Source organism: Eriocheir sinensis, unplaced genomic scaffold, assembly GCF_024679095.1.
Source record: "Eriocheir sinensis breed Jianghai 21 unplaced genomic scaffold, ASM2467909v1 Scaffold379, whole genome shotgun sequence".
Lineage (NCBI taxonomy): Eukaryota > Metazoa > Arthropoda > Malacostraca > Decapoda > Varunidae > Eriocheir > Eriocheir sinensis.
Genome location: NW_026111697.1, coordinates 142,342 through 286,520, shown reverse-complemented (window position 1 = coordinate 286,520; position 144,179 = coordinate 142,342). Strand labels below are relative to the sequence as shown.

The 144,179-nt window shown below is 44.0% G+C and overlaps 3 protein-coding genes, 1 long non-coding RNA gene and 1 pseudogene across 28 annotated transcripts; 1 reads left to right on the top strand and 4 right to left on the bottom strand.

Moving 5' to 3' along the window:
- Nucleotides 1-10,561: 10,561 nt before the first annotated feature.
- On the bottom strand, nt 10,562-22,619 carry LOC126991985 (uncharacterized). The gene is made up of 3 exons (XR_007746015.1): nt 22,523-22,619; nt 15,237-15,391; nt 10,562-11,625 (listed from the first exon to the last, which is right to left on the bottom strand). It is a non-coding gene; the product is annotated as an uncharacterized LOC126991985 (long non-coding RNA).
- Nucleotides 22,620-23,562: 943 nt separating this feature from the next.
- Nucleotides 23,563-90,914, top strand: LOC126991994 (zinc finger protein 98-like). 22 transcript variants are annotated; one of them, XM_050850658.1, is made up of 6 exons: nt 23,563-24,196; nt 31,788-31,878; nt 37,774-37,971; nt 82,570-82,917; nt 83,005-83,097; nt 83,286-90,914. In XM_050850658.1, exon 6 carries the CDS (start codon nt 83,618-83,620, stop codon nt 84,713-84,715), a length of 1,098 nt encoding a protein of 365 aa, XP_050706615.1. In that variant the 5' UTR covers nt 23,563-24,196; nt 31,788-31,878; nt 37,774-37,971; nt 82,570-82,917; nt 83,005-83,097; nt 83,286-83,617; the 3' UTR covers nt 84,716-90,914. The 22 variants fall into 22 exon arrangements, 21 of the variants coding, with proteins under 21 accessions (XP_050706615.1, XP_050706612.1, XP_050706613.1 ...); XM_050850655.1 differs by having other exon boundaries at nt 82,570-82,743; nt 82,918-90,914; XM_050850656.1 differs by having other exon boundaries at nt 82,570-82,830; nt 83,005-90,914.
- On the bottom strand, nt 64,209-66,370 carry LOC126991996 (uncharacterized). The gene has a single exon (XM_050850662.1). It carries the CDS (start codon nt 66,256-66,258, stop codon nt 65,284-65,286), a length of 975 nt encoding a protein of 324 aa, XP_050706619.1. The 5' UTR covers nt 66,259-66,370; the 3' UTR covers nt 64,209-65,283.
- Nucleotides 90,915-95,021: 4,107 nt separating the features above from the next.
- Nucleotides 95,022-123,348, bottom strand: LOC126991993 (putative protein TPRXL). Of its 4 annotated transcripts, XR_007746020.1 has the most exons (8): nt 123,196-123,345; nt 121,084-121,163; nt 119,565-119,745; nt 116,880-117,151; nt 116,155-116,266; nt 103,309-103,503; nt 101,474-102,895; nt 100,950-101,398 (listed from the first exon to the last, which is right to left on the bottom strand). XR_007746020.1 is itself a non-coding variant. In XM_050850640.1 (6 exons), the coding sequence occupies exons 1-6, from the start codon at nt 123,328-123,330 to the stop codon at nt 103,375-103,377; spliced, it is 909 nt and encodes a 302-aa protein (XP_050706597.1). In that variant the 5' UTR covers nt 123,331-123,345; the 3' UTR covers nt 103,115-103,374. The 4 variants fall into 4 exon arrangements, 1 of the variants encoding a protein (XP_050706597.1); XR_007746021.1 differs by lacking the exons at nt 100,950-101,398; nt 101,474-102,895 and adding an exon at nt 95,022-100,678 and having other exon boundaries at nt 116,179-116,266; nt 123,196-123,348; XR_007746019.1 differs by lacking the exons at nt 100,950-101,398; nt 101,474-102,895 and adding an exon at nt 95,022-100,678.
- An 8,248-nt stretch (nt 123,349-131,596) lies between these two features.
- On the bottom strand, nt 131,597-132,890 carry LOC126991991 (dimethyladenosine transferase 1, mitochondrial-like; annotated as a pseudogene).
- Between the last annotated feature and the right edge of the window lie 11,289 nt (nt 132,891-144,179).

Here is a 144,179-nt window from a genome sequence, read left to right as displayed (position 1 = left end):
AAACTACATCATGGAGTAAAGAAGATTATGAAAACATGACTGATGACACCATACAGAGTTTGAGGAGATTACTTAAGGCAAACAAAGGAGTAATACTAGTTGGCGATTTCAATTGCAAAGAGGTTGACTGGGAGAGGTTTGAGAGCAATGGTAGTGATGTGGCATGGGGGAATAGATTCTTGAATTTAATGATGGAAAATTTGATGATACAAAGGAAAGCACTAGATATAGAAGAGATGATGAACCGGCAAGACTGGATTTGGTGTTGACAAGAGAAATTCACGTGAAGGATGAACTGAGGTATGATTGCCCCCTGGGAAAAAGTGATCACGTGCTCATAGAGATGGAAATGGAGGAGGGAGGAAGGGAACAAGATGAGACTTATAGAAGCGATAGATTAAACTATAGGAAAGCAGGGGTGGAAAACCTCGAGAAGTTTTTTGGTGAAATGGATTGGAAAGAGTTAATGAGTACAAGCGAAGTTCAAGAAAAATATGATATTTTCATGAGGGCGTACAACACAGGTGTTATGAAGTTCCTACCAAAATACAGACCGAGGGAGAGGGCTAAAAAGGACTGGTTTATTGCAAGATGTGCAAAGGCAAAAGAAAAGAGAGACAAAGTGTGGTCAAGATTAAAAAGAAACAAAAATCAAAGAAACAGAGAAGACTTTAAGGCAACGAGAAATGAGTACGTGAAAGTGAGAAAGGAAGAAGAGAAACGATACGAAAAGGATATTGTGGAAAAGTGTAAAGAACAACCTAAACTATTTTATAGATTTATAAATGGAAAAATTAAATCAAGAGAAACAATTGAAAGACTGACGGAAGAGAATGTAGAGATCGAAGATCCCAAAGGCAAGGCGGAATTATTTTACAAAAAATTACAGCAAGTGTTTACCAAAGAATTATTATTTAATGAACCACAAGAAAACAACTTAGATGTATATATGGAAGAGGTCAAAATAGATAAAAAGGAGATAAAAAATCTATTGGGGGAATTGGAAGAAGGGAAGGCCGTGGGACCGGATGGAGTTTCAGGTTTTATACTTAAAGAGTGCAGAAATGAGCTAGTTGGCCCGATATATGACATCAATAGGTGCTCAATTAAAACGGGCACAGTGCCTAGGGAGTGGAAGAGGGCAGAAGTGGTACCTACAGTATATACAAAAGTGGAGAAAAGGAAGAACCCCTAAATTACAGACCGGTGTCTCTGACCAGTGTAGTATGCAAAATATGTGAGAAATTAATAAAAGAACAATGGATGAGATTTCAAGAACATAATCTAATCACAAACAATCAATATGGGTTTAGGAAAGGTCGCTCATGTGTGACAAACTTGCTGAGCTTTTACTCAAGAGTGACGGACAAATTACAGGAAAGACGGATGGGTGGATTGCACTTACCTAGACTTAATGAAGGCATTTGACAAAGTTCCACATTCAAGACTGCTGTGGAAACTAGAAAATAAAGGAGGATTGAGAGGGAAAATGGAGTGCTGGATGGAAAGCTACTTAAGAGGAAGAGAGATGAGAACCGTGGTTAAGGACACTAGATCGGAATGGAGAACAGTGGAAAGTGGAGTGCCCCAGGGGTCGGTTTTAGCACCAGTACTCTTCCTAGTCTATATTAATGATATGCCAGAGGGAATAAACAGCTACATGAGCCTGTTTGCGGATGATGCTAACTGCAAAGACATATAAGAAACAGTGAAGACTGCAAGGAGCTGCAAGAAGACCTAAACAAGATTTGGAAATGGAGTCAGAAATGGGAGATGAAAGTCAACGTGAAGAAATGTCATGTTATGGAAATGGGAAAAAGTGTAGAAAGACCAAAATGGACATATAAAATGGGAGATCGTGAAATATTAAAGAAAGTAAATGAAGAGAGAGACCTGGGAGTAATAATGCAAGATTATATGCAACCAGGAAGTCATATAAATCAGATCTTTGGTGATACATATAACATGGTGAGAAATATAGGTATAGCATTCCACTACATGGACAAAGAAATGATGAAAAATTAATAACTACTATGATCAGACCTAGACTAGAATACGCGGAAACAGTGTGGTCTCCATATATGAAGAAGCACATAGTAAAACTAGAAAGAATACAGAGGATGGCAACAAAAATGGTTCCAGAACTGGAGGGACTGACATATGAAGAGAGACTAAAGGAAATGGACTTGCCAACACTAGAACAAAGAAGAGAAAAAGGAGACCTAATACAAATATATAGGCTATTGAGTAACATGGAAGAAGTAGATAACGAGAAATTGCTAAGAGAAGAACCTTCCAGCAGGAATACTAGAGGACATAGTAAAAAGTTGAGGAAGGGAAGATGCTCTAGAGACATAAAGAAATATACTAGCTTCCCACAATGAAATATGGAGGTTTGGAACAGATTAAGTGAAGAAATAGTATCGGCGAAGAGTGTGCAAAGTTTCAAGGAAAAGTTGGATAATTATAGATACGGAGACGGGACCACACGAGCGTAAGCCCAGGCCCTGTAAAATTACAACTAGGTAAATACAACTAGGTAAATACACTGGTAACATTTCTGTGGCTTATGATTCACACAAAGGAGGGAGTTTCCAGCCTAACAGACACTCACAACAGCTCTGGACCCAGTCAAAGTGAACGTAATAATGCAAGTTATGCCTCCATGAAACATAGGGAAATGGATAAACATGAGAGCTCACAAAGTCAGAAGTGACATCACCTGTTTTTTGTAATAAAAATATACATATATAATGAGTCTGATACCCGCTAAATGGCCGGGTTGCTGCCAGACCAAGGAGGCTATATTAGAGTCTCCTTGTGCCAGATGCACGAACACACCACGTGACTCAGCGCGGGGACTTGGAATGTGAATGCTGATGTGACGAACATGCCGGCACACACATGTGCTCCTGCCGACTTTGTCTTATTCATGGAAGAAACTATAGACAGACAGCCAGGTATGAACAGGCTGAAGGGCAGGGCAACACTTCCACCCCAGAAGACACAACCAAGGAGACAACAATCATGGGAAACAAATGTAAAAAGAAGTGTGGGATGGAGAGGAACAAAACCTTCCCGTGTGTGCCCCAAACATTTCAAGTAATGGCCCTTGCCAGGCACACCCAGACCCAGAACACTTTGCCAACAGTTCCTGGGGAAGAGCTCCACACCCAGCATGAAGGGTGTCAGGCAAACCAGGCCACCAACCCCTGGTGTGGGTACAAGTAACACACACACACACACACACACACACACACACACACACACACACACACACACACACACACACACACACACACACACACACACAAAAAAAAAAAAAAAAAAAAAAAAAATTTAAAACACAATATAATTACAGAAAAAAATAGTATGGCTTTAGACAAGGGCGTTCATGTGTAACAAACTTATTGAGCTTTTACTCGAGTGACGGACATAACACAGGAGAGGGACGGGTGGGTAGGTTGCATGTATTTGGACTTGAAGAAGGTTTTTGACAAAAATCCACATGCAAGACTATTATGGAAGCTGGAAAATAGAGGAGGATTGAAAGGGATAAAAAACTGGATGTAAAGTTACTTAAAGGGAAGAGAAATGAGAACAGTGGTAAAGGACATGAAATCGGAATGGAGAAATGTAGATAGTGGGGTGCCTCAAGGATCAGTACTGGCACCAATACTTTTCCTCATATATATAAATGACATGCCGAAGAAAGTAAAGAGTTACATGAGCTTGTTTGCAGACGATGCAAAACTGCTGAGACACATAAGAAATAGTAAAGACTGAAATTCTGCAAGAGGACCTGAATAAGATTTGGGACTGGAGTAAGAAATGGGAGACGAAGTTCAATATGAAGAAATGTCATGTAATAGAAATGGGAAAGAGTGAAGGGAGACCAAAATGGACATGTAGAATGGGAGATGGAGAAATATTAAAAGTTCAAGAAGAGAGATCTGGGAGTGATAATACAAAATAATCAAGTCAGAGAGTCATGTAAATAGGATATTCTGAGATATGTATAGAATGGTGAGATATATAGGAATAGCATTCCACTACATGGATAAAGATATGATGAAAAAGATGATTACCACTATGATTAGACCAAAGCTGGAATATGCAGAAACTGTGTGGTCTCCGCATGAGAAGAAACACGAGAAAAAACTAGAAAGAATACAAAGGATGGCAACAAAGATGGTTCCAGAACTGGAGGGATTGTCATATGAAGAAAGGTTAAAGGAAATGGACCTGCCAACACTGGAACAAAGAAGAGAAAGGGGAGACCTAATACTAATTTACAAATTGTGGAATAAAATGGAAGAAGCAGATAATGTGGAGTTGCTACGAAGAGAAGGAAGAAACACCAGCAACACACGAGGACACAGTAATAAATTGAGAAAAGGAAGATGCTTGAGACGTAAAAAAATATAGCTTCCTGCAAAGAAACATACAGGTTTGGAACAGACTAAGTGAGGATGTAGTATCAGCAAAGAGTGTGCACAACTTTAAGGAAAAGCTGGACAAATACAGATATGAAGACAGGACCACACGAGCATAAGCCCAGGCCTTGTAAAATTACAACTAGGTACACACACACACACACACACACACACACACACACACACACACACACTTCTTAAATTTTCAAAATTGCACACTCTGCAACCTGCCTTTGATTCCCTATCTGGGCCATGTGTTCTGTTCTCCATGCAAGACAACGCCCCATCCAGCACCTGCTCTCTCCCACACACAGCAGCACAACACAACACCTCAGAGGTGAATCTTCACGTGTCTCGCAATCTCACCTCTTGTCATAAATCGCTTGCCACAAGCATCACACTGGAACCCTTTGTGGCCACAGTGTCTTATGCCATGTCTCTTCAGCCATGACTTCACAAGGAATCTTTTCCCACAAACTTCACACTCATGGTTTTTTTCACCAGTGTGTGTAAGGGTGTGTGTCTGGAGGTGACCCTTCTGAGTGAATCTTTTCCCACAAACTTCACATTTATGGTTTCTTTCACCAGTGTGTGTAAGGGTGTGTGTCTGGAGGTGACCCTTCAGAGTGAATCTTTTCCCACAAACTTCACACTCATGGTTTTTTTCACCAGTGTGTGTAAGGGTGTGTTTCTTGAGGTCACCCTTCTGAGTGAAGCTTTTCCCACAAACTTCACATTTATGGTTTCTTTCACCAGTGTGTGTAAGGGTGTGTGTCTGGAGGTGATCCTTCCGATTAAATCTTTTCCCACAAACTTCACATTTATGGTTCCTTTCACCAGTGTGTGTAAGGGTGTGTGTCTGGAGGCTATCCTTCCGATTAAATCTTTTCCCACAAACTTCACATTTATGGTTTCTTTCACCAGTGTGTGTAAGGGTGTGTTTCTTGAGGTCACCCTTCTGAGTGAAGCTTTTCCCACAAACTTCACATTTATGGTTCCTTTCACCAGTGTGTGTAAGGATGTGTTTCTTGAGGTCACCCTTCTGAGTGAAGCTTTTCCCACAAACTTCACATTTATGTTTTCTTTCACCAGTGTGCGTAAGGGTGTGTGTCTGGAGGTTACCCTTCTGAGTGAAGCTTTTCCCACAAACTTCACATTTATGTTTTCTTTCACCAGTGTGTGTAAGGATGTGTCTCTTGAGGTTACCCTTCAGATGGAAACTTTTCCCACAAACTTCACATCCATGTTTTTTTCCTCCAGTGTGTGTAAGGGTGTGTGTGTTGAGGTGATCCTTCCCACCCAATCTTTTCCTACAACCTTGAGATTCATGATTTCTTTCACCCGAGTGCGTGGGTGCTTTTGTTGAGGTCACCCTTCCCCGGGCGTCTTTCCTCACACTCCTGGCACTCATGCTTTCCCTCAGCAGTGTGTGCAAGGCTATGTCTGATGAACTTGCTCTCAGTCCCAAACTGCCTCACAGTCCTTCCACTCAAACTTTCCCTTTCCTTATGGCTGGAGAAGGCAGCAGCAGCAGGGTGGTGGTGGTGGTGGTGGTTCTTCTGATCGCCCCTGATCCTCACACCAGTGGCAGTCTTCTCTGCTGCTCCTGGCCACTCAGGCTGCTGCCCGGCCTTGCAGCCGAGGGGGCAGCAAGTCTTCCTAACCACTACTCAGAGACCAAGCAAGCAGGTGAAGGGAAGGATGCACCAAGGAGCAAGGACAGTGAGTGCTGAGCACAGCAAGTGTCTCAGACCCTCACTTCAGCACCAGCACCAGCGGTGGACGTCGGGACACACACACACAGTCAGGTGCTGTCTTCTGGCCCTGTGCTGCCCACCTCAGACCCTCACTTCAGCACCAGCGGTGGACGTCAGGACACACACACACACACAGAGTCGGGTGCCGTCACTTAGCGCTGTCCTCCTCTCAGCATGGTGGACACCACTACCTGGTTTGTAAGAGATGTGTTAATGCAATGACTTGTTCTGTCAAGGTACCGGCACACCACCGTAACAAACAGTTTATATCACTGAAAGCTGCTCATCAACCCCTTCGCTACGGCCGGGCAGAGAGCGTGGCTCACGGCATATCCGGGCACAGCCGCGGGCAACAATTTTGAAACGCCACCACTGAATACACCCAGATTTAAGCCAAAAACAAACATAGCCATGCATGCACTTGAGCAGCAATAGTAATAATAATATAACAATAATAGCAATGTCCCCCCCCTTTTTTTCCCACCCTCCCGCTCCCTGTACCCCAACCCATCCCTCGCTGAATGACTGTGATAAGAAATTGGTTGATGTAGAAATAAATGTATGGAAGAAAGGAAAATGAAAAGGAGAGGAAGTTTCCAAGAAATCCTGAAACAACAAGAAAGGGCAAGAAAAGTGGAGATGGAGCGTGAGGTTGTCCAGGTAATTAGAAATAAGGAAGACGTGGTTCGACTTGGCAGAAGAAGAAGAGTGTGATAATCGTGGGTGTTAAGGAGGAGAAAATCCCAATGAAGGCAGAGAGATATGAAATCCCTGAAGTGAAAGAAACACTGACAAGCTTAGATAAAAGGGCCGGAAGGCTGACAGACGAGGTGGACGAGGTGACATGACTAGGAAAATATGAGGAAGGGAAAAACAGACCTATCAAGCTGAAGTTAAGGTCACAAATGGCAGCCAAGATCATCTCAAGTCGGAGTGGAATACTAAAAGGGACAGAACATTATAAAGAAACATATATAAGAAAAATATGAGCATGGAGGAAAGAGTTAAGATGAGGGAAACTGTGAACAAAGCAAAGCACAGGAATTAAGAAAGAACAGAGTCAGAAAAATAAAGAGTTTTTGGAGAGTGTAAAACGACAGAGTGATGAAGTGGTGGATCAGGAAGAGGGAGGAGGAGGCCAAGTAAACACCAACACCACCAACAACTACAAGGAAGAGAAGGGAGCGAAAAAGCTTAGGTCAACATTCACTAATGTCGACGGACTTATATAAGAAAAGCTAGAATTAAAAGACTACCTGAACAGAGCTGCACCAGATGTAATGTGCACCACTGAAACAAAAGTAGCACAAGGCCCAGAAGTGGCGGGAACAGAGGAGTGCAATTACAATATATACATGGGTAGGCGGTGGCCGAACGGATAGCAAGACGGCCCCACGTTCAGGAGGACGCAAGTTCAATCCCCGACTGGTGCCACCAAGCTGGGATTTTTCAGCTGCCGCCGAGTGGCTTAAAACTACCCACATGCTGTCTAGAAGACCACCTATCAACCCGGACTCTAGATTCTAGGATTAAAGATGAGCTCCGGGAGGGCAGCATAAGCCAATGCAAGATGGCGCCACTATAAACACACCTGCACCAGAACGGGCTGGGCCGACCATCAGGACCCACCGGGAAGAAGCCTTGGAGCGACCATCAGGATCCATTGGGAAGAAGTCTACCGGCACAATAAGCCAAGACGTAAAAAAAATAAATAAATAAATAAAAAAAATACAGGAAAGCCACAAAAGGGAGGAGTGGGGGAGGGGTGATGCTGCTGCTCAAAACAGACTTAAAAGTGATCAAAGTGAGAACAGGACCAGAAAATACAGGAAATCTGAAGTGTTTTATTACAGCTGAAAAACTGTCAGTAATGGTGACATGTGTGCCCCCACACGGACGAGGGAAATGTATAACAACCTGTCAGAAGGTACAAGTAAAGCATTAGAGGATACTATTAGAAATGGCAAGAATGTACATAATTCTAACAGGGGGCTTCAGCTGTAAAAATGTCAACTGGGAAAAGTTGGATGTTAGTCAGGTCTGTTGCGTAATGTTGTCGGCATTTTGGGGGATTTTCTAAAATCTACATTTTTGGAGCTTATGACACGAGGATTCCTAAAAGCAATGTTGCCAAAGTTTCCTAGGTCATCTTGGTGGCCATCTTGTATTTTGAAAAATGGCAGCTTTACAAAACTAAACTTTCAGCTGTGAGGATTTCTTTTTAGTCTGTAAATACAAATTCATTTACAGAATCATTATTTTTAATCTTAACTAACACTATTTCGATTATTGTACAAGTATTGAAATATTTGATAACAAAAGATGCTAATTTAAAGCTTTTAATATCAAATATTATAACAATATCAATTGTTGTGAAAGGTTATAGCCATAGCGTATATATATACACCACAATACTAGATTATTACTATCTCTGTGAAGTCAACAGGAGTACATTACGCCTTCAAACATAACAGGTGTGTAAGTGTATCAGACAGGTTTACATAAATGCAAAAACGTCACTCTACCTGAACAGTTAACTATTGTTCCTACACTCTCATGTTTATAATGAAATATTTACTAACATCACTTTTAACTTTGAAGATACAGATCAGATGAAGATATAACAACCAATCTATTCAAAATGCAGACATGCAAGGATTGTTAACTTTTTGTGACTGGCTATCAGTTATCATGCTTAGACATCTGCATCACTCAGACCATTATCACTCCCAGAGTCACTGACAATGGATGAAACATCTCTAGTCCTGGTCATTTTCACAGTCACTTGAACACTAACACATTTCAGTACAAGGCAGGTTCACAGCAGCACATGAACATCTTTTGGCTACACAGTTTGTCTTGCAAAGGCACCACGCCATCTCCAGAATGGCTTCTGGTGCAGGCATTCATTCTGTGGTGATCGGTCACAACTGGCCATCCTGGCTTGTAATTCATCTGTCTGTCCGACTTGAAACCATACATGATGCTTTGGCTCATGGTCAGGGCAATTCTGTCGTTAATACGAGCTCTAGCTTCCGTGGCCAGGTCCTCAACAGGTCCGGTGAGAATCCCTCTCATGAGGCTAAGCAATTGTCCTGGAACATCTGTAACATCACCGCATATACTGGGATGTCATCATCAGCAGCAGGTTTTCCGTTGTTGTTAAAGTTGGCAATGCTATTGTGTATTATCTGAGCAGTCTTGAATATAATTTTCATGCTGTCCATGTCACCATCTGAGATTAAAGAATGTACCATCTCCTCCTCACAGGCGGTTGAGTTGTACAATACTGCAGATTTTCTGCGGTCTTTTTGTAGCAGAGATTTTACAGCTGGCAGTTCATCAAGGATCCTTTCTTTCAACCATTTTCTGCTGACGACAGGGAAATGGTGTGCTATAACATCCACAAGCATGTTTCTGTATACTCTTTCAACATCATCCATGGAGATGTAGGCCTTTTGTCTTGTTTTCACATCAACTAAATTTATTATTTGAACCAGACTTGCTGCTTGAAGTGGATGTACTTGTGATGAACTTGTGTTACTAGGCATTTGTCTTGTCACATGCAATACATTACTTCTCCAGCATGCCTTGTCATAGTGAACATCAATTGCATGTGCATCAGTTGGGGAGATACAAGTATTCAATCTTGTTCTTACTGCAGGGTTCTTGGATTTTTCCACAGCTGATCTAAGATAATTTCCTGCATTTTGTGTACAAACTTTATACAATTTCTCTTTGGTGTCTTCTTGACAAAAGAAACACAAATTCTTCTCCAGCGGAGTGGTGTTTGATCTCGTAAACTGTACAGACTGGTCAGATGGGCCTGAATCATCCATCTCTGTACTTTTCCTCTTTCTTCCACGTCGTCTATTGGCTAAAGCTGAAGACTGCTTGCATATGTCGATCCCTAGCCCTCTCGATCCGACTTCTGTTAGTGGCTTCCTGATAGCACTTTCGATGCCAAAATGCATGGTGTTCACACAATGTATCTCTTGTGACATGTCCAAGTCTTTCTTGTTTCTCAACATACTCTCCATCATTAAGGGGTGTGCCTATGGGTCTCCTCCTGCGCATATGGTACTTCCAATAGCTTTGAAATTGTAGTATGTTGTTTGTTGATGTAAAGAAATGATATTCTGCAAATTTCATCAAAATCAGGTGAAGTTTAGGAGAGACTCAAACAAAGCGTGTTTTTCATTTTTTTGTTTCACAGGCTTTATTTTTCAGTTAATCGCTTTGAAAAAATACCATAGAAACTTTGTTTACCTATCTACATTTTGTTGGAAGTGAATTTTTGATTTTTTGTTTTGTCATCGAAGAAAAAAAATTACAATTTTTTGTCACTTTTTATTTTTTCCACTCTGTGTCCCGTTTTCTTTTGACATTTTTGAAAATCCATTTCCAACAAAAAATCGCCCTTTAGTTGTAGTTTAAAATGATACCTAACAAAAGTCATTTAGATGTTTTACCGGTTTTGTGAAATTATTTGAAGGTTAAAAAGATACTTTTCGAGATATCGGCTCCTAAAGATTTTTTTTACATTTCTCCCTGTCTTGCCATTTGTATTTATCTGATTAATATGAAATTCTCACATATGACTGTATATACCTTGTTGACTTACCTCAGAATCATAAGGCATCTGGTCCCCCTTTCTAAGAAAGTATTACTCACTCGCAGGTGAGGGTGTCAGAAGGCGCCACCTTCCTCATTGTGGCCAGGTAGCGCGAGTGCCGCGGGAGTGCCTTGCTTCTACGCTACGCTCTTGCTTGTTTTCTGAGGTTTGGCCGCTCCATAAGCCCTCTTGATGTTGGTGACTTTTTCTGGTTGCCTTGCGCTTGTACATCATTTGTCAGGACGTTTTTTTTGGCTGGAGAGGAAAGTACGACATACTTTTCCCGTCTGTCTCTCGCTTGGCACTGGCGGGGTGGCACCTCTCTGCCTCCCCTGCCTCTCCACGTGAAGAAGAGAGGATGACATGACAAAATTTACGAAGAAATAAAATATTCTAATGCAATTTTTACGTATATACGAATGATACCGCATATGTTGACAAGAGCGTCTTATGACGCGCATGTCCGACTGTTACTCTAAAGCCCCCCCTGGGGGGAGGGGTTTTAATTTTATGAAAACAAACCTCACCACATGGTAATTTAGGGTTTCCCGGCCACGCTGAGCGAAAAACATGTACTCGTCCGATTTCAAATATATTCGTCAAAAAATAGGCACGCCCCTTAAAACCGACTCTCTCTTTGACTGCGTCTAGGACTGTCTGACAGGAATCTATTCTTGGATGTAATACCTTAAGGCCTCCACTTTGGTCATGGCTCTGACACAGTATGCAGAGATTCCAGTTGAGTGTATCTTCATCTTTTGGTGCTGCACCAAGCTTGCCTAGGTGAGGTATTTTACTCATGATTATTCATTCATACCTGAAGAAATAAAAAGGACTTGCATTAAGTTACTGCCGCCTTGAAAGTATATATCAACATACATTTGTTGCACCTGCGATAATTACATATTTACTACACAAATTATTCAAAACATTCAAGGTTAGTCCATCATATGTAAGTTTAGTCACTTCAATCGTGATTCCAAGTGAAATAAAAGTCAAGAAAGTGAAAATTCAGATTTTTGAAAGTTGCCATATTTGGAAACCAAAATGGGTGCCAAGATGACCTAGAAAACTTTGGCCACATTGTTTTTTTGAATCATCATGTCATAAGCTTTCAAAAAATGTAGTTATAAAATCCCCCAAAATGCCAACGAATCTGTATTTCAGAACATAGTAGACCTGACTAAGTGGAAGGTGAAGCAAATACATGGGGAGCTAAAGTTTTAAAATTGTCCACAGAAAACCTCATGACACAGTGGGTGAAGGAAGAGACGAGATTTAGAGAGGATGAACCAGCAAGACTGGACTTAATTTTCACTAAAGGAACAGACCTGTTAAGTGAAGTGCAACATGAGTGCCCGCTGGGAAAAAGTGACCATGAAGTATTACAAACAGAAAATGATGAAGAATGTGAAGAGATTGGGTCAGAAAACCATAAGGAGAAAAGAAGGAATTATAGCAAAGCTAAGTACAGTGATTTGGGAGGTTTTTGGAAGTTTGAATTGCCCAGAAATGAAAAAGCTGAGAAAAGTAAAAAAAAAAAAAAAAAAAATATGACCACTTCCTTAACACTTACAATGAAGGTGTGGCAAAGTGGGTGCCCTACTGTGTGATAAAGAAAAGAGGGAAGAAAGAGTGGTTTAGCACAAGATGTCTGGCAGCAGAGAAGGGGAAAGATAAAGCACGGACAAACTTAAGTGTATAAAGTGTGTACAGAAGAGATACTGGGGCTACTGAAATCACTAGATGGCAAGAAGGCAACGGCTCCAGATGCATTATCAGGCCAAGCACTGAAAGAGTGCAGTGAACAGCTAACAGAACCCGTTCAGGACATTGTAAGTTGTTCAGTCAAGACCGGGGAAGTCCCAGTGCAATGGAAGAGGGCACATGTGGTCCTGTTATATAAGAGCGGAAATAAACAAGAGCTTCTGAACTATAGACCGGTTTCCCTGATAAGTGACACGTGCAAGTTGTGTGAGAAGGTAATTAAAAGACACTGGGTGAATAGTTACTAGAAAGAGAGAAGATAATAAATGAAAGTCAATTTGGATTCAGACAAGGTAAATCTTGTGTCACAAATCTTATGTCTTTACTCAAGAGTAACAGATATAGTGCAGGACAGAGATGGATGGGCAGACTGCATATTTTTGGACCTAAAAAGGCATTTGATAAAGTTTCACATACGAGACTGCTGTGGAAATCAGAAAGTAGAGGAGGATTGAGGAGAAAAATGACAATGGATGAAAAATTACCCAGCAAACAGAGAAATGAGAACTGTGTTTAAAGATGGGAAATCAGACTGGAGAAATGTCACAAGTGGAGTTCCTCAGGGATCAGTGTTAGCACCTATAATGTTTTTAATATATATAAATGATGTGCCAGAAGAAGTAAAGAGTTACATGAGTTTGTTTGAAGACGACGCCAAACTGCTTAGAAAAATGAGACGAGGATGATTGTAATAAACTGCAGGAAGACTTAAATGAGATACATGAATGGTGTAAAGAATGGGAAATGGAGTTCAATGGAAAGAAATGTCACACAATGAAAATGGGAGGGAGTAAAAACAGACCAAGTTGAGTGTATAGGATGGGAGACAATCATCCACACAGTGAAGGAAGAAAAAGACTTATAGAAATTATTATGCAAGATACACGACACCTGAGAAGCACATAAACAAGACATTCGGAGAAACATAGTCTGCTGCAAAACATCAGTGGCATTTCACTACTTGGATGGGGACATGGTGAAGAAAATAATAACATTGATTAGACCAAGGTTACAGTATGGAGCAGTTGTTTGGGCACCACACAGGAAAAAGGGCGTAAGGAAACCTGAGAGGATACAAAGGATTGCAACTAAGGCCGCGGTTACACTAGTCACTGCTACCCCTGGGCTGGCCGATTTTGGCTGGGCTGGGCACCCAGCCCAGGGTAAATTTGCGTGGACGTGCTGGATTGTTGTTCTCCCAGTGGTATGGTTGGCGCACCGTGCAAAGTTGCCAGACTGTCTTGCTCAGCCTCTTATATTTACCGACTTCAGACCCAAAAACTGACTCGTGGACCCCAATAAGGAGATTCACTTATAATTATTGTTAAAATAGTTAATTCCTGATGTTTCTTGGCAATAGATAGGCGTCAGAAGCCGGTAAATACTATGCTCTGAGTACGACAATCTGGCAACAGTGGGGTGCAGCAGAGATATTGAAATACTGTAGTATTCAAGCATACTACTAAAACCAAATTATCCTATATAACAAAATATATAAATATTGTATTATTATATAATGAAATTATTAGTTTTCCTGTATAATTAATGATAACTAACGGCACACAAATTAATAAAACACAGCACCTTCACACTCGCTTGACTTGGAAACCAGAAGTAAACAAACACAGGCCCTCGTCAAGCCAACGCCAACGAAGTCACCATGGCATCCCTAGAAAAACCAATTTCATGGACACAAGAGGCAATATATAGCCTCTTGGAGAGCCTCAATAATATCGGCACAGTCCTCCTCGCTTCCCATATCCATGGTTGTCGTGCTTTGTTTACATCTGGGCTTGGCGGAAGAGCGCAGGCGGCCGGACTGGGCAGGCTTCTGTGTGACCACTTTCGTTGTAAACCAGGCCTACGGCTGGCTTCCAGACCAGGGGTAACAGTGACTAGTGTAACCGTAGCTTAAGATGGTACCAGAACTATCAAGCCTGCCATACAAGACTAGATTGGAGGAACTGGGCCTGCCAACACTGGGAGAAAGAAGAGAAAGAGGAGACCTGATAGTGCTGTACAGGAACACAAGTGGAATGGACGTGTTGGACAGAAATTACTTAATCAGACGGAAGGGAGGAGGCAACTAAGAGGACACAGCAAGGAGTTGAGGAAGGGGACTTGTTTGAAAGACTTAAAGAAGTACAGTTTTCCACACAGGAGTGTGGATACATGGAGTGGACTTAGCAAAGACATTGTTGAAGCGTGTGGCAGTGTCCATATAATGAAGGAAAAGTTGGAGAAGCATAGAATGGAAAAAAGGACTGTCCCAGCTTAAGGTCAGACCCTGTATACTACAAATAGGTAAATACACACACACACACACACACACACACACACACACACACACACACACATATGCATACCTTCATACAAATACACTCCCTCTCCACAGTTTATAGAAAACAAAACATAATCAGGTTAAGGTTTACTTCATGCACCTTTCCATGTCTTGTCTCCTACTTAACAGCTGCTCTTTGGTTGCCACACGTGTGCTCTGCTAACCTTCCAATAGTAATAGTAGCAGTAATAGTTAAGGTTTACTTCATGCACCTTTCTATGTCTCGTCTGCTACTTAACAGCTGCTCTTTGGTTGCCACACGTGTGCTCTGCTAACCTTCCAATAGTAATAGTATAGTAATTAAAGGTTTTTACTTGCACCTTTCTATGTCTCGTCTGCTACTTAACAGCTGCTCTTTGGTTGCCACACGTGTGCTCTGCTAACCTTCCAGTCTCCCGGAAGTCTGTCATTGGGGGTCAGCGGCTGAATGGTGAGTTGACGCTGCCAAGTGAAAGGGCCAGTCATTTGGTGATTTCTGGAAGGTAAAACAATCTCATAACAAAAGTGTCATATTTTGCCAAAAAATAAACAGTTTCAAAATTATTGGCTACCCTTTCCACCACAGTCCCCCAAGCCAGCCACCGTCTTGACTCGGGTGTAATTCTAGAGGTTTGACCCCAGGCAAGCTTCTAAGGCCTCGGATCATTCACTGGGTAGGCGGTGGCTGAGTGGTCAGCGTGCTAGCCCCGCGCTCACCGCGTTCTGGACGACACGGGCTTGAATCCGCCGATACCACCGGGGATTTTTCAGTCACTGCGAGTGGCCTAAGACTACCCACATGGTGCCCTGAAGACCACCTATCTACCCGGACTCTTGAAAAACCGCCCAAGTCATTCAAGAATGAGCTCCGGGGGACAGCATGAGCCAAGAAAAGGTGGTGCCACTATAAACACTTGCCTGCACCAAGACAGGCTCCGGCCGACCACCAGGCCCCTCAAGAAAGCCAACTGGTGCTACAGGCTTTGAAACAAAAACAAAATAAAGAAAAAAATAAAGAAAGAAAGAAAGATATATTTCTGTTTACAAGTTTACTTCGTTCCGGAATTTTGCTCACAAACCAAAAAACTCATAAACCAAAATGAATTTCTTCATTTAAGTTAATGCGGATCCCATTAATGAATCACATACGTATCCCATAAAATATTAACATAAAAATCATTTACATATTTTATACAAAATAAGGGTAATTTTACTTACAAACAGCAATAATAAATAATATAAATAGGATGTGAAAAAAATATACACAAATAAAATAGTGCTGAAAACACAAAGACCGCACACTAGAACACAAAGGTAAGCGTACACGAGCGCGGGTGCTGCCTCTGCCAGTGTGCAATGTGGACTGAAGGCGCCGGCACACTGGGCGCTTTCCTCCAACCGTTGGGGCTAAGAGCAACCGCAGTTGCCCGTACACCTAAATGGGAGCAAGTTGTTGGTGTGGGTACACTCCTGTCCTCCCGTCTTTGAAGCCATGATGGTGCCCACAACGGCTTCTTCCTTCCATGTAACTGTAGCAACAAGTCCATAATTTGAGTACCAGCAGCACAAGCCACAGCAGCCCTTACTTTGGCAAGCGGCGCCATGTTGGAGGAAAAAGGCCCAGTGCAACACCAGTTTGAGATCCCAGTCCCAGTGTTTTCCGCTGAGCGCTCTCATCTTGCAGCGAACAAAGGGAACCCACGTTCGCGTCTTCGACTTGTACAAACAGGATGCTCGTACACCAAGTCACCACTTGTAAAACAAAGCATTTTTAGTGACTTTTTTTCCTCATAATCAAAACGCTCGTAAACTAAGGCACTCGCAAGCCGACGCATCACTGTAAAAAACAGGCCAGTTCACCATAAAACACTTAGAGGTGTTTTCTGTGGTTTGTCATCTTCAGAAAATTGAGAGCAACTAAAGAATAATTAGTTCTTTGTGCTGTCATTACTATTATGTTATTTATAAATAATGAACACACTTCCTCTCCACTGAGCCACAAGGGCATTCAACACACAAGTTATCTTGCAGCTGTGCTGTGTGTTGTTGATGGAAGCCTTGTCCCCCCCTCCCCCTCTCTCTCTCTCTCTCTCTCTCTCAACAAGCACGCAGCATTGATGAACAAACAGCGACAGCGCCATGAGTCGAGGGATGATTATAATGCCATAGACATTACTGCTGCACCTTGATGACACTCATTATTGTCCAGGGCTTGTAGTGTTATTTTGCAGCGGCGGCGGCGGTGACGGGTGCACGACAGGCAGTGAAAAGTCTCGTTTTATTCAATGATTAGCCGAACAGACAGGTGGTGGTGCTCGGCCCTCCATACGTCCCCTTCACCGCCTCCTGCAGGACTCCACCAGGACCTCCTACACTGGTTCCTGAGGACACATAAGGATAGGAATGGAGGCTGAGTAGAGTATTGCATCGCTTTATGAACGTGAAGAAGACAGAGTGGCAACACTGGTGTTTGGAAGCAGAGAATGAGCTCTCCAAGATTCAAGCCTTTTCTGTAATAATTAGGACACCAGCATACAGCAGTCAATCACCAGGTCATCTGTGAATACTGTCAGTAATGAATTTGCACAACAACATCTGCTAGGATCACAGCAGAAGGAAGATATACACCATTTCCAGGAAGACAGTCCCAGCAGAGCCAAGATGTCTGCCTCTACCCAGAAGGCCCCTACCCAGAATGAAAACAATGAAGATGCCTCAGGTAGGAAAAATATTTTCCCATGTATAATATGTCAGCTCCATTGTGACAGTGGTATAAAGTGTAACACCTGCAACATGTGGAGTCACCATGTATGCTCAGGAGTGCCTACACATTTAGGAATCATGCTGGTGAATACTAACAGAAAGTACACATGTCAGCCATGTGCTAGGCAAAGTTTCTCTGACTATGCAACTCAAGCAAATGAAATGGAGGAGTGTAAAAGGAAGGATCTGGCTATGATCTCAAGAAACAGGCCTCTGGCTTCAAAACTCGTGGGTACAAATACTAACCCTGAAGATACTACCCATAACAGCCAAGAGTCACAGGGCAGTAATGACACCCAAACTGTAAATGGAGACACTGCAGAGGATGCCACGGGCAATGATCCACTCAGTTCATGGAGCTCCCCGGAGGATATGCGGCTGAGCCTGAGCCAAGAGGTCACACCTACCATAGCACCAGACCAGGCAGAGCAGCGGCAGCAGCAGCAACAAGAAGACACCAGTACCCCAGCATTAGTGAGTAACAGGCAAAAGGAAATGCTGATATGCCGTTTCTACAGAAGGGGTGTGTGCAAGCATGGAGTGCCTGGTAAGGACTAAATTTAGACACCCAAAACAATGTCCAAAGTTGCTGGCACATGGTGTTAAAGGAGAACACGGGTGCAATCAAGGGTGGAAGCGCTCCATGTTCCACCCCATGATGTGCTGGGATTCTGTAAGGAAATAAGTGCCAAAAGGAGTCCTGCAAATACCAGCACATTAAAGGCACTAGGAAGAGAAGGGAAGTAGCACCACCACCACCACAGCCCACACCATCCAATGCTGCAGTAGCCCAGGCTATGACCCTTACCCCTGGAACACCTGCCCCCACTACCACTACGGTTGCCACCGAAGGCAGAGGTTTTTTAGAACTGGCAACAGGGTTGAGGATGGACATGGCAGCCCTAGTCAAAGCCATGGAGACTCAGGAGATGCTACTGAACAACCTCATGAAGGAGAACAGAGCGAGCTGGGTACCACCAGGCCAGCCCACCATCGGCGCCCCATGGATCAGTGCTATAACCTCTCGCTAGAGAACATCATAATGGGCAACATCCAAGGACTGTACCCGAAAACAAATCAAGCCAAAGTCCCCTTCTTGAGGGAGCTTTTGGCAGAAGTGGAACCCTTGGTTATAGCCCTAACTGAAACACACTTGAGCAGTAGTGTGAAAGATGAGGAGATACAAATCAAAAACTACACACCATTTAGAACAGACAGAGAAATTAGGTGTCACGGAGGAGCAATAATATATGTAAGAAATGAAATATCTGTTGACACAAAATCCTTACTCTCTTACTCTAATGGACAAGTGGAACTAATCATCATCCACCTAAGAAAGATGAATCTAATAATAATAAATTGCTACCGCCCACCCCAGTGTACATTGCACAACTTTACAGCGGCAATGGAAAAGGTCGCAAAAATACTGGAAGACCAACCAGCACCTTTGCCTGAACTTATCTTGTGTGGGGACTTTAACTTCCCCTCCATCCACTGGCCGGAAGGTACTGTTGCAGGCGGCACCCTGGACGACCAAGCCCAAGCTAAACTGCTCCTTGATTTCACCGACAAAATCTTCCTCACCCAACAAATAACCAAGCCTACCAGAGCACACAACATTTTAGACCTTGTCTTCACTAATAACCAGGATGCAATAGAAACATACAAAGTGGAGAAAACAATATTCTCGGATCACAGCTTAATACAATAAATACGACGTACAGGAAGACAAGGTTAAAAAATTGGGAATCTAACAAAACGGAGTCCTCTCCCTTTGCAAAATTTAATTTTTAAAGTGAAACAATAAATTGGGAGCTTGTGCAGTGTGAGTTTGGTCAAGTCGATTGGGGTAATATCATGGGAGGAAATAACCCAAACACTATGCTCCAGGCCTTCATTAACACAGTGCTGGAGATATGTGAGGGCCACATCCCAATAAAGAGGAAGAGTGCCTCTGCTCAGCGCCACAACATCCCAAGGGACCGACGAATTCTGATGAGGAAGAGCATCCCTCCACAAGCAACTGACTGAGTCCCAGCATGAGGAACAGAGGCACTCAATAAGCAGGAAAATTGAAGAAATAGAACAAAAACTTAAAGAATCGCACAAAGATCAAAGGACCAAGGAGGAAACGTGTGCAGTGAATAACATTCAGAAGAACCCAAAATACTTCTATAGTTACTGCAAAAAATTCTCAAGAACCAAAACACAGATTGGGCCACTGCAAACAGAAGAGGGGAAAACAACACAGAGCCCCAAACAAGCATGCCAAGTACTGATGCAGCAATACAGTAGTACCTTCAGCACCCCTCAGACCCGATCAGTAATCCACGACCCAGTAGCATTCTTCACAGAGGACGCAGGCCACCAAGACCACTTAACTAACATGGAGATCACAGTTAACAACATCAAGGGAGCCATAAAGGAGCTCAGATCAAATTCTGCAGCCGGGCCTGATGGAGTGCCGGCCATACTGCTCCTGAAATGTAGTGAAGTCCTGGCTCACCCCATCCAAAAGTTATGAGGTGCTCACTGGACACGGGAATAGTGCCAACCCTAATGAAGAGAGCCACGGTGTGTCCATTCTACAAAGGAGGGGAAAAGTCAGGCCAAAAACTACAGACCAGTTGCCCTAACGTCACATCTTATAAAAAAATTTGAGAAATGTGTCAGACAAAATTATAGCCTACATGGAAAAGAACAGCCTCCATAGTAACAATCGACATGGCCTTAGAAAAGGGCGGTTCTGTCTCTCCAAACTCCTGGAACACTATGGCTGGCTCCTGGAGAACCTGGCTGCGGCAAGAACATAGATGTCGTGTTCCTTGACTTCTCTAAAGCCTTCAACAAGGTTGACCACGGCATTCTACTCCATAAGCTCAAGACTCTGGGGATTAAAGGGAAGCTAGGTATTTGGCTCTACCACTTCCTTACAGAAAGAGTCCAAGTTGTCACAGTGGATGGCCACCAGTCCAGTGAGGCCAGCGTCATCAGTGGTGTGCCACAGGGATCAGTGCTGGGCCCTCCTCTTCCTTATACACATGGGAGACATCGATGAGGGATCAGGAGCTCGGTTATCTCCTCTTTCATCGATGATACCACTGTGAGTCACGCTACCACCACCATGCAGGGAGTCGCCCACCTACAAGAGGACCTCAACAAAGTGCATGCCTGGGCCGCAACCAACAACATGGCATTCAACGAGGCCAAGTTTGAAATGCTGAGATGTGGCCCTGACCACACCATCAAGATGTCTACTTTGCTACTGACAGAAGGAGGGCAACAAATATCTGGACAACCTCATGTAAAGTGCCTTGGGGTTCACCTCAGCGACAACGGTTCCTTCTCACCACATCACAGAAACAGTGAAGAAGGCAAAGGCAATGGAAGGCTGGGTCCTTAGAACATTTGCTTCCAGAGAACCCAAGGTAATGTTAACCCTCTGGAAGGCCCTGGTGCAGCCTACGCTGGACTATTAGCAAGCTGTGGTCACCACACAAGAAGGGCGATGTGCAGAGGCTTGAAACTGTGCAGAGAGCCTTCACAAGACAAATCAGAGGGGTACGTCACCTAAATTACTGGGAACGTCTACAGAAACTGGGGCTCTATTCACAACAAAGAAGAAGGGACAGGTATCGGGCCATATACTTATGGAAAATTTTAGAAGGTCTGGTGCTGGACACCACACACAATGCACTGCAAGAGCACGTCAATCAGCGGACTGGACGAAAGTGCAGCAGAAGATCCCTCCCCACAAGAGCCCCAGGTGGAGGCAGGACCCTGCTGGCCTCGAGTCTGTCCCATGAAGGGCCACGAATCTTCAACAGTCTGCCTAAGGAAGTCTGAAACCTAACAGGTTGCCCGGTAAACAGGTTTAAGAATGGGTTGGACAAGCTGCAACAAACAGTCCCAGACGAACCTCCAGTGCCGGGCTACACCTCAAGATGTAGGACTTCCAACACGATACCGGACCAAATCGGCCAGTTGAGCAGGGATGGCAGGACCGGGTGCAGCAGTGGACCGCCACGACTGTGAGGCGGGGCCTCTAAACACCAAGTAAACCAAGTAAGTAAACAGAAACAGTCAGCAGATTACTTCACAGCACAACGAAAATTACATGAATAAATAGGGTTAAGATTCGTTTTAGGTCCATGCCAGTATCTCATTACCTACCTTATGAAACATCAGTATCTCATCATATATCTTTTCTACAAACCTTCAACAGTCATGGAAACGCTTTGAAAATCCAATTCATGGACTTTTTTTTTACTCTTGAAAATAGGGGATAATGTTTACGAAAGCGCGTCGCCTCCTCTGGCGACGCTGCAGCCGGTGTTGCGAGAAATAACTCCTTGCTGAAATAAATCACATATACATGTGGGGGGTCCAGGGGGGATGGCTAGAAGGGGTCGAGGGGCGCAGCCCCCGTGAGTAGGTCGTAAAGTTCGGTTGGAGTAGTTTAAATATGCTCCCCGACCCTAAACCCTCTGCGAGCTATTTTACGGCTGCGGCGGCTGCAGCGTCGTCGCGGCCGCCGCCAGAGGAGGCGACGCGCTTCCGTAAACATTATCCCCTATTTTCAAGAGTAAAAAAAAAGTCCTTGAATTGGATTTTCAAAGCGTTTCCATGACTGTTGAAGGTTTGTAGAAAAGATATATGAAGAGATACTGATGTTTCATAAAGTAGATTATGAGATACTGGCACGGACCTAATGCGTATCTTTACCAAAAATAGTTTTGGCGCAGAGTCCCGCAGGTGACAGTCTGGAAATTACCACCTCCTTCCTTCCTTCCCCTTCCTTCCCTTCCCTTCCTTCCTTCCTTCATTTCCTCCCTTCCTCCCTCCGTGTATCTCCCTTCCCTACCTTCTCCTTCTCCTTGGTCTTCTCCTGAAGGTCGGGGAGACAGACAGACTTTGCCTCGTGTCTGTGTTTACACTCTCCCGCTCCTGCTCTTGATCTTCTTCTTCTTCTTCTTTTGACCTGTGCCGCTTTGTATCGCTTCTTAGGTTTTATGACAACAAGCCATCATCAGAAATATTATATAAGGCAAGGACTAACAACCTAAAATTGAGTGACAGGAATAGGCACACGAATGGTGACACAAAATGCATCATGTGCAATAGTGAACTAGAAAATTTAACCCATTTTTTAATCCAGTGCCCAGCTTATGCAAATGAAAGAAAGAAGATATTGCAAATAGCAAGACTCACTACAGAGGAAGAAGAAGACTAAATTGGAGAACTATTATTTAAAGAAGAGCTGATCGAAGAAACCAAGCCAGTGATATATGAAATGTGGAGAAAGAGAGAACAACAAAGAAAAAGCCTAGACACGAACAACCTGAAAACTGACCAGTGAAGATCATCAGGGAAGCGCCGATACAATTAAAGGCCAAGCTTCCCGAACGACACCTGACCTGACCTAGGTCCTCCTTCTTTCGTTCCTCTTTTCTTCTTTTTCACTTCTACACACTTTTCTTTTCAGTATACATCACTTTCTTAAGCACTTCATCCTGAAACTTAGGTTTTCTGTCCCAGGCAGGTGTAAATTAAGCCGCCTTAAGCTCCCTTAACCGTAACAGTAACCGTTACTCAGCACGCTCACATGAATCTAAATATGCCGCGTACGATATATTTCCAATTGTTTAAATCAAACATATATTGAAAAAAAAAAAAAACGTCGCAAGCGGAGAAAAAACGTAAGATTTTGAACTTACGCCGTAAGACTTGAAAATCACCGAAATTTTGTAAGACGCGCAAAAAACGTAAGACTTGACAGTATGTGACAGTGGTATGAGAGTCAGGTGGGTACGTGAGCAGAGAGGGAGGGAGGCGCTTCTTTGAGTGGAAGGTGACTGACAGGAACAGTACGTGGTCGAGGGTCTAGAATGGGGTGTGAGAAAGTGGAAGAGAGGTCTGAGACGGTCTGGAAACATGCGATGGAGCGATAGATCACTTTGGAGTGGTACAGGGAAAAGGAAGCCCCGCAGTGTGTCAGCTGGTATGATGGAAGCCTGGGTGGTGATCTTCTCTTCCAAGCTCGGGCGCAGTGTATGAATGTGAATGCAAGAAATTACAGGTGGCCTGAGTCCCGCAGCAAAGTGTGTCAGATGTGTGACAGGGGTGTGGATGAAACTGTCGTGCATGTGATACTGGTGTGTGGGAGGTACCAGAGAGAAAGGACGGAGATGATGAGGGTGGCACTGAGTGAGGTGGGCTGGGATGTGAATGGGAGGATTGCAAGGACAGAGAGGGAATGGATGCTGCTGCTGCTGGGACTGAGTGATGAAGCAAATGAGAGAATTATAGAAGCCATGAGGAGTTTTCTGGAAAAGATGTGGTGTGCAAGAAATAGGGAATTGAAAGATTTGTAATGGATATATACTGCTTGTGTTGTTTTATTTTTACAGGTTGTGCCGATACGAAGGCCTGACTCTCCAACGGGTCACCTGTACAGCAAGAGCAAGAGCAAGGAGAGAGTAAACACAGTCTCGTGTGTATCCCCGACCTTCAGGAGAAGACCAAGAAGAAGGAGAAGGTAGGGAAGGGAAGGGACAGACACGGAGGGACGAAAGGAAAGGGAGAGACACGGAGGGACGAAAGGAAAGGGAGAGACACGGAGGGACGAAAGGAAAGGGAGAGACACGGAGGGACGAAAGGAAAGGGAGAGACACGGAGGGACGAAAGGAAAGGGAGAGACACGGAGGGACGAAAGGAAAGGGAGAGACACGGAGGGACGAAAGGAAAGGGGAGAGACACGGAGGGACGAAAGGGAAGGGAGAGACACGGAGGGACGAAAGGAAAGGGAGACACGGAGGGACGAAAGGAAGGGAGACACGGAGGGACGAAAGGAAGGAGAGACACGGAGGGACGAAAGGAAGGGAGAGACACGGAGGAGGAAAGGCAAGGGCGAGACACGGAGGGAGGAAAGGAAAGGGAAGGGAGAGACACGGAGGGACGAAAGGAAAGGGAGAGACACGGAGGGAGGAAAGGGAAGGGAAGGGAGAGACACGGAGGGAGGAAAGGGAAGGGAAGGGAGAGACACGGAGGGACGAAAGGAAAGGGAGGAGGAAGGGAAGGGAAGGGAAGGAAGGGGGAGGAAGGGAGGAGGAAGGGAAGGGAAAGGAGGAGGAAGGTACAGGAGGAAGGGAAGGGAAGGGAAGGAGGATAAAAAAGAATCACTCCACCCTCCACCACCCCACCCTCAATCCCCAAGACAAGCCTGGGGAACTGTGGGAATATTGAAGAGAACACCATGTACCTTAAGAAAATGGACATGGAAAATTTCCTAGAAAAAGAAATAAGGAAAATTACTACCCTAGTCTCGAAAGTAACCTGCTGTGGGGAAAACTTCATTACAAGAAAATATAGAACAGAAACACAGGGGAGACTGGAAGGGCAGGTGCTTGGCAGCAGGGCAGCCCAGGATCCCCGTATACTCACGATGGGTGAGGCTAATTCTCGCTAACCAAGCATACCATCGCTAACTGCACCAGTAAACAGCCCTGAGCCATGACTCAAGCTGTCATGCGGACATTAACTGTTGCTTTACTCTATTGTTAACTTACGCTACTTGCAATCTAGGTTGTGGGGGAGAATAATATGGATTTAAGTTGAGGTCTTGCTGCAATCTGTCTGAAAACATGCGAAGAAGGGTCAGTAGGTATAGTCTTATATCTCTGAAGTACTTATCCAATGAAGACTTGAAGCTATTGATACTCTGTGCGCTAACTACTGACAGTGGGAGTCTATTCCAGTGATCGACGACTCTATTATTGAAAAAACTTCAGCGCACCAATGTGTTACATTGGTTTCCCTTTAACTTCATACCGTTGCTGCGTGTTATTGTGTTGGTGTCTGTCTGAAATAGACTATCTGGGTTAATATTGTTGAATCCATTAAGGATTTTGAACACTTCAATTAAGTCCCCTCTTATCCTTCGCTTTTTTAGGGAAAAACGCTCGTCATATGGCAAGTTTCGGAGCGCTGGAATTTGTTTCGTTGCTCGTCGCTGTATCTTTTCTAGCAAAACTTAATCTTTGATATAGTTCGGTGACCAGAACTGAATGGCGTATTCTAGGTGTGGTCTTACAAATGCTAACTATTATCTCTTCATAAGTTCGGGTGATTTATAATCAAAGTTTCTTGAGATTAATCCTAACATCATATTGGCTTTTTTACTCGCTGCAGAACATTGATCACTCATTTTAACCCGAGAACGTCGGCAGACCCTTTTCTGGGCTTTCACGAGTCGTGGCTGTGGTACGGTGGACCCTAAAATGGGCTCACCATAAAACCCATAATTCGAGCTAGTTGTAGGCAGTGGTGGCATAGAGCAACTCACCATACATGTCCTGGGTCACAGCGGTGGGTGAGTGATCTTGAGACAGGCTTTTTTGTCATAGGTGGTGCTGTAAGGTTATGGCAGACTGAATTAGCTATCCACACAGTAATCACTTGTCAAATTCTTTAAAGTAGACAACAAGCGACTCTCGGCTAGATGCCACGCGTCACAAGACTGTTTATTTTGTAACAAACACCACCCAAAAAATATGAAGTTTGAGTAAAAGTAAATATTTTTAACAGCTTTATGGTTATGAGAGGCGTACTCTGATGTACGTTCCATGCTCTTTTCTTAGTCTCAAAATGCAGTGTAATTTTGCCGTTTCTCGGCCACTTCTCAGCTTTCCTATAGCCGAAGCCCACGGGTTAAGAGTGTTACTGATAATGACACAAAGATCTTTTTCTTGTTTTACTTCGCTGAGCTCATGTCCTTGAATCTGATATTTAAAGTTAGGATTTTTTTCACCTATGTGCATTACTTTACATTTATCTACGTTAAAACTCATTTGCCATTTTTCGCTCCAGTCAGCAAGTCTTAGTAAGTCTGATTGAATATTCGCAAACTTTGACTGTTCATTACCGTACCTCCTAATTTGGTGTCGTCAGCGAATTTGGCTACTTTTGATAGGATATCAGTTTCTAAGTCGTTCACGTAAATTATGAATAGTGTTGGCCCCAGGACCGAACCTTGGGGCACGCCACTGGTGACGGGTTGCCAATCCGATGCTTCACCATTAAGAACTACACGTTGTTCTCTGTTGGTGAGCCAGTCATGAATCCACGCACATAGATGGTCGTTAATACCGTGGGAACTCAGTTTAGAAATAAGCCTAACGTGAGGAACTTTATCAAACGCTTTCTGAAAATCTAGGTAAATTACGTCATATGGGCTTCGGGCGTCCCAATAAAGGGAAGGGAAGGGAGGAGGTACAGGGAGGAAGGGAAGGGAAGGGAGGAGGTACAGGGAAGAAGGGAAGGGAAGGGAGGAGCCACAGGGTGGAAGGGAAGGGAAGGGAGGAGGTACAGGGAGGAAGGGAAGGAAAAGGAGGAGGTACAGGGAGGAAGGGGAGGGAAGGGAGGAGGTACAGGGAGGAAGGGAAGGGAAGGGAGGAGGTACAGGGAGGAAGGGAAGGGAGGAGGTACAGGGAGGAAAAGAAGGGGAGGGAGCATAGCTGGGCATTATCGTGATAAGTTATCGAGATACTTTATTGCTGATAACAAAATCGGGTTATCGGCCATCCGCTACTTATTTAAATATGCATCGGTATCTTCGTTACTTTTGTAACCAAACTAGCGATAATCGCTACTTTTTTCCGCCTCTCAGAAAAAAAAGTTCTCCCTACTGCGCATGCGTGGTCCGGTGTTGTATGAATAAACTTCGGGGTATGAAATATCTTTGGTGAAGAGATGTCATACTTAGATCATCAACATTAAAATACTAGGTTATTTTTTTATGTTAAACTAAAAAATCACTATATCAAAGAGAAAAATCATTTAACTTAGCCCCCAAAATGATTATTCACTGCCTCAAATTTAATATTCCATATTCGTTTGTGAGCATGACATGATATTGAAGCACCCGGTGTTGTGTTATTTGGTGTCCCATCGTCAAAAGCTGGCGCTTTTGTTTACAAACACTGGTCTCTCGTGAACTGCGCATGTTCAGACCAGTAAGCATAGCCCTGTACAGTCTCGCAAAGCTTTTTAACACATTAAGAGTTGCTCGAAGGCTGAATCAGACATACAGTACCACCATCCTTGCTGTTTCTAGAACGACACTCTGTACATATAAATACAACTTGTACAGAGTTTCGTTCTAGAAACAGCGAGGATGGCGGTAGCGGTACTGTATGTCTGATTCAGCCTTCCACCAACTCTTAATTACGTTTAAAAAGCTTTGCGAGACTGTACAGGTCTACGCTTCTGGTCTGAGCATGCGCAGTTCACGACAGACCAGCGTTTGTAAACAAAAGCGCCAGCTTTTGACGGTGGAGTCGCCAAATAACACAACACCAGCTCAGACGTTTCTCATATTACCGTCCATATGTAGGCTACGTGTCAACGTGTGGTTTTCAGGTTTTGTAAGTCTTCTAAAATACAGATAATGAAAATTTGAATACATCTATGTTTTTCTATTTGAAATATCAATATAGTATCGTTTTAGCCTATCAGACTTATCGCTAGCTAGTATCGGAATTGTGGATTTATATCGGGCATTGGTTATCGGTTATCGCCTATATTTGTGTCTCCAGTTAACGAATATCGGTTATCACTGATAAGGTTTTTCATTATCAGTTATCGGTTATCGGGAATAGGGTTTTCCGTTATCATGCCCAGCTATGGGAGGGAGGAGGTACAGGGTGGAAGGGAAGGGAAGGAAGGAGGTACAGGGAGGAAGGGAAGGGAAGGAAAGGGAGGAGGTACAGGGAGGAAGGGAAGGGAAGGGAGGAGGTACAGGGAGGAAGGGAAGGGAAGAGAGGAGGTACAGGGAGGAAGGGAAGGGAGGAGGTACAGGCTGGAAGGGAAGGGAGGAGGGACAGTGAGGAAGAGAAGGGAAGGGAGGAAGGGAAGGGAGGAGGTACAGGCTGGAAGGGAAGGGAAGGGAGGAGGGACAGTGAGGAAGAGAAGGGAAGGGAGGAGGTACAGGGAGGAAGGGAAGGGAGGAAGGGAAGGGAAGGGAGGAGCTACAAGGGATAATATTGTTACGCCAGGGGGTATATTTTTGGGGGTATTTGTGTTATTTGTGTGTGGGGGTGCTAGTTTGGGGCACGGACTGGTGATGGCCGGCAGCGTGAGGTGCATCGCGGCGGCCGTGCCGCGGGGTAGTAGAGAGAGAGCCCAGCTGCCAGAGACGAGAGACATGCGCGCTGCCCCTGTGTGCCTTGCCCGCTTTTGTGAGCCCTGTGCTGTGTCCGTGCCCCCCTCTGAGTACTTGGAGTTACTGTGCATTGTCAACCAGTGTTCTGTACGTGTTGGAGCTGTTAAGTAAAGTGGAAATCCTGCAGTGAGCCTCTTTGCCCGGCCTTGTCCGCTCGTGGTGTGTTGGCGTGGTATGTCTTGCTGTTCTTGTTCACGGCCAGTTGTGTGGTGGTCTGGGGTTGAGGCACACTGCCTGCCTGTGCTTGGAGTCCGGTGTACGGGCCGGTGGTGTAACAATATTGACAATAGCGTAGCCACATCTGGCAAAGTTAATTCTTACAACATGAATTTCTTTTTTGTCCCTGAAAGCAGTGCAGCAACAAGTTAGTGACTTCCGGAAAAGAGAAAGAAAATTGACACAATGATGTAAAAATGTTAATGGAACTAAAGCACGACGTAGCACACCCATATGCGGCGGCGGTTCAGGTGGTGTTGCGAGAAATACCTCCTCGCAGAAATACCTACCTACCTAGTTGTGAAACACAGGAAAAGAGCCATACTAGGCTTGTGCTGTCCCGCCTCCATAACGCTTATTATCTAGTTTGGCGTTAAATTCATGAATCGTTTTTGCACACACAGGCTCCTCGTCAAGTCCGTTCCATGTTGTTATGCTTCTGTATGGAAAAATGTGTGTGTGTGTGTGTGTAGGGGGGTCGAGGGGGGCGATGCCCCCTCGTTAGAGAATAGGTTATGTAAAATTCGGTTGAAGTAGCTAAAATCTGCACCCCCCCCCCCCCCTCCCCGAAAAAAGAAAAAAAAAAAAAAAGATTTCCCACTCGTCCCCCGAGTTGAACCTCTGCGAGCTATTTTGCGGTGGCGGCGACGGGTGCAAAATGGCATTGAAAAGTCAATTATTTAGTGATTTCCGTAGAAAAATACTATCCATGATAAACAGCAGCATATTTTGTCCAGAAATTAGCAGTCAGCATCTTGAAATTAGTTGGCTACCCTTTGGTCAATATTCCCTGGTACAGAGAGGAAGGGAAGGGAAGGGAAGGGAGGACGTACAGGGAGGAAGGGAAGAGAAGGGAAAGGAAGGGAGGAGGTACAGAGAGGAAGGGAAGGGAAGAGAGAAGGTACAGGTACAGGATAGATCTTCCTATACTCCATGCATTTAGCATCACTCTTATTAGATGTATCGAGGCCATACCTCCCTACTATGTACCATACTGAGAGAGAGAGAGAGGGGGAGGGGGGGGACAAGGCTTCCATCAACAACACAAAGCACAGCTGCAAGATAACTTGTGTGTTGAATGCCCTTGTGGCTCAGTGGAGAGGAAGTGTGTTCATTATTTGTAAATAACATAATAGTAGTGACAATGCAAAGAACTAATTATTCTTTAGTTGCTCTCAATTTTCTGATGATGACAAACCACAGAAAACACCTCTAAGTGTTTTATGGTGAACTGGCCTGTTTTTTACAGTGATACCTTGGCTTGGGAGTGCCTTAGTTTACGAGCGTTTTGATTTATGAGCAAAAAAAATCACAAAAAATGTCTTGGTTTACAAGTGGTGAGTTGGTGTACGAGCATCCTCTTTGTACAAGTCGAAGACGTGAGCGTGGGTCTCCTTTGTTCGCTGCAAGACGAGAGCGCTCAGAGTGGAAAACAATGGGAATGGGATCTCAAACTGGTGTCGCACTGGACCTTTTTCCTCCAACCGCATTGGTGGTAGGCGCAACACGCAATTCCAACTTTTCTGAGTGTGCATCACACGACCAAGGTCGGCTGCCCATATCCACAACGTAAACAAACCAGTCACCCTGTATCCACATGACGTCGCTTTTCAAAGTAAGGGCCGCTGTGGCTTGTGCTGCTGGTACTCAAACTATAGACTTGTTGCTACAGTTACATGGAGGAAGAAGCCGTTGTGGGCACCATCATGGCTTCAAAGACGGGAGGACAGGAGTGTTTACCCACATCAACAATCACTCCCATTTAGGTGTACAGGCAACCACGGTTGCTCCTAGCCCCATCGGGTGGAGGAAAACGCCTAGTGTGCCGGCGCCTTCAGTCCACATTGCACACTGGCAGAGGCAGCACCCGCGCCCGTATTCGCTTACCTTTGTGCTCTAGTGTGCGGTCTTCGTGTTTTCAGCACTATATATGTTACTTATATATATATTTTTATATTATTCTATATTATTTATCATTGCTATTTGTAAGAAAAATTACCCTTATTATGTATAAGATATGTGTAATGATATTTATGTTCATAAATTTGCGATATATGTGATTCATTAATGGGATTCACATTAACTTAAATGGAGAAATTCATTTTGGTTTACGAGTTTTTTGGTTTGTGAGCAAAATTCTGGAACGAATTAAACCTGTAAACAGATTTTTTTTATTTATTTAATTTTTATGTCAAACCCTGTAGCACTGGTAGGCTTTCTTGAGGGGCCTGGTGGTCGGCCCGAGCCCGTCTTGGTGCAGGCATGTGTTTATCGTGGCTCCACCTTTTCTCGCCTCATGCTGCCCCCCGGAGCTCATTCTTGAATGACTTGGACGGTTCTTCTAGAGTCCGGGTTGATGGGTGGTCTTCAGGGCAGCATGTGGGTAGTCTTAGGCCACTCGCAGTGACTGAAAAATTCCAGGTGGTAGCGGCGGATTCAAACCCGTGTTGTCCAGAATGCGGTGAATGCAGGGCCCGCACACTAACCACTCAGCCACCGCCTGCCCAGTGAATGATCCGAGGCCTTAGAAGCTTGCTGGAGAAAAGCCTAGGGCCAAGCCTCTTGAATTACACCCGAGTCAAGATGGTGGCTGGCTTGGGGGACTGTGGTGGAAAGGGTAGCCAATAATTTTGAGACACTTTATTTCAGGGCAAAATATGACACTTTTGTTATGAGATTCTTTACCTTCCAGAAATCACCAAATGACTGGCCCTTTCACTTGGCAGCGTCAACTCACCATTCAGCCGCTGACCCCCAGTGACAGACTTCCGGGAGACTGGAAGGTTAGCAGAGCACACGTGTGGCAACCAAAGAGCAGCTGTTAAGTAGATGAAACATAGAAAGGTGCATGAAGTAAACCTTAACTATTACTGTTACTATTACTATTGGAAGGTTAGCAGAGCACATGTGTGGCAACCAAAGAGCAGCTGTTAAGTAGGAGACAAGACATGGAAAGGTGCATGAAGTAAACCTTAACTATTACTATTACTATTACTATTGGAAGGTTAGCAGAGCACACGTGTGGCAACCAAAGAGCAGCTGTTAAGTAGGAGACAAGACATGGCAGGGTGCATGAAGTAAACCTTAACTATTACTATTACTATTTAGCACGCGTGTAGCAGCAAGAGCAGCTGTTAAGTAGGAGACAAGACATGGAAAGGTGCATGAAGTAAACCTTAACTATTACTATTACTATTGGAAGGTTAGCAGAGCACAAAAGAGCAGCTGTTAAGTAGGAGACAAGACATGGAAAGGTGCATGAAGTAAACCTTAACCTGATTATGTTTTGTTTTCTATAAACTGTGGAGAGGGAGTGTATTTGTATGAAGGTATGCATATGTGTGTGTGTGTGTGTATATATTTACCAAAATGTATTTACCTATTTGTAGTATACAGGGCCTGACCTCAATCTGAGACAATCCTATTTCCCATTCTATGCTTCTCCAACTTTTCCTTCATTATATGGACACTGCCACATGCTTCAACAATGCCTTTGCTAAGTCCACTCCATGTATCCACACTCCTGTGTGGAAAACTGTACTTCTTTAAGTCTTTCAAACAAGTCCCCTTCCTCAACTCCTTGCTGTGTCCTCTTAGTTGCCTCCTCCCTTCCATCTGATTAAATCATTTCTGTCCAACACGTCCATTCCACTTGTGTTCCTGTACAGCGCTATCAGGTCTCCTCTTTCTCTTCTTTCTCCCAGTGTTGGCAGGCCCAGTTCCTCCAATCTAGTCTTGTATGGTCACTTTTTCCCAGCGGGCACTCGTGTTGCTCTTCACTTAACAGGTCTGTTCCGTTAGTGAACATTAAGTCCAGTCTTGCTGGTTCATCCTTTCCTCTAAATCTCGTCTCTTCCTTCACCCACTGTGTCGTGAGGTTTTCTGTGGACAATTTCAAAACTTTAGCTCCCCATGTATTTTCTTCACCTTCCACTTCCAACTTTTCCCAGTTGACATTTTTACAGCTGAAGCCCCCTGTTAGAATTATGTACATTCTTGCTATTTCTAATAGTATCCTCTAATGCTTTACTTGTACCTTCTGACAGGTTGTTATACATTTCCCTCGTCCGTGTGGGGGCACACATGTCACCATTACTGACAGTTTTTCAGCTGTAATAAAACACTTCAGATTTCCTGTATTTTCTGGTCCTGTTCTCACTTTGATCACTTTTAAGTCTGTTTTGAGCAGCAGCATCACCCCTCCCCCACTCCTCCCTATTGTGGCCTTCCTGTATATAGTGTAATTGCACTCCTCTGTTCCCGCCACTTCTGGGCCTTGTGCTAGTTTTGTTTCAGTGGTGCACATTACATCTGGTGCAGCTCTGTTCAGGTAGTCTTTTAATTCTAGCTTTTCTTATATAAGTCCGTCGACATTAGTGAATGTTGACCTAAGCTTTTTCGCTCCCTTCTCTTCCTTGTTGTTGTTGGTGGTGTTGGTGTTTACTTGGCCTCCTCCTCCCTCTTCCTGATCCACCACTTCATCACTCTGTCGTTTTACACTCTCCAAAAACTCTTTATTTTTCTGACTCTGTTCTTTCTTAATTCCTGTGCTTTGCTGTGCTTTGCCAATGATAATAATCATGGAAGTAACAAGAAATGGGTAATGTACATACAGGTTGAGGTAAACAGGGCTAGAGTCGTGGACGTGGAAGTTGAGTACTATTCCGAGAAAACAAAATAATAGCTCGAAAAATTATTTACATGATACATCCTAGTAAAATTAAATTAACTAAACTGTCATTAGGATACATGGTAATGGAGCTATTTGGAATAGTAAAAAGAACAAGGAACAAGCCTTGAAGAAAATCTGCTACACACTGAACCTTCGAGTCACACCTTGACACAAAACTGTCGCAGAGAAACACTCATCCGTTGCGTGACAATTAATTGCCAGTGTCGTTACCCTCGGCACGCCTTTGAGACGGGTGGGGTTTACAACAATAGATAAGGTTGTGTGAAAAGAGGTTATGTTACCCGTAGAGTCTCCTAATAGTTACAATGTGATAACAAGGACAAGTCTGGAGGACCTTAGAAGCATTGGCAGTCAGCACCACTAACTCCTAATACTAAGTTTGTCAGGGCTACAGTACTATAAAAGAAAATCCTGTCACCAAGTTGTGAAATCACTGTTGTAACAAATCTCACTGAAATATATAACTCCAGCATAATTGATTAAAGTAATTCCAGCATTAATAAACATCATATTAAAAAGACAAATTTCCACCTATCCCTCGATCGTAACGAACGTGGATGACTGACATCTGTGACGCCAAAAATAATTCCCGTAACGGGTAACAGTGGCATGTCAAGCAAAGGGTAAGTAAGACTTGTCTGCATACTTCCAAAGCTTACAGATATTCACATGCTGGTTACAATAAAAGTTAGGGACAGCATCTGCTCAAGTTTAGTTAAGTCTGTTTTAAGCAGAAGCACATGAGGTTGAAGGTTAAAAAATACCTATCCCTATGTTAGTCTACACCCTCGGTTATTACGGGTCCAATTAAATGAAGAAGACTGACTGCCTTGCATCAACTCAGCAATAACAGAAAATAGTGGGTTAGAGTGAAAAGTATTACTCAAGCACTCCCCTTCCCGCATGAAAAAAAGATGCAGGCAAAAGCTCAGGAACCAAATATAAATTAGTAAATGCGAGGATGCAGGTTACAGTGGTGTGGTGGAAAGATACACAAAGCAGCGTCAGGCTGAACCTTAAGCCGGCGCTAGTCTTTGGAGACTATCACTATGCACATTCTGTGTATTAAAAAAAATAGATCGTAAAGCTCAAATTTCCATCCACCCATATATCTGACTATTTCTGCCTAAACCACGGGTAAAAGAACACACCAAGGATTTATTTTGATTACCGCTGGTGACACCCAAAAAGGTTTAGGTCAGAGGGTCGCGAAGGCTCCCCTCCGTGACGAACGTGTCGACGGCAAAAGAAGCTTCAAAAAGGACCCATAACTACTTTAAGTGCCATAAAAGTTGGCTGATAAAACCGTGTAAGTTGCACTCCGTCGAAGAGGAACTTTAAGGACAATCATGTACACAAGGAACTCTAGTAATAATCTAGCATTAGCTGCAGAAATGGTTTCTCCATCTGTCCAGTTGCCTTGTTTAAAACACAAGATCAAATCAGTAGATAGCCTATAGGCTTCCACTGGCCCGTTAAAACGGCCACTCATTTGCACAGTGTCCACAGCAAAATTTACATCCTTTTACGAGGCTGTGTTGCCCATCTTCCCCAAATGTGTCAAGAAAAAGTGACCGAAACGCATCATAATCCTTCCGTCCTGTGAACGCGCTCCTGTTTATGAGGGCCGTGCTCCCGTTCCCGGGATTGACCTTCGAGCGGCTGAGAGATATTTAATCTCCCGGATTTGACACTAATGAAATGTCCATGACAATCTCACTTTGAAACGAGAAGTCCCTGGCCGAATAATCTGCCTCCTTTCCTGCCTGCGAAAGGCCTAACTGCTGTTCCTGTTAGCGGGTGATTAGGGGCAGAAGCCATTGTGGGATTAGTAAGGTAAGTAAATACCTCTTGGTTGCTCATGCAGCGTAGAAGGAGGAGCAAGCACCCTTTGAAGACTGCTACACTCCTTACGTGAGAACAGTTCCCGTTATCCGTGACGGTACTTGTCATTTCTCTCTACCCACCCCTCATAGTCCTCAGTGAGAGCTTGTAACTTCGGGTCAGGTTTCTCTGCCATTAAAAAGAGTTACTAGTAAAATGAGGAGTAAAATGGTAAAAGAAAAAAAATATCGCTGCAAAAGTAAGTGAAGTAATAACCCTTCACCACTAAGTATGTGCTCACTCCTCCCCGATGCTTTTGAAATGCATTATAAAAGAGAAAAAAGAATAATGAGTGAGGCTTAGCAAGACAAAACTTCTCCACTGTGCAATAAAACACACAAAAGAAAATGAATGATTATACATAAAATGCATAACAATGTTACTCAAGAAAAATATTAAACAACCACACGCCAGAAAAATCAACAGCTGAAAACTCTAATAGATTAGATACGGCCCCACACGCCTAAACACGTGAACATAACAATAGTAATGCACCTGAAATCATGTTACAAGTGGTTTAATTACGGAAACCGTATCAATGTATAGTGTCAGCTAAAATGTGTTAAAAACCTCGAAGACAGCAACTCATACCCCACTACTCAGCACGCTCGCGTCCTTCGCCTCGCCGGTGGCTGGGCAGGATGCAGGGTGGCAGGGTCTGCCGTCTGTCGGCTAGTAGCTGTGGTGGGAGGGGCGGCAGACAATATCGCCCACCAGTCACCCTCAAAGGTCCGAGTTGCCTGGCGAAGAAAGTGCGCACCACGACTAGTTGTGTCGTAGGAAGAAACAAGTGCCTAGACACCTCCGAAGAAACTTGGTTGTGCGAGGCGCTCAGGTTGTGCGGGTGGGGCGGGCGTTGCGCTCGGGTGTGGCTGGGTGCTGACTTGAAGCTCACAGGAGCAGGAAGATCACGCGCTGCCTCAGCAGAACGCTAGGTACGCTTCACTGTCTCTGCCCTCACACACTGTCACTGAAGTTATGGTTGAGAGAGATATAACAATTGAGTAGTTCAATAACCACGCTGCACACCATTTATGTTAAGATTTTTAGTGTTATTTTAACGTGGTTAATGACGAGGCGGCCACCAGCCACCATTTTATGTTATGTTATATTAGAGAAAGATAACACCTATATAACACTTCGGAGTAGTTCGTAACCACGCTGCACACTATTTACGTTAAGGCTTTTAAGTGTTATTTTTAACGTGGTTTGTGTTAAGTGTTGTGTTTTAATGTTTAAGGCGCGAACTGTTATCTCACGTCAGGTCTGGTGTACCGTTGCCTGCTTTCACAAGTTGATTGTAGTAGGTGAGATAACACAATAGCCTTTTAGTTGGCCGAGCAGTAGCCGTTATAAGTTCACTTTAGTTCACTTTAGTTCTCTCCTCACAGGGCAATGCCAATACAAAATGTAATTTTAACTATATTAACAGTTGTACACAAAGTTTACAGTTTACGTTAGCGAGTCGCACGATTTGAGAGCCAGCCACACCACAGGGCGCGGGGCGGCGGAGCACCGCTCGCCTGCCCGTCACCTGTCTTCTCTTGGCTTCTCCCCCATCTTCGCGTTGCTCGCTCGTTTTATTTGCTTGTTAGATCGTCCGGAAGGGTGTGGGTTCCGGTTGATGACTGTTGATGAAAGTCATCATTTGCTGATTCTTGCGTTAGCTCAGCATGTGTTCCCACGGCCATCAGCTCTGACGTGTTCCATAACATCCTGGCAAAGGCACTGAGCCTGTGCTTAAACACACAGCCACACACTCACATGTACATTATAATATACACATTACACGAGGGAGCGGGAGGGTGGGAAAAAAAGGGGGGGGGACATTGCCATTATTTTTATATTATTATTACTGTTGCTGCTCAAGTGCATGCATGACTATGTTTGTTTTATGGCTTAAATCTAGGTGTATTCAGTGGTGGCGTTTCAAAATTGTTGCCCGCGGCTGTGCCCGGATATGCCGTGAGCCACGCTCTCTGCCCGGCCGTATCGGAGGGGTTGATGAGCAGCTTTTCAGTGATATAAACTGTTTGTTAAGGGGGTGTGCCGGTACCTTGAAAGAACAAGTCATTGCATTAACACATCTCTTACAAACCAGGTAGTGGTGTCCACCATGCTGGGAGGAGGACAGCGCTAAGTGACGGCACCCGCCTCTGTGTGTGTGTGTGTGTCCTGACGTCCACCGCTGGTGCTGAAGTGAGGGTCTGAGGTGGGCAGCACAGGGCCAGAAGACAGCACCCGACTCTGTGCGTGTGTGTCCTGACGTCCACCGCTGGTGCTGAAGTGAGGGTCTGAGGTGGGCAGCACAGGGCCAGAAGACAGCACCCAACTCTGTGTGTGTGTGTCCTGACGTGCACCGCTGGCGTTGGTGCTGAAGTGAGGTTCTGAGGTGGGCAGCACAGGGCCAGGAGACAGCACCCGACTGTGTGTGTGTGTGTCCTGACGTCCACTGCTGGTGCTGGTGCTGAAGTGAGGGTCTGAGACACTTGCTGTGCTCAGCACTCACTGTCCTTGCTCCTTGGTGCATCCTTCCCTTCACCTGCTTGCTTGGTCCCTGAGTAGCGGTGAGGAAGACTTGCTGCCCCCTCGGCTGCAAGGCCGGGCAGCAGCCTGAGTGGCCAGGAGCAGCAGAGCAGACTGCCACTGGTGTGAGGATCAGGGGCGATCAGAAGAACCACCACCACCACCACCCTGCTGCTGCTGCCTTCTCCAGCCATAAGGAAAGGGAAAGTTTGAGTGGAAGGACTGTGAGGCAGTTTGGGACTGAGAGCAAGTTCATCAGACACAGCCTTGCACACACTGCTGAGGGAAAGCATGAGTGCCAGGAGTGTGAGGAAAGACTCCCTGGGAAGGGTGACCTCAACAAAAGCACCCACGCACTCGGGTGAAAGAAATCATGAATCTCAAGGTTGTAGGAAAAGATTGGGTGGGAAGGATCACCTCAACACACACACCCTTACACACTCTGGAGGAAAAAAACATGGATGTGAAGTTTGTGGGAAAAGTTTCCATCTGAAGGGTGACCTCAAGAGACACATCCTTACACACACTGGTGAAAGAAACCATAAATGTGAAGTTTGTGGGAAAAAGTTCAGTTTGAAGTGTAACCTCAAGAAACACACCCTTACACACACTGGTGAAAGAAAACATAAATGTGAAGTTTGTGGGAAAAGCTTCACTCAGAAGGGTAACCTCAAGAAACACACCCTTACACACACTGGTGAAAGGAACCATAAATGTGAAGTTTGTGGGAAAAGATTTAATCGGAATGATAGCCTCCAGACACACATCCTTACACACACTGGTGAAAAAAACCATGAGTGTGAAGTTTGTGGGAAAAGATTCACTCAGAAGGGTGACCTCAAGAAACACACCCTTACACACACTGGTGAAAGAAACCATAAATGTGAAGTTTGTGGGAAAGGATTCACTCAGAAGGGTAGCCTCCAGACACACACCCTTACACACACTGGTGAAAGAAAACATAAATGTGAACTTTGTGGGAAAAGATTCACTCAGAAGGGTGACCTCAAGAAACACACCATTACACACACTGGTGAAAGGAACCATAAATGTGAAGTTTGTGGGAAAAGATTCACTCATAAGGGTAGCCTCCAGAGACACACCCTTACACACACTGGTGAAAGGAACCATAAATGTGAAGTTTGTGGGAAAAGATTCACTCAGAAGGGTAGCCTCCAGACACACACCCTTACACACACTGGTGAAAAAAACCATGAGTGTGAAGTTTGTGGGAAAAGATTCCTTGTGAAGTCATGGCTGAAGAGACATGGCATAAGACACTGTGGCCACAAAGGGTTCCAGTGTGATGCTTGTGGCAAGCGATTTATGACAAGAGGTGAGATTGCGAGACACGTGAAGATTCACCTCTGAGGTGTTGTGTTGTGCTGCTGTGTGTGGGAGAGAGCAGGTGCTGGATGGGGCGTTGTCTTGCATGGAGAACAGAACACATGGCCCAGATAGGGAATCAAAGGCAGGTTGCAGAGTGTCTGCAATTTTGAAAATTCAAGAAGAAAGTGTGTGTGTGTGTGTGTGTGTGTGTGTGTGTGTGTGTGTGTGTGTGTGTGTGTGTGTGTGTGTGTTTACCTAATTGTAATTTTACAAGGCCTGGGCTTACGCTCGTGTGGTCCCGTCTCCATATCTGTATTTGTCCAGCTTTTCCTTAAAGTTGTGCACACTCTTTGCTGATACTACATCCTCACTTAGTCTGTTCCAAACCTCTATGTTTCTTTGCAGGAAGCTATATTTTTTTACGTCTCAAGCATCTTCCTTTTCTCAATTTATTACTGTGTCCTCGTGTGTTGCTGGTGTTTCTTCCTTCTCTTCGTAGCAACTCCACATTATCTGCTTCTTCCATTTTATTCCACAATTTGTAAATTAGTATTAGGTCTCCCTTTCTTCTTTGTTCCAGTGTTGGCAGGTCCATTTCCCTTAACCTTTCTTCATATGACAATCCCTCCAGTTCTGGAACCATCTTTGTTGCCATCCTTTGTATTCTTTCTAGTTTTTTCTCGTGTTTCTTCTCATGCGGAGACCACACAGTTTCTGCATATTCCAGCTTTGGTCTAACCATAGTGGTAATCATCTTTTTCATCATATCTTTATCCATGTAGTGGAATGCTATTCCTATATATCTCACCATTCTATACATATCTCAGAATATCATATTTACATGACTCTCTGACTTGATTATTTTGTATTATCACTCCCAGATCTCTCTTCTTGAACTTTTAATATTTCTCCATCTCCCATTCTACATGTCCATTTTGGTCTCCCTTCACTCTTTCCCATTTCCATTACATGACATTTCTTCACATTGAACTTCGTCTCCCATTTCTTACTCCAGTCCCAAATCTTATTCAGGTCCTCTTGCAGAATTTCAGTCTTTACTATTTCTTATGTGTCTCAGTAGTTTTGCATTGTCTGCAAACAAGCTCATGTAACTCTTTACTTTCTTCGGCATGTCATTTATATATACTAGGAAAAGTATTGGTGACAGTACTGATCCATGGGGCACTTCACTATCTACATTTCTCCATTCCGATTTCATGTCCTTTACCACTGTTCTCATTTCTCTTCCCTTTAAGTAACTTTACAACCAGTTTTTCATCCCTTTCAATCCTCCTCTATTTTCCAGCTTCCATAATAGTCTTGCATGTGGATTTTTGTTGAAAACCTTCTTCAAGTCCAAATACATGCAACCTACCCACCCGTCCCTCTCCTGTGTTATGTCCGTCACTCTCGAGTAAAAGCTCAATAAGTTTGTTACACATGAATGCCCTTGTCTAAAGCCATACTGTTTTTCTGTAATTATATTGTGTTTTACATTTTTTTTTTTTCGTGTGTGTGTGTGTGTGTGCGTGCATGTGTGTGTGTATGTATGTGTGTGTGTGTGTGTGTGTGTGTGTGTGTGTGTGTTACTTGTACCCACACCAGGGGTTGGTGGCCTGGTTTGCCTGACACCCTTCATGCTGGGTGTGGAGCTCTTCCCCAGGCACTGTTGGCAAAGTGTTCTGGGTCTGGGTGTGCCTGGCAAGGGCCATTACTTGAAATGTTTGGGGCAGACACGGGAAGGTTTTGTTCCTCTCCATCCCACACTTCTTTTTACATTTGTTTCCCATGATTGTTGTCTCCTTGGCTGTGTCGTCTGGGGTGGAAGTGTTGCCCTGCCCTTCAGCCTGTTCATACATGGCTGTCTGTCTATAGTTTCTTCCATGAATAAGACAAAGTCGCCAGGAGCACATGTGTGTGCCGGCATGTTCTTCACATCAGCATTTCACATTCCAAGTCCCCGCGCTGAGTCACGTGGTGTGTTCGTGCGTCTGGCACAAGGAGACTCTAATATAGCCTCCTTGGTCTGGCAGCAACCCGGCCATTTAGCGGGTATCAGACTCATTATATATGTATATTTTTATTACAAAAAACAGGTGATGTCACTTCTGACTTTGTGAGCTCTCATGTTTATCCATTTCCCTATGTTTCATGGAGGCATAACTTGCATTATTATGTTCACTTTGACTGGGGCCAGAGCTGTTGTGAGTGTCTGTTAAGCTGGAAACTCCCTCCTTTGTGCGAATCATGAGCCACAGAAATGTTACCAGTGTATTTACCTAGTTGTATTTACCTAGTCGTAATTTTACAGGGCCTGGGCTTACGCTCGTGTGGTCCCGTCTCCGTATCTATAATTATCCAGCTTTTCCTTGAAACTTTGCACACTCTTCGCCGATACTATTTCTTCACTTAATCTGTTCCAAACCTCTATATTTCTTTGTGGGAAGCTATATTTCTTTATGTCTCTTGAGCATCTTCCCTTAATCAACTTTTTACTATGTCCTCTAGTATTCCTGCTGGAAGGTTCTTCTCTTAGTAGCAATTTCTCATTATCTACTTCTTCCATTTTACTCAATACCCTATATATTTGTATTAGGTCTCCTCTTTCTCTTCTTTGTTCTAGTGTTGGCAAGTCCATTTCATATGTCAGTCCCTCCAGTTCTGGAACCATTTTTGTTGCCATCCTCTGTATTCTTTCTAGTTTTTTATGTGTTTCTTCATGTGTGGAGACCACACTGTTTCCGCGTATTCTAGTTTAGGTCTGATCATAGTAGTTATTAATTTTCCATCATTTCTTTGTCCATGTAGTGGAATGCTATGCCTATATTTCTCACCATGTTATATGTATCACCAAAGATCTGATTTATATGACTTCCTGGTTGCATATAATCTTGCATTATTACTCCCAGGTCTCTCTCTTCATTTACTTTCTTTAATATTTCACGATCTCCCATTTTATATGTCCATTTTGGTCTTTCTACACTTTTTCCCAATTCCATAACATGACATGTTTTAAAGATTGATGGTGTGGGAGGAAAACTGCTTAGTGCAATAAAGTCTTTCTATGAAGATGCATCTGCATGTGTCAAAATTACTGGAGAAACAAGTGAACATTTTGAGATAAAAGTAGGCTTAAGACAAGGGTGCGTCATGTCACCATGGTTATTCAATATTTATATGGATGGTGTTATTAGAGAAATTACAGGCAAAGTTGAAGAAGTTGGAGTAAGACTGTTCGATGAGGGAAGGAAGTGGGTAGTGAATTCGATACTGTTTGCTGATGACACGGTGCTCATTGCAGAAAATGAAAATGACCTACAGAATTTGGTCAGTGTTTTTGATAGTGTCTGGAACAGGAGAAAGCTGAAAGTAAATGTCAACAAAAGTAAAGTGATGGTTTGTGAGCGAAGTAGAAGTGAGGGTGTAGATTTTATATGCCCATATAGAGTGGGAATTAGATGTGAAAAAGAATGCAAAATAGTTTTGAATGGTGAAGAAATGGAGGAGGTCAATGATTTTTTTTTTTTTTTTTTTTTTTTTTTTTTTTTTTTTTTTTTACGTCGTTGCCTGTTGCGCCGGTAGGCATCTTCCTGGTGGGGCCTGATGGTCGGCCCAAGGCTTCTTCCAGGTGGGGCCTGATGGTCAGCCCAGCCCGTTCTGGCGCAGGCGAGTGTTTATAGTGGCGCCGTCTTGCATTGGCTCATGCTGCCCCCCGGAGCTCATTCTTGATTCGCTTGGACGGCTTCCTCTAGAGTCCGGGTTGATGGGTGGTCTTCAGGACAGCATGTGGGTAGTTTTAAGCCACTCGGCGGTGACTGAAAAATCCGAGTGGTAGCGTGAGGATTCGAACCCGCGTCGTCCATCATGCGGTGAATGTGGGCCCAGTACGCTACGAGTTCGGCCACCGCCTAGGATCAGTTATGTGTAAGCATGGTGGTATGGAGGGTGAGATAAGAGAAAGGGCATTGCAAGGAAGAAGGGTGGTAGGGTCTTTGGGACGAATCATGAATGGCAGAAGTGTGAGCATGGAGGTAGAGAGGGATTTGAGAAATACAATAATAGTACCAACCCTCACATATGCAAGTGAAATGTGGGCCTGGAATGAAAGTCAGAGGTCTAGAGTGCAGGCAGTGGAAATGAGTTATTTGATGAGTGCTTGTGGTGTGAGTAGAATGGATGGAATGAGTAATGAAAGTGTGTACGAGCATTTTGGAATGTGTCACAGGGGTGAAGGGAAGAAGTGTGGAGTGATGTAAGAAGTGAAGTGACAGACTTTAAAGTGGTCTGGCCACATGGAGCGAATGGAGGAGAGTAAGATGACCAGAAGGGTGTATGTGAGTGAGATAGAGGGAGGGAATGCTAGAGGACGACCTCCAGTGAAATAGAGGGATAGGGTGCAAGAGTACGTTAGGGAGAGGGGGAAAGATCTTTGAGAAACTTTGAGCAGGCAAGGAGGGAGTGTCTGGATAGAGAAAGTTGGAAGCTTTTCTGCCGTGGCCATCCCCTGGTGGGAGCTCCAAGAAGCAGGTGTCGATGAAATGATGATGATGATGGATACTATTGGGATGTAAGCAAGTGTTGTTGTGTCTTGGATGTTGTTGTACTACCTATCTGTCCCTCATGCACCTTATATATGCTGGAAGCTACGTGAGGTGGAGCTGGAGACTGCCGTCAGAGCGTTTCGTAATTGGCGCCTGAACGAGGCACTATGTACTGTACAATGTACAATTACAATGTTTACATGACTCATTTGTTACATTTATAGATTTATAGTTTTAGATGGTGTATGGTGGCTTGAATGGGGGTTACTTTTGTGGTTTTGTGCCATGGTAGGTTTTGTTTGTGTATTTTGTGTGGTGTGATGGCAGCGAAGTGGTGACGTAGGCGGCAGGGATGGCGGTGTTCACTGAGGTCACCCGAGGCTTGTGGTCAGCACGTTTGGCCGCCACGTTCCTGGACGTGACGGTGAGCCTGTACCGTGGTTATACGTGCCTGTTAGTGCGTCTTTGGAAAGGACTGGGAGCCAGCCTTGGCAACCCAGGAGCCTGCTCATTGAGGTCTAGGACAAAAGATAATCTTGGTGAGTAGTCAACCCACGGCCGTCAGCAGTGGTGCTGCTGGTTTTGTATGTTTCCGTTCAAACCAATGCCATTGTGATATATATCGTTGCTGCGTCATTTACGAACTGGCGTTACGTTATATGTCCGCCTACTTGCCAGATTGTTTAGCCAAGAGTGTATAGGAAAATTGTTTGCAGAAACAACTGACTCCTGTCAGCTGATTAAGATGAGGAATAAAGAACATCCGACATGGGGAGTTTCAGTTGATCCAGTAAGAGCAGAGGCTCCTACATATATATTGCCTTCGTACATACCGTACTAGTAAGATTGTACTGTGATTTTGTACCTGATAGCAGAGCACATGGGAGTCCCTAATTGGAAGGGCTGAGGTGGGGCCACGCCTTCCTAACCACACTTACCCAGTGACCAAGCCTCTGAAGTCAGGGCTCAGGTCAAGTCAGGGTTGGAGGGAAACGGCCATTGTGACACCGCCTTTCTAAGGTAGCGCGCGTGATGCCAACGGTAGGTAGGCAGACGGGGCGATAATGCGCGAAAGTTTGGATGGTAAGAATTTAGGACTAAGCACGAAACTCAAGGATCATGAAATTCGGACAGCGCAAAACTCAGGAGCTCGGGGGTACTGTAGCATAAACACAATGTGGAATGCACATGTGAAACGCCAGAATTTACTCCTTACTACACTCCCACTCGACCTCTGCGTGTAACGAAACACACGAGAAATTAATCCAGACAAGGAAAGGTTTTGCCACTCCTTAACCAGTCGGTCAAAGAGGTGCCCCCCTCGCAGAGTGAGTTATGGGAGGCTCGCCCATCAGGCAAGTCGCTGCACTACACTTGCCGCACCTTATATACTTTTGTTTGCTTACAAGCAGCGCCGCCTCACCGCCGCCACACCGACACTCCAGTCATTCAAGACAAAACACAACGGAAAGAAACAGACACAAGCGATGAAAATGTAGAGCAAACACAGTAACGTGTGTAAGGGCACTGCGAAGAGCACACTTCCACTGTTCACCAGCCCTGCCGTCCTCAACAAGGCCTTCTAAAGGGAAGGCCTGTGTATGAAGTCGTGACGTCAGAGAGGCGGGCGGTCCTTCTACGCTCTCCGCCTGCTCCACAAACACACACACACACACACACACACACACACTCTCTCTCTCACACACACACACACACACACACACACACACACACTCTCTCTCTCTCTCTCTCTCTCTCTCTCTCTCTCTCTCTCTCTCTCTCTCTCTCTCTCTCTCTCTCACACACACACACACACACACACACACACACACTCTCTCTCTCTCTCTCTCTCTCTCTCTCTCTCTCTCTCTCTCTCTCTCTCTCTCTCTCTCTCTCTCTCTCTCTCTCTCTCTCTCTCTCACACACACACACACATACACACACACACACTCACTCACTCACTCATTCACTCACTCAACCGACCCATTAGTCTTACTTCAATTGTAGGTAAGCTACTCGAAAGCATAATTAGACAAAATTGTGAGTTACCACAAAATAATAAAAAAATAAGGTCTCTCCATCCAGTTCTGCTACACGTCCACTGTAGCTTATTCTCGAATATTATTTCCAGCAGTGTTAATTATTAATTTAGCCTTAAATTACCTCCTTCATTGTAAAATATTAGCATTGATAGTAAAACATATTAGAGTTGTGATACTACTTTTATTATAGATAACACGAGGTACAAGGAAAGTGGCAATGACAGTGACAGACAGTAATCCAAACAGACCAAAATGCGTCCCAATATTTTATTACTAATAATGTTAATAATAATAATAATGATATTAATAATAATAATAATAACAATAATAATGATAATAATAATAATAATAATAATAATAATAATAATATTAATAATAATAATATAATGATAATAATAATAAAATAATGATAATAATAATAATAATGAAATCAATAATAATAATAATAATAATAATAATAATGATAATAATAATAACAATAATTAGTGTAGCATTAATGACATTTGTCGTAAGAATTGCTATAATAATAACTTATTACAGGAAATATGTGCCTAAAATATGTGGTAATGATGCTGACACTCTCAATAATACTAATACATAATATTACAATTACAATAATAATAATAATAATAATAATAATAATAATAATAATAATAATAATAATAACAATAATAATAATAGTAACAATAATGATAGTAATAATAATAATAACACAAGAATGCTCCTACTCCTACTACAATTTCTACTACTATTACAACTATTATTGCCACCACTGTCACTGCTACTATTATTACTATATCAGATAATAGTGCTGATTATGACAAAATTATTACTACTACCACCACAACCACTATTACTACCACTGCTACTACTACTACTACTACTACTTTTCTTTATATGGCCTCCATCCATTAGTTATTACTACTACTATTACCACTAATAATAACAATAATAATAATAATAATAATAATAATAATAATAATAGTACGCTCGATTTCCTCCGGACGAAAGTGAAGTTCACACACCTGTAAGGTAGAAGGAATTGTAGATATTTATGTAATACAACGGAATCATATATATATATATATATATATATATATATATATATATATATATATATATATATATATATATATATATATATATATATATATATATATATATATATATATATATATATATATATATATATATATATATATATATATATATATATATATATATATATATATATATATATATATATATATATATATATATATATATATATATATATATATATATATATATATATATATATATATATATATATATATATATATATATATATATATATATATATATATATATATATATATATATATATATATATATATATATGTGTGTGAGTCAAAATGAATAGATAAGGCTATTGAAAATGACTAAAGAAAACTGAGTATACGGGACATATGGCTGGGTAACTCAATTAAAATGTGGGTGTCTTTTATTTCAGCTTTTTTTTTTTTGTTTTTTTGTTAGAAAGCTGATGCTTGAATTTTTATCAGGACCTTAGTAACAATATTCATAACAGTAGTGCCATTAAAAAATAGCCATCCTCCTTCCGAGTATAAGAACATACAGGAGAGCCATTGTTTTCATCAGCTTCCCGCCACGTTGATAATAACAATTAGATTCCAATACTTCTCCAATGTCTTGTGAGTTACAACAAAAGTAGCCTGATTAAATCCACAGTGTAGCCGGACAGAGAAAGATACATATAACATATACGAATAATCTGATATACTTACTTTGGTATGGTTTGTGGGACAAGTTTCCTGGCGGTGAATGGCCCGCCCGGACCCATGGGGCCAGCAGCTCTGGATTTTTCGGGAAGGAGAAGCCTCAGAAGACACTAACACGAGAATCACTATCATAATTTCCTCTGCAGAGAGGCACGGAACACTTCCTCGGAATTTCCTTCCCTTCCCAATCCCATACGTTCCTTCCTTTCCCTTCCTATTCCATCCCATACTTTCCTTCCCTTCCCATTCCATAATTCCATTCCATCCTATACTTTATATCCCTACCAGTCTCACCCCATCCCATCCTATCCCTTCCCTTTTCTTACCTTTCATTGCCTTCTTTTCCCTTCCCTTTCCTTTCCATCCTTTTCTACCCCTTTCCTTTCCTTCCTTTCTCTTCCCATCCCATACCACCCTTTCCTTTCCTTTCCTTTAGTTTTGTTTCGTCTCCTTCCTCTTCCCTTCCCATCCCATCCCATGCTTCCTTTCCCTTCCCTTCCTGTAATTTCGTTTCCTTTCCTAACATTCCCTTCCCTTACCTTCCCATTCCGTTCCTTCGCTTACTCTCCCATCTTTTCCCTTCCCTTCCCTTTCGTTTCTCTTCCGTTCTTTTCCCTGTAAACACTGAATCAGTAGCTCGAGGAATCCAGTTATCTTTCGTTTGAACATGTCAATGATAAGTAAAAGTAATGTTTTTTTCTTTAAATTGACGGTATGCCACTTCCTTATGATCACAGGTAGGTTGACTAATTGATACATACACACTTGGGTTGAACGATAGACAAGTAAACGAACCTTCGATACCCAGAAAGGAGCTTCTAAAGTGAAGATCCGCCGTTAGCAGGGTTGCCATATACCCAGAAAAGTCTGGATTTCTCCAGAATTTTGTTGCTATTGCCAGAATTCCAGAATTTTGACGAATATATCCAGATTTTTCATGCTTAGCCAGAAAGAATCCCTTAAAACTTCTAAACTTCCAGAATTTACTGTTTAGTGATTAACTGATTACGTTCAGACGGTTCAGTAAATAATCAGATTACCATATACATCATTGAGTTTCAACTACTTCGTGTATAAAATAAATACGGACAGTAGCTGTTGAGTTGAAAATTAAAGTCTTGAACAGAAACATTACCCGTACGCTTCTCGTCAAGGTCCCGTACGCTTCTCGTCAAGACCGTGCAGCGGTGCCAGATTGTCCTACTCACACTCATATGTTTGCCGATTTCAGAGCCAAAACCAGTCTCCTCCTACCCAATAACTGACTTCATATATAGTTACCGTTAAAATGGTTAATTATCGTTGTTTCTTGGCAATAGTTCTGGGTCAGAAGCCGGTAAATACATGTCTCCCGTCCCCACCCAGCTTCTCTCTCTCTCTCTCTCTCTCTCAGGGAACCTTCCAGAGGACTGGTTAATTGGAGTTATTATCCCTATTTATAGAAATGCAGGGGAAGTAGAGGACGATAATCTGGCAATGGTGTCACGACGGCAGTCAGTCGCCACTCACGAGTCACGGCAGTACTGTCTCCAAGGTGCCGCAGGAGGAGCTACACAGTAGGGATTTTGAGTGAAATATACAGAATTACGGTGTGCTTCGAGGGACTGGCAGCGGGATCCGTGGTGGTAGAGGCTGGTAACATCGCGGAGGTGTGTTTGATGATTGAGAGGAACTGCTACGATTTTGAAGTCACCCGTTCAATGACCAGTAAAATGAACTTTGATATGTACAAGTCGAAGGATCCAGAAGATATGTAAGGTAAGAAAAATTATACCTCTATAATATGTACTGTACTGTGTAGCCTATTCCAAATCTCTCTCTCTCTCTCTCTCTCTCTCTCTCTCTCTCTCTCTCTCTCTCTCTCTCTCTCTCTCTCTCTCTCTCTCTCTCTCTCTCTCTCTCTCTCTCTCTCTCTCTCTCTCTGTGTGTGTGTGTGTGTGTGTGTGTGTGTGTGTGTGTATATATATATATATATATATATATATATATATATATATATATATATATATATATATATATATATATATATATATATATATATATATATATATATATATATATATATATATACATATATATATATATCCAGAATTTCCAGGACATATCCAGAATTTTTTGCGCTTGTTTCCCAGAAAAGTGCTGTCAGTCATAATGGCAACGCTGGCCGTTAGTGACCCACATGCCTTTAGACAGTGAGGGTGTGCCGCTGTCTCTCATTAGTATTGTTGCATTTTCACGCTCATTTCACTCACTAATCACCTGTCACGTCTACCAGGTAACTTGTAACCCTTTGACTTTATTGTGAGAGTGGAAGGAAGGCCGAGTGAGACTGGAAAAGCGTTTAAAATTGATATGAATTGCGACCTGCGAGAGGAAGAGAGTGGATGGGAGGTATAGCAAGAAATGGCGAATCTCATTTTTAGTTATTTTTCCGTGTGTTTGTGGCCCACGGGTGTCTTTGGGTACAGGAACACATCTCACTGCCCCTGAGTACCCGGTAACAGCCTGGCATTGAGATAAAGACGAAGGCCCGTACCTACAAAGCAATCCTAGGGTTGGCTCCTGCGGGTAGATGTAGATGTAGATGTGGAGCTATTGCCTTTGCAACGGCAGCTCCTAGTGTTCTCTCGGTCTTGATTTATTCTTCTGTCACTGCTGTTACTATCATTGTAGCTTGTTGTTCTTTTTGTTGTCTTCTCTTTTCCCGTAATAACCACATTCTGTGTATATTGTCCTTATTTTTCTCTGCGTCGGTAAAGAGGAGGCATCCAAGCGGCGCGATATGTTCTCCTGCAGCAGCTGGCAGCGGCAGCGGCGGCGCCTGCACTGCCCGGCGCACGCCCTGGTACCCCGGGCAACACAACAGGAAGTGCTGGAGGTTCTCCTCCGCCCCGCACATGATGCATGTTATGTCTTCATTGTAGAATCTTTTCCTATCATTGAGTGTTAGGTTATTTGTTCTGGCTCTATAGAGTGTAACTGATGATGGTGTATTGTCGTATATAAGTTCTTCACATTTTATTTCAGGCTTGTATATTTTATATAATTCAAGGCTTAATTCTTTTACTTTGGACTTCTTGTTTCCATTCTTCTGTGTCCCAGCTCCTCAGCTTTTCCTTAATTTCTTCTTTCTTTAATTTTCCAATATCTCTCAGAGTTAGCTTGGAGCATTCTAAGTACTTATTGATGTTTTTTATCCAATTTTGCTGATTTCCTTTTGCCATTTTATATACTTCTTTTAACAAGTTGTTTCTGTTATCTTCCTCTCTTGTTAGATTTTCCTGTGTTGTTGTGGTGTATGCGTCTATGATAGATTTCAGATATAGTAATTTACCCTCCATTATTCTCTTCTTCATGCTTGAAGCTCCAACTTCACCTCGCAGCGTGCAGGTTTGGGCGAATCTTGGTGCTCCCAATATATGCCTGTACACACTGTTTTGAATGATCTGTAGTTGTTGGATATCTCTTTCAGTAAAATTTATAACATTTGCTCCATATAGAATTGAGGGTAGGCACACACTTTTCCAATAGGCTTTCCCTACGGTGATTTTATGACAGCTTTTCGCTGTGATTGAGTATGTAAGATTGGCCAGCTTTTGTGCCTTCTCTATCATAATTTTCTTTTGTTTAGTAAAGATATTTCTGTTGTTTAGTAGAGTTAGGCCCAGATATTTGATTTCTTCACAGACTTGTATGTTTTCTATCTGTTGTGGACTATTTTCTAAGTTATAGTTGATGATCTTGCTCTTATTTTTATTTATCTCCAGTCCACATTCTCTACTTATTTCTGTTAATAGTCTAATGCTGTGTTGTGCCTCGTCTATACTGTGAGACAGTAGTAGGCCATCATCAGCAAAGAACAGGCTATTTATGTGAATGTTGGTGTTATTGAAGCCTCTGCCTTCCTCCAGTTTCATCATAATGGCATAAGTAATAAGTTTAAATAATGTGGTGGAGCCGGTACACCCTTGCCTTATACCACTTGTGACTGGTATCTCTGTTTGTCTGTCTTCTGTCAATTTTATCAGGGTGTTATCCTCTTTATAGATGTTGGCTATTGTGTTTATTATTGTGGGGTGCATCATGGTTTCCACGATCTTTTCCCTCTTTATGGAGTCAAAGGCCTTGGTATAGTCAATGGATGTCACAATCAGAGCTTTGTGGTTTGTATAGCTGTCTTCTATGCAGTATTGCAATATGAGAAGGTTATCTTCAATTCTTGCACCTTTGCTGAATCCTGCTTGGGCTTCATTTACTTCATTACTGCTTCTTAGGTGGTCTTCTATTTTGTCTTTCAGTATTGCCATAAATATTTTGTAGGTGTAATTTGTCAATGCTATTGGGCGCAAATCTTTTGCTGTTGGTTTAGCAGTTTTTGGTATCATTTTTGTATGAGATGTTCTCCATTCCTTTGGTATGTTGCCAGTTTCTAGGATCTCATTAAAGCAGTTCAACATTATTTCCATGCAGTCTGGTTTGTGGACCAGTGCCTTGTAAAATTCTGGCTTGCATTTATCAGGTCCAGCCGCCTTTTTATTCTTCAGTTGTTTTAGGACTTTTGTTAGCTCTTCCCTGGATATTTGTACAGTCATCATGGGTCTTATTTCCTTGTGGACAATGCAGGCCATATCCATGTGCTCTCGTAGTGGCTCGGGCACCGTGTAGTCTGGAGCTGCCTGAACAATATGTCCTCTGGTGTCATAATTCTCAGTGTAGGGCTTTCTTGTTTCATCCTTCCACAGTTCCATCATTTTATTTTCATGTTTCTGGTAGACTGTCTTCCAAAACACTTTTATATCTTTCTCTGCTTCGTCTTCTGATATGGCTTGCTTGTGTTCATTAAATAGTTTTAGCTCTCCTTTTTTGTGCACTTTTCCTTGCAATTTTCTTATATAGTCCCACAGTTTAGTTTTGTCTCCATTTTCTTTTATTTCCTTGGTCACCTTTTTCTCATGTTTGTATATTTCGTTTTTTATCAGCATTTGCACTTTACATTTCTGTTCAATATACTTTTCTTTCAGTCTGTTCCGTTCTTCATCAGTCTCAGCTTTTCTTCTGGCCCTATTGAACTTCTTCCTCATCTGGATTTGCTTTCTTATCTCTTCATTTATCCAAGGTGCTTCTTTAGCTGTCTTGCTAGATTTTACTCTGAATGTTCTCTTTAATATGTTATCGGCACATTTCACAATAGCATTATTCAACTCACTTATATTGTTTACAGATCTACTTTGTGCAATGTTTTCCATTTCCTGTGCATATTTTTCCAGGCACTCTGCTTTTGTACTGTAATACTCTATTTTTTCCCATTTAGTTTTCCTGAATTTATTGTTTCTCTCTTTCACTACCTTAAAGTTTATTTCTATCAGGTTGTGGTCCGATATGTCAACTTTCTCCTGTTCTTGGTCTATTTTCATGCTTGTGTATATATCAAAGAACTTGTTATTACATAGAGCATAGTCTATCACACTTTTCTGCTCGTTTCGGCTCCATGTGTACATCCCTTCACATTGCAAGTCATCATTTAGCATTATCATACTGTTATTTCCCATCCACTCAAGAATCATTTTTCCATTTCTGTTTATAGGCTGGTCCCCTAGAAATCCTACGTGACCATTAAAGTCTCCCGGCAGTATCAAAGTTTCTTCTTCATACTTCTCAATAAGATTACTTAATTCTAATTGCACTGAATTCTGTCTTCCTTTATCCGACAGTGAAACATATACTAAAATAATAATAAGATTTGTACTTTGTATCCGTGCCTCTAAAACTAGAATATCTTTATTTATAGTTTTCTTTTGAACAGCTTGGATATCTTCTGTGTCTTTAAACATAACTAGCAGTCCACCTCCTTTCTGTTCATCTTTTCCTCTCATACTATCATATTTTTTCAAGTGACCACTAATTTGCACTTTATCATACACTAGTTGTGTCTCTGTTATGCATATTATGTCCAGGTCATTTTCTATTAATCTTTCTAATTCAAGCATCTTTGGTGTAGTGAGTCCTTGCACATTAAGTAACTTAATAGTACTTACATTATGGTCAATCTTGTCCCCAGAAAGTCAGTCTCTACCTGTGTTACCTAGTCCTGCACCCTGATTCTGTTGTCCTCTCACCAACTGTCCCCTTCTTATGTACCATCCTTGCTCTCCAGCATCTCTTTTTTGCTTCAGCTCATTTCTTAGATTCCAGTTTTCTTCTCTTTCCTTCTTGGTCATGTCTGGAACAATCCTCATTTTCTTGTATGTAATGTTTGGGTCATCCTTAAGCATTCTTGCACTTCCCATTATTTTCCATTTTTGGTGGTGATTTCCAAGTTTTACAAGCATCGATCGGCCGAATTTTGTTTTCTTCTCGTCTTCCCAGTCTCACCACATCTACTACCTCATAGTCTTCTAGTTTCAGCTTGTTTCTTATCAGTCTATCACATTGTTGGGTGTCATTTATGGCACTGTCATTCTCTGATTCTGGCACATTGTAGATGACTATGTTGTTCTTCCTCCTCTCTTTATCTGCCTCTTCCTTCCTAACTTCTTCAAATTTCCTCATAACTTCATTTACTATTTCTTCCTTGTCTTGTTCTCTTTCTTTCATCTTAGCATCCTGCATCCTGAGCTTTTCCTCAAGCTGGTCTAGCCTGTTCATGACTCTTTCTAAAACTCCTGTCATTTTCTCCATGGTTTGGGGTGTGTTCCCCGGCTCACTTCTCTTTTCAAGATCTTTTATCCTCTCCTCAAGCTCATTTATCTTCTTTGAGTATGCATCTATCTGTTTCTTGCAATCTCTACAATAGAAGGGCAGGGTGTTCTCCTCTCCTTCTTCTTGCTCCTGTAGTGCTAGGTATAGTTTACTACTTATTTTCTCACATGCAATATGGAACCATTTATTACACTTGGCAAATCCTAGGGCCAGTTGATCATTTTTTACTTCTAAAATACATTTGCCACAGATGTGGCTCTTTCGGTTGCTGGCGGTGTTCTGGGAGCCTGATTCCATATCTTGAGGATTTTCATCACATTCCTTACAGATTTGAAGGGCATTCACTGCTTTGAAGGTTCCACATCCCTTGCACTTCTTTTTCCTGTAGATGTAGATGTAGATGTAGATGTAGATGTGGAGCTATTGCCTTTGCAACGGCAGCTCCTAGTGTTCTCTCGGTCTTGATTTATTCTTCTGTCACTGCTGTTACTATCATTGTAGCTTGTTGTTCTTTTTGTTGTCTTCTCTTTTCCCGTAATAACCACATTCTGTGTATATTGTCCTTATTTTTCTCTGCGTCGGTAAAGAGGAGGCATCCAAGCGGCGCGATATGTTCTCCTGCAGCAGCTGGCAGCGGCAGCGGCGGCGCCTGCACTTCCTTGTAGAATCTTGATCTTCTTCTTCTTCTTCTTTTGACCTGTGCCGCTTTGTATCGCTTCTTAGGTCCTCCTAATTCTCTCGTTCCTCTTTTCTTCTTTTTCACTTCTACGCACTTTTCTTTTCAGTATACATCACTTTCTTAAGCACTTCATCCTGAAACTTAGGTTTTCTGTCCCAGGCAGGTGTAAATTAAGCCGCCTTAAGCTCCCTTAACCGTAACAGTAACCGTTACTCAGCACGCTCACATGAATATGCCGCGTACGATATATTTCCAATTGTTTAAATCAAACATATATTGAAAAAAAAAAAAAAAAAACGTCGCAAGCGGAGAAAAAACGTAAGATTTTCAACTTACGCCGTAAGACTTGAAAATCACCGAAATTTTGTAAGACGCGCAAAAAACGTAAGACTTGACAGTATGTGACAGTGGTATGCGAGTCAGGTGGGTACGTGAACAGAGAGGGAGGGAGGCGCTTCTTTGAGTGGAAGGTGACTGACAGGAACAGTGAGGGTCTAGAATGGGGTGTGAGAAAGTGGAAGAGAGGTCTGAGAAGGTGGAAACATGCGATGGAGCGAAAGAGCACTTTGGAGTGGTACAGGGAAAAGGAAGCCCCGCAGTGTGTCAGCTGGTATGATGGAAGCCTGGGTGGTGATCTTCTCTTCCAAGCTCGGGCGCAGTGTATGAATGTGAATGCAAGAAACTACAGGTGGCCTGAGTCCCGCAGCAAAGTGTGTCAGATGTGTGACAGGGGTGTGGATGAAACTGTCGTGCATGTGATACTGGTGTGTGGGAGGTACCAGAGAGAAAGGACGGAGATGATGAGGGTGGCACTGAGTGAGGTGGGCTGGGATGTGAATGGGAGGATTGCAAGAACAGAGAGGGAATGGATGTTGCTGCTGCTGCTGGGACTGAGTGATGAAGCAAATGAGAGAATTACAGAAGCCATGAGGAGTTTTCTGGAAAAGATGTGGTGTGCAAGAAATAGGGAATTGGAAGATTTGTAATGGATATATACTGCTTGTGTTGTTTTATTTTTACAGGTTGTGCCGATACGAAGGCCTGACTCTCCAACGGGTCACCTGTACAGCAAGAGCAAGAGCAAGGAGAGAGTAAACACAGTCTCGTGTGTATCCCCGAGAACACAATCAACGACTCCTGATAACAACTACCACTGACGGGGCTCTAGAGGCTGTGGGCCCACAGCCTAACTAGCCCCATAAAACACCCACGAAGAAGAAGACCAAGAAGAAGGAGAAGGTAGGGAAGGGAAGGGAGAGACACGGAGGGACGAAAGGAAAGGGAGAGACACGGAGGGAGGAAAGGGAAGGGAAGGGAGAGACACGGAGGGAGGAAAGGGAAGGGAAGGGAGAGACACGAAGGGACGAAAGAAGGGAAGGGAAGGGAGGAGGTACAGGGAGGAAGGAATACATAGGAATACATAGGAAGAACATACACCAGAAGACCTATCGGTCTATGGCGAGGGTGTCTGTTTACTACCCCTACTACCAGTAATCTACGTGTGGTAGAACAGGACAGAAAAGATGAAGGCTCCTCGCCACCCACCTCTCCCTCCGGCAACGTGCCGGCAGGAAATAGTTAGAAGAGAACACCATGTACCTTTAAGAAAGAAAGGGAGATGGAAATTTTACAGTAAAGAGAGAAATAGGAGGAAATTACTACCCTTAACTTACACTACTGGTAACCCAAGCTGTGGGGGAAAATGACTTCATTACATAAGAACACAGAAACACAGGGAGACTGGAAGAGGCCGGGTGGCCTACGCAGGGCAGCCCCAGGATCCCCCCTAATACTCACGATGGGTGAGGTGTAGTTTCAGGGGCACAGGTGGAGGCTTGATTCTCGTTTTACCGGCGGTACTAGGCACGGCACCAGTAACCTGTCGCCTTACTGCACCCACACCTCACTCCACCTGTCATGCGGACATTAACTGTTGCTTTACTCTATTGTTAACTTACGCTACTTGCAATCTAGGTTGTGGGGGAGAATAATATGGATTTAAGTTGAGGTCTTGCTGCAATCTGTCTGAAAACATGCGAAGAAGGGTCAGTATAATCTTATATCCCTGAAGTACTTATCCAATGAAGACTTGAAGCTATTGATAACTAACTACTAACTGATAACTAACTAACTACTGACGGTGGGAGTCTATTACAGTGATCGACGACTCTATTATTGAAAACACTTCTGCGCACCAATGTGTTACATCGGTTTCCCTTTAACTTCATACCGTTGCTGCGTGTTATTGTGTTGGTGTCTCTCTGAAATAGACTATCTGGGTTAATATTGTTGAATCCATTAAGGATTTTGAACACTTCAATTAAGTCCCCTCTTATCCTTCGCTTTTTTAGGGAAAAACGCTCGTCATATGGCAAGTTTCGGAGTGCTGGAATTTGTTTCGTTGCTCGTCGCTGTATCTTTTCTAGCAAAACTTGATCTTTGACATAGTTCGGTGACCAGAACTGAATGGCGTATTCTAGGTGTGGTCTTACAAATGCTAACTATTATCTCTTCATAAGTTCGGGTGATTTATAATCAAAGTTTCTTGAGATTAATCCTAACATCATATTGGCTTTTTTACTCGCTGCAGAACATTGATCACTCATTTTAACCCGAGAACGTCGGCAGACCCTTTTCTGGGCTTTCACGAGTCGTGGCTGTGGTACGGTGGACCCTAAAATGGGCTCACTATAAAACCCATAATTCGAGCTAGTTGTAAGCGGTGGTGGCATAGAGCAACTCACCATACATGCCCTGGGTCACAGCGGTGGGTGAGTGATCTTGAGACAGGCTTTTTTGTCATAGTTGGTGCTGTAAGGTTATGGCAGACTGAATTAGCTATCCACACAGTAATCACTTGTCAAATTCTCTAAAGTAGACAACAAGCGACTCTCGGCTAGATGCCACGCGTCACAAGACTGTTTATTTTGTAACAAACACCACCCAAAAAATATGAAGTTTGAGCAAAAGTAAATATTTTTAACAGCTTTATGGTTATGAGAGGCGACTCTGATGTAATGCTCCATGCTCTTTTCTTAGTGTCAAAATGCAGTGTCATTTTGCCGTTTCTCGGCCACTTCTCGGCTTTCCTATAGCCGAAGCCCACGGGTTAAGAGTGTTACTGATAATGACACAAAGATCTTTTTCTTGTTTTACTTCGCTGAGCTCATGTCCTTGAATCTGATATTTAAAGTTAGGATTTTTTTCACCTATGTGCATTACTTTACATTTATCTACGTTAAAACTCATTTGCCATTTTTCGCTCCAGTCAGCAAGTCTTAGTAAGTCTGATTGAATATTCTCGCAACTTTGACTGTTCATTACCGTACCTCCTAATTTGGTGTCGTCAGCGAATTTGGCTACTTTTGATAGGATATCAGTTTCTAAGTCGTTCACGTAAATTATGAATAGTGTTGGCCCCAGGACCGAACCTTGGGGCACGCCACTGGTGACGGGTTGCCAATCCGATGCTTCACCATTAAGAACTACACGTTGTTCTCTGTTGGTGAGCCAGTCATGAATCCACGCACATAGATGGTCGTTAATACCGTGGGAACTCAGTTTAGAAATAAGCCTAACGTGAGGAACTTTATCAAACGCTTTCTGAAAATCTAGGTAAATTACGTCATATGGGCTTCGGGCGTCCCAACAAAGGGAAGGGAAGGGAGGAGGTACAGGGAGGAAGGGAAGGGAATGGAGGAGGTACAGGGAAGAAGGGAAGGGAAGGGAGGAGGTACAGGGAGGAAGGGAAGTGCAGGGAGGAGCCACAGGGTGGAAGGGAAGGGAAGGGAGGAGGTACAGGGAGGAAGGGAAGGGAAAGGAGGAGGTACAGGGAGGAAGGGGAGGGAAGGGAGGAAGGGAAGGGAAGGGAGGAGGTACAGGGAGGAAGAGAAGGGGAGGGAGCATAGCTGGGCGTTATCGTGATAAGTTATCGAGATACTTTATTGCTGATAACAAAATCGGGTTATTGGCCATCCGCTACTTATTTAAATATGCATCGGTATCTTCGTTACTTTTGTAACCAAACTAGCGATAATTGCTACTTTTTTCCGCCTCTCAGAAAAAAAAGTTCTCCCTACTGCGCATGCGTGGTCCGGTGTTGTATGAATAAACTTCAGGGTATGAAATATCTTTGGTGAAGAGATGTCATACTTAGATCATCAATATTAAAACACTAGGTTATTTTTTTATGTTAAACTAAAAAATCACTATATCAAAGAGAAAAATCATTTAACTTAGCCCCCAAAATGATTATTCACTGCCTCAAATTTAATATTCCATATTCGTTTGTGAGCATGACATGATATTGAAGCACCCGGTGTTGTGTTATTTGGTGTCCCATCGTCAAAAGCTGGCGCTTTTGCTTACAAACACTGGTCTCTCGTGAACTGCGCATGTTCAGACCAGTAAGCGTAGCCCTGTACAGTCTCACAAAGCTTTTTAACACATTAAGAGTTGCTCGAAGGCTGAATCATACATACAGTACCACCATCCTTGCTGTTTCTAGAACGACACTCTGTACATATAAATACAACTTGTACAGAGTTTCGTTCTAGAAACAGCGAGGATGGCGGTAGTGGTACTGTATGTCTGATTCAGCCTTCCACCAACTCTTAATTACGGTTAAAAAGCTTTGCGAGACTGTACAGGTCTACGCTTCTGGGCTGAGCATGTGCAGTTCACGACAGACCAGCGTTTGTAAACAAAAGCGCCAGCTTTTGACGGTGGGGTCGCCAAATAACACAACACCAGTTCAGGCGTTTCTGATATTACCGTCCATATGTAGGCTACGTGTCAACGTGTGGTTTTCAGGTTTTGTAAGTTTTCTAAAATACAGATAATGAAAATTTGAATTCATCTATGTTTTTCTATTTGAAATATCAATATAGTATCGTTTTAGCCTATCGGACTTATCGCTAGCTAGTATCGGAATTGTGGATTTATATAGGGCATTGGTTATCGGTTATCGCCTATATTTGTGTCTCCAGTTAACGAATATCGGTTATCACTGATAAGGGAAGGGAGGAGGTACAGGCTGGAAGGGAAGGGAAGGGAGGAGGTACAGTGAGGAAGAGAAGGGAAGGGAGGAGGTACAGGGAGGAAGGGAAGGGAGGAAGAGAAGGGAAGGGAGGAAGGGAAGGGAAGGGAGGAGCTACAAGGGATAATATTGTTACGCCAGGGGGTATATTTTTGGGGGTATTTGTGTTATTTGTGTGTGGGGGTGCTAGTTTGGGGCACGGACTGGTGATGGCCGGCGGCGTGAGGTGCATCGCGGCGGCCGTGCCGGGAGCCGCCGGCCGTGCCGCGGGGTAGTAGAGAGAGAGCCCAGCTGCCAGAGACGAGAGACATGCGCGCTGCCCCTGTGTGCCTTGCCCGCTTTTGTGAGCCCTGTGCTGTGTCCGTGCCCCCCTCTGAGTACTTGGAGTTACTGTGCATTGTCAACCAGTGTTCTGTATGTGTTGGAGCTGTTAAGTAAAGTGGAAATCCTGCACTGTGAGCCTCTTTGCCCGGCCTTGTCCGCTCGTGGTGTGTTGGCGTGGTATGTCTTGCTGTTCTTGTTCACGGCCAGTTGTGTGGTGGTCTGGGGTTGAGGCACACTGCCTGCCTGTGCTTGGAGTCCGGTGTACGGGCCGGTGGTGTAACAATATTGACAATAGCGTAGCCACATCTGGCAAAGTTAATTCTTACAACATGAATTTCTTTTTTGTCCCTGAAAGCAGTGCAGCAACAAGTTAGTGACTTCCGGAAAAGAGAAAGAAAATTGACACAATGATGTAAAAATGTTAATGGAACTAAAGCACGACGTAGCACACCCATATGCGGCGGCGGTTCAGGTGGTGTTGCGAGAAATACCTCCTCGCAGAAATACCTACCTACCTAGTTGTGAAATACAGGGAAAGAGCCATACTAGGCTTGTGCTGTCCCGCCTCCATAACGCTTATTATCCAGTTTGGCTTTAAATTCATGAATCGTTTTTGCACACACAGTCTCCTCGACAAGTCCGTTCCATGTTGTTATGCTTCTGTATGGAAAAATGTGTGTGTGTGTGTGTAGTGGGGTCGAGGGGGGCGATGCCCCCTCGTTAGAGAATAGGTTATGTAAAATTCGGTTGAAGTAGCTAAAATCTGCTCCCCCCCCCCGAAAAAAAAGAAAAAACGATTTCCCACTCGTCCCCCGAGTTGAACCTCTGCGAGCTATTTTGCGGTGGCGGCGACGGGTGCAAAATGGCATTGAAAAGTCAATTATTTAGTGATTTCCGTAGAAAAATACTATCCATGATAAACAGCAGCATATTTTGTCCAGAAATTAGCAGTCAGCATCTTGAAATTAGTTGGCTACCCTTTGGTCAATATTCCCTGGTACAGAGAGGAAGGGAAGGGAGGACGTACAGGGAGGAAGGGAAGAGAAGGGAAAGGAAGGGAGGAGGTACAGAGAGGAAGGGAAGGGAAGAGAGAAGGTACAGGTACAGGATAGATCTTCCTATACTCCATGCATTTAGCATCACTCTTATTAGATGTATCGAGGCCATACCTCCCTACTATGTACCATACTGAGAGAGAGAGAGAAATACCATTTGCATCGTATTTTTGCTTAAACAAGTTGTACAGCCTAAACAGTTGCCATTAGACAAAGACTGTCTTAATGTAATTTGTTTGTCTTGTAAAGTAGAGTAATTTGCAACCATCCTGAAGTCTCTACCATGATATTCAGATCAGGAACAAAGGTTGGATTCCAGTTAATTACAGGATGTTTAAATAAGAAAAATTCATTGGAATCCAGTCATTGTTCCTAATCTGAATATCATGGTAGGGACTTCGGGATGGTTGCAAATTACTCTACTTTACAAGACAAACAAATTACATTAAGACAGTCTTTGTCTAATGGCAACTGTTTAGGCTGTACAACTTGTTTAAGCAAAAATACGATGCAAATGGTATTTTCATGACAGCATGCATAACTATGACTGTTTTTATAGGTCAAATAGTTAACATTAGCCCAATGTTGTCTGAATATAAATTGTTTGTCTTGTATTTTAGAGTAATTTGCAACCATCCTGATGTCTCTACCTTTATTTTCAGATCAGGACCAAAGGCTGGATCAATTTTCGTATTTAAGCATCCTGTAACTTTAAAACGAAGGCGTTAAACACAAATTGCCATAGATGAAAAAGTGCTTAGAGTTGCTTTTCCTATCACTTAACGTGTAGGGAATACTATTTTATACATACCAAGAAGCCTTTTTTTTATATTATTTCGTAAACGTGCACATATAACTGGTTAAGCTCCTTGAGACTAGCTTCTATGCAATATTACGAAAGTGTACGATATCTGATGGTGGCCCACGGACTAATAGGTAACATTACGTCAATGTGATCCTAAGAAAAGATTTACTACAAAAATTTATCCTGTATTATCTCCTTTTGACATTACAGTTGACAGTACAGAAACCCTGCCAATGTATTGCACATAATAATAAAGTCAACATACCTTGGATAAACATGCCCATTTGGCAACATACCATTCCAAATTATCTCACTCTTCACTGGTTTTCCAACTGGTCTTCTTACAACAGCCTCCAGTTTCCATGCTCTTGTAAGTCCATGTCCCTCCTCCCTTGTCACATGTAAATACCTAGGCCTATACTAAATAGCAGAGTCGGTCCACTTTCTGGATGGTACACTACTGTTATTGTCATTATTTCTTCCATCTGTTCGAGAAATTATCTTGCATATATTCGAAAAATGGACATCTGCATACTGTATTTCTTATATATGCTTCATAAATGTATTCAAACTTAAGCTACTGCTGTGGCACCACTTCCAACTTCCCATGCACAGGATAATCAGCACCCAAACCTCCACTGCAGCAGCTATATAGCTACTGTAGGTGTATTCCAGTATCTCACCTCACTTTAGGGACCGTTTCTATTCAATTCATTTCGATACCTGCTCCTAGAAGCTCCCACCAGGGGATGGCCACGGCAGAGGAGCTTCCATCTCTCACTATCTTGACACTCCCTTCTTGCCTGCTCAAGGTTTCTCAAGGATCCTTCACCTCTCTCTCTGACATACTCCTGCACCCTATCCCTCCATTTCACTGGCGGTTTTCCTCTCAAATTCTCTCCTCTATCTCACTCATATAACCCTCCTGGTCATTTAACCCTCTTCCATTCACTCCATGTGGCCAAACCACTTCAAAGTCTGTCATTTCACTTCTACCACTCCACACTTCTTCCCCACACCCTCACGACACATTCCAAAACGCTCATACACACTCTCATTATACACTTCATCCATTCTACTTACACCACATGCACTCATCAAATAATCCATTTCCACTGCCTGCACTCTGGACCTCTGACTTTCATTCCAGGCCCATGTTTCGCTTGCATATGTGAGGGTTGGTACTTTTACTGTATTTCTCAAGTCCCTCTTTACCGCCATGCTCACACTTCTACCCTTCATGATACGTTCCAAAGACCCTACCACCTTCCTTCCTTGCAGTGCCCTTTCTCTTGTCTCTCCTTCTGTACCACCATGCTTACATAACTGATCCCAGGTACTTAAATTCATTAACCTCCTCCATTTCCTCATCATTCAAAGTTATTTTACATTCTTTTTCACATTCAATACCCACTCTATGGGCATACAAAATCCACACCCTCACTTCTACTCCACTCACAAACCATCACTTTACTTTTGTTGACATTTACTTTCAATTTTCTCTTTTTACATACACTATCAAAGACACTAACCAATTTTTGTAAGTCACTCTCGTTTTCTGCAATGAGCACCGTGTCATCAGCAAATAAAATAGAATTCAGCACCCACTTCCTTCCCTCATTGTACATTTTTACTCCAACTTCCCCAACTTTGCCCTTCACTTCTCTCATAACACCATCCATATAAATATTGAACAACCATGGAGACAATGCACCCCTACCTCAAAAACAATTTTATCTCAAAATGTTCACTTGTTTCTTCATTAATTCTGACACATGCAGATGCCGCCTCATAGAATGACTATTGCACTAAACAGTTTTCCTCCCACATCATATACCTTAAGACTTCCCAACCGACTGTGTCATAAGCTTTATCCAAATCCATGAAGGCAGCGTATATTTTTTTTCTTTTTAATTTTTTTCTATTACCATCCTGAAGGAAAATATTTTTTCCAAACATCCTTTTCCCTTTCTGAAGCCACCTTGTTCTTCACTGATTTTCTCCTCTGTAAGTCGTTGAACCCTCTGTTATGACTTTTCCGTTTACCTTTCCGGGTACACTCAACAGACTTATACCTCTATAGATCCCACAGTCCCCTCTCCTGTCCTTCCCTTTGTAAACTGGAACAATGATGGCTTTTGTCCAGTCTGCTGGCCGTTCCTCTTAGTATCATATTGGTCTTCTCCATATTTAAGCAATCTTCTGTGCTCTACATTCCATCCCCATCATCTAGCTGTTGAATTTCTTCCTCCCCGCTCTCTGATGTTATTTCTTTGAACATGTTCAGGCAGTTACAGCAACCACAGAGACTAGTACAGTGGAGAGATCTTACATCACTCAACTGTTTCAATTCACCACAAGTGTCATCGTTTTTACAATGAATAAGGCACTGAGGATGAGGAGGTTCCATTTTCGAATTCCGAAGTCCAGCTGCACTGCTGCAGCTTGCCTCTTCTTCTTCAGTGTCTAGGAACTAGTCAGGCCATGAAACCATGGCCTCTGGAGCCCAAGAAGTACAGTTTGCTGAAGATCTGGTCTGGTGAGCGCTGAGGTGACCCATGGGTGGGAGCTTGCACCTTGACAAGTCGTCTTCTTCTTGGTGGTTGTGAGGGCTGTAAAGGTCTGTTAGACCTTATTCACCCTGGTGAAGTCCTGTGAGGTGCTCACAGACGTTGTAGCTGGCCCGTCTTCCTCAGGAAGGCACAGGTGAGTGTTGTTGTTGTTGTTGTTGTTGTTTAGGGCCGCGGCGATCTAGTCGCTCACATGAGCCCTGGTGCTGTCCTGTGAGGGCTTCACAGGCGCGTCAGCTGCCCCGTCTTCCTGAGGAAGGCGCAGGTGAGGCGGGTGACAGCTTCCTGTCGTGATGGGTGGACTCCTGCCGCCGCCAGCAGCGTGGGCAGGTCAAAGGTGGGCACGTCCAGGGCGCGGAGTTGGTGTCGGAGCAACACTCGCTGGGAGTGGTGGCGTGGGCAGTGCAGCAGCAGGTGCTCAATGGTGTCCTCGACGGTCCTGCACCAGGGGCAGTGAGGGTCGGGGACGAGGCGCAGGCGGTGGAGGTGAGCGCCGAGACGTGTGTGGCCCAGGCGGAGGCGCGTCAAGGCCACGTCTAGGACGCGGGATTTTTTTCTCACCCACGGCTGTGGGGAGGAGTTGGTGCGGTATTGGCCCATGGTTGTGGTGCGGAGGGTGTTGGCGAGCGTGTCATCCCAGGAGGTGCGGGAGATAAGGCATTTGGCTGTGGAGAGTGGTAGTGGGAGCGGCGTGATGTTTACCTCCGCAAGGGCCATCTTGACGGCGGCGTCTGCTATAGTGTTGCCTCGTATGCCGGAGTGCGAGGGCACCCACTGCAGGGTGACCTCCCACCCCTCGGATGTCAGGAGGAGGAGGGCTCGCTGGATGGTGTGGGCTAGGGCCGTCGATGATGTTGGGTGGCGGGAGCGGAGGAGGTGGAGTGAGGAGAGGGAGTCAGTGTAAATGACAGCCTTGCCCTTGGTATGGGTAGTGTGAAGGTATGCGATGGCCTGGTGCAGGGCGTAGAGCTCAGCCGTCAGGACGTCTGTCTCTGGGGGTAGTCTCCACGTCCTGCAGGTGCTGGTGCTGGGGTCATATATGGCTGAGGCAGTGGAGGGTGGAGATGGGGAGTGGGAGCCATCGGTGAAGATTTTCAAGTGGTGGTGGTAGAGGGACCTGTCCATCTTGAGGAAGTGTGTGGCCGCCACGTTGCTGGAGGTTGGTTTGTGTGGGAGGTCGTGGATGTACAGGGACATCGTGTGGGAGATATCTAGCCAGGGTGGGATAGGGGAGTGTGGGCTGATGGGTTGTGGTGGTGGTGGAGTGAGATGGAGTAGTAGGTGGACCAGTAATGCCCTCACAATCAGGGGTTGGTGGGCCGGGAGCCAGACTGGAGCGTGCTGGTCGACTCCTGAGGTGCTGTAGAGCTCTGAGAGTGGGTGGGAAGGTGGCAGGCTCAAGATGCGGTGGTAGTGGTGGCACAGCACTTCTCTTCTGTGGGTGGCGAGCGGGGCGATGCCGCTTTCTGCATGGAGGGAGACAACTGGGGAGGACCTCATGGCCCCCATTGCGATCCTCAGTGCAGCGTTTTGGGTGGTGTCTAGCTTAGCTAGGTTGGAGGGGGCCGCTGCCCCATAGATGCTGCTGCCATATGATAGGCGCGCTCTGATGGTGGTGCAGTAGTATTGAAGGAGCATGTCTCGGCCTGCCCCCCAGCGAACACCTGCAAGCCTCTTCATGATGTCCAGGTGCTTGTTGCAGGAGGTGTGTAGGTATTCAATGTGGCTGGCCCAGGTGAGGCGAGGCCCATCCAGCCGCAGCCCCAGGAGGTTGTGTGTCCTGACATAGGGGACGGGTGTTCCATTTAGGGACACTGTAGGTGGTGTTGGCAGTCTTTTGAGGGTGAAACACATAAGGGCGCTTTTGTGTGGACTGATGGTGAGGCCCCAGGTGGTCACCCAGGCTGCGATGGCTGTGGCAGCCTCCTGGAGGTGTTGTTGTGACTCCACCAGTGTCGGTGCCCTGCTTAGGATGGTTATGTCATCTGCAAACATGAGGAGGTGTGAGTGGGGAGGTACCTGGATGTCAGACATGAGTATGTTGAATAGCAAGGGGCTGAGGGCAGAACCCTGTGGCACTCCTCTTCGGATGGGGTGTGGTGATGACTTGAGGCTCCCACCGCCACCTGGAAGGAGCGGCCAGAGGAAGTCTCTAACCCAGGCAAGGGTGGTGCCAGTGATCCCCATGCTGGCCAGCTTGTACACGACTCCCTCGTGTGGCGATGTGTCGAAGGCCCCCTCCAGGTCCACAAAGAGGGCCGACATGACTTGTCGCTGGCGGTAAGTGTCGCAGATGTGGAAGTCCATCTGCGCCAAGACATCCAGGGTGCTCCTGTGTGGTCGGAAGCCGCACTGCTCCCTCCTCAGCAGTCGCTTCTCCTCCACCCACCAGGATAAACGGGTCGCCACCAGGCGCTCCAACAGCTTTCCAATGCATGAGAGGAGGGCAATTGGCCTATAAGCTGATGGCAGCGATGGGTCCTTGCCTGGTTTGAGTATGGGAATGATGGTGGACATCTTCCAGCAGGAAGGGAACTCTCCTGTCTGCCAGCTGATGTTGAGGATCTGCAGGAGGTGGTCATGGATGTCGGGGGTGAGGTGAGTGAGGAAGTCATACGGGATGATATCATGGCCTGCAGCTTTCCCCGGCCTTAGGGAGGCCATTGCTTGGGTTGCTTCAGTTGGGGTAAAAGGCTGGATGAGCTCTGGGATGCCCGGGGAGTTGACAGCGTTGACTATGGCGTTGTGGGTGTTCTGGGACGGATGGATGGTGGGTGTGGTGCCTATCCTTGTGTGGTAAAAATTGGCCAGGACTTCCGCCTTCTGCTGGTCATCTAGCTGGGCATGGGTGTTATTGGTGATGGGAGGGGACTGGCGCACCTTCCTGCCTTCCATGGCATGCAGGAAGTCCCATGTCCTTTTGGTGGAAGTGGAGAATGAGAGGGAGGAGCAGTGGGTTCCCCATGCCTTCCTCTTGGCCTGGAGGATGGTCCTCCCACAGATGGCGTCGAGTCGTCGGTATTCCTGGCCTGCCAGAACGGTCAGTGTCTTGCGCCACTGGTTCCAGGCCCGGCGACGGGCTCTTACTGCCTGCTGACATGTGTCGTCCCACCATGCCTTCCCCGGACGGCGGGGGGTGCGGCGGGTAATGAGGTGGAATGCCGCTCGCCCAGCTCCCTCCAGTGTTTGGTTTAGGCCACTTGTTGCCTCCCCCAGTGGGCGGGTGGAGAGGTCAGGGGAGCAGTGTAGGGCCTGCTGGAATTTTGGCCACCCAGTCGCTGTTAGTTTCCACCGTGGCAGGCATCCCGGGTGAGGCCTGGGGGTGACCTGGGGGAGAGAGGCTAAGATGGGAAGGTGGTCGCTCCCCATGTAAGGGCCCGTGGAAAACTCTAAAGTGTTGAGCGCCGGGTCACCGAGGAACAGGTCCAACACTGATGCTGCCCCTGTGTGGGGGTGGTACCTAGTTGCCAATCCTGGAGGGCTGAGGAGGCTCAGGTGCGGCGAACCCTGGAGGACCCGGAATAAGTTGTTGCCTGGGGTGTGCCTGTGGTGTGGAGGCAGGTTAGGGTCCCAGCAGTGGTGGTGGGCATTAAAGTCCCCCATGACTAGCAATGGGAGTGGGAGGGTAGAAAGGTAGTGTTCTAGCTCTTGATAGGTTGCTGCTCCACCTGGATTGTAGCACACTGCCACTGTGAGCCAGCCCCCATGGAGCCCTATCCTGGCGGCAGCTATCTCCAGGCAACCATCCGGCCACCTAGGAAGCCTGAGCTCTGAGTGTACCAGTTCCTCCCGGAGAGCAAGGAGGACTCCACCGCCTCGTCCCTGCTGGCGATCTTTCCTGATGATGGTGTACCCGGGTAAGGTGAGATGGAGATGGGGGGGGAGCCAGGTCTCACATAACCCAGCTACCGAGGGCAGTGTGTCCTTGAGGAAGATGTGGAGCTCCTGTGATTTCCGAAGGAGAGACCGGGCATTCCAGAGCATGAAGGAAAGAGCCATCACTGGAGGAGGGTAGACATTAACATGGAGACAGTGGGCCACAGGGACTTGAGTATGTCTATGAAAGACAGGCCCTGCTGGAAAAGATGGTAGCCCCTCGTGAGGAGGGTAAATAAACCTGGGATAAAATCGTCCCTGTTGGGAGGGGAGGAGGAGTAGTAGGTAGGTTGAGGCGGATCCTGCAGTGGGTGTACAGGCCTGGGGGGTCTGGCAGAGTGTGAGGGTGGATGGGTTGTATTGTGAGGGGGGCTTGTGATCGCTTGTGGGCTCAGAGTGTGAGCACTGGCGTCTGCCGAAGCCTCAGGCGATGAGTGTGGGGGCTCCGTGTGGTGGTGGGGGGTGGAAGGAGGGTGGTGAACTTCTACTTCGGCGGTGGTGTGGGTGATTCCGGTGTGGTGGCGTGGGGTGACTGTGGGGTGTCGATGTTGGTGCCGTCGTTGGTTGGGGCGCAGTGGGGTGAATGGTGCTGGGTTGTGGATGCTGGGCCAGGGCCCCTCCAGGTGCTCATCCTCCAAAGTCTCCAGGGAGGCATACCTGATGCAGGCGAAGGAGACCCCCTCCTGGACGGGTCTCGCTGGGAGTCGTGGGGGCTGCGTTGTTGGCCTAGGGGTAGGCCGGGGCCAGACCGGCCTAAGGTCCCGGAGTTGGTTGTTGGCCTCATGGAGCGACTTTCCTTCGTCCATCAGTCTGGTGTAGAGCTGCTGGGCCTCTGATGTAAAGGGGCATTTAATGGACCTGGGTCCATGTGGGCCCCCACACTGAAAACAGTGGTAAGGCCGGGAGCAGGTGGAGTCCCCCTGCTTGGAGGGGTGGGGTCCGCTGCACCTAGCACAGCGCACTGGTAGCCGGCAGGTAATGGCGCTGTGTCCGATCTTTAGGCACACCGGACAGCGTAAGAGTGGGAGGAGGAAGGGCCTCGGCCAGAACGTGAGCCCAGAAATGGCGACCCTCTTAGGGATTATCCCTCTCACCTTGAGGCGTAGCCATTTCCCTGTGGTGGTCCTTGGGAGAAGGTGTGGTGGAATCCAGGCGAGTTCCAGACACTCACCTCCATCTAGGGTCTTGAATCCGGCCTGGATTTCTTCCATCGTGGTGTCGTCAGCCAGCGGCCCTACCCTGGCGTAGTTGTATTTGTCATCTTCCTTCTCCGCTCTCCTGCAGGTAACCTCCCATTCTCCCAGGAGGAAGGAGGGCTTGGAGAGATCCGGAACCTTGAGTAGGTTGTGGGCAAAGACGACGATGACGAGGGCCGTACCGTTACCCAGGGCACGGGTTTCCCCTTCCAGGATATACTTCCCCACTGGAGAGGAGGTGAGGGCTTGCGACACCTTCCTGGGGTTGTTGAATACCTGCGCGCCATTCTTGGTCCGCAGGAGGAAGGATGCTCTGGTGTATGACGGCAAGGTTGGTGTAGCGGAAGGAGTAGGGGGCTGCATGCCCGGCTGGGCCTCCGCCGGTGACTGGGACGTCTTCTGACGTTTGGCCTGCTGGTGGGGGTCCTCGCCAAGAGACGGGTCTGTCATGTTGACGTCCTCTGGGGTCTCGGCCTCGGTGTGGATGAGTTCTAGGGGCGGCCCACCTGACTGGCTGGCCATGGTGGAGGCCGTGTCGCCTCGCACAGCCGTGGAACTGAGCAGCTGGTAGCCGGCAGACAAGGAGAGATATCCTGCACGTCTACCTTGTGCGGCTGTCACGACCGCACCGTGTCTGTGTTTACACTCTCCCGCTGGCCCGCTGCTGCTCTTGATCTTCTTCTTCTTCTTTTGACCTGTGCCGCTTTGTATCGCTTCTTAGGCTTTATGACAATAAGCCATCATCAGAAATATTATATAAGGCAAGGACTAACAACCTAAAATTAAGTGACAGGAATAGGCACACGAATGGTGACACAAAATGCATCATGTGCAATAGTGAACTAGAAAATTTAACCCATTTTTTAATCCAGTGCCCAGCTTATGCAAATGAAAGAAAGAAGATATTGCAAATAGAAAGACTCACTACAGAGGAAGAAGAAGACTTAATTGGAGAACTATTATTTAAAGAAGAGCTGATCGAAGAAACCAAGCCAGTGATATATGAAATGTGGAGAAAGAGAGAACAACAAAGAAAAAGCCTAGAAAACTGAAAACTGACCAGTGAAGATCATCAGGGAAGCGCCGATACAAAGGCCAAGCTTCCCGAACGACACCTGACCTAGGTCCTCCTTCTTTCGTTCCTCTTTTCTTCTTTTTCACTTCTACACACTTTTCTTTTCAGTATACATCACTTTCTTAAGCACTTCATCCTGAAACTTAGGTTTTCTGTCCCAGGCAGGTGTAAATTAAGCCGCCTTAAGCTCCCTTAACCGTAACAGTAACCGTTACTCAGCACGCTCACATGAATATGCCGCGTACGATATATTTCCAATTGTTTAAATCAAACATATATTGAAAAAAAAAAAAAAAAACGTCGCAAGCGGAGAAAAAACGTAAGATTTTCAACTTACGCCGTAGCCTGGGGGTAGGGATGGCATGTTCCTCCCTTCTCCCTTGTTGTTTACCTGCAACAATAAACTATCAATCAATCACTTACGCCGTAAGACTTGAAAATCACCGAAATTTTGTAAGACGCGCAAAAAACGTAAGACTTGACAGTATGTGACAGTGGTATGCGAGTCAGGTGGGTACGTGAGCAGAGAGGGAGGGAGGCGCTTCTTTGAGTGGAAGGTGACTGACAGGAACAGTGAGGGTCTAGAATGGGGTGTGAGAAAGTGGAAGAGAGGTCTGAGAAGGTGGAAACATGCGATGGAGCGATAGATCACTTTGGAGTGGTACAGGGAAAAGGAAGCCCCGCAGTGTGTCAGCTGGTATGATGGAAGCCTGGGTGGTGATCTTCTCTTCCAAGCTCGGGCGCAGTGTATGAATGTGAATGCAAGAAATTACAGGTGGCCTGAGTCCCGCAGCAAAGTGTGTCAGATGTGTGACAGGGGTGTGGATGAAACTGTCGTGCATGTGATACTGGTGTGTGGGAGGCACCGGAGAGAAAGGACGGAGATGATGAGGGTGGCACTGAGTGAGGTGGGCTGGGATGTGAATGGGAGGATTGCAAGAACAGAGAGGGAATGGATGTTGCTGCTGCTGCTGGGACTGAGTGATGAAGCAAATGAGAGAATTACAGAAGCCATGAGGAGTTTTCTGGAAAAGATGTGGTGTGCAAGAAATAGGGAATTGGAAGATTTGTAATGGATATATACTGCTTGTGTTGTTTTATTTTTACAGGTTGTGCCGATACGAAGGCCTGACTCCAACGGGTCACCTGTACAGCAAGAGCAAGAGCAAGGAGAGAGTAAACACAGTCTCGTGTGTATCCCCGACCTTCAGGAGAAGACCAAGAAGGAGAAGGTAGGGAAGGGAAGGGAGAGACACGGAGGGACGAAAGGGAAGGGAAGGGAGAGACACGGAGGGACGAAAGGAAAGGGAGAGACACGGAGGGAGGAAAGGGAAGGGAAGGGAGAGACACGGAGGGACGAAAGGAAAGGGAAGGGAGAGACACGGAGGGACGAAAGGAAAGGGAGAGACACGGAGGGAGGAAAGGGAAGGGAAGGGAGAGACACGGAGGGAGGAAAGGGAAGGGAAGGGAGGAAGGGAAGGGAAGGGAAGGGAGAAACACTGAGGGAGGAATGGGAAGGGAAGGGAGGGAGTAAAGGGAAGGAAGGGAGGGAGGAAAGGAAAGGGAGAGACACGGAGGGAGGAATGGGAAGGGAAGGGAAGGGAGGAATGGGAAGGGAAGGGAGGGAGGAAAGGGACGGGAAGGGAGAAACACGGAGGGAGGAAAGGGATTGGAAGGGAGGAACAGAAGGGCAAGGAGGAGGTACAGGGTGGAAGGAAGGAAGGGAAGGGAAGGAGGTGGTACAGGGAGGAGGAAGAGAAGGGAGGGAGGAGGTACAGAGTGGAAGGAAGGAAGGGAGGAGGTACAGGGTGGAAGGGAAGGGAAGGAAGGGAAGGGAGGAGGTACAGGGAGGAAGGAATACATAGAATACATAGGAATACATAGGAAGAACAGACACCAGAAGACCTATCGGTCTATGATGAGGGTGTCTGTTTACTACCGCTACTACCAGTAATCTACGTGTGGTAGAACAGGACAGAAAAGATGAAGGCTCCTCCCCACCCACCTCTCCCTCCGGCAACGTGCCGGCAGGAAATAGTTAGAAGAGAACACCATGTACCTTTAAGGAAGAAAGGGACATGGAAATTTTACAGTAAAGAGAGAAATAAGAGGAAATTACTACCCTTAACTTACACTACTGGTAACCTAAGCTGTGGGGGAAAATGACTTCATTACATAAGAACACAGAAACACAGGGAGACTGGAAGAGGCCGGGTAGCCTACACAGGGCAGCCCCAGGATCCCCCCTAATACTCACAATGGGTGAGGTGTAGTTTCAGGGGCACAGGTGGAGGCTTGATCCTCATTTTACTGGTGGTACTAGGCACTGCACCAGTAACCTGTCACCTTACTGCACCCACACCTCACTCCACCTGTCATGCGGACATTAACTGTTGCTTTACTCTATTGTTAACTTACGCTACTTGCAATCTAGGTTGTGGAGGAGAATAATATGGATTTAGGTTGAGGTCTTGCTGCAATCTGTCTGAAAACATGCGAAGAAGGGTCAGTATAATCTTATATCCCTGAAGTACTTATCCAATGAAGACTTGAAGCTATTGATACTCTGTGCGCTAACTACTGACGGTGGGAGTCTATTCCAGTGATCGACGACTCTATTATTGAAAAAACTTCAGCGCACCAATGTGTTACATTGGTTTCCCTTTAACTTCATACCGTTGCTGCGTGTTATTGTGTTGGTGTCTCTCTGAAATAGACTATCTGGGTTAATGTTGTCGAATCCATTAAGGATTTTGAACACTTCAATTAAGTCCCCTCTTATCCTTCGCTTTTTTAGGGAAAAACGCTCGTCATATGGCAAGTTTCGGAGCGCTGGAATTTGTTTCGTTGCTCGTCGCTGTATCTTTTCTAGCAAAACTTGATCTTTGACATAGTTCGGTGACCAGAACTGAATGGCGTATTCTAGGTGTGGTCTTACAAATGCTAACTATTATCTCTTCATAAGTTCGGGTGATTTATAATCAAAGTTTCTTGAGATGAATCCTAACATCATATTGGCTTTTTTACTCGCTGCAGAACATTGATCACTCATTTTAACCCGAGAACGTCAGCAGACCCTTTTCTGGGCTTTCACGAGTCGTGGCTGTGGTACGGTGGACCCTAAAATGGGCTCACCATAAAACCCATAATTCGAGCTAGTTGTAAGCTGTGGTGGCATAGAGCAACCCACCATACATGCCCTGGGTCACAGCGGTGGGTGAATGATCTTGAGACAGGCTTTTTTGTCATAGGTGGTGCTGTAAGGTTATGGCAGACTGAATTAGCTATCCACACAGTAATCACTTGTCAAATTCTTTAAAGTAGACAACAAGCGACTCTCGGCTAGATGCCACGCGTCACAAGACTTTATTTTGTAACAAACACCACCCAAAAAATATGAAGTTTGAGTAAAAGTAAATATTTTTAACAGCTTTATGGTTATGAGAGGCGTACTCTGATGTACGTTCCATGCTCTTTTCTTAGTGTCAAAATGCAGTGTAATTTTGCCGTTTCTCGGCCACTTCTCGGCTTTCCTATAGCCGAAGCCCACGGGTTAAGAGTGTTACTGATAATGACACAAAGATCTTTTTCTTGTTTTACTTCGCTGAGCTCATGTCCTTGAATCTGGTATTTAAAGTTAGGATTTTTTTCACCTATGTGCATTACTTTACATTTATCTACGTTAAAACTCATTTGCCATTTTTCGCTCCAGTCAGCAAGTCTTAGTAAGTCTGATTGAATATTCTCGCAACTTTGACTGTTCATTACCGTACCTCCTAATTTGGTGTCGTCAGCGAATTTGGCTACTTTTGATAGGATATCAGTTTCTAAGTCGTTCACGTAAATTATGAATAGTGTTGGCCCCAGGACCGAACCTTGGGGCACGCCACTGGTGACGGGTTGCCAATCCGATGCTTCACCATTAAGAACTACACGTTGTTCTCTGTTGGTGAGCCAGTCATGAATCCACGCACATAGATGGTCGTTAATACCGTGGGAACTCAGTTTAGAAATAAGCCTAACGTGAGGAACTTTATCAAACGCTTTCTGAAAATCTAGGTAAATTACGTCATATGGGCTTCGGGCGTCCCAATAAAGGGAAGGGAAGGGAGGAGGTACAGGGAAGAAGGGAAGGGAAGGGAGGAGCCACAGGGTGGAAGGGAAGGGAAGGGAGGAGGTACAGGGAGGAAGGGAAGGAAAAGGAGGAGGTACAGGGAGGAAGGGGAGGGAAGGGAGGAGGTACAGGGAGGAAGGGAAGGGAAGGGAGGAGGTACAGGGAGGAAGAGAAGGGGAGGGAGCATAGCTGGGCGTTATCGTGATAAGTTATCGAGATACTTTATCGCTGATAACAAAATCGGGTTATCGGCCATCCGCTACTTATTTAAATATGCATCGGTATCTTCATTACTTTTGTAACCAAACTAGCGATAATTGCTACTTTTTTCCGCCTCTCAGAAAAAAAAGTTCTCCCTACTGCGCATGCGTGGTCCGGTGTTGTATGAATAAACTTCAGGGTATGAAATATCTTTGGTGAAGAGATGTCATACTTAGATCATCAATATTAAAACACTAGGTTATTTTTTTATGTTAAACTAAAAAATCACTATATCAAAGAGAAAAATCATTTAACTTAGCCCCCAAAATGATTATTCACTGCCTCAAATTTAATATTCCATATTCGTTTGTGAGCATGACATGATATTGAAGCACCCGGTGTTGTGTTATTTGGTGTCCCATCGTCAAAAGCTGGCGCTTTTGTTTACAAACACTGGTCTCTCGTGAACTGCGCATGTTCAGACCAGTAAGCATAGCCCTGTACAGTCTCGCAAAGCTTTTTAACACATTAAGAGTTGCTCGAAGGCTGAATCAGACATACAGTACCACCATCCTTGCTGTTTCTAGAACGACACTCTGTACATATAAATACAACTTGCAGAGTTTGACGTGGAGTCTAGAAAAGCCGAAGATGTGTGCTACTATGTCACAGTAAATTACGGTTAAAAAGCTTTGTGAACTGTGAGGTATGAGCATTGGTATGAGTACTCTGCTTGATTCACAGACTCCAGATTTTTAAGCAGCGCGCTTTTGACCGGAGAAGCCAAATAACACAACACCAGCTCAGACGTTTCTAATATTACCGTCCATATGTAGGCTACGTGTCAACGTGTGGTTTTCAGGTTTTGTAAGTTTTTAAAATACAGATAATGAAAAATTGAATTCATCTATATTTTTCTATTTGAAATATCAATATAGTATCGTTTTAGCCTATCGGACTTATCGCTAGCTAGTATCGGAATTGTGGATTTATATCGGGTATTGGTTATCGGTTATCGCCTATATTTGTGTCTCCAGTTAACGGTTATCACCGATAAGGTTTTTCATTATCAGTTATCGGTTATCGGGAATAGGGTTTTCTGTTATCATGCCCAGCTATGGGAGGGAGGAGGTACAGGGTGGAAGGGAAGGGAAGGAAGGAGGTACAGGGAGGAAGGGAAGGGAAGGGAGGAAGGGAAGGAAAGGGAGGAAGGGAAGGAAAGGGAGGAGGTACAGGGAGGAAGGGAAGGGAAGGGAGGAGGTACAGGGAGGAAGGGAAGGGAAGAGAGGAAGTACAGGGAGGAAGGGAAGGGAGGAGGTACAGGCTGGAAGGGAAGGGAAGGGAGGAGGTACAGTGAGGAAGAGAAGGGAAGGGAGGAGGTACAGGGAGGAAGGGAAGGGAAGGGAAGGGAGGAGCTACAAGGGATAATATTGTTACGCCAGGGGGTATATTTTTGGGGGTATTTGTGTTATTTGTGTGTGGGGGTGCTAGTTTGGGGCGCGGACTGGTGATGGCCGGCGGCGTGAGGTGCATCGCGGCCGTGCAGGAGCCGCCCGGCCGTGCTGTAGAGAGAGAGCCCAGCTGCCAGAGACGAGAGACATGCGCGCTGCCCCTGTGTGCCTTGCCCGCTTTTGTGAGCCCTGTGCTGTGTCCGTGCCCCCCTCTGAGTACTTGGAGTTACTGTGCCTTGTCAACCAGTGTTCTGTATGTGTTGGAGCTGTTAAGTAAAGTGGAAATCCTGCACTGTGAGCCTCTTTGCCCGGCCTTGTCCGCTCGTGGTGTGTTGGCGTGGTATGTCTTGCTGTTCTTGTTCACGGCCAGTTGTGTGGTGGTCTGGGGTTGAGGCACACTGCCTGCCTGTGCTTGGAGTCCGGTGTACGGGCCGGTGGTGTAACAATATTGACAACAGCGTAGCCACATCTGGCAAAGTTAATTCTTACAACATGAATTTCTTTTTTGTCCCTGAAAGCAGTGCAGCAACAAGTTAGTGACTTCCGGAAAAGAGAAAGAAAATTGACACAATGATGTAAAAATGTTAATGGAACTAAAGCACGACGTAGCACACCCATATGCGGCGGCGGTTCAGGTGGTGTTGCGAGAAATACCTCCTCGCAGAAATACCTACCTACCTAGTTGTGAAACACAGGAAAAGAGCCATACTAGGCTTGTGCTGTCCCGCCTCCATAACGCTTATTATCCAGTTTGGCTTTAAATTCATGAATCGTTTTTGCACACACAGTCTCCTCGTCAAGTCCGTTCCATGTTGTTATGCTTCTGTATGGAAAAATGTGTGTGTGTGTGTGTGTAGGGGGGTCGAGAGGGGCGATGCCCCCTCGTTAGAGAATAGGTTATGTAAAATTCGGTTGGAGTAGCTAAAATCTGCCCCCCCCCCCCGAAAAAAAAAAAAAAACGATTTCCCACTCGTCCCCCGAGTTGAACCTCTGCGAGCTATTTTGCGGTGGCGGCGACGGGTGCAAAATGGCATTGAAAAGTCAATTATTTAGTGATTTCCGGAGAAAAATACTATCCATGATAAACAGCAGCATATTTTGTCCAGAAATTAGCAGTCAGCATCTTGAAATTAGTTGGCTACCCTTTTGTCAATATTCCCTGGTACAGAGAGGAAGGGAAGGGAAGGGAAGGGAGGACGTACAGGGAGGAAGGGAAGAGAAGGGAAAGGAAGGGAGGAGGTACAGAGAGGAAGGGAAGGGAAGAGAGAAAGTACAGGTACAGGATAGATCTTCCTATACTCCATGCATTTAGCATCACTCTTATTAGATGTATCGAGGCCATACCTCCCTACTATGTACCATACTGAGAGAGAGAGAGAGGGGGAGGGGGGGGACAAGGCTTCCATCAACAACACAAAGCACAGCTGCAAGATAACTTGTGTGTTGAATGCCCTTGTGGCTCAGTGGAGAGGAAGTGTGTTCATTATTTGTAAATAACATAATAGTAGTGACAACGCAAAGAACTAATTATTCTTTAGTTGCTCTCAATTTTCTGATGATGACAAACCACAGAAAACACCTCTAAGTGTTTTATGGTGAACTGGCCTGTTTTTTACAGTGATACCTCGGCTTGGGAGTGCCTTAGTTTACGAGCGTTTTGATTTATGAGCAAAAAAAATCACAAAAAATGTCTTGGTTTACAAGTGGTGACTTGGTGTACGAGCATCCTCTTTGTACAAGTCGAAGACGTGAGCGTGGGTCTCCTTTGTTCGCTGCAAGACGAGAGCGCTCAGAGTGGAAAACAATGGGAATGGGATCTCAAACTGGTGTCGCACTGGACCTTTTTCCTCCAACCGCATTGGTGGTAGGCGCAACACACAATTCCAACTTTTCTGAGTGTGCATCACACATGACCAAGGTCGGCTGCCCATATCCACAACGTAAACAAACCAGTCACCCTGTATCCACAGGACGTCGCTTTTCAAAGTAAGGGCCGCTGTGGCTTGTGCTGCTGGTACTCAAACTATAGACTTGTTGCTACAGTTACATGGAGGAAGAAGCCGTTGTGGGCACCATCATGGCTTCAAAGACGGGAGGACAGGAGTGTTTACCCACATCAACAACTCACTCCCATTTAGGTGTACAGGCAACCACGGTTGCTCCTAGCCCCATCGGTTGGAGGAAAACGCCTAGTGTGCCGGCGCCTTCAGTCCGCGTTGCACACTGGCAGAGGCAGCACCCGCGCCCGTATCCGCTTACCTTTGTGCTCTAGTGTGCGGTCTTCGTGTTTTCAGCACTATATATGTTACTTATATATATATATATATATATATATATATATATATATATATATATATATATATATATATATATATATATATATATATTTTTTTATATTATTATTCTATATTATTTATCATTGCTATTTGTAAGAAAATTACCCTTATGATGTAGAAGATATGTATAATGATATGTTCAGAAATTTGCGATATATGTGATTCATTAATGGGATTCACATTAACTTAAATGGAGAAATTCATTTTGGTTTGTGAGCAAAATTCTGGAACGAATTAAACCTGTAAACAGATTTTTTTTATTTATTTAATTTTTATGTCAAACCCTGTAGCACCGGTAGGCTTTCTTGAGGGGCCTGGTGGTCGGCCCGAGCCCGTCTTGGTGCAGGCATGTGTTTATCGTGGCTCCACCTTTCGACAATTTTCACCCAAATTGCCAAATTTCCCCCTTAAGGACAATCATGTACACAAGGAACTCTAGTAATAATCCAGCATTAGCTGCAGAAATGGTTTCTCCATCTGTCCAGTTGTCTTGTTTAAAACACAAGATCAAATCAGTAGATAGCCTATAGGCGTCCACTGGCCGTTAAACGGCCACTCGTTTGCACAGTGTCCACAGCAAAATTTACACCCTTTTACGAGGCTGTGTTGCCCATCTTCCCCAAATGTGTCAAGAAAAGTGACCAAACGCATCATAATCCTTCCGTCCTGTGAACGCGCTCCTGTTTATGAGGGCCGTGCTCCCGTTCCTGGGATTGACCTTGAGCGGCTGAGAGATATTTACTCTCCCGGATTTGACACGAATGAAATGTCCATGACAATCTCACTTTGAAACGAGAAGTCCCTGGCCGAATAATCTGCCTCCTTTACTGCCTGCGAAAGGCCTAACTGCTGTTGCTGTTAGCGGGTGATTAGGGGCAGAAGCCATTGTGGGATTAGTAAGGTAAGTAAATACCTCTTGGTTGCTCATGCAGCGTAGAAGGAGGAGCAAGCACCCTTTGAAGACTGCTACACTCCTTACGTGAGAACAGTTCACGTTATCCGTGACGGTACTTGTCATTTCTCTCTACCCACCCCTCATAGTCCTCAGTGAGAGCTTGTAACTTCAGGTCAGGTTTCTCTGCCATTAAAAAGAGTTACTAGTAAAATGAGGAGTAAAATGGTAAAAGAAAAAAAATATCGCTGCAGAAGTAAGTGAAGTAATAACCCTTCACCACTAAGTATGTGCTCACTCCTCCCCGATGCTTTTGAAATGCATTATAAAAGAAAAAAAAGAATAATGAGTGAGGCTTAGCAAGACAAAACTTCTCCACTGTGCAATAAAACACACAAAAGAAAATGAATGATTATACATAAAATGCGTAACAATGTTACTCAAGAAAAATATTAAACTTCTCCACTGTGCAATAAAACACACAAAAGAAAATTAATGATTATACATAAAATGCATGACAATGTTACTCAAGAAAAATATTAAACAACCACACGCCAGAAAAATCAACAGCTGAAAAATCTAATAGATTAGATACGGCCCCACACGCCTAAACACGTGAACATAATAATAGTAATGCACCTGAAATCATGTTACAAGTGGTGTAATTATGGAAACTGTATCAATGTATAGTGTCAGCTAAAATGTGTTAAAAACCTCGAAGACAGCAACTCATACCCCACTACTCAGCACGCTCGCGTCCTTCGCCTCGCCGGTGGCTGGGGCAGGATGCAGGGGTGGCAGGGTCTGCCGTCTGTCGGCTGGTGGCTGTGGGAGGGCAGACTATACGCCCACCAGTCACCCTCAAAGGTCCGAGTTGCCTGGCGAAGAAAAGTGCGCACCTACGACTAGTTGTGTCGTAGGAAGAAACAAGTGCCTAGACACCTCCGAAGAAACTTGGTTGTGCGAGGCGGGGCGCTCAGGTTGTGCGGGGTGGGGCGGGGCGTTGTGCTCGGGTGTGGCTGGGTGCTGACTTGAATCTCACGGAGCAGGAAGATCACGCGCTGCCTCAGCAGAACGCTAGGTACACGCTTCACTGTCTCTGCCCTCACACACTGTCACTGAAGTTATGGTTGAGAGAGAGATATAACAATTCGGAGTAGTTCGTAACCACGCTGCACACCATTTATGTTAAGATTTTTAGTGTTATTTTTAACGTGGTTAATGACGAGGCGGCCACCAGCCACCATTTTATGTTATGTTATATTAGAGAAAGATAACACCTATATAACACTTCGGAGTAGTTCGTAACCACGCTGCACACTATTTATGTTAAGGCTTTTAGGCGTTGTTTTTAACGTGGTTTGTGTTAAGTGTTGTGTTTTAATGTTTAAGGCGCGAACTGTTATCTCACGTCAGGTCCGGTGTACCGTTGCCTGCTTTCACAAGTTGATTGTAGTAGGTGAGATAACACAATAGCCTTTTAGTTGGCCGAGCAGTAGCCGTTATAAGTTCACTTTAGTTCACTTTAGTTCTCTCCTCACAGGGCAATGCCAATACAAAATGTAATTTTAACTATATTAACAGTTGTACACAAAGTTTACAGCTTACGTTAGCGAGTCGCACGATTTGAGAGCCAGCCACACCACAGGGCGCGGGGCGGCGGAGCACCGCTCGCCTGCCCGTCACCTGTCTTCTCTCGGCTTCTCCCCCGTCTTCGCGTTGCTCGCTCGTTTTATTTGCTTGTTAGATCGTCCAGAAGGGTGTGGGTTCCGGTTGATGACTGTTGATGAAAGTCATCATTTGCTGATTCTTGCGTTAGCTCAGCATGTGTTCCCACGGCCATCAGCTCTGACGTGTTCCATAACATCCTGGCAAAGGCACTGAGCCTGTGCTTAAACACACAGCCACACACTCACATGTACATTATAATATACACATTACACGAGGGAGCGGGAGGGTGGGAAAAAAAGGGGGGGGACATTGCCATTATTTTTATATTATTATTACTGTTGCTGCTCAAGTGCATGCATGACTATGTTTGTTTTATGGCTTAAATCTAGGTGTATTCAGTGGTGGCATTTCAAAATTGTTGCCCGCGGCTGTGCCCGGATATGCCGTGAGCCACGTTCTCTGCCCGGCCGTATCGAAGGGGTTGATGAGCAGCTTTTCAGTGATATAAACTGTTTGTTAAGGGGGTGTGCCGGTACCTTGAAAGAACAAGTCATTGCATTAACACATCTCTTACAAACCAGGTAGTGGTGTCCACCATGCTGGGAGGAGGACAGCGCTAAGTGACGGCACCTGACTCTGTGTATGTGTGTGTCCTGACGTCCACCGCTGGTGCTGGTGCTGAAGTGAGGGTCTGAGGTGGGCAGCACAGGGCCAGAAGACAGCACCCGACTCTGTGTGTGTGTGTCCTGACGTCCACCGCTGGTGCTGAAGTGAGGGTCTGAGGTGGGCAGCACAGGGCCAGAAGACAGCACCTGACTCTGTGTGTGTGTGTCCTGACGTCCACAGCTGGTGCTGAAGTGAGGGTCTGAGGTGGGCAGCACAGGGCCAGAAGACAGCACCCGACTCTGTGTGTGTGTGTCCTGACGTCCACCGCTGGTGCTGAAGTGAGGGTCTGAGGTGGGCAGCACAGGGCCAGAAGACAGCACCCGACTCTGTGTGTGTGTGTCCTGACGTCCACCGCTGGTGCTGAAGTGAGGGTCTGAGGTGGGCAGCACAGGGCCAGAAGACAGCACCCGACTCTGTGCGTGTGTGTCCTGATGTCCACCACTGGTGCTGAAGTGAGGGTCTGAGGTGGGCAGCACAGGGCCAGAAGACAGCACCCGACTCTGTGTGTGTGTGTCCTGACGTCCACCGCTGGTGCTGGTGCTGAAGTGAGGGTCTGAGGTGGGCAGCACAGGGCCAGAAGGCAGCACCTGACTCTGTGTGTGTGTGTCCTGACGTCCACCGCTGGTGCTGGTGTTGAAGTGAGGGTCTGAGGTGGGCAGCACAGGGCCAGAAGACAGCACCCGACTCTGTGTGTGTGTGTGTCCTGACGTCCACCGCTGGTGCTTGTGCTGAAGTGAGGGTCTGAGACACTTGCTGTGCTCAGCACTCACTGTCCTTGCTCCTTGGTGCATCCTTCCCTTCACCTGCTTGCTTGGTCCCTGAGTAGCGGTGAGGAAGACTTGCTGCCCCCTCGGCTGCAAGGCCGGGCAGCAGCCTGAGTGGCCAGGAGCAGCAGAGCAGACTGCCACTGGTGTGAGGATCAGGGGCGATCAGAAGAACCACCACCACCACCACCCTGCTGCTGCTGCCTTCTCCAGCCATAAGGAAAGGGAAAGTTTGAGTGGAAGGACTGTGAGGCAGTTTGGGACTGAGAGCAAGTTCATCAGACACAGCCTTGCACACACTGCTGAGGGAAAGCATGAGTGCCAGGAGTGTGAGGAAAGACTCCCTGGGAAGGGTGACCTCAACAAAAGCACCCACGCACTCGGGTGAAAGAAATCATGAATCTCAAGGTTGTAGGAAAAGATTGGGTGGGAAGGATCACCTCAACACACACACCCTTACACACACTGGAGGAAAAAAACATGGATGTGAAGTTTGTGGGAAAAGTTTCCATCTGAAGGGTAACCTCCAGACACACACTCTTACACACACTGGTGAAAGAAAACATAAATGTGAAGTTTGTGGGAAAAAGTTCAGTTTGAAGTGTAACCTCCAGACACACACTCTTATGCACACTGGTGAAAGAAAACATAAATGTGAAGTTTGTGGGAAAAAGTTCAGTTTGAAGTGTAACCTCCAGACACACACTCTTACACACACTGGTGAAAGAAAACATAAATGTGAAGTTTGTGGGAAAAGATTCAATCAGAAGGGTAGCCTCCAGACACACATCCTTACACACACTGGTGAAAGAAAACATAAATGTGAAGTTTGTGGGAAAAGATTCACTCAGAAGGGTAGCCTCCAGACACACACCCTTACACACACTGGTGAAAGGAACCATAAATGTGAAGTTTGTGGGAAAAGATTTAATCGGAAGGATAACCTCCAGACACACACCCTTACACACACTGGTGAAAGGAACCATAAATGTGAAGTTTGTGGGAAAAGCTTCACTCAGAAGGGTGACCTCAAGAAACACACCCTTACACACACTGGTGAAAGGAACCATAAATGTGAAGTTTGTGGGAAAAGATTCACTCAGAAGGGTGACCTCAAGAAACACACCCTTACACACACTGGTGAAAGGAACCATAAATGTGAAGTTTGTGGGAAAAGATTTAATCGGAAGGATAGCCTCCAGACACACACCCTTACACACACTGGTGAAAGGAACCATAAATGTGAAGTTTGTGGGAAAAGATTTAATCGGAAGGGTAACCTCCAGACACACACCCTTACACACACTGGTGAAAAAAACCATGAGTGTGAAGTTTGTGGGAAAAGATTCCTTGTGAAGTCATGGCTGAAGAGACATGGCATAAGACACTGGCCACAAAGGGTTCCAGTGTGATGCTTGTGGCAAGCAATTTATGACAAGAGGTGAGATTGCGAGACACGTGAAGATTCACCTCTGAGGTGTTGTGTTGTGCTGCTGTGTGTGGGAGAGAGCAGGTGCTGGATGGGGCCTTGTCTTGCATGGAGAACAGAACACATGGCCCAGATAGGGAATCAAAGGCAGGTTGCAGAGTGTCTGCAATTTTGAAAATTTAAGAAGAAAGTGTGTGTGTGTGTGTGTGTGTGTGTGTGTGTGTGTGTGTGTGTGTGTGTGTTTACCTAGTTGTAATTTTACAAGGCCTGGGCTTACGCTCGTGTGGTCCCGTCTCCATATCTGTATTTGTCCAGCTTTTCCTTAAAGTTGTGCACACTCTTTGCTGATACTACATCCTCACTTAGTCTGTTCCAAACCTCTATGTTTCTTTGCAGGAAGCTATATTTTTTTACGTCTCAATCATCTTCCTTTTCTCAATTTATTACTGTGTCCTCGTGTGTTGCTGGTGTTTCTTCCTTCTCTTTGTAGCAACTCCACATTATCTGCTTCTTCCATTTTATTCCACAATTTGTAAATTAGTATTAGGTCTCCCCTTTCTCTTCTTTGTTCCAGTGTTGGCAGGTCCATTTCCTTTAACCTTTCTTCATATGACAATCCCTCCAGTTCTGGAACCATCTTTGTTGCCATCCTTTGTATTCTTTCTAGTTTTTTCTCGTGTTTCTTCTCATGCGGAGACCACACAGTTTCTGCATATTCCAGCTTTGGTCTAATCATAGTGGTAATCATCTTTTTCATCATATCTTTATCCATGTAGTGGAATGCTATTCCTATATATCTCACCATTCTATACATATCTCAGAATATCATATTTACATGACTCTGTGACTTGATTATTTTGTATTATCACTCCCAGATCTCTCTTCTTGAACTTTTAATATTTCTCCATCTCCCATTCTACATGTCCATTTTGGTCTCCCTTCACTCTTTCCCATTTCCATTACATGACATTTCTTCACATTGAACTTCGTCTCCCATTTCTTACTCCATTCCCAAATCTTATTCAGGTCCTCTTGCAGAATTTCAGTCTTTACTATTTCTTATGTGTCTCAGCAGTTTTGCATCGTCTGCAAACAAGGTCATGTAACTCTTTACTTTCTTCGGCATGTCATTTATATATACTAGGAAAAGTATTGGTGACAGTACTGATCCTTGAGGCACCCCACTATCTACATTTCTCCATTCTGATTTCATGTCCTTTACCACTGTTCTCATTTCTCTTCCCTTTAAGTAACTTTACAACCAGTTTTTCATCCCTTTCAATCCTCCTCTATTTTCCAGCTTCCATAATAGTCTTGCATGTGGATTTTTGTTGAAAACCTTCTTCAAGTCCAAATACATGCAACCTACCCACCCGTCCCTCTCCTGTGTTATGTCCGTCACTCTCGAGTAAAAGCTCAATAAGTTTGTTACACATGAACGCCCTTGTCTAAAGCCATACTGTTTTTTCTGTAATTATATTGTGTTTTACATTTTTTTTTTTTCGTGTGTGTGTGTGTGTGTGTGTGTGTGTGTGTGTGTGTGTGTGTGTGTGTGTGTGTGTGTGTGTGTGTGTGTGTGTGTTACTTGTACCCACACCAGGGGCTGGTGGCCTGGTTTGCCTGACACCCTTCATGCTGGGTGTGGAGCTCTTCCCCAGGCACTGTTGGCAAAGTGTTCTGGGTCTGGGTGTGCCTGGCAAGGGCCATTACTTGAAACTTTGACTGGGGCCAGAGCTGTTGTGAGTGTCTGTTAAGCTGGAAACTCCCTCCTTTGTGTGAATCATAAGCCACAGAAATGTTACCAGTGTATTTACCTAGTTGTATTTACCTAGTCGTAATTTTCCAGGGCCTGGGCTTACGCTCGTGTGGTCCCGTCTCCGTTTCTATAATTATCCAACTTTTCCTTGAAACTTTGCACACTCTTCGCCGATACTATTTCTTCACTTAATCTGTTCCAAACCTCTTTATTTCTTTGTGGGAAGCTATATTTCTTTATGTCTCTTGAGCATCTTCCTTTCCTCAACTTTTTACTATGTCCTCCAGTATTCCTGCTGGAAGGTTCTTCTCTTAGCAATTTCTCGTTATCTACTTCTTCCATGTTACTCAATAGCCTATATATTTGTATTAGGTCTCCTCTTTCTCTTCTTTGTTCTAGTGTTGGTAAGTCCATTTCCTTTAGTCTCTCTTCATATGTCAGTCCCTCCAGTTCTGGAACCATTTTTGTTGCCATCCTCTGTATTCTTTCTAGTTTTTTATGTGTTTCTTCATATGTGGAGACCACACTGTTTCCGCGTATTCTAGTTTAGGTCTGATCATAGTAGTTATTAATTTTTCATCATTTCTTTGTCCATGTAGTGGAATGCTATGCCTATATTTCTCACCATGTTATATGTATCACCAAAGATCCGATTTATATGACTTCCTGGTTGCATATAATCTTGCATTATTACTCCCAGGTCTCTCTTTTCATTTACTTTCTTTAATATTTCACGATCTTCCATTTTATATGTCCATTTTGGTCTTTCTACACTTTTTCCCATTTCCATAACATGACATTTCTTCACGTTGAATTTCATCTCCCATTTCTGACTCCATTTCCAAATCTTGTTTAGGTCTTCTTGCAGCTCCTTGCAGTCTTCACTGTTTCTTATATGTCTTTGCAGTTTAGCATCATCTGCGAACAGGCTCATGTAGCTGTTTATTCCCTCTGGCATATCATTAATATAGACTAGGAAGAGTACTGGTGCTAAAACCGACCCCTGGGGCACTCCGCTTTCCACCGTTCTCCATTCCAATCTAGTGTCCTTAACCACGGTTCTCATCTCTCTTCCTCTTAAGTAGCTTTCCATCCAGCACTCCATTTTCCCTCTCAATCCTCCTTTATTTTCTAGCTTCCACAGCAGTCTTGAATGTGGAACTTTGTCAAATGCCTTCATTAAGTCTAGGTAAATGCAATCCACCCATCCGTCTTTCCTGTAATTTGTCCGTCACTCTTGAGTAAAAGCTCAGCAAGTTTGTCACACATGAGCGGCCTTTCCTAAACCCATATTGATTGTTTGTGATTAGATTATGTTCTTCTTGAAATCTCATCCATTGTTCTTTTATTACTTTCTCACATATTTTGCATACTACACTGGTCAGAGACACCGGTCTGTAATTTAGGGGTTCTTCCTTTTCTCCACTTTTGTATATAGGTACCACTTCTGCCCTCTTCCACTCCCTAGGCACTGTGCCCGTTTTAATTGAGCACCTAATGATGTCATATATCGGGCCAACTAGCTCATTTCTGCACTCTTTAAGTATGAAACCTGAAACTCCATCCGGTCCCACGGCCTTCCCTTCTTCCTATTCCCCCAATAGTTTTTTTATCTCCTCTTTATCTATTTTGACCTCTTCCATATATACATCTAAGTTGTTTTCTTGTGGTTCATTAAATAATGATTCTTTGGTAAACACTTGCTGGAATTTTTTGTAAAATAATTCCGCCATGCCTTTGGGATCTTCGATCTCTACATTCTCTTCCGTCAGTCTTTCAATTGTTTCTCTTGATTTAATTTTTCCATTTATAAATCTATAAAATAGTTTAGGTTGTTCTTTACACTTTTCCACAATATCCTTTTCGTATCGTTTCTTCTTCCTTTCTCACTTTCACGTACTCATTTCTCGCTGCCTTAAAGTCTTCTCTGTTTCTTTGATTTTTGTTTCTTTTTAATCTTGACCACGCTTTGTCTCTCTTTTCTTTTGCCTTTGCACATCTTGCATTAAACCAGTCCTTTTTAGCCCTCTCCCTTGGTCTGTATTTTGGTACGAACTTCATAACACCTGTGTTGTACGCCCTCATGAAAATATCATATTTTCCTTGAACTTCGCTTGTACTCATTAACTCTTTCCAATCCATTTCACCAAAAAACTTCTTGAGGTTTTCCACCCCTGCTTTCCTATAGTTTAATCTATCGCTTCTATAAGTCTCGTCTTGTTCCCTTCCTCCCTCCTCCATTTCCATCTCTATGAGCACGTGATCACTTTTTCCCAGGGGGCAATCATACCTCAATTCATCCTTCACGTGAATTTCTCTTGTCAACACCAAATCCAGTCTTGCTGGTTCATCATCTCTTCTATATCTAGTGCTTTCCTTTGTATCATCAAATTTTCCATCATTAAATTCAAGAATCTATTCCCCCATGCCACATCACTACCATTGCTCTCAAACCTCTCCCAGTCAACCTCTTTGCAATTGAAATCGCCAACTAGTATTACTCCTTTGTTTGCCTTAAGTAATCTCCTCAAACTCTGTATGGTGTCATCAGTCATGTTTTCATAATCTTCTTTACTCCATGATGTAGTTTTTGGTGGTACATATGTTACTGCAATCGTCATCCTTTCTCTGTTCTTGTTTTCCAAGCTTACACTCACTATCTCTGCTTTTCCCTCTCCATATTCTATTGATTTTACTAATAACTCTTTCTTTATCATTATCACCACTCCTCCTCTGCCTTTGCCCATTCTATCCTTCCTCCACACATTGTATCTTCCATCTAACTCAATTTGGATGTTTTCTTTTAGTTTAGTTTCAGTTAGGCAAACTATCATGGGATCCCTCTCTCTTAGATAATCTTGCAGCTCTATTTTACTAGAGATCAACCCATCTACGTTTGTGTACATTATTCTTATTCCCCTCTCTGTATCTTTCTTATCTAGTTTTCGCTCCCCTTTCTCTTCTCCCTTATGAACCATTTCTTGATTTGATCCCCCGAAATTCTCCAAAAAAATGCTTCTTTTTCTTCCTCAGATCTTGCGTTATTTTTTACTTTTGTCTCTGCCAGTAATTCATTCTATTTCATCCTTTCTTCTTCATTTCTATTTTTCTTTATATATATATCCTTACATCCTTCCGTTTTTTTTAGTTTAGTTGTTCTAGATAGTATGTCTTCGGCTGCCATTTGTGATTTTAGTTTTAACTTAACTGGTCTAGTTTTCCCTTCAATAAATGGACCCATTCTATAAATCTCGTCTACTTCCTCCTCGATACTCTGCCTTTCTGCATCATTTAGGTTCTTGAGCAGGTCTTTGACTGATTTCAGTTCCTCTTTATCCCTTTTTGGTTTATATGTTATATTCTTTTCTTTCATCCCTAAAATAATAACACTTCTTTTTTTGTCTGCTACTTCTCTCACTAATTCTTCATTTTTCTTTAAGGCCTTGACAACCTCTTTCTCCACGTCTTCTTTATCCTCTTTCATTTGCTGTTCTATTACTTCTCTTAGGCTTACATTTGCTTTTTCATTCTCCACTCTCCACGTCTTCACCTCTTCTCTAACTCTTTGTTCTTCTTTGTTTACCAGTTCCTTCAGGTTTTCATTTTCCTTTCTTACCACTCCCAAACCTTCCTTCATTGATCTTTCGTACTTTGCTGCTTTTTCCTTTAGCTCCTCATTTTCCTTAATCAATTTCTTCTCATTTTCCTCTAGTCGTTTTATCCTATTTCTCAGGTCGCTGTGGAATACTCTATTCTGCTCTTCTTCCTCATCCCTTCTCTTTACCATGCTGATCCATTTATCCAGTTTTCTTTCCATCAGCAGCACTCTCTTGTATAATGTCGTCTCATTTCTCGCAAAACCAGAGAACTCAGCTGAAGTGCCTCCAGCCTTGTACTCACTTTCCTCCCCGCTGTTGTTGTCTCCTCCTCCTGCTCTTCCTCTTCTGCTTCTTGGCGTGATCCATCCCTGATCTACCTCCTTCTCACTCATCGCACTAAACTGCACCAGTGGAGACCCACCGAACCAACATTAGCGCAGCCCAGGCCTCTGCAACACTACACCAGGTATATTTCCTCCTGTGTGTGTGTGTGTGTGTGTGAATATATACAGAGATCAGCACACCCTTTGCCCACACCACCTCAGCCCTCTTCGGCACGCTCCACAAGTCCTGCACCCACACATTCCCGTCACCTCCTCGTTTGATGCCAGCCTCACAGTATCATCTGCAAACAGACCTGCTGCTTGTTTGCCAATGAATGCAACTAGTACAACTGGCAGATGTGACCCATCCATGAGTAAGGATTGTGGGTGTACAAAATTAAGTATAGTTCTGTGTTTCCAGCTCAATATTTCTCCTGCATCACTCTGGTAATGAATTTGGCATCAGTAACTCCTCAGTACAAAAATAAAGTAAATGTCCCTCTTCCTGCCTCAGTGTTCCTCCTTTGTCACCAAGTGTTGCTGCAGCATGTCACTGTATCTCTTTGTGTATAGAGAATTGCCATAAGTGTTGCAGGTACCAGGCACCTGTGATACAGCAACAAATGTCTGATCTTCCTGATGTCAGAGTGTGCTCAGGTCAGCCACCATTTACTACCACAGGTATAGATTGATTTGGTCCATTCTGCACCAAAAGAGGGAGATCAGAAGTTAAACGGTATGGTGTAATCCTTTCGTGCCTTACAGTGAGGGCAGTGCACACTGAAATAGCTGAATCTTTGTCCACAACTTCATTCATTAATGCTCTCAGAAGGGTTATAGCTGGAAGAGGCCAGGGTAGATACATTCATTGTGACAGAGGCACTAACCTTATGGGGGCCCAAAGGGAATCAAGCGAAGCCATGAATGATTGGAACCAGTCCTGTATACATGGTGGTACCCTCTTGTTAAAGAACATTGATTGGAAGGTTAATCCACATCATGCATCTCACTTTGGCGGTGTGTGGGAAAGGCAGATTAGGACTGTGAGGAAGGTGTTGAATGGAGTCATGAAGGAACAAGCCCTGATTGATGAAGCTCTGAGTACATTAATGTGTGAAGGAAGCGGTTATCAGCAGCCGTCCCCTGTCCAATATTTCTGGTGATTGTAATGATCCAAAGCCCTTAACGCCTAACCATCTCCTTACACTGAGAGACGGACCTCATGATGTTGGTGAAATGACATCAAAGGACATGTATTGTAAGAAAAGGTGGCGCCATATTCAGTATCTAGCTGATTTATTTTGGAAGAGGAGGAAACACGCATATTTGCTTACACTGCAGGAAAGACAAAAATGGCATGCAAAGGGTAGGAGTCTATCTGTAGGTAATATTGTGTTGCTAGTAAATGAAAGTGTTCCAAAGTGCCAGTGGCCATTAGGTCTGTCCATAAGGTTAGATTAAGTCAGGATGGATTGATTCGCAGTGTAACTCAAATGTGGAAGCTCTTCTGGACAGACCTGTGTCATGTGTGAGGATGATAATATTTAGGCTGTGGGGATACACTTACAGAGGGTGGCAGAAGAGAAAGGAATGTATGAGACTGGTGTCTATAAATGTGAATGGTTTAGGTGGTGAGGAAAAGAGGAGTGATGATTGAAAATTTTGTAAATGGTAGAGTGGATGTGTTGGGAGTGAGTGAAACACATATTCGAGGAACTGGTGTGAGTGATGGTAGAGAGGGTACGTGGGAGGGTGTGCCTGGGGGGGTTGTATGGACGGGGATAGATGAGAAGTATAGAGGCAGGAGTAAGGAAGGATGTGCTATTGTGATGTCTGAAAGAGTGTGGAATGGTGTGACTGATTATGGTTGGAAGGGATCAAGAATTGTGTGGGTGAAAGGAAAAGTAGGTTTAGAAAAGTATGCATGGGTGTGTATTTATGCACCAGTAAATGTAAAAAGTAAAAAAGGACTGAGAGAAAGGGAAGCTTTTTGGGAGGAAGTGAATGCATGTTTGAAGAGTTTTGAGAAAGAAAGGAAACTTATTATGATGGGAGACATGAATGCTAAAGTGGGTGATGAATGTGTGATGGATGTGGTGGGAAAATGGGGGATACCTGGGAAGAATGAAAATGGAGAGTGCCTGGTGGATGTCTGTGCTGAGAGGGGAATGTTCCTAGCGAACACCTTCTTTCAGCACAAGAATATCCACCTATACACATGGAGGAGGGGAGAAGATAATGAGTAAAAAGGATTGATTGATTATGTGGCAGTAGATGAAAGGCTTAGAAAAGAAATTTGTGACGCGAAGGTAGTAAGAGGAATGTTCAATGGATCTGACCATCTTGCAGTGCTGGCAAAGTTAAAGATGAAAGAAAAGTGGGTGTTTGAAAAGAAAGGTGAAGTAAAAAAGGAAATATTGAAGATAGAAAAGTTACAGGAAAAAGAAATAAAAGATGAGTATAAATGTGAAATGGCAGAAGCTTTAAGTGAAAAATGTGAAAGTGTAAAAGATAATACAAATATTGAAAAAGTTTTTGGAACATTTAAAGAAATAATGGTAACTACAACAAAAAAGTGTTAGGGATGAAAGTGGTGAGAGATGGAAAAAGAAAAGGAAATTCAAGGTGGACAGAAGAGATAAGGAGGATAGTAAAGGAGAAAAGGGAACTTTTTAAGAAAACTCAAGAAAAAAATGTGTCTGAACAAGTAAAAAGGGAAAGGAAAAAGAAATATAGAGAATGCAAAATGAAATTAAAACAAGCAATAAAAGAAAGTAAGAAGAGAGTTGATGAAGACTGGAAAAAGACTAAGTGAAAAATATAAAGGGAACAGGAAATCATATTGGAAAGAAGTAAAAAACGAAAGAAATGCAGAAAATATCTCCTCAGGTAAAATAAATGAAGTTATGGATGAGAATGGAAAGATGTTGAAAGACGGGGAAGCTGTGAAAGAGAGATGGAGAGAATATTTCAAAAACTTAATGAATTTTGAGGGTGGACGTCCAGCAGCTGTAACAGCAGCAGTTTTGAGTAGAGGTAGAGGAGGAGTATATAAAGAAAGAAACATAACATATGAAGGAGTAAATCAGGCAATAAAAAGATTAAAAAATGGAAAGGCAGCAGGAACTGATGGAATCACAGCAGAAATGTTGAAGTGTGGAGGAGATGTAGTTGTTAAATGGATGGTCAAGATATGTGAAGTAGCATGGGGGGGGGGGGGGGGTCAGCAGACTGGACGAAAGCCATCATTGTCCCAGTTTACAAGGGGAAAGCCAGGAGAGGGGAATGTGGGAGCTATAGAGATATAAGTCTGCTGAGTATTCCCGGAAAGGTATATGGAAAAGTCATAATAGAGAGGGTGCAAAGACTTACAGAAGAGAAAATCAGTGAAGAACAAGGAAACATGGACTAGCAGGCAGCAGAAAGCCTGTTGGCTCATTACTAGGCTGCCTGCGTTCAGTGATTTAATCAATCCGTTTGCCATAGGAGTGGCTTGCAGGGAAAGATTAAAGCGCTTGTGTACCTACTCTTGGGAACGTTCAGTTCACTCCCGATGCAGCAAAGTGGCGATCAGTGCATTTCTTGAAGGAGTTGATGGTCTCTGCGCTAACCACTTCTGCAGGAAGGCTGTTCCAGTGGTGAACAACTCTATTCGAAATAACTCCTGCCGATGTTGGTATTGCATTGCTTTGCTTGAATTGATTTTCTGTTGTTTCTTGTTCTCAGGTTAGTTTGTAGCGTGAAGAGTTTGGAAGGAGTTCAGGAAGGGAAGGGATGTGGATCAGATATTTGCCTTCAGGATGGTAGTAGAAAAAATATTAGCAAAAGGGAAGAAACTATACGCTGCCTTCATGGATTTGGAAAAAGCTTATGACAGAGTCGATTGGATTGCATTGTGAGATGTTTTAAAGATTTATGGTGTGGGAGGAAAACTGCTTAGTGCAATAAAGTCTTTCTATGAGGATGCATCTGCATGTGTCAAAATTACTGGAGAAACAAGTGAACATTTTGAGATAAAAGTGAGCTTAAGACAAGGGTGCGTCATGTCACCATGGTTATTCAATATTTATATGGATGGTGTTATTAGAGAAATTACGGGCAAAGTTGAAGAAGTTGGAGTAAGACTGTTCGATGAGGGAAGGAAGTGGGTACTGAATTCGATACTGTTTGCTGATGACACGGTGCTCATTGCAGAAAATGAAAGTGACCTACAGAATTTGGTAAGTGTTTTTGATAGTGTCTGGAACAGGAGAAAGCTGAAAGTAAATGTCAACAAAAGTAAAGTGATGGCTTGTGAGCGAAGTAGAAGTGAGGGTGTAGAGTTTATATGCCCATATAGAGTGGGAATTAAATGTGAAAAAGAATGCAAAATAATTTTGAATGGTGAAGAAATGGAGGAGGTCAATGAGTTTAAGTACCTTGGATCAGCTATGTGTAAGTATGGTGGTACGGAGGGAGAGATAAGAGAAAGGGCATTGCAAGGAAGAAGGGTGGTAGGGTCTTTGGGATGAATCATGAATGGCAGAAGTGTGAGCATGGAGGTAAAGAGGGATTTGAGAAATACAATAATAGTACCAACCTTCACATATGCAAGTGAAATGTGGGTCTGGAATGAAAGTCAGAGGTCTAGAGTGCAGGCAGTGGAAATGTGTTATTTGATGAGTGCTTGTGGTGTGAGTAGAATGGATGGAATGAGTAATGAAAGTGTATACGAGCGCTTTGGAATGTGTCACAGGGGTGAAGGGAAGAAGTGTGGAGTGGTGGAAGAAGTGAAGCGACAGACTTTAAAGTGGTTTGGCCACATGGAGCGAATGGAAGAGAGTAAGATAACCAGAAGGGTGTATGTGAGTGAGATAGTGGGAGGGAATGCTAGAGGACGACCTCCAGTGAAATGGAGGGATAGGGTGCAAGAGTACGTTTGGGAGAGGGGGGAAAGATCTTTGAGAAACTTGGAGCAGGCAAGGAGGGAGTGTCTGGATAGAGAAAGTTGGAAGCTCTTCTGCCGTGACCATCCCCTGGTGGGAGCTCCTAGGAGCAGGCGTCAATGAAATGATGGTGATGATGGATACTATTGGGATGTAAGCAAGTGTTGTTGTGTCTCAGATGTTGTTGTACTACCTATCTGTCCCTCATGCACCTTATATATGCTGGAAGCTACGTGAGGTGGAGTTGGAGACTGCCAAGTTTTGAATCGTCAGGAGGACTCAAAGGGGAGGGTGTAAGCGCCGTCAGAGCATTTCGTATTTGGCGCCTGAACGAGGCATTGTGTACTGTACAATGTACAATTACAATGTTTACATGACTCATTTATTACATTTATAGATTTATAGTTTTAGATGGTGTATGGTGGCTTGAATGGGGGTTACTTTTGTGGTTTTGTGCCATGGTAGGTTTTGTTTGTGTATTTTGTGTGGTGTGATGGCAGCGAAGTGGTGACGTAGGCGGCAGGGATGGCGGTGTTCACTGAGGTCACCCGAGGCTTGTGGTCAGCACGTTTGGCCGCCACGTTCCTGGACGTGACGGTGAGCCTGTACCGTGGTTATACGTGCCTGTTAGTGCGTCTTTGGAAAGGACTGGGAGCCAGCCTTGGTAACCCAGGAGCCTGCTCATTGAGGTCTAGGACAAGACATAATCTTTGTATGTTTCAGTTCAAACCAATGCCATTGTGATATATATCGTTGCTGCGTCATTTACATACTGGCATTACGTCATATGTTCGCCACACACACACACACACACACACACACACACAGAAACACTTAAGTTGTCTTCAGTTTCTTCTTTATTAATCTATATTCTCACAACAACTTGCAAGGTTACACTATAGTTACTGCCCAAACCTGCTGGGGGAGGGGGGGGTACAGGGAATGGGGTGGCTTGTTTTAACTTACTCTCTTGTGCAGTAAAGGTTTCAATAAGTGGCTTGTAATAACTTAAAATCAACTTAACCCTCTCATGCACTATAAGTTTGAATAAGTTGTCTTTCCTGTGCCTCTTTGCAGCCTCCCTGCTCTGGGCAGCTTTTTTCTACGCGCCAAAATATTTTGTTTCTCTGTCAGTTCCCCCCCAAGACTGCACTCACCCTTTAAATATTATATCAGTGGCTTTGTTATTAGTACACTAACACATTAATAACATTTAGTGACAATAAAAATTACTTGTGTTCAACCAGAAAATGGCATTATTGGTGTGAATATAAGTATTTCAAAATAACATTTTTGTTCCCATTCAGGCCATGGGCATGAAAATGCACTAGGGCCCCAAACATACATGCCACTGGCAGGAAAGTGTGTGAGAGGGTTAATATTCACTAAAGTGGAAATGCAAAGTCTTGGTGGCATTTGACAGAATACAATTTCACTTAGGCCCAAGGACAGACCACCACCTAGTTTGGAATTAATGTCTGTGTAAAGGCCCAGACACACTTGCCCCCGAGCACTGTCAGGAACACTGCTCTGGACACAGCAGAAACAAATTTGTGAAGGCAATACCAACACTTTGAAAGCAATGCCTGATGACACTGGTCGGGACAAATACTACAACACAAATCCTCACCAGCCAATATTGTTATGAGCACCGCTGGAGACACGTGTCTGTGTACCAGAAGGCAGCAGTGAATATGTCATAGTATTTGCCTGGACCAGTGTCATCAGCCGTTGCTTTGACAGTGTTGGCAGCATGTTCAGGAAGGTGTGTCTGATATGCTGGCAACGTGTTTGGAGCAAGGTTTCCGACAATGTTTGGGGACAAGTGTGTCGGGACCTTAAATCTATGTGTTGTGAGCCCCTTTCCTCATGTAAATCTGTGTAAATCTATGTAATGTAAAACCCTTTCCCCACACCAGGCTAGGGCAGAGTCTACACTGTGGAAACTTATAAAAAATATACTATACACAATTTTTAACATAATATATATACAACAATTACTTACATAGGCAATCATAGCACATTGCTCACTCATATGTAGAGAGAGAGAGAAGAAAAGATGAGAAAAAGATGAGAGAAGAAAACATGTTGAAGAAAAAAGAGAAAGAGAACATGAACAAAAAAAGGGAATGTCTCTCTCTCTCTCTCTCTCTCTCTCTCTCTCTCTCTCTCTCTCTCTCTCTCTCTCTCTCAGCTCACAGGGCCCACAGGATGTCTCCCCACTGTGTGTTTACAAACCCCCCAGACACATGCCCCCCAGACACATAAGAGACATCTACACCCCCCCTCCCCTCTCTCCTCCAGTGTTCTTATGTGTGTGTTCTACCAATAAATAGATCTACTAACAAGTGTGTTTTATTTCAACAAGTTTAGAAGAGGTAAAAGAAGATTGAAAAGGAGAGATGAAAGGGATAGGAGAGAAAGACAGAGATGAGATAAAGAGAGGGAATGAGAGAGAGATGAGGTGAGGAGAGAGAAACGAGAGAGATAGATGATAAAGTAAGATAAAGATAAAGGGAGAGAGAGAAACTTAAACATGACAGGATGAGAAAGAAATAACATGACGGGAGAGAAAGATGACAAAAGGAGGAAGAAAAAGAGAAAGCCAACAGAAGGAAGAGAAAAAAATACCAAATTTCCTGCCATATGACGCACTTTTTTCGAAGATTTGAAAATTCACCCTGCGTGTTATACCCCGATGGTTAGGTTTTGGAAGGCCTAGGGGTTATTGTTACTGGTACAAAACCAACCTCCGTTTGACACAATAGTTCCCAAATGTCCCAAGAATGAAATATACCGCATTTTGCAGCATATAATACGCACTTCTTTCGGTCAGAAAATGCCTAAAAGTTACCCATACACGGTATACCCCGCATGTACAAATACAGTCAAACCTCAGTTTACGAGTTTAATTCATTCTGGAATATTGTTCGCACACCAAAACACTCATAAACCAAATCGAATTTCCCCATTGAAATTAATGTAAATCCCATTAATGCGTCCCATATCTTAAAAAAAATATTTTTATAAAAATCATTTTACATGTTATTTTTTTACAGAATTAAAGTAATTTTACTAACAAATAGCGATGATAAATAATATGAAACACAAATCAATGTGTTACGGTTGTTACGGGGACTTCCGTAACCGCTGGCAATGCTTGAGGGGTAGGGTTTGCACCGGGGTTTAGCAGCCGCAGTTTCCCTAATCTCAAGGCACTGGAACTACATTTGACCACCAACGTGAAGCTAACCCAACGTGTCGTTCGAGATGGAGGGTGAACGGGAGTTAGTCACGTCCAGGAAGGCATACAAGATGCCGAGGCCCCCCTCCCCCTGTTCCTGTTGTGAGCATAGTATCCTCCGTTCCTGTTTTCTTCTTTGCAGCACCATCCCTTTTAACCATCTTTCTGGGGGACATTGTTAAACCACAAAGAACTCACACTGAAGTGCTGAAAACATGACATGAGTGCACGGATGCTATTTCTACGAGTTTACAACGCGGACTGAGACTAGAGCCGTCATCTGGTGGTCAAGAATTACCCTAGACCAAGCAAGAACTAACCCCAAATCTTGTGAAATTCTTGCATTTCTTGTTTTGGTGTGTCAGATTTTAAAGAATTCCCCCAATTTTTGACAAGAATCAGGAGTCCTGCGCAAGCCGCGGCCGGGCTGGGTACGGCCACTGTCTTGCTGGCCACACCTCCATAGGCCTATGGTGATAACCATTTCCTGAGCTTCCTATGGGTAACCCTGCCAGGTGGGAGTGGGCATACTCGTAGAGTTCACGAGGTTACTGTTGTGTTATTGCTGCACCACAGACCATTTTAAAGCATCACTGGTGGATAAGAAAGAACTTACCAGTATAAAACATCATCGTCATCGTTAGAAACAAGAAAGTGAAGCGATGCCGTTTGTCAATATTTTGTGGATAAAAAGGACGTTTTAAGAAACTCCGTCGCATGCAATGACTCTAAGCAGCTGCTGAAATACTCCTAATGAACTGTAAATCCCGAAACTGTGAATAAATTAACGCGTGTTGTCCTTGACGAGTGACAGAATGAGAAGTGGTGTTGGTTCACTGTGAATACATTAACGTGTGTTGTCCTTGACGAGTGACAGAATGAGAAGTGGTGTTGGTTCACTGTGAATACATTAACGTGTGTTGTCCTTGACGAGTGACAGAATGAGAAGTGGTGTTGGTTCGTCCAGTCATGTGGACAAGATAAAGCACTTTGGTGGATCACAGGAGGGAGGTGCAAAACAGTCTCCAGAACAGGTGGTCGCTCAAGAAGGCAGATGACGCCTCAGGGTTGCAAACTTGCCACCCTTTCCTTAAAATATGGAACGCTATTTGTTCCGTATTTGGCTGTCTGAATGGTTAAACAGATAAAATTCAGTATTTAAAAAATGTAGAGCGCATTTTTCGGTGAACCACAAAGCCAGTCCATAAAATTATGTTTGTCAAGGGTCGTCCTGAAATACATATAAAATACGTGTCGTAACATCTCCCTCCCCCCTTCCTCTAACCTTCACCAGCAGCGGGCAGCGGCTGTCAGTCATGGCAGGCCAGAGAAATTTTAGGGTTGCCACACGTTCCTTTGAATATAGATTCGTTCTGTACTGCCGAATGGGATGTTGCGTTCCTTATTTGTTTTAGATCAAGGTGGCAGCTCTAACTGAGACTATTCCCATTGTTTTCTGCTTTGAACACTCTTGTCTTGCAGTGAACAAAGAGGACTCACGCTCACGTCTTCGACTTGTACAAAGAGACTCGCCAGTCCTCGTTGAAAGACCGACTTGGTTGGCTAGGCTGACGTCAGCCGATAGAGTTGGTCTATTGGCATCCTCCCCTCCCCTTCATGAGCCGTCACCTGGCAAGGGTTTGTGGTCCCTCCTCGAATGACGGTACGCGCTTGACAATGACGGCCTCCATATAGCCTGTGTCCCTATCTGGGAAGTGGCGATAAAAAAGGGAACAAATAGGGTTGAATACCAAGTCACCACTCGTAAACCAAGGCATTTTTTGTGGGATTTTTTTGCTTGTAAATCAAAACACTCACAAACTAAGGTACACATTTATCCCCCAGCCCCAAAGGGAGGACCAACAGCTGGCTGGGATGCACGCTGACTGCCCGGGCCGGGTTCCAACACTGGCCTGCAGATTTGTAGCTATAGTCAGACTCAGCTATGAAGTCCACTTGGGTGGGGCCACTCGGGCAGTCCCCTGGCTGCAGCACTGCCAAATCTAGCCTTGAAGGTGAGGACAGCCATGGGAGTGGCAGGCATCGCATGTGGAGGTGAGGGAGGAAGTGAGGTGGTGGGCTGTGGATGTCTTGCATCACTGGAAAGAAGAGAAAATATTAGTTAAAGAGTTTGTAGACTGATGGGTCTTCTGGCACTAATGGGACAGCTGATGACACCTAATGACCCACTGGACCTGTTAGTGAGGTCTGGGATTACCTAATAATTATTTACATAAAGTAATAATCATAAGAAAATTAATACCATTGTCATCTGCAATTAATCAAGTTAATGGGGTGTGTGCCAGGGTGTGTGTGTGTGTGTGTGTGGGGGGGGGGGAGGGGGGGGGGAGGGAGGGAGGGTGTGTGTGTGTGTGTGTGTGGGGGGGGTGATGAAGGGTTTTGAGTGTGTGTGTTTGTTTCTCTTATTTAATTTCTCTTCTTTAGAGCAACATTGGCTGCGAGCAGTGTAATACCACGGTAATTGTTGCAGCCCTCTCAGTCCTCTTTCCCTTTTCTGACAAGGACAACCAACCCCCTTTTCCAGTCAAGAGGATCGGCACCAGACTGCCACACGGCAGACAGGACCGCATGCAGCCCAAGGATCATGACTTCACCCCGACTTTCAACACTTCTGCATTGATATTACAGACCCCAGCTGCCTTTACAACCTTCAGCTGCACCATGGCTCCCACAGCTTTCAACACTTCTGCATTGATATTACAGACCCCAGCTGCCTTTACAACCTTCAGCTTCATCATGGCTCCCACAGCTTTCAACACTTCTGCATTGATATTACAGACCCCAGCTGCCTTTACAACCTTCAACTTCATCATGGCTCCCACAGCTTTCAACACTTCTGCATTAATATTACAGACCCCAGCTGCCTTTACAACCTTCAGCTTCATCATGGCTCCCACAGCTTTCAACACTTCTGCATTAATATTACAGACCCCAGCTGCCTTTACACCCTTCAGCTTCCTCACAGCCTCTCTCACTTCTGCAAGAGAGGGTGGAGCTTCGCCCACTGGTGGATAGCAGCCGCCATTTGCAACCCAGCCAGAGGGAGCTGTCTGCTTGGGGGCTCTGGCGTGTACAACTGCCCAAAGCACTCGGCCCAACAAGCCCAGTACCCATCCGTATCTGATGCTATCTGCCCATCAGTTGTTTGGACAATACTCATCTGAAAAGTGAATTTGGAGCAGAGCTTGAAAATCTGCCCAACATACGGGTTACAATCACTTACGCGGTGTCTCCAGCTGCCGTAAGAAGGTTGTAAGTGTCTAGTGAATAGCCTAAGGCAGCCTAAGGTTGCCATAAGACATTTTTTGTGACTTACGAACGTCGTAACTCTTTAGTGAATCAGGGCCCAGGGCTTCTGTTCCCACTCCCTGCAGTGTTCCTGGATTGCTTGGCACACTCTTAAGATGCTGCTGCCGTCTAGGATACCTGCAATCAGCTTGTCTCTTCTTCCTTTCATCAGGCTCTCTATGTAGGACAACCTTGCTCTGGGGTGCTGCTGCTTCTCCGCGTGTGCCTGCCAGACTCTCAGGGAATGACTCTGAGAGGGAGAGCTTGCAAACTGACCTTATAGTTCAGCCTCTTTCAGCACAGCTCAGATTATGAGGACAAAGTAGTGAGTGAAGTGGTCCAGGCAGCTCAGAGTGTGGGGGTCAAGGGAAGGTATTGGTGGCGGGTATCTAGAGGCGGCTACAGAGGGAAAGCTTGCAAACTGACCTTATAATCAGGGGTGTGGAGTCGGAGTCGGAGTCAGTGGAGTCGGCTACTTTTGGCCGGACTCGGAGTCAGAGTCAATAAAAATACTTCCGACTCCTTAACGTAATCACTTATCGTGAATGAAATTGTGATTTTCTTCAAGTGCTGCCCATAGCACCTGTAGGCTTTCTTGAATGGCTTCTTTGGCAATCTCAGCCCGTTACTGCCGTGATATATGACTTCTAGGCCAATTTTGCTCCTTCGTGGGGTATTCCCACAAATTTGTTGAAGGGATTAGCTTTTGTAGGGGCTCCTGTGGGCGGACATTTCAGGCAAGCATTATGGGTTGTTATTATGGCGTGAATATTGATTTATTGTGTTTTTTTTGTGTGTAAAAATGTTATATTTCATGATATTTCATCTGATTAAATAATTATGTTGATCACAGGGATAAATTACTAGACGATGTCGGAGAAAACATACCCAATAATACATGAAACATCCTTTACCGAACGAGTCTGATTCCTGTAGTACTCATCTCGTCTCCACTCTCAAGTCTCTGCCAGATTGAGGCTGCTCAGCAGTTGACAAGAAACGCTTATCTGAGATAGACCGCATCACTGACTGCCACTATTTTACTGATTTACATAGGCAAGATCATTGAATATTCTGTGATTATAGCAGTTGGCAGATGAAACTGAGTGACACACACACACACACACACACACATGTATAAACAGACAGTGGCAAGCGCTTTCTTAGTTTAAATTCTTACGGAATCGCTTACTGCCATAAGTTTGGAGTATGATAATCTTACGATACATATTTTCATTTCTTTTTATTTTACATTTTTATCAAAACGTTGTAACGAAACTACTTTAAACAAAATGACGTTGGCCACACAGCCGTTAATGAACACCAGTACCACGTCTGAAGAGTCTGCCGTAACCTAAACAATAACAGAATCAAACTGAGTGAAGGGATTTCCGCTCTGGAAGGTGAGATCTGTACTGACCGAGCCGACTAACGGTCTGTGGCCTTGGCAGGTGCGGCGACAAGGGGCGTAGGCAGCGGCAGCACACTAACGCTCCAGCAGGGCACTCACGGCATCGCCCACGGGTTTGTGCAGCAGGCGAGGTGGCAGCATGAAGGGGTTGAGGCCGGGCAGCTCTGAGACGCGGAGGCTCCTTGCTTCCTGCTTCTTCTGGCACTGGTGGGTGGGGGGGGGGGAGAGAGGGAGATTCTTAGATAGAAAGGTATATGTAGTTGAGAGAGAGAGAGAGAGAGAGAGAGAGAGAGAGAGAGAGAGAGAGAGAGAGAGAGAGAGACTACATGTAAACAAAAGCAACCCACATAAATATACACTTCTGTATCGTCTCCGCCAGTTCTTCTCCCCCACACAGATGCTGTACATATACAGGGGCCTTGTCCATCCTCATATGAAGTTTGCATCTCATGTGGGGGAGCTCAACACACACAGCCTTACTAGACAGAGTGGCGTCTAATGCTGGGATCATACATCTGTGGTTTTGCCTCTGCGACTTACTGCGATACCGAAAATGTGAAAAAAATGGTGAAATCGCAATGTACTACGCTCTCGCTGCAACAATCATAACAGGAATCGCAGAGAGTCTTTCCAAAGCGTAGCAGTGTTGCCACGTACTGCGGGTGTCTCCTCCCTACTGCGCATGCGTGGCCCAGGCGCCCGGTGTTGTATGAAAAAACTTTGGGGTATGAAATATCTTCAGTGATGAGATTTCATACTTAGATCATCAACATTAAAACACTAGGTTATTTTTTATGTTAGACTCAAAAATCACTATATCAAAGAGAAAAATCACTTAACTTTGCCCAAAAAATGATTATTCACTGCCTGAAATTTGTGATCCCGTTGTAAAGAGCGTAAACAGAGACCAGCGGCTTGTGTTATCACGTGGCGGCGTGGCGCGTGGCCTCTCAACTGCGTCTCGAGTGATGGAGTGAGTGCCAGTGTTCCGGTTCCCAGTGCTTCAGTGCTTCTTTACTGAAGTGACTGTTAACCCTCTCGCGCACGATGACACGTTTTGCGTCATCAAGGTCCTGGTGCACAATGACGCGAAACGCGTCATAAAAGTTTAAAAAAATTATTAAAAATTAAATTTTCGATTAAAGTGCGTCAAATTTGGGAGCGTCATTTGTTGGGATGAGTTTCTTAATGGTAACATATGTCAACCTTTCTAAGGAGCGTAGATGAGGACCGTGGAGCGATTTTTAGTTGTTAGGCTACTCTGACGGGAGAGGAAAAAATACAGTTTTCTCAGTGTAACTCGGGAACTAATAGGCGTATGAGGATTTTGAGGATACCATAAGAACCCTCACTAAATTCCACTTCGAAATATATATTCGGCTAAAAAAGTTGGCCCACAAAATTTTGAGCTAGTGAGTGGGGAAGAGTTGGTACTTAGGATTTATTGTCTGCAATGCTCTATATGGAGACTTGAAACAAGTTTGTATTGTTTATATATATATATATTTTCCTCTATTTTTATTTGTGCATGTTCTAGTACAAGTCTTTATGAAGCAAGTGATACCAAATTTATTGGGGTACGATATATCTGTGAGGGTAAAATACGTCCGGGAATGTAGAGTATCGCGGCAGTAAAAAAAGGCCGGTCGGGCCTGAGAAATGCATGGTCAGTGGAACAGAAACTTATTGCAAACTTACGGTGTGCGACAGGGTTAAAGTGTTAATGGTGATAAGTAAGAATAACTGAATAAGTAGTGATGGGCCAGTTCACGAGAGACCAGTGTTTGTAAACAAAAGCGCCAGCTTTTGACGGTGGGGACGCCAAATAACACAACACCGGTTCAGGAGTTTCTAGTATTACCGTCCATATGTACGTTAGGGTGGGTCGTATAAAACTTTTTTTTGAAATTCAAAATTCCTGGGGTGGGAAAAATTTACTTGTGGTGAAAAAATAACTGTGTAAAAATTTTAAAGTCCTATCTCAAAATCTTGAACTCCCACATCACCTTCAAAGTTTGAGTTTTTAATGAAAATATAGTATTATTGTATAAATTTTTAAAACATATTTTATGCATGAAACTTTTTATGCCTTGGGTCCTAACGTATGGAATAAACTTTATTAAACTCATATAAAAAGTTTCAACGAATTCCTTTGACATTCTGTACTTCCACAATTTGGGTGAATATGTGCAAAAAATGCATTTTTTGTGTTTTTATAGCATTTTTAAAAAATATTTTAAGTGTGAAAAGTTTAATGCCTGGGGTCATATTATGTTAATTAAACTATATTTAAGTCATAAAAAAAGTTTCAACGAGATCACTTATCATTTTTTACTTTCACAATTTAAATGAAATAATGTAAAATGTGTCTTTTTATTCTACTATTTAAATATAATCATTAGTTGCTGGTAGTACTTATATGAGTTTAAAATGCGAACTTTTATGTTCATAACGCATTTTATAAGTATGTAAGCCGGTGCTCTGCATGTTTTATCTAAGCTAATTATTATATGAGAATAATGGCTTAAAGAAAACACCCCAGGACTCACCACGTGGAGGCGACCGGCATAGAGTCCCACCCTACTCCAACCCAACCACCCAACCATATTGGAGTTTTGATATTACATTAATGATTTGAAGTCACATTTTGAGTCGAATTTTGGCATGACACTTCTGGACTTCAATTTATTCATAATGAAGCCATCTCTGTTTTTCACCCCAACCACGGAGGCAGATGCCTCGGTCACAATCTTGATATGGCGTTCCACTGCCTGTGTGTGACATGGAATTGGTGGAATGATGACATTGGGAAATTCCTTACTTTTAATCATGGACTTGATTTCATCAGTTTCGATTTGTTTAGTGAATATTGGTTCATGAGTGTTCTTCCAGTCAATTAATTCTGTATAATTGGTTGCTTGCCTGTTAAGAGTTGGTATTCTGAATGTTCGAACTCGACCAGTAGGACGGCTTTCTTCTCTTATCCTGAGAATCCGCCTCCACGCTAGTTCTTTGTAGGACAAATTGTCATCCGTTAGCATTGCAACAAGAATGCTCTCAGAATGAGCCCCAAAAGAGTTTCTTTCTAGTACAGGCATGACAATTTCTTGGATATCTTCCTCCATTTGTTGACATTTGCTAATCATCTTGAATGCATGTCGGGCAGCTTGAGAAATAGTTGGCTGGCATTTAATAGCGAACCATACAGGAACATACACAAACATGATATACTTGACAATTTTTTTCAAATTATCACTTGGCTCTTCTGATGACACATAAAGCCGCAGGGCTCGAGAAGCTGTTGTCAGCCACCTAGAATGTGCCATTTTACCAGGAGTGCGAGCTGCCACTGCAGAACTGCATTCACCTTTAGACACAGCCAAATATAAGTCAAGTAGATATTTCTGGTCAGAGGAGAGATCTTGCCGGAGGTCATCACTCACAGCAATATCTTCTGATGGAATAGCACAAAACTGAACAATTGGGAGGTTTTCACAATTATCAATATTAGCCAGTGCTTTGCCAATAGGTCCTGTGAACTGTTGTGGACCACTGGTCTTTCCGTCAAGCTGAACAAGCAAGTGTCTGAGAGGTAATTCATTAGCATGTAATTGGCACACAGCCCAGTGTAATGGTCGTTTCAAATGTTCCTCCAATCTCTTGATGATTCCAGCCCTCCATCCTGTATTGACATTTGTTCCATCACATCCAATTGCTTCAATGTTTTCAAGATCAATGTGATTTTCTTCTGTGAATGATAAAATAGACTTTACAATATCCCTTGCACTCCCGCTGTTTGGTACTATATGCCCTAAATATATGTTGCCTGGTTCAGCGATGAGGGTCACATGTTCTTCAGTCACTTCTGTCCTTGTTTTTTTGTTATTTGATTCCTTGAGCTTTAGAGTCAAATCTTTACGACCATCAAAGTATATACTTTTTATGTTGCTGAAATCAATGGAGGCCAAAGCTTCATTCCTGGACTTAGTTCTTGCTCTCATTACTTTGCTTTTATCTATCACCTGCATTTCATTTCCAACAGTGAGATCGTCAATAACTGCTGAAGCAATTGTCGCTGCAGCTCTGCTGGAAACTCGAACTCTGTTGCAAGCAACGGCAAAGTTTGACAGAGACACATTTCTCTGCAGTTTCTTCATTTCAGTTACACCTTTCTTTTCCTTCATATAATTAGGTAAACTACTTTCAAAGTCAGAGGCGCAGGAATCCTCATTTTCATCTGATGTTGATGAGGAAGAGAGCATTACTATTTCATCTAGGGATTCAGAATCAACAGGTTTTGGCAAGCACCTCACATAGTCTTTTGATCTACGATCTAAGATTCTGCGCTTTTTGAGAGATGAAGCTTTGTCAATGGCATGACTGATAAACATTTCACGTGTTGTTCTTTGATCTTGTAGAAAACATTGTTCTTGGTAGGGGATTTTTCTTTCTGATGTGCAGTTACAGTTATCAAACCTCGAACACTTACATGTAGCTAAATCAAACAGGGTTTCAGATTTGTTCACAAATGATGCTGCATTAGCTTTGAATTTATCAGTATTGCGGCGCTTGACAGGAACTTTAAGCAAATTTTTATATTGTTGAAAATGCTTCTGGAACACCTCTGTTGCTCTCTGTTTAGAAATTGTTGGCAATGAGCCTCGCTCCCATATGCGAAGCACATCATCAATTACTTTTGTGACAAGCCCTTGGGGCTCTTTCTTGCTGACTTTCAAAGTATGATGCAAATGCAAATAGTGCTTTAGCACGTCTGCAACTGTTGGAAGAACATCTTCTTTAAGGGATTCAGGCATTCCAAGTAATGGACATTTAGTCTTCGATCGTGATATGGGCGTTTCTTTCTCAGCAGCCATATTGTAGTTGAAATCGGTTGCTTCAGTAACACACTAAGGCAGACCTCACACCACGACAGCTAGCGGAACACTGAGGGAGTGAGATGACAGACTGAGAGTAACTCACTCACTTAGGCAGTAGGCTACTTCTTCACATATTTTCGTTAAAACTGTGGAAGTAAAGAAAGTAAACGGATTTTGTTGGAACTTTTTATATAAGTTAAATATAGTTAACTTAAAATAATATGACCCCAGACATAAAAATTTTCACGCTTAAAATATTTTTTTTTAAATGCTATAAAAACACAAAAAATGCATTTTTTGCATATATTCAGTCAAATTGTGGAAGTAAAGAATATCAAAGGATTTCGTTGAAACTTTTTATACAAGTTTCATAAAGTTTATTCCATATTTTAGGACTCAAGGCATAAAAAGTTTCATGCATAAAATACGTTTTAAAAAATTATACAATAATACTATATTTTCATTAAAAACTCAAACTTTGAAGGCGATGTGGGGGTTCAAGATTTTGAGATAGGACTATGAAATTTTTACACAGTTATTTTTTCACCACAAGTAAATTTTTCCAACCCCAGGAATTTTGAATTTAAAAAAAAAGTTTTATACGACCCACCCTAATGTACGTGTCAATGTGTGGTTTTCAGGTTTTGTAAGTTTTCTAAAATACAGATCATGAAAATTTGAATTCATCTATGTTTTATATTTGAAATATCAATATAGTATCGTTTTCGCCTATCGGACTTATCGCTAGCTAGTATCGGAATTGTGGATTCATATCGGGTGTCAGTTATCGGTTATCGCCTATATTTGTGTCTCCAGTTAACGAATATCGGTTATCACTGATAAGGTTTTCCATTATCAGTTATCAGGTATCGGGAATAAGGTTTTCTGTTATCGTGCCCAGCTATGGGTATTATGTGCAATCTCTCAAAGGCCACTATAGCTGTCACTAGCTGAGGATTCTTCACAATGTCACTGTCAATAAAGTCAATGAGGCTCATGGTGTTGGTGTTGCTACTGCACGGGTAGATTGGTTAGTGTACAAGCAGGTGGACCCACCCCTCATTCATACCCCTGTGGGGACACCCAGCAGGTGGTCACGATTATTTGTAGTACATCGTTGCGAAGTCGAACTGGAAAAGAGAGCCAGTCGAGCAGCATTCTTTATTCATTGCAATAATCGTGCGTACATAGCAGGTGCTCACAATGTGCTCACGATGAGCTCACGACGAATCCCTGCATGAGTTTGCGATAATTGTGGTAAGCTGCGATTCACCCTCGATCTATCCTGGCTTCGCCTGCAATGATTGCAAAGGTCTACGACTAAGCGAGCAGAGATTGAGCACACGTCGTAATGGTTCGCGAGATCTTTCTTGTCGCAACAAATTGCGCTTCTCAGGTGGCGACCGAGTTGACTCCAACATTTTCGGTATCACAGTTAGTCGCTGAGGCAAAATTGCAGATGTGTGATCCCAGCATAAGGCTCTTCGTCTCATCAACTCCTCCTCTTACTAGCAGTTTTCTACCTCTTAAAGTCCACAGCAATGTTGCCTCTCTTTCTATCTTCTATCAATATTTTCACGCTGACTGCTCTTCTGAACTTGCTAACTGCATGCCTCCCCCCTCCCGCGGCCCCGCTGCACTCGACTTTCTACTCTAGCTCATCCCTAAACTGTCCAAACCCCTTATGCATAAGTTAACCAGCATCTTCATTCTTTCATCCCCATTCACTAGTAAACTCTGGAACAGCCTTCCTTCGTCTGCATTTCCTCCTGCCTATGACTTGACCTCTTTCAAGAGGAGAGTATCAGGACACCTCTCCACCCGAAACTGACCCCTCTTTTGGACACTCTTTACTTCTATAATTTGTAGGAGCAGCATTTAGTGGACTTTTTTTTTCTCTACACTTGAGCTGCTTCCTTTCCAGTAAAAAAAAAAAAAAAAAAAAAAAAAAAAAAAAAAAAAAATCATAAAACAGTACAAGTGGCAACGCTTCACCAAGCAGGAGCGTTGGCGAGAACTGTACATGAGGAGGAGGACCAAGTGACCTTCTCTGTGAGTCTTTCATCTTCACACACACACACACACACACACACACAACCAACTGACCTTCTCTGTGAGTCTTTCATCTTCACACACACACACACACAACCAACTGACCTTCTCTGTGATTCTTTCATCTTCACACACACACACACACACAACCAACTGACCTTCTCTGTGAGTCTTTCATCTTCACACACACACACACACACACACACACACACACAACCAACTGACCTTCTCTGTGAGTCTTTCATCTTCACACACACACACACAACCAACTGACCTTCTCTGTGAGTCTTTCATCTTCACACACACACACACACACAACCAACTGACCTTCTCTGTGAGTCTTTCATCTTCACACACACACACACACACACACACAAACAACTGACAGTCTCTGTGAGTCTTTCATCACACACACACACACACACACCCAACTGACCTTCTCTGTGAGTCTTTCATCTTCACACACACACACACACACACACACACACACACAACCAACTGACCTTCTCTGTGAGTCTTTCATCTTCACACACACACACACACAACCAACTGACCTTCTCTGTGAGTCTTTCATCTTCACACACACACACACACACACACACAACCAACTGACCTTCTCTGTGAGTCTTTCATCTTCACACACACACACACACACACACACAACCAACTGACCTTCTCTGTGAGTCTTTCATCTTCACACACACACACACACACACACACACACACACACACACACAGCAAAACGAAACAGAAATAAGGCATGGAGGAATTTAAAGAAAAGACCAAATAAGAATAACAGAGACAAATATAAAAAAGAAAGAAATTAATGTGAAAATAAGGAGAGAAGAGGAAGCTAAATTTGAAAAAAGAATAGTTTTTAGTTGTAAGGAAGAACCAAAAATGTTTTATAAATTCATAAATGGGAAGTTAAAAAGAAACGAAGGAGTGGAAAGGCTAAAAGAAAATAAAGTATTCTACGAAAAGGACGAAGAAATTGCAGAAATATTAAATAAAATTTTTCATAAAGTATTTATGAAAGAGACCGACTTTGACTGGGGGCACGAAAACTGTAATGAAGGGAAGCTAAATTATGTAAAGGTTGAGAAAGGGGAACTGTTGCAGCTGATGGAATCTTTAGATGGAAGGAAAGCTATGGGACCGGATGAAATCTCCGGTCAAGTGCTAAAAGTGTGTAGAAATTAATATTGGAACCACTTTATGACATAACAACATGCTCTATAAATACAGGAAAAGTGCCCTTAGAGTGGAAGAGAGCGAACATTGTACCAATTTATAAAAGTGGAGATAAAACTGAGCCATTAAATTATAGGCCAGTCTCTTTAACAAGTGTAATGTGCAAGATCTGTGAAAGTATAATAAAAAACAATGGGCTGAACATTTAGAAAAGGGAAACATGATAAATGAAGGACAGTTTGGATTCAGAAAAGGGAAATCATGTGTCACCAACTTACCATGTTTCTACTCAAGAGCAATAGACATGGTGCAAGAAAGAGAAGGATGGACTGACTGTGTATATCTAGATCTGAAAAAAGCTTTCGACAAGGTTCCGCACAGAAGGTTACTCTGGAAACAACAGAAATGGGGAGGAATGGGCGGAGAGGTCATCGAGTGGATAAAGGATTACTTAACAGGAAGAGAAATGAGAACGGTGATTAGAGAAGAGAAATCAAATTGGAGGAGAGTAGAGAGTGGAGTTCCTCAGGGCTCAGTTCTGGCACCAATAATGTTCATAATATATATAAATGATATGCCGATGGGTATAAAAAGTTATATGAGTCTTTTTGCAGATGATGCAAAGTTAATAAGAAAAGTGAAGACGGAGGAAGACTGTGAAGAACTGCAAAAAGACCTGTACAGAGTGTATAGATGGAGCCAGTTATGGGAGATGGAATTTAATGCAAACAAATGCCATGTTATGGAAATGGTAAAAAGTAAAAAAGACCGAGGAAAACACACAGGATGGGAGAAGAAAACTTAAAGGTGGTACATGAAGAAAAAGATTTAGGAGTAACAATGCAAGACACACCGTCCCCAGAAAAGCACGTAAACAAGTTATTTGGAGAAACCTACAGGATGATGCAAAATATAAGGGTGTCATTCCATTATATAGACAAGGAAATGATGAAGAAAATAATAACAGCACCGATAAGACCAAAACTTGAACATGCTGCAGTTGTGTGGTCACCTCACAAAAAGAAGGATATCAGAAAGTTGGAAAGAATACAGAGAATTGCAACTAAAATGGTCCCAGAACTCTCGAATATGACGTATGAAGACACATTGAAGGAGATGGACTTGACAACACTGGAACAAAGAAGGGAGAGAGATCTGATCACACTGTATAAGTTGGTAAATAAGTTTGATGAGGTGGATAGAGATGATCTCTTCTCAACTGTTTGAGTGACTTGAAAAAGTATAGTTTTCCACATAGAAGTGTTACCACATGGAACAGCTTGCGGGAAGAGGTGGTGGAGGCGAGCAGTGTCCACCAAATGAAGGAAAGGCTGGATGAATGTAGATATGGAGACGAGACTATTGGAGCTTATCTCGGGCCCTGTAGACTACAAATAGGTAAATACACACACGCCGGGTTTGTTTACACCGGTAAGCAGGGGAGCCAGGCCAAGGGACAATGATCTTGAAGCTTTCTCCGAAGACGTGGATAGGCACAGAGACGTTATGTTGAGAAGGAGACTCATTGACTTGGAAAGGGAGATGAAGGAAATGAAGGACAGAATGGGGACGTTGGAGAGAGAGGTTGACGTCCTAAAGACGGAGAAAAATGTATGGCAAAATGCATACAATGACCTGCACAAGCAGGTAACGTTAAATGAGGAGACAGAGGATACAGAGGTTAAAGTCAAGGAATTAAAGGAAATGCATAAAGTCTGGAAGGAGGAACAAGAAAAAGGGAATGTTAGCTTTAAGAAAATTGTGGAGGAGCAAGTCAAGGCTAAGGATGAAGCTATAACTGAAAAGGTGATTAAGGTGATAAAAGAAAAACCAGAAATAGTGAGGGACTCCGCTATAAAAAAGAAGTCTGTAGTAGTGGTGGGCATTAATGAAGAGCACATGCCGGTCAGACATACAAGGGAAAAGAAGGAAAGGAAGGCAGTGGAGCAAGTAATTGAAGCAATTCAGGAAGAAGGTCATGAGCTGGTAGGGGAGATCGAGGAAGTATTCAGGCTTGGAAAGCATGAAGAAGGAGCCCAAAGACCAGTAAAAATTAGATTTAGGTCCCAAGCTGCTGCAGAAGAAGTGGTGGGAAAGTCATGGAAGTTAGCAAGAACAGAGACCTACAAAAAAGTCTGGGTAAGAAAGGACAGAAGTGTGGAGGAAAGGAACACAATAAGAGAATTGAAGAATCAAGCCAATGAAAAGAATGAAGGAAGATCAGAAGAGGATAAAAGGAAGTTTTCTGGAGAGTGACAGACATGGACCTAAGGAAGTGGTACAGAAGGGAAGAGGTGACAGCTTGAAGGTGGCATACACTAATGTGAAAGGATTAATATCGTCAGTGTTAGAAACAGGAGATTACCTGAGTAAGGAAAAAACAGATGTTATGGGGATTACGGAAACCAAATTGACTGGTAGTATAGATGCATTTAACTTAGGGGATGGTAAATATAATGTATGGATGAGAAATAGAGAAAATAAACAAGGAGGAGGAGTGATGCTATTGTTGAAAAAAGAATGGACAGTGGAGGGTGTCACCTATGGCGAAGGGGAAGCGGAGGTCTTGAGTGTGGGAATAAGACTGCAAAGGGGAGGATGCAGAAATATCGTAGTGGTGTATGTCCCTCCAAAAAACAATTCATGGACAGAAGAATTGTACAAGAAGAAGCTGGAAGACACATTGGATTGCCTAAGGAGATTGCTGGAGGAGAAGGATAAGATTCAGATAAAGGGGGATTTTAATTGTAAGGAAGTGTCTTGGGAAAACTGGTCAACGGAAGGAAGTGAAGCTTCATGGGGGAACAAGGTTTTGGAATTGGTTATAGATAACGTCCTCACACAGTGGGTGGAGGAAAATACAAGATTCAGAGGAGAAGACGAGCCATCTAGATTGGACTTGATAATCACCAGGGTGCCAGATACCACAAAGGAGATGAACTATAAGAGCCCTATAGGGAAGAGCAATCACGTACTTATCGAGTACATATTACGAGAAGGAGGTAAAATAATCAGGAATGAGGACTACAGGAAAGAATGGTTTAACTTTAATAAGGCAAATTTTAAACAACTTGGGAAACATTTTGAGGAAGCACAATGGGATACTTTTTTTGAGGCTGAAAATGTGGAGGAAAAATGGGCTATCTTTATACGGATTGACAACGAAGGAGTGGAAAAGTGGGTACCAGGGATGAAAGAAGGCCAGAAACCAAGAGAAGAGTGGTACAGTAGAAAGTGTGTAGATGCCAAGCAGGAAAAGGAGAAGGCATGGAACACATGGAGAAAAAACAGGAGGACGGATCTATGGAATGAGTACAAAAGGAAGAGGAATGCTTATGTCTGAGTAAGAAGAGAAGAACAAGGGAATTTTGAGAAAAATATTGTAGATAAGTGCAAAGACCAGCCAAAACTGTTTTATAAGTTCATAAATGGAAAGTTGAAAAATAGAGACGAGATTCAAAAAGTTAAAGTTAATGGTGAAACTTTTGATAGTATAAGTGAAATACAGGAAAGAGACGGTTGGGCAGATTGTGTGTATCTGGACTTAAAGAAGGCATTTGATAAAGTACCACACAAGCGATTAATATGGAAACTTAATCATGTTGGAGGTCTGGGTGGTTCAATATTGGATTGGATTACGGACTTTTTGACGAAGAGAGAAATGAGAACAGTAATCAGGAATAATAAATCAAGCTGGATGGAAGTGACGAGTGGGGTCCCCCAAGGATCGGTGCTGGCTCCGATTATGTTTGTAACTTATATTAATGACATGACAGAAGGGGTGACAAGCTATATGAATATGTTTGCTGATGATGCTAAAATAATGAGGAGGGTGGCTAGTGAAGATGACTGTGTAGCCCTGAGCCAAGATCTCGATAGAATAAGCGAATGGTCACGCAAATGGGAAATGACATGCAATACAGAGAAGTGTAGCGTGATGGAGTTTGGTAAGAGCAGTAGACGAATATCAGGGAACTACTCTCTGAGTAATGAAAGAATCATGAAGACAAAGATCTGGGAGTGATCATAACAGACAAGTTATCCTTTGGAAAACATATAGACCGGATAACTGGGGAAACATACAATCTTTCTTAGAAACATAAAAGCAGCATTTATATATTTAGATGAAGAAATGGTGAAGAAACTAATAACATCAATGATACATCCAAGACTGGAATATGCAGCATTAGTGTGCTCACCTAGATTGAAGAAAGAAATTAGAAAGTTGGAAAGAATACAAAGAGCAGCGACTAAATTACTGGACACTGAGAGAACATATTTATGAAGAAAGACTGGAGAAATTGGGACTAACAACACTGGAGAGCAGAAGAGAGAGAGGGGACCTAATAGCATTGTACAGGATACAACAGGGATTGGAGAAACTGGACAGGGAAGACCTAGTGGTACGTGACAGAAGTGTGACAAGAGGCAATGGTAAGAAATTGAAGAAGAGTGACTGTAGGAGAGACATCAAGAAATACAGTTTTCCATACAGAAGCATAACAACATGGAACGGACTTGACAAGGAGACTGTGTGTGAAAAAATGATTCATGAATTTAAAGCCAAACTGGATAATAAGCGTTATGGAGACGGGCCAGCACGAGCCTAGTACAGCTCTTTTCCTGTATTTCACAACTAGGTAAATACACACACACACACACACACACACAACTGACCTTCTCTGTGAGTCTCTCTTTCATCTCCCCCCCTCCCCCCCCACCCACAACTGACCTTCTCTGTGAGTCTCTCTTTCACCTTCTCACAGCGGGGGTCGTGGCCCGCCAGGTCCTTGGAGCTGGTCCTCAACTGGTCCTCCACCTCGAGAAACAGTGGGCACTCATCCCTGCAGGAGCACAGTGGCAGGTCACAAATTGCTGACACTTCTGTTCCTTCCTTTCCCTCGCCTCTTCCTCTCTCTCTTTACCTGCAGTCACTTCAGTTCAGTCTCCCTTCCCTTCCTTCTTTTCTCTCTCCTCCTCTCTTCTACTCCTCCTTTTCCTCTCCCTTTCTTCCTCTTTTCTTCAAGCCACAAGATTACATAACAATACACCTGTCTTCCCTCCCTTCCATTTATTCCTCCTTTTCCTCTCCCTTTCTCCTCTTTTCTTCAAGCCACAAGATTACATAACAATACACCTGTCTTCCCTCCCTTCCATTTATTCCTTCTTTTCCTCTCCCTTCCTTCCTCTTTTCTTCAAGGCACAAGATTACATAACAATACACCTGTCTTCCCTCCCTTCCATTTATTCCTCCTTTTCCTCTCCCTTTCTTCCTCTTTTCTTCAAGGCACAAAATCACATAAAACAGCCTCTCAATAATCAAGGCATAAAACTACAACACAAAAACCCAACTCTCAGAATTCCTGAAGCAGGAAAAACAACATGCCATGAAGCAATTTGTGATACAGTGGTTTGGTGCCACCGGCCCCGAGAGCCTTGGAGAGGGCTCATGCTTACATCTCAGCGCTGGAACTCTCCCCCTGTGATGAGGCACTGGAACTTTCCCCCTGTGGTGAGGTGCTGGAACTTTCCCCTTGTGGTAAGGTGCTGGAACTCTCCCCCTGTAGTAAGGTGCTGGAACTCTCCCCCTGTGGTGAGGTGTTGGAACTCTCCCCCGGTGGTAATGTGCTGGAACTCTTCCCCTGTGGTAAGGAGCTGGAACTCTCCCCCTGTGGCAAGGTGCTGGAACTCTCCCCTTGTGGTAAGGTGCTGGGAGAGGAGTCTGCTCCCTGTGTGAATGAGAGAGGGAGAGAGAGAGGAACGTAAGTCAAAGGTTGGCACTGTCAGGCGCTTCCTCCTCTTACGTCATAACTTCCAGGAGGCCTGGCCCAGTATGCAGAAAAGATCATAAGTCTGTTATGAGCTGGATGCAGCTCATAAACCTTGTAAGAGGAGCTTATAAGCCATATAAGTAATGCAGAAACGTTCACAATGAGCTGCGAGTAGTCATAGCGCGATGAAAGCCTGTCCAACATGACCTAACCAGCCAGATTTCAGACATTTCAGTCTACATATTCAGCTAAAAGTTCACTCACCAGCTCCTACCACTCCTTTTTATAGCTGCTAATGCGCTCTTTGGCACTGGACTGAACGTTGTACCGCCGTTTGTCACCTTCGGCCCTTGTGCAGGCTGCCATGGGATGAGATGCATTGATGAGAGTGAGTCTCATCCCATGCCTGCTGCTTCACCCTTGCAGTCAGGGCAGGTGACAGAGAGCCCTTGATCATATCTTTCCTCTCTTTGGAGTCTGGGTCTGGATCTAACTATTTTTCACCTTTACTGTTTTTTAAGGTAAAAACAAGTATGGTAACACCAAGGAAATCGAGCAATTGGGCGGGACCGCATATCTAAATTTGTTCCCTGAAAATATGGGGTTGCTATCAGAAAAATATTTAAGTAAATAGTATTAAGCAATTGTATACCTGCAGGGGTGGCTCCATGCTGGCAAGGTTTGCTGGTACTGTTCAGTTGTTGGTGTCGGTACTACAGTCTGTTTCATTCCATCTGTCCAATTTATGACGTTTCATTTGCGAGATAGAAATTTGGACCTTTTAACGAAAGGTCATTGACCTTTGACCCCTGTAAAAAAAATTCCCCAACCTCTACATGCCCTATCTTTTTTGGGTAAATGTTGATCCCCTTGGCTATTGAAATCAGTTGAAAAACCATTTCATCAATTTTTTTTCCCAGATTTAGTGGATATTATTCTAATTTTGGGTTACTAGACATTCAAGCTTATTTTTCAAAAATATATTTGACTGTTTATGTGCACAAAAAACAAGTTAGTCATTTGCATTGATAATTTAACACACAGTCACAGGAAAAGACAAACTTGTAGCAAACAACATGGTCACATCATGATCCAGCGATCTATGGCTTTTCAAGTTAGTCATTTGCATCAATAATTTAACACACAGTCACAGGAAAAGACAAACTTGTAGCAAACAACATGGTCACATCATGATCCAGCGATCTATGGCTTTTCAAATTCATATCATTCATCTCATTTCAGGTATATCAAAAGACATCTGGCTCTGCAAGTGCAAATAAAAGGTATTTTAATAATTTACTGCATGTAAATAACAATAAATATTGAAAATAACACAAAATAATAAATTATAAATGTTGAGTGTGATGTTAGGCTATTTTGAATATCATCCATGTTATTTACATGCAACATATCAACAGTCTGTTTCATTCCATCTGTCCAATTTATGACGTTTCATTTGCGAGATAGAAATTTGGACCTTTTAACGAAAGGTCATTGATATATATATATATATATATATATATATATATAAATATATATATATATATATATATATATATATATATATATATATATATATATATATATATATATATATATATATATACTTGCAGACCCAGGTATCACTTAATGTACCTGAATGAGATGAAATATGGGTATCTGAAAGGCTACAAGTCGTTGGAGTATGATCAGACTTTACTGTTTGAAATACAAGTTGTTCTTTCGTGTGCTTGTATGGTACATTATCGATGCAAAGCAGCATGTTTGCAGTTCATATAAGAGGGCTTGAGGGTTTTATGCATACACAAACATTCAAATACATCGCTGAAAATATAAAGTTGATCTTCACGCAATCACGAACTAACAATGCGCAGGTGCCACATCCACGTTCACGAGTGGACAGACAGAATGAAACGGACTATAGACTTCTTGTGACTGTTGTTTTTCAGAGCCGAGGTGGGCAGCGTCTGCCGCCACCCAAAGTAAATCCACATATATTCTTTTCGAGGAGTAATATATCGAGAGATTCTCATCCCTGCAATTAGTACAATAGCAAAATTTCTACTTTTAACTTTAAAGTGATAACAACATACCACCATATCCATATTATCGTGATATGAGTGTTTTAACCAAACACTAGCGCTATTACCAGTGGAAGATACACCGCAAAGCACCTTATTACAAGTACCTCATAAATCACTTAGCTCACAGTTAGGAGTCGCCTTGTGAGTTTCTCTGCATGACTCACAAGTCTAGCTCCTAACTATGAGGAAAATTTTGAATTTATGAGTGGCTTTAAGAGAAGCTTTTATGAAGTTTTCTACATAACAGCCCTGTTTCTGTCCTTCCAAGTACTTCCATCCTTCCTTACCTTCTTACTCCAGGGCTGGAGGTACGAGGCCATGTTTTGGCTCAAGTGGTGGTACAGTTTTTTCAGGTCCAGGCTGTGGCTTGCCAGCAGCTGCACCTTCTCCATCACCTCCAAAACCTTTGCAGCGCTGCCCTGGCTCAGCTGGGTTGGCTCCTGTCCCGCCAACAGCTGAGAGAGGTATCTGGGCACAGCAGCAAACATCATCATTATGCAGTACACACAACACCAGCAGTGGCTGTAATGCAGCAGTTGTAGCATGTAACAGTTACAAGCACTCAGCCTTGGGCATTCTGTATCATCACCAGTTTTTTCCCTCTCAAAGGCTGTCCCTATACAGGGGCCTCGTCTCCCCTCGTATGGAGTACACATCTCAAGTGGGGCTCCACACACACAGCCCTGCTGGACAGAGTGGAGTGGAGGCTCTTCATCTCATCAACTCCCCTCCTTTTACTGAGTCTTCTGCCTCTTGAGTTCCATCACAGTGTTGCTTCTCCTTCTATCTTCTAGCAATGTCTTCATGCTGACTGCTCTTCTGAACTTGCTAACAGCATGACCCCCACCCCACCCTCTCCCATGGCCCCGCTGCCTTCGACTTTCTACTCTAGCCCATCCCTCTACTGTCCGAGTCCCTAATGCAAGAGTTAACCATTATTTTCATTCTTTCATCCCTTTCCCTGGCAAACTCTGCAACAGACTTTATTCCTCTGTATTTCCTTCTGCCTACGACCTGAACCCTTTCAACAGGGAAGTATCAAGACGCCTCAAACTGAATCTGACAGTGTTCCATTACTACTAAGGTATTTTTCTCTCTGCGGACGCCGTGCTAGGCGGGCTATTTATGTGTGTGCCCTACAGCTGCTGCCTCTACTGTACACCATAAATAAATCAAGGTGTGCCCTACAGCTGCTGCCTCTACTGTACACCATAAATAAATCAAGGTGTGCCCTACAGCTGCTGCCTCTACTGTACACCATAAATAAATCAAGGTGTGTCCTACAGCTGCTGCCTCTACTGTACACCATAAATAAATCAAGGTGTGTCCTACAGCTGCTGCCTCTACTGTACACCATAAATAAATCAAGGTGTGCCCTACAGCTGCTGCCTCTACTGTACACCATAAATAAATCAAGGTGTGTCCTACAGCTGCTGCCTGTACTGTACACCATAAATAAATCAAGGTGTGCCCTACAGCTGCTGCCTCTACTGTACACCATAAATAAATCAAGGTGTGCCCTACAGCTGCTGCCTGTACTGTACACCATAAATAAATCAAGGTCACCCCAAGAATAGGCCTTTACTCTTGTTATTTATCTTTGCCCTTGAGCTGCTTCCTTTACTATAAAAAAAAAAAATGTCTTCACTACACACACACACACACACAAAAGTTTTCCCCTGAGAAGCACAGGCACTAGGAAGTAATTAAATATGGACCACACAAAAGTAGCTCAGGCCCTGTATGCTTCAACTTAGTAAATACACACACACACACACACACACACACACACACACACACACATACCTATATATTTCGCTGTAGTCAGGCTCGGAGCTGGAGGAAGGCTTGGGGTGTTCCTCCTCTTGTGAAATGATGAGCATCGCCTGTGGAAGAGGACAACAGAAAGTAACATTTGCAAGTAATGTTGGTAACCCTCACAAAAATAATGAGTGGGGTATAGTGTCCAGGTGTGTCGGTAACCTAACCCTCACAAAAATAATGAGTGGGTATAGTGTCCAGGTGTGTCAGTAACCCAACCCTCACAAAAATAATGAGTGGGGTATAGTGTCCAGGTGTGTTGGTAACCCAACCCTCACAAAATAATGAGTGGGGTATAGTGTCCAGGTGTGTCAGTAACCCAACCCTCACAAAAATAATGAGTGGGGTATAGTGTCCAGGTGTGTCAGTAACTCCAACCTAACCCTCACAAAAATAATGAGTGGGGTATAGTGTCCAGGTGTGTCAGTAACCTAACCCTCACAAAAATAATGAGTGGGGTATAGTGTCCAGGTGTGTCAGTAACCTAACCCTCACAAAAATAATGAGTGGGGTATAGTGTCCAGGTGTGTCAGTAACCTAACCCTCACAAAAATAATGAGTGGGGTATAGTGTCCAGGTGTGTCAGTAACCTAACCCTCACAAAAATAATGAGTGGGGTATAGTGTCCAGGTGTGTCAGGGCTGTATTACTAAACATTTCGTTGCCCAAGTTCACATATTTGACAAGGCTTTCGTAGGAGTTTGGGGCATTTCCAGGATTAATTGTATGGCCCTGGTGGTAGTTTTATCCTTCTTCTGTACCGTGAACCTGAAGAAACACTCATTAGAACTGACTGACCCTCTCTTTGACCTTTAGAAATAGTTGATGTGAAAAGCAAAAATGTCTTGTAATACCGACCTCAGACTCTCAGTAACCTAACCCACACAAAATAATGAGTGAGGTATAGGTCGGTATGTAAGACACTTTTGCTTCTCACATCAGCTATTTCTAAAGGTCAAAGAGGGGGTCAGTCTGGTTCTAATGAGTGTTTCTTCAGGTTCATGGTACAGAAGAAGGGTCAAACTACCACCAGGGTCATAAAACTACTCCTGGAAATGCCCACTACTCGCCTTTGTCTTAGAATACGACCCATAGTGTCCAGGTGTCTTGCTAACCTAACCCTCACAAAAATCAAACTAGCAAAGAATGAGTGGATACATTTTGCACGTACTCTACACAGCATCAGGGAGGAGAGAGAGATCGCCAAGAAAGGGAGAAACTCGGGACGTTAAACGAAGAGGAAAGAATAAAAAGGTTAGGTTAGGTTATGAGTGGGAGAGACTCATGTCCCGTCCAACCCAGTGCCGGAAAATTGGAAGGTTAAAGAAGAAGAAAACAGGAACAGGAACAGAAGCAAGACAGACTGAATGAAGAAAATAATAATAAAAAGCAGAAATGAGAAAGGACAAAACAAGAAGAAGAAGGAAAACAAGGACAGGAACAGGAACACAGCAGATTAAACAAAGAAAATGATAAGAAAAAGCAGAAACAGAAAGAAGGAGAAAACAAGAAGAAGAAGGAAAACAAGGACAAGAACAGGAACACGGCAGATTAAACAAAGAGAATGATAAGAAAAAGCAGAAACAGAAAGAAGGACAAAACAAGAAGAAGAAGGAAAACAAGGACAAGAACAGGAACACGGCAGATTAAACAAAGAAAATGATAAGTAAAAGCAGAAACAGAAACAGAAAGGAGGAACACAAGAGCAAGAACAGAGAACAAAAACAAGAAGAAGTAAAAGATGATATATACAGTTCCTTCAGCTTCCTTACTCTCTCACCTTACTCAACAGGAAGAAGAAGAAGAAGAAGAAGAAGAAGAAGAAGAAGGAGAAGGCACTATGGGTCACATTCTCAAACATTTCAACACCCAAGCACACACACATTGATAAGGCTTTCATAGGAGTTGTGGGCATTTCCAGGGGTTGTCTTATGGCCCTGGTGGCAGCTTGAGCCTTCCTCTGTACCATGAACCTAAACCACCACTCATCAGAACCCGCCTGACCTCCTTTAAGGCCCTTGGAAGTGGTTGACGTGAGGCGGAAGTGTCTGACACCACCAAGCCGTAGACAGGTCCATCAGCTTCCCCTCTCCCTACCTTGCTCAGGAGAGGCCCGTGATCCGCCGGGCAGAAGTCCTTTGAGTAGCGTCCCTTCTTCTTCTTCTTTATGGTGGTGCCCTGGACCCTCTGGACATTGTGGATGTGTGCCTGCCATTGTGAGAGGAACTGCATGGCCCTCGGGGTCTGGAAGGGAGAAAAATGCGATGACCAGGAGGAGGAGGAAGGGAATGAATAAGAGGAGGAGTAGGAGGAGTAGGAGGAGTAGTAGTAGTAGTAGTGGTAGGAACAGGAGAGAGAGAGGGTGGTTTGGGCATGTGAAAAGTGGGGGATGGTGGGGCATTGTGGAGAGCTGTGAAGAGGAGGGGGATGGTGGGGCATTGTGGAGAGCTGTGAAGAGTGGGGGGATGGTGGGGCATTGTGGAGAGCTGTGAAGAGTGGGGGGATGGTGGGGTATTGTGGAGAGCTGTGAAGAGGAGGGGGATGGTGGGGTGTGTATTGTGGAGGCAGAAGAGGAGGGGGATGGTGGCGCATTGGCAGTGTGCTGGGGAGGGTTTGGCAGCACTGGGGAGGCTGGGGCAGGGGACAGAGAGGGTTGGAAGCGTATCATGTGCCGCGTGACCTCACCGGAGATTACTGGAAAACCTGACGTGAGACAGATGAGGAGGAGAAGGAGGAGGAGGTCGAGGGATTAGGTTCCAAATTTTCAAGTGTTTCTGAGCCCAGGCACACAGGGCTGTCATGAGAGACGTAGGCATTTCCAAGGGTACTTTCATGACCTTGGTGGTAGTTTGACCCTTCCTCTGTACCACGAACATGAAAAACCACTCATGATAACCCTATTGATCTCCTTTTAGGCCTTTGGAAATAGTTGACATGAGAAGTGAAAGAACCTGAGAATATCATCCCTTCCCTTCCCTTCTCTTCCTTTACCTTCCTTTCCATGCCCTCACCTTCCCTGTCCTTACCTTCCTGTACCTTCACTACCCTTCCCTTCCCTCCCGTGCCCTTACCTCATTCACTGTGGCGCCCCTGTTTTGCTCTACCTGGCTCAGAATACCAACACTGTTTTGAGCCCAGGCCCCTCCATGGCGTCATTTGGGGTAGACACTTGGCATGTTCTCTGAAACAAGGAAGAGTTGGTGAGGGAGACTGACACATGGAAGTGCAGGCAGCAGAAAGCCTATTGGTCATTACAGGTTGCCGCTCTGGTGATTTAATCTGCTGGACAGCCACTTAGCACTAGGCGTTTAATTCATTCCTGGCTACAAATGACAGTCAATTAAATTTTTCAAAGGGATGATGGTGTTCCCATTACTGCTTCTGAGGAAGGTTGTTCCAGTGTGGTGGCTAGGTCGAGAGAAACTCCTGCCGTCTGCTACACCTTGGCTTGAACATGAGCCGCTGCTTCCAGTTGTGGAGTTGGTTTTGGCTCAAGCTTGGAGGGAGTCCACGTTGCTGAACTTGAGCACTTGAAAAACCACCATGCATCCCCCTGAGGCGTCTTTTCCAGCATGAAGGGTGACTCACTCCTCGTATGGCTACAGGCCCTCAATGGTGGAGGAATACTGTTCATAGCACTCGCTAATAATTCAATGTCTGAGTGGAGGAGGAGGAGAAGATGGGGTGGGCCTTCTTCCCCCTCCTCCTTTTCTGACTAAACTATTGTAGAGCGGAAGTATACATCTTTATTCTTGAATAAAAGAGATGAAGCCCAACATTCTGTTCTTTATTTGCTGCATCGATGTAGATGTGAGAATTTGAGGTTTGACGCGATTTTGACCCCAGGTCCTTAACGTATTGAACGCTTGTGAGTTTCACGCCACGCATTTCATAATCGAGCCTCTTATTTTTTTGTTCCAACTTCAGGAACCTGACATTTGTCTATATTAAAGGGCATCTCCCATCTATCCAACCAAGCTGAAATTTTGTGCAAATCCTCTTGGAGGCTTTGCCTGTCTTCGTCAGTGAGAACCGAGTTACTAATCTTTGTGTCTGCAAATTTACTAATGAGAGAGAGAAGGAAACATCCACGTCGTTGATGTAAATAAGAACACTGGGCCAAGAACCGAGCGAGGGACGCCACTAGTGACCTGGCGCCCACTCTGAGTTAAATCCGTCAATCACCACTCTTTGTTGTCTGTTGCTCAACCAATTCGCGATCCATTGGTTTACTTGAGAGTCAATACCTATTTCTTTAATTTATAAAGTAATTTGATGAATGTGGGACTTGAATCAAACGCTTTCTGAAATCAAGACTGACCGTCCAATGTTACGTCATAAACTGAGAAGAGGTCGTTATAAAAGGACAATAGGTTTGATAGGCAGGATCTGTGTTACAGAAGCCATGTTGTGAATCTCCAATTAATGAGTGGCTGTGGAGGGTAACTCTGCAATTTTGTCTAATTATGCTCTCAAGTATACACCTACAATTGAAGTTAGACTAATGGGTCACTGTAGTTACCTGAGGTATTTGTTTGTCTCCTTTCTTTAAAATCCTGTCACGTTAGCACTTTTTCCAATCCGAAGGGACGATGCCTTGTCGCAAGGATATAATGAATATGGTTGTGAGGGAGGAGACTATTTCGCTCTTTGTTTCTTTAAGCAGTATAGGATATGCTTTATCTGGTCCTGGAGAGAGAGAGAGAGAGAGAGAGAGAGAGAGAGAGAGAGAGAGAGAGAGACAAGAGAGATGAGCACTCAAAGAGAGAGAGACAGGCAAGTGAGAGGGAACATGAGCTAGCAAGGATTGCAGGACGGCTGCAGTCTCACCCACCTCTTTGAGAGGTGAGTCGCTGGCACCTCTCAGGAAGTGGCCCAGCCTCCGGCCCTTCTGGCCACATTCTCTCTCTCTCTCTGCCATAAGACAACAGTGGTAGTAGCAGGGCCAGGAGCCTCCAGTTCTCTCGTCTGAGCCCTTCATGGTGTGGACTCGGTCTGTGGGAGTAGGGAGGTTAAGGCTTGGCTTCATCTAAAGAGAGAGAAGGAAAGCAATGAGTGAAGGAGAAAGAACAGGAAAGGAGGGCAGAGGGGGAAGTGTAATGGGCCCACCTGGCTGAGCCTTCCATAGCCGACATTCCTTCTATCACGCCTGTGTGAAGTAACGTTGATTTGGCCGAGAGTTTAGTTCAGAAGATAGAAACAGTTTAATGAAGGCCTGCTGAACAATCTGCCGGGTTGAGAATCTTTAGTGACCCTCAGATATTCAAAAAACTGAACCCAGATAGCTGGCAAGTCATAAGAGGGAAAATGGACACTGTGACTCAGGGCCTGGTACCTGCTACAGCTGTGGAGGTGCTGCAGCACTCGCTGGATCAAAAGAGTCTGAAATTCTATCCCCAGTTGCAGTGGTGGGCACCGCTATTCGAAAAGTTAGCTTCACTAACTGGTAATCCACTAACTAAAAAGTTAGCTTCTCTTACGCTAAACCGCTGAACTGATAAAGAAATTAGTAAAAGCTAGCGCTAACCACTGACATATTTTTTTTTGGATTTAGCTTTGGTTTAGTATTTTGGCTCTTAAACCTTTAAAAACAGACCTAGTGACCTGAAATTTTAATGTTGTTGCTTTGACATAGAGCTTTCCAGAAAGGTATAGCATACATGCTAACGATGGTGATAAAGTGTACACATGTAAACAAGTTAAACTCAACATACACTTTTATTTATGCCTTATATATGAACTTGCAATAGCAGTACAGAAAAACAAGAAAAAACAGTATGAATTTTTTAGTGGATAAAAGTTTGTGGAGAAGGACTAACTACATTTAGCGAAAGCTAATTGGTCCACTAACTGTTTCCAAAGCTATCGAAAACGCTAAACAGCTAACGAAAAAATAGCTTCACTAATTAGCGGTTAGCAGAACAGTGCCCACCACTGCCCAGTAGCATAGTAACACAAGAAGAATTAGTTTTCACTGAGATCTGTGGCTGTATGGACAATTAGATTGAGGAGTTTCTTTGATCCCAGAACATAAATACTTTCAAGGAAAGGCTGGATACATCAACGGACGGCAGAAAGCACTGTGCAATGACTTCACTGATCATCCTCCACTAATCAGATGGCTCCAAAACATTGCTTTTCTACTCTAGTTAATATTAAGTTCAAGGAAGTGACGGTCGAGCTTGTTTTTAAAGAAGTCAATTATGTTACATTGGACCACTGACGGTGGGAGCTTATTCCATTCTCGCACTACAACTTTGGTGAAGAAAAATTTGGTGCAGTCTGAATTTACTTGTCTACATTTGAGTTTTATGCCATTGTTCCTCGTTCGCAAAGTGTCGTCGATCATAAACAATTTTGTTCTGTCTACATTCGTGAAACCATTAAGTATTTTAAAACATTCGATCAGTTTTCCTCGGAGGCGACGTTTCTCAAGAGAGAACATGTTAAGGGTGAAAAGCCTTTCTTCGTAGGATTTGTTGCGCAAGGAAGGGATCATTTTTGTTGCTCGACGCTGAACACCTTCTAGTTTAGCAATGTCCTTTGCATGGTGGGGAGACCAAAAATGTACCGCATATTCCAAGTGGGGTCTGACTAAACTATTGTAGAGCGGAAGTATTACATCTTTATTCTTGAATAAAAAGTTTCTTTTAATGAAGCCCAACATTCTGTTCGCTTTATTTGCTGCATCGATGCATTGATGTGAGAATTTGAGGTTTGACGCGATTTTGACCCCCAGGTCCTTAACGTATTGAACGCTTGTGAGTTTAACGCCGCGTATTTCGTAATCGAACTTCTTATTTTTTGTTCCAACTTGAAGGACCTGGCACTTGTCTACATTAAAGGGTATCTCCCATCTATCCAACCAAGCTGAAATTTTGTGCAAATCCTCTTGGAGGCTTTGCCTGTCTTCGTCAGTGAGAACCGAGTTACTAATCTTTGTGTCGTCTGCAAATTTACTAATGCGATTATTGAGTCCAACATCCACGTCGTTGATGTAAATAATGAAGAGCACTGGGCCAAGAACCGAGCCCTGAGGGACGTTAAATCCATCAATCACCACTCTGTGTTGTCTGTTGCTCAACCAATTTGCGATCCATTGGTTTACTTGACCGTCAATGCCTATTTGCTTTAATTTATAAAGTAATTTATGATGTGGGACTTTATCAAACGCTTTCTGGAAATCAAGATAGACTACGTACAATGATTTAGTTACGTCATAAACTGAGAAGAGGTCGTTATAAAAGGACAATAGGTTTGATAGGCAGGATCTTTTGTTACAGAAGCCATGTTGTGAATCTCCAATTAATGAGTGGCTTTCGAGGTAACTCACAATTTTGTCTAATTATGCTCTCAAGTAGCTTACCTACAATTGAAGTTAGACTAATGGGTCAGTAGTTACCTGGTATTTGTTTGTCTCCTTTCTTTAAAATCGGTGTCACGTTAGCCTTTTTCCAATCCGAAGGGACGATGCCTTGTCGCAAGGATATAATGAATATGGTTGTGAGGGAGGAGACTATTTCGCTCTTTGTTTCTTTAAGCAGTATAGGATATACTTTATCGGGTCCGGGGGAGAGAGAGAGAGAGAGAGAGAGAGCCTCAAGCCAGACGGCTGCAGTCTCACCCACCCTTTGAGAGGCGAGTCGCTGGCACCTCTGGAAGTGCTCCAGCCTCTCCGGGCCCCACTCCGGCACCACATTCTTCAGCACATTGGGGTCCCCGCCATGGCGGTAGAGCAAGGCCAGGAGCCTCCAGTTCCTCTCGTCTGAGCCCTAAATGGTGTGGACTCGGTCTGTAGGGAGTAGGGGAGGTTAAGGCTTGGCTTCATCACCAAAAGAGAGAGAAGGAAAGCAATGAGTGAAGGAGAAAGAACAGGAAAGGTGGAGCGGGGAAGTGTAATGCCTGGCTTCATAGCCGACATTCCTTCTATCACGCCTGTGTGAAGTAACTGATTTGGCCGAGAGTTTAGTTCAGAAGATAGAAACAGTTTAATGAAGGCCTACTGAACAACTGCCAGGGTTGAGAATCTTTCCTGACCCTCAGATATTCAAAAACTGAACCCAGATACCGGCAAGTCATAAGAGGGAAAATGGACACTGTGACTCAGAGGCCTGGTACCTGCTACAGCTGTGGAGGGGTGCTGCAGCACTCGCTGGATCAAAAGAGTCTGAAATTCTATCCCCAGTTGCAGTGGTGGGCACCGCTAACCGAAAAGTTAGTTTCTCTAACTGGTAATCCACTAACTAAAAAGTTCACTTCACTTACGCTAAACCGCCCAATTGATAAAGAAATTAGTGGAAGCTCATGCTAACCACTAACTCTTTATATGGATTTAGCTTTGGTTTAGTATTTTGGCTCTAAAACCCTTAAAAACAGACCTAGTGACCTGAAATTTCAAATGTAGCTTAGACACAGAGCTTTTCAGAGAGGTATAGCATGCTAACATCCGATGGTGATAAAGTGTACACATGTAAACAAGTTAAACTCAACATACACTTTATGTATATATGAACTTGCAATAGCAGTACAGAAAAACAAGAAAACACAGTATGAATTTTTAGTGGACATAAAGTTTGTGGAAGGACTAACTACATTTAAAGCTAATTGGTCCACTAACTGTTTCCAAAGCTATCGAAAACGCTAAACAGCTAACGAAAAATAGCTTCACTAATTAGCGGTTAGCAAAACGGTGCCCACCACTGCCCAGTAGCATAGTAACACAAGAAGAATAGGTTTCACTGAGATCTGTGGCTGTATGGAACAATTAGATTGAGGAGTTTCTTTGATCCCAGAACATAAATACTTTCAAGGAAGGCTGGATACATCAACGGACGGCAGAAAGCACTGTGCAATGACTTCACTGCCATCATCCTCTGTGACACCACAAACACAACAGAGTTGAGAGTCAGTTGAGGAACCTTCATATATATATATATATATATATATATATATATATATATATATATATATATATATATATATATATATATATATATATATATATATATATATATATATATATATATATATATATATAGTGACATTCTCCACTGGAACCCATCCATAAATATCTACTATAGTTGGTTTCACGAGAGCTGGCGGAGATTTTCCTGGGTGGACTCGCAGACTTGGCATCAGTGCTTGAGTGACGGTCTCTCCGCCACTCATTGGCTGTTGTTTACTAGATTTAAGCTGCAGCAATTTTGTTTGCCATGGCATAGTTTACTTTCTCTCGCTCTCTGCCACCTCTTCACCCTTCCACGCACCGCGACGCGATTCCAGTCAAAACGGAATCGTCTACATCAGCTTTTGACTCTAATCTCGTTGAAACCTTTGAAAAATTTGGCAAAAATAAAGTATCATTCAGAATCCCGTCAATTTTTTTTTGTCATAGATCCAAGCTACACCTATAAAATAAACTAATTGTCAACTCTCTCATGCCATTGGATTTGAAGTGATAATTGTCTGTGGTTTAGTTGCCTCTCAGCAGGCAGCCTGTGAGCGCGACTGTCGTCCCTTTAAATTGTTTTTTTCAGAGTCGATAAACTTCGCTATTTATTTGCATTTCTTGATAATTTTTTTCTTTCATAAGGCACAATAATCTCTTCCAAAACCAACGATATATAATAATGGCAGGAAAATAATTTTCGCTGTCAGTCTGCGAGGCCCCTTAGGGAGCCCCAGACGGATGTTGCAGTGGAAAGAGTAGCTTATTAAACTTTTGGTGGGTGAAAGGGTTAAAATCAACACTATTGGTATACAAATGTAGTTATTCTTATAATCGCTCTTCCTTATGGCTATCTATTAGTTTGTTACCCACAAATAGTAGAAACGTATTTCAGGATATATGATAGGACAGACGATGAAAGAAAAAGAAGGTTCTTGCCCTAGGCCAATGTTTACGTTATGGCTAACATTATGACTAAGTCAGGACTAAAAATATACCAAGAAATCTTACAATAAATGAGTTAAGTAACGAATGACATTGTGTAGACTGTAGCCTAGCACTTTGTAGTAGTAAAAAGAAGTCTAGCCTTAACAGTCGCTGGATATTGTCCATTAAGGCTACGTGCAGTTCCGATTTAGTTTTGTTATGAATGTCATTTCAGATTTATTTATAATACCTACTTCAAAAGGCACATACTTATCAATAAAGATATTATTGCAATAGTTTTTATTGCTGCAATCTGTTACCTTACTGCTCAAAAAGGGTTTTGGTAGGAATCCAAAGTCAATTTTATACTCGTTGGAACAAGTTAATAATTGGCCACTGAGCGCGTACAGTCACCCAAGCAATGATGCCAAGTCTGAGTCCACCCTGGGCTTAGGCCCACCAGGTCTGGTGGAACGGACTTCAGTAAGCATAACTGATATAAGTGTTTAGGTATAAAATCAAATAATTGATTGTGAATAAAATACTCCTGTAAATGTGTATCACTCTATAGAAGAGTATGGATGATTCAGAGGGCAATGATAGCTTTCAATAAATAACAAAGAATATAATTCTAAGGCTATACACAACTGCATAACACTTCATGTGGTGTTTAGGAAGAGCCAAGGATGAGGGACCAGACAAAGGCCGACATCCTCTGACAGCTACAAGGAAGATGGCTCAGGGAGAGGAAGAAACAGTGGCCGCAGCAGCAGCAGCAGGAGGCGGAGGAGGTATGATGTCATCCCAGTCCTCGTCGACCTCAGTGGCCGGGTCGCGGTGGTTGTACTTGGCCAGGGTTGGGTGCCTGTCCAGGATGGCATGGTAGGTGTGGCAGAGGGGGCTAAACTCCGCCATGGTGAGCTGGAACGGCCGCAGCAGGGGGTCCACGTTGGCCACCTTGAAGAGTTTGTCCGCCAGGCTGTCCCTCACCCTGGTGGGGAAGAGTGTGCCAGCACCCCGACTGCAGTACTTCTGGCGGAAGGCGAAGAGGCAACGTGCCACCTTCTCCACCAGGGGGAAGGGGAGGGGCACGGGGGGAGCCGCACGAGGGGTGAAGTGCACCACCCCCACGCTGACGTCCGGCGGAGGCACAAAGGCGCGGCCAGGGATGGTGAAGCAGTGCTTGATGTGGCACCAGTTCTGGCACATGAGGGACAGGCGACACCGCTGGGCATGGCCGGGCAGGGCTGCCATGCGCTGGGCCACCTCTAGCTGATAGGTCAGCGTGAGGCGTGTGCGGCCGGCCGCCCAGGCGTTCCTGCGCAGGCTAATGTCCTCCAGCCAGCGCACAGTGAGGGGCGTGGCCACGCTGAACGGCAGGTTGCCGATGATGTGTGTGTTGGGCGGCCGGCCCTCCCAGGGGTTGTCACAGGCCGGGAAGACGCGCTCCATATTGAAGGTCCTGGCGTCTCCCAGACACACCTCCAGGGCTCCCCCGGATACCTCCTGCAGCGCCTGCAGGGCCGGCAGAAACCTGGTGTCCTTCTCCACCGCCGTGACGCGCGCCGCGCCCTGCTCCAGCACGGCCCGCGTCAGGTTGCCAGGGCCAGGGCCCACCTCCACCACGTGCGCGCCATGCAGCTGCCCCGCGGCGCGCACCAGCTTGCTGCACAGCCTGGGGTCCAGCAGGAAGTTCTGGCTCAGCCTCTTGAGGGCCCGCAGCCGGTACAGCCGCAGCAGCTCCCCCGCCGAGGGCAGCTACGGCAGGCGGAGCATGGCAGGCCACACACTCGGGGTGGAGCTCAGCTTACTCAGTCACCGCGCCGTGTGGCCGCCGTGTTCATGCCTTGACTCACCAGCACACACTGGCCTGGGGTGCAGGCTGCAGCGTCCAGCCCACCACTCACCACCAGCTTACTCAACACGCTAGTGTTCACGCCTTGAGTCACCGGCACACTGGCCTGGGGTGCAGGCTGCAGCGTCCCGCCACCACTCACCACAGCTTACTCACCACGCTAGTGTTCACGCCTGAGTCACTGGCCTGGCGAGCAGCGGGCCGCCCACCACTCTTCTTGTTGTTCAGTAGCGTGCAGGGCTGGCAGAAACCTGGTGTCCTTCTCCACCGCCGTGACCGCCGCGCCCTGCTCCAGCACGGCCCGCGTCAGGCTGCCACCAGCCCACCTCCACCACGTCTCCATCAGCTGCCCCCTTCGGCTCGCACTCAGCTTGTTGTTTACCTGCAACAATAAACTATCAATCAATCAATCTTCGTCCTTTCTCTCCGGTACCTCCCACACACCAGGGCCCAAGCCCTGCTGCACTACATGCTGCACAGTCTCGTCCACACCCCTGCAACACATCTGGCACACTTTGCTGGGACTCAGACCATCTATAGTTCCTTGCATTCACATCCACAGTACTGAACCACACACACCAGTCTACTCTCTAGTATTTACCGGGGTTAGTTCCTCTGCCTAACACACAGAATAGGTCAGGAAATTCCGTTCAACCACCAGCTACTCACCACGCTAGTGTTCACGCCTTGAGTCACTGGCCTGGCGTGCAGCGGCCGCCCACCACTCTTCTTGTTGTTCAGTGTTATAGGGTACTAGTTGTTGTTGTTGTTTTGGGCCGCTTGGGGACTGGTTACCGCACTCACCACCAGCCGCCGAGGCGTGTGTTTGTTTACCTCTTGCTCTTGCTCTTGCTGTACAGGTGACCCGTTGGAGTCAGGCCTTCATATCGGCACAACTTGTAAAATAAAAAAAAAACAAATATATATATATATATATATATATATATATATATATATATATATATATATATATATATATATATATATATATATATATATATATATTCTCTTCACTCTGTCTCACCAGCAGCAGCATCCATTCCTCTCCGTTCTTGCAATCCTCCCATTCACATCCCAGCCCATCTCACTCAGTGCCACCTCATCATCTTCCTCCCTTCTCCTTGTTGTTTACCTGCAACAATAAACTATCAATCAATCAATCTTCGTCCTTTCTCTTCTCACACACCAGGGCCCAAGCCCTGCTGCACTACATGCTGCACAGTCTGTCCACACCTGCAACACATCTGGCACACTTTGCTGCGGACTCAGACCATCTATAGTTCCTTGCATTCACATCCACAGTACTGAACCGTAGCTTTACACACAAGAATAGGTCAGGAAATTCCGCTGAGTCTATCTTCAAAATTATTAATAGTTCCCAGTGGCGATTTTAGACTCTCAGGAGCCATAGGAGTACCTCTCCCCCGCCACACACAGTCTACTCCCTCTAGTATTTACCCGGGGTTAGTTCCTCTGCCTAACTCGCAAGAATAGGTCAGGAAATTCCGTTCAAAATTATTAATAGTTTCCAGTAGCAATTTTAGACTTTCAGGAGCCCTAGGAGGGAAATTTCTCCCCTGCCCCTTGGGGGCTCCCGTGGTCCCGTGGTCGAGTCTTTGCCTTGCGCTTCGGCGGGGTGTTGGAGCGTGGGTTCGAGACCTATCAGTTACCATGGGGTGGAGAGGTGAGCTCTTTCCGACTCCTCAGCCCCGTTGTTGGGTCTCCTCCTTGAAAGAATTGGGTATCTCTCTACCAGCCGTCTGGGGGGTTGGGCGGCATGCACCGCCTTCCGCAATTGGGGTAAATCCCCAACTAAATACCAAAAAAAAATAATATAATTTATATATACATATATATATATATATATATATATATATATATATATATATATATATATATATATATATATATATATATATATATATACTCCCTCTTGTATTTTTCCGGGGTTAGTTCCTATGCGTGATATAGTGACAGTGTGATGCGAAATTCTGCTGGTGATGAAAGTCGTCAAGCGGAGAGTTCGATATCAAATCCGTTTCTGGTTAATCTTTGGGACTTATCTATCACACTTTTTCCGTCTGGGTTACTGTAGTTTAGAGAGTTTTGTTTCCTGTTGTTATTTTTGTGTGTGATTTTACCCTTGACAACCTCCTGTGATGTAAGAAATAACTAAAGAATCAGACAAGCAATGGGTACTAATGCGTTGACTTGGACTAATCTATCACACGTTTCCCTTCGGGGTGCTGTAGTTTGTGTTTTTTTCCCCTGTTTGTTTGTGTGTGTTTTTGCCCTTGACAGCTTCCCCTGATGTAAGGAAGGAACTAAAGAATCGGATAGACAGAGGGGACTAATGCGTTGACTCGGACTTAGGCTATCTACCAGTTATCCGTTTGAGGAGCAGTAGCCTACTTTTGCGATCTTTTTTCCCCTTGATGATTTTTACGTGTGTTTGTGCCTTTGACTGCTTCCTCTGATGTAAGAAAGTAACTAAAGAATCAGATAGACAAAGGGGACTAGTGCATTGGCTTGTTTTTTTGGTATTTTTTTCCCTCCTCTGATTTTTACGTGTGTTTGTGCCTTTGACTGCTTCCTCTGGTGTAAGAAAGTAATTAAGAATCAGATAGACAAAGGGGACTAGTGCATTGGCTTGTATTGCTTGTAGATACAACCGGAGCTGATAGTTTAGGTCTTGCCATGTGACAGAGGAGCTTGGAAACATGGCACTGAATTCTCTCCCTTTGCAACTCCTTAAAGATGCATAGAAAGTAATCCTAGAGCAGTATCGTTGGGAGTTGAGGCTCTGATGATAAAGGGGACAGGATATCCTACCTTCCTGAAGGACTCTACGCTAGTACTTGCCTCCATCAAAACTTTTAAGGATTGCTTCTATTTTATTTGCAGCATAATTCTGAACAGCTGGTACACACATATTGCGAGCTGAACATACATAGAATTTCGAAAGTCAAAATTCATGTCTGCTGAAATGTTAAGTTTTCTGTAATATCTCTATTTACGTTTGTGCATTTTTTTTTTCTTTGCAGAAGGGTGCTCTGGCATCAAGCCCAAGAAGAAGGAGAATTGAATACTCTGCAGAGGATCAGCGTGCACGGCGCACGTGCAGGAAGTCCGTGCATGAAGGTGAGGCGGGTCAGGTCAAGAGTAGGTTAGGGCAGGGTCAGTCCTCGGTCAGGGCGGCGGTCGTGCAGGCGGTGGCGGTGGCTCAGGGTCACAGTTTCACCCCTCATTGTGAGGCTAAGGGAAGAGAGGGCGGGAATCACTCAAAAGTAGGTAACTAGTATGAACACACACACACACACACACACACACACACACACACACACACACACACACACGACTACTCACCCTTGGAACACAGCAGATGCAGTCATCAGTGCCGCAATTGCCTCCCATAAAATGACGATATCCCGCTGGACATTGATCTGTGGAAAGTATTCCAGTTTGTATACATATTGTATATCATTATTAATCTGGTGATGTTCAATTAAGTACAAGGGAATGGTAGTGGTAATTCGGATTTAGTAAGGTAAGCATGAGGTAAGCAAAGTTAATTCAAAGCACAGTGAAGAAGGATTCGATCGTCTGATGAGTTGACGACCAAGGCAAACTTAGGTTGGAGAGTTTGAATTCGCCAGGGCGCCTCTTTGCAATCAACCACCGACGAGGGCACGTCTTCAGACCTGCGCTCCTACTTTGCTATTATCTTGAGAAGCATATTGAACAGAAAGCCAAGAGCAAACAAAATTACCAGTCCCAGTCCTTAACCACACGGCAGCCCTTGGAACCCACGTCGTATCCCATCAGTCATCTTGCCTGGGACTTGAACGACTCATACCGCAACCCACATCTCCCTATGCTCGGAAATTCTGCAGAGCTAATTGCATGATTAGTGCTGTACAATTCTATGTCTTAGCCTGAGGTATAGGAACTAGGGAGTTCAACAGACATAACTCACCGTGAGGATTGCGTGACAGTTCAGGTAGCTGAGTTGGGTTGACGCATATCCCATTCTTACGGGCACACAAATTGTCTGGCTCTGGGTCTTTGCAACATGTGCAGGAACCACAGTCATCATATGTTATGTATTCACTTCCACCGCTGCACGCAGCAGCATCATTAACGCACTCCCCCGGGTTGGAGCCATCAAGACAGGGGCCGATTTGAGTGCACTGTTGAGGGGAGAAAGGTGGGGGGAAGGGGAGTTAAGCAAGTTGAGAACGGAAGGGAAGGTATTGAGCTAGGAATAGGCAAGGGCAATAATTGTCAGTCCATACAAAGCAACTCTTGAAAGCCATCCACAGGTTATCATACTCGTAAGTCTTTTATCCACATGTTTCTCTAAGCTCTGAGAAGCTCTGTCGTATTCACACCACCAAGACTTTATTAAATCATTCTCCTGTTTGTTTATGACCCAGTCTTTGCTGATCTCATTCTCAACCAACAAAATAGCACAAAAAAGTTATATAATACTTCCGAGTTGGATTATTCTAGGCTTATAATTATATTTATCAATTGTTGAATATATAGGTGAGAGAAAAAACGACATTGCCTTGTATATCACCAGGGAAAGTATGCCATGAAACAACTTTGGGTGTATCTTTTAGTATAAAAGTATCCTTGACATCCCGCCTTGCATTTGGAAAAAGTAATGGTTGATAACAGTAGATGTAGAAAGTGTCCCGCTTCAAATACCGTTAAAACTGAACTCTGAACTGAAGAAAGCTTAGTAATGTAATATAAGCAAAGTTAAAGTGCGTGACTCCTACGGGCGCCTGCGTGCTGGCGTTATACTTACTGATCTAAGTTCGGATTGACAGACGTCCAGAGCCAGCAGTGTCAGCAGTCCTACTATAAGCGCAGTCCTCATCGTGGCTTATGGTTGTGGAGAGAAACAGAAACAGTGGTTGACAATGTGGTATTCGTAGTGCAGCTACATAAAAAAAGTTAGGACATGCAGTAATGGATACAAGGCAGATAAAAGGTTCAATGAACAGGTGAAAAGAATAGCTTGGCACGAAAAGTTGTATTAATTAGGTGAACAGGAGTAGCGAAACGAATTTAGTGGTCATGTGGTCAGAGCAACTGAAGGAACTTAAGCCTAGAGGGGAGGATAGCAGTTTTTTGGAATGCCCTTTTCTTTTTTACGTTAAACCACAGCACCAGCACAGACGCTCCTGATGGGGCGTGTTGAACGGGCAAGACTGTGATAAGTCCTCAGGCTCAGCGCTTACCTTGCTGATCAGACCTTTTGCTTTCCAACTTTTTTGTGTGTGTGAGTAGGTTCTTGCGGCCTCACCTGGTGTCGGTGATATCTGCGGTGACAGGCAAACAGGCAGACAGAGCTGGTGGTCGTACTGCAGTGGGCGGGCGTGGTCGTGGCGGAGTCGCAGGCCGCAGCAGCAGTGTGGCTGTCCTGGCGGAGTCGCTCTTTAAATACCTGCACGTGGGGCGGAGCGCGGCGCGGCGCGGCCACCTGCAGGCTGCCTCACAAGTGTGTGGGCTTTTTTTTCTATATTTAAGTAGGTATTTATTTATGTTATTTCCATTTTATTTATATTCATTTTCATTGTTATTATTTTTGATTATTTTTATTATATGTACTTTTTTTTGTGTTGAGTCAAAACAAATTTGGCAACTTACACTACAGCTGCGCGTGGCCTCGGTGTTCATCTCCGTCACATTGGCCAATGAGCATGGCGAGTAGTAACCCATTACCCCAGAACAGGGCCATTGTGACATCCGGGTTCCAACAGTTTAGCTCCCCAGGTTTCCTCAGGTATATCCATTTATCGACCAGGACGAGAGGGCAGCCACTAAGTGAAATCAGACAAAAATTATTGTAAATTGGAGGATTGGCTTATTCGTTGTCAAAGACTCGCTCATCACGAGTGCATGACGTTGTCGCTATTTGTGCGAAGGACAATGATCCGTGTCTTCCAGTCGCTCGTGCCCGCTGTCTTACTCCATGGCTACAAGACATCGAATGTTTGATGCCTTCAGGCACCGAAGTCACGATATTTGCCGTAAGGATACCACTGTGGCTATGACTGAAACAATTTACGTTTTCATGAACGTGAAAAGTGTTTCAGGAGATCATCTGAAGTTAACATTGCGTTGACAAAGAGAGTCCCTGCTAAAATCCTATCCATGTCCATTACTATTATACCTTCTGTCAAGGTAAAGAGAATGAAAGGTAGGTTCACTAGGGGGGGGGGGGGATGAGGTACCTAAATTTGGTTTACGCCCAAGGATTATATACTATAAGGATACTATAAGGGTGTTACAGTGGCTCAACCTATATAATAAGGATAGCTTACTAAGCATGTGTTTTACCCACAATGCACCGCGTATACAATCTGGTTCACTCTCTCCACATAAAATGTATTAGAAAACCATTACTTATTAATCTTGTCACTCATTCATAGTCAGATTTTGTGTTTTTTTGATTGCTAAGGATATGTAATTAAATTAGGCAGCTGTTGAGTTGCAAATATTATACAGTAATATAATTATTTGATAAATATGTTGGAAAAGGTATACTGAGAAATATTGCTGTCTACCATATATCAATGTTAACGTTTTCTCAATTTTCATTAACATTAATTTTCTGTCTGTCATCAAAATAGCTAACATAGATATATATCAATTGAAGTATTACTGTTGGATCAGAAAAAATTATATCCAATGGTTGAAATAAATAATGTATAAAGGGCTCAATGTATAGGTATGTAGGAATACATAAAGACCATACCAACTTCTATATTATCTATAACGATATTGATGACAGGATTAGTTACTCCTTTAAAGTTGTAGAAAACGAACGTTAATGAAATTTGAGAAAACGTAAGCATCTTCTTCTTTCTTTAGGGATTTACCCGCTAAATAGAGGGGAACGGGCCTTTGTCTTACGACGGCCCGTCGCAGGTGGGAACCCGCCGCTGGCGTACGCATCGATATATGGCAGACAGCCGAATCAGGATTCAGGACGTTTCATAGGTAGGGGAGGTAGCGTTATAACTGTATTTCGTAAATAATCGCTATAACCAAAAAACTAACTTAAATTATGAGTAGTTTTTTTTCCTTGAACACAACATTGAATAAACAACAGAACAATAATATGAAAATACGTATAACCACCGGTGCCAGATTATCGTACTCAGAGCATAGTATTTACAGGTTTATGACGCCTAACTATTACCAAGAAACATCAGAATTTAACTATTTTAACGATAACTATAAATTAATTTCGTTATTGGAGCCCAGAAGACAGTTTTGGGGCAGGAAGTCGGAAATATTATCGGCTGAGTACGACAATCTGGCACCGTTGAGGCTGTAGCCCGCAGGCCCCAGGCAGCAGGCCCGCCATTTGGGGGGTATCAGATACCTGAAATAGCACATTTTTACTGCGCAAAGCAGGTGATGTCACGTATTGTGACTTCGTGAGGTTTCATATATATCTATTTGTGTATATATCATCGTGGCAAAACTTAAATTACTAGTTTCTTTTTTACCAGTGACACGAATTTGTAACTGTTTATCACAATAGAATTTCACTCTAATAAGTGAATCAGACCCCACAGAAATATTACCAGTGTGTGTATGAATGAATACAAAGATCAATACATACTTTGATTTAACTCTAGGATGTCTCATGGACCATTAATAAGTAAAAACAAAATATCCGGATAGGCTACTCGTTAGCCCGTTACCTTCAATGGGCCCCCAAAAACAGTCCCTCCGCCAAGTTTATACCCCACATTTGGTGATGTTAGGTGCACCTGTTAAGGCGGACACACACTATGCGATGCGGCCTGTCCGGCGGCCGAAAAATGGGCGGAGCTAGAGGCCTTAAGGCAGTGTGTACGGGTGTAATTTGTGCGGCGCGGCCTCACGAAGCGGCCCAATGGCCTTCTGTTTATGTTTGAAATTCCGTCCGACGCGGCCCGCGGCCTTACAGTGTGTATGACCTTGCGGTGCGGCCTTGAGGCGGGAATTATCTCAGAGCGACGCTGACAGCCGTGGTGTACACATTATTTACGCTCCACAATGTCTTATGTCTGGATAAATAAAGACTTTTGGATCTGTTTTATTGATCTGTAGAAGGGCCATCCATGTTTGTGGACATAAAACATAAATTGTGTTTTTGTAGCTGCGGCGGTGGGGCTCAGAGTGACGGCCGCCGCCCGGTATTCCGTGAGGCCGCCTCATAGTGTGTATGCTTCATCCGGCCGACGAGGCTCCGGCCACTTTCGGCCGCCGGACAGGCCGCATTGCATAGCGTGTGTCCGCCTTTATGTACTGCTACTCTGTGTGTGTGTTGATAGGGCCACCTAACATCACCATAGCCGATCCAGGATTCAGGACGTTTCCTAAGTATAAAAAGGTGATTTTATTCTTGCATTTCGTAAAGAATCCTTATAACCAAAAACTAACTAAAATTATGAGTATTCTTTTTTTTTTTTAAATAACATTCAATAAAAACAGAATAGTCATATGAAAATAGGTATAGCTACTGTTACCAGATTGTCGTATTCAGGGCACATTATTTACCTGTTTCTGACGCCTAACTGTTGCCAAGAAACATCAGGATTTTGCACTTTTAACGATATCTATAAATTAGTTTCCTTATTGGAGCCCAGAAAACAGTTTGGGGGCAGGAAGTCGGGAAATATAAGCGGCGAAGTACAACAATCTGGCAATAACCTGTGGCCGAGGCAGCAGCAGCCTGCCATATTGCGGGTATCAGGTACCTAAAATAGTATACTTTTACTCCACAAAGCAAGTAATGTCACTTATTGTGACTTCGTGAGATTTCATATTTATCTATTTGTGTGTATTTCAGGGTGGCAAAACTTAAATTACTAGTTTCATTTTTACTAGTGACACGAATTTGTGGCTGTTTATCAAACTAGAATTTCACTCCAATAAGTGAATCAGACTCCACATAAATATTACAAGTGTGTGTATGAATGAATACAAAGATAAGCACATACTTTGATTTAACCTTAGGGTGCCTCGTGGATCATTAATAAATAAAAAATCTCCGGCTTAGCTACTCTTTAGCCCATTGCCTTTAATGGCGCTCAAAAAACAGTCCCTCTGCCAAGTTTGTACCCCACATTTGGTGATATTAGGTGCACCTATTCTCTGAAGAAATTGCTAATCATTACAGAATATAGTACTCCTGTATCAGCTGAGTTCCCTACCACCTTCCAAGCACCTTTATCTCATATGTCCTTTATATTCTCTCTCTCTCTCTCTCTCTCTCTCTCTCTCTCTCTCTCTCTCTCTCTCTCTCTCTCTCTCTCTCTCTCTCTCATTCACTCCTGACCTCTCCTGAGAGACGGACGAGACCTTCCCGCTACGGCCACCACCTCCTAACTTACCCGCGCTACACGCCCTGTCAACCCTGTGTTTTCGTTGTGCTCTTTGGGTTTGCGTTTGCTTTCACGTGTGTTTGTGTGTTCTTGATTGTGAACTTTGTGTGTTGCCTGTGATTTCCCGCCTGTGATTTGCCTCTGTTTCTCTCGTCTCGTCGGCTTGGGCGGACGTGCTTTGCTGTGTCGTGCTTCTGGGTGCTTTGTTGTGCCTGTGAGTGTTTTTGCTTGTGATTTTTTTATTTTTTTTAACAACAAAGGAGGCAGCTCAAGGGCACACACACAAAAAAAAAACAATAATAAAAAAAAAGCCCGCTACTCGCTGCTCCTAAAAAAAGAAACAAAAGAGGTGGCCGAAAGGAAGATCAAATACGGGAGGAGAGGTGTCCTGATACCCTCCTCTTGAAAGAGTTCAAGTCGTAGGCAGGAGGAAATACAGATGAAGGAAGATTGTTCCAGAGTTTACCAGCGTGAGGGATGAAAGAGTGAAGATGCTGGTTAACTCTTGCATAAGGGGTTTGGACAGTATAGGGATGAGCATGAGTAGAAAGTCGAGTGCAGCGGGGCCGCGGGAGGGGGGGAGGCATGCAGTTAGCAAGTTCAGAAGAGAAGTCAGCGTGGGAATATCGATAGAAGATAGAAAGAGAGGCAACATTGCGGCGGAATTTAAGAGGTAGAAGACTATCAGTATGAGGAGGAGAGCTGATGAGACGAAGAGCCTTAGCCTCCACTCTGTCCAGAAGAGCTGTGTGAGTGGAGCCCCCCCCACACATGAGATGCATACTCCATACGAGGGTGGACAAGGCCCCTGTATATGGACAGCAACTGTGCAGGGGAGAAGAACTGGCGGAGACGGTACAGAACGCCCAGCCTCGAGGAAGCTGATTTAGTAAGAGATGAGATATGAAGTTTCCAGTTGAGATTTTGAGTTAAGGAAAGACCGAGGATGTTTAGTGTTGAGGAAGGTGATAGCTGGGTGTTGTCAAAGAATAGGGGATAGTTGTTTGGAAGATTGTGTCGAGTGGATAGGTGGAGAAACTGTGTTTTTGAGGCGTTGAAGGACACCAGGTTCTTCTTGCCCCAATCGGAAATAATAGTAGGGTCTGAGGCTAAGCGTTCTGCAGCCTCCAGCCTTGAGTCGTTAAGTTCCTGAAGGGTGGGTCTTCTATTAAAATAAGTTGAGTAATGCAGAGTGAAATCATCGGCGTAGGAATAGATAGGACAGTTCGTTTTGGAAAGAAGATCATCAATGAACAACAGAAAAAGAGTGGGAGATAGGACAGAATCCTGTGGGACACCACTGTTAATAGATTTAGGGGAAGAACAGTGACCATCTACCACGGCAGAAATAGAACGGTCAGAAAGGAAACTGGAGGTAAAGGTACAGAGAGAAGGATGTAAACTGTAGGAGGGTAGTTTAGAAAGCAAAGATTTGAGCCAGACCCTTTCAAAGGTTTTTGATATGTCTAGCGTAACAGCAAAGGTTTCACCGAAACTGGTAAGAGAGATGACCAAGAATCAGTTAGGAAAGCAAGATCACCAATAGAACGCCCCTTGCGGAACCCATACTGGCGATCAGAAAGAAGGTCAGAAGTGGAAAGGTGCTTTTGAATCTTCCGGTTAAGGATTGATTCAAAAGCTTTAGATAGACAAGAAAGTAAAGCAATAAGACGGTAGTTTGAAGGATTGGAGCGGTCACCCTTCTTAGGTACAGGCTGTATGAAGGCATACTTCCAGCAAGAAGGAAAGGTAGATGTTGACAGGCAGAGGCGAAAGAGTTTGACCAGGCAGGGTGACAGCACGGAGGCACAGTTTTTAAGGACAATATGAGGCACTCCATCGGGTCCATAAAACTTTTAAGGATTGAGGCCAGAGAGGGCATAGAAAATATCATTTTGAAAAATCTTTATAACAGGCATAAAAGAGTCAGAGGGGGGGGGGAGGAGGAGGAATA

Bases quoted from the DNA above. Each gene is read 5' to 3' on its own strand.
- LOC126991996 (XM_050850662.1), bottom strand. From the start codon at position 66,258: ATGTCCCTGTACATCCACGACCTCCCACACAAACCAACCTCCAGCAAC.
- LOC126991994 (XM_050850646.1), top strand. From the start codon at position 83,618: ATGAGTGCCAGGAGTGTGAGGAAAGACTCCCTGGGAAGGGTGACCTCA.
- LOC126991993 (XM_050850640.1), bottom strand. From the start codon at position 123,330: ATGCAGTTCCTCTCACAATGGCAGGCACACATCCACAATGTCCAGAGG. The intron at 119,746-121,083 runs GTATGTGTGTGT...TGCTGTGCCCAG, and splicing joins GACTACAGCGAAATATATAG to ATACCTCTCTCAGCTGTTGG. The intron at 117,152-119,564 runs GTAAGGAAGGAT...TCATTCACACAG, and splicing joins TCCAGCCCTGGAGTAAGAAG to GGAGCAGACTCCTCTCCCAG.